The 133,788-nt window shown below is 41.2% G+C and overlaps 6 protein-coding genes across 6 annotated transcripts; 4 read left to right on the top strand and 2 right to left on the bottom strand.

The window, feature by feature from the left end:
- The first annotated feature begins 618 nt into the window (after positions 1 to 618).
- fryb (furry homolog b (Drosophila)) lies at positions 619 to 42,183 on the top strand. Its single transcript, XM_022209064.2, has 67 exons — positions 619 to 1,021; positions 6,052 to 6,245; positions 7,416 to 7,469; positions 7,608 to 7,747; positions 8,488 to 8,578; positions 8,949 to 9,028; positions 9,179 to 9,259; positions 10,908 to 11,076; positions 11,413 to 11,505; positions 11,760 to 11,858; positions 13,264 to 13,365; positions 13,817 to 13,920; positions 14,232 to 14,340; positions 14,903 to 14,989; positions 15,645 to 15,816; positions 15,903 to 16,035; positions 16,369 to 16,476; positions 16,579 to 16,705; positions 17,032 to 17,145; positions 17,415 to 17,579; positions 17,871 to 17,957; positions 18,066 to 18,325; positions 18,430 to 18,619; positions 19,228 to 19,352; positions 20,173 to 20,230; positions 21,310 to 21,401; positions 21,626 to 21,798; positions 22,008 to 22,168; positions 22,294 to 22,404; positions 22,557 to 22,711; positions 23,121 to 23,220; positions 23,373 to 23,544; positions 24,060 to 24,316; positions 24,410 to 24,556; positions 24,699 to 24,867; positions 25,001 to 25,091; positions 25,302 to 25,375; positions 26,077 to 26,227; positions 27,136 to 27,239; positions 28,239 to 28,330; positions 28,485 to 28,578; positions 28,744 to 28,963; positions 29,167 to 29,288; positions 29,456 to 29,643; positions 29,794 to 29,888; positions 30,306 to 30,504; positions 30,607 to 30,828; positions 31,248 to 31,446; positions 31,553 to 31,650; positions 31,910 to 32,080; positions 32,465 to 32,605; positions 32,722 to 32,907; positions 33,059 to 33,223; positions 34,104 to 34,178; positions 34,395 to 34,565; positions 34,780 to 34,788; positions 35,192 to 35,386; positions 35,515 to 35,652; positions 35,791 to 36,005; positions 36,605 to 36,809; positions 36,970 to 37,119; positions 37,276 to 37,374; positions 37,499 to 37,582; positions 37,943 to 37,960; positions 38,176 to 38,286; positions 38,996 to 39,231; positions 39,398 to 42,183. Exons 1-67 carry the CDS (start codon positions 949 to 951, stop codon positions 39,654 to 39,656), a joined length of 9,129 nt encoding a protein of 3,042 aa, XP_022064756.1. The 5' UTR covers positions 619 to 948; the 3' UTR covers positions 39,657 to 42,183.
- A 508-nt stretch (positions 42,184 to 42,691) lies between these two features.
- On the bottom strand, positions 42,692 to 44,762 carry zar1l (zygote arrest 1-like). The gene is made up of 4 exons (XM_022209066.2): positions 44,146 to 44,762; positions 43,269 to 43,361; positions 43,120 to 43,194; positions 42,692 to 42,909 (listed from the first exon to the last, which is right to left on the bottom strand). Exons 1-4 carry the CDS (start codon positions 44,734 to 44,736, stop codon positions 42,766 to 42,768), a joined length of 903 nt encoding a protein of 300 aa, XP_022064758.2. The 5' UTR covers positions 44,737 to 44,762; the 3' UTR covers positions 42,692 to 42,765.
- A 9,956-nt stretch (positions 44,763 to 54,718) lies between these two features.
- On the top strand, positions 54,719 to 79,343 carry LOC110961446 (sister chromatid cohesion protein PDS5 homolog B). Its single transcript, XM_022209062.2, is given in 36 exon segments — positions 54,719 to 54,758; positions 54,761 to 54,825; positions 55,218 to 55,421; positions 55,844 to 55,930; positions 58,681 to 58,778; positions 59,705 to 59,831; positions 60,270 to 60,350; positions 60,988 to 61,128; positions 62,022 to 62,137; positions 63,254 to 63,348; positions 63,575 to 63,720; positions 65,044 to 65,195; positions 66,473 to 66,586; positions 66,750 to 66,831; positions 66,943 to 66,991; positions 68,249 to 68,388; positions 69,044 to 69,159; positions 69,260 to 69,365; positions 69,859 to 70,019; positions 70,225 to 70,348; positions 70,709 to 70,867; positions 71,017 to 71,085; positions 71,354 to 71,490; positions 71,691 to 71,814; positions 72,085 to 72,289; positions 72,599 to 72,713; positions 73,080 to 73,212; positions 73,341 to 73,460; positions 73,882 to 73,944; positions 74,024 to 74,169; positions 74,436 to 74,508; positions 75,583 to 75,889; positions 75,892 to 76,000; positions 76,124 to 76,204; positions 76,898 to 76,994; positions 78,535 to 79,343. Coding segments are annotated over 36 exon segments (4,215 nt in total). The 3' UTR covers positions 78,568 to 79,343.
- A 4,735-nt stretch (positions 79,344 to 84,078) lies between these two features.
- Positions 84,079 to 97,110, top strand: kl (klotho). The gene is made up of 13 exons (XM_022209060.2): positions 84,079 to 84,922; positions 85,679 to 86,109; positions 86,210 to 86,289; positions 86,442 to 86,604; positions 87,936 to 88,041; positions 89,025 to 89,171; positions 90,224 to 90,459; positions 92,220 to 92,415; positions 92,821 to 92,999; positions 93,599 to 93,706; positions 94,042 to 94,153; positions 94,350 to 94,476; positions 96,097 to 97,110. The coding sequence occupies exons 1-13, from the start codon at positions 84,206 to 84,208 to the stop codon at positions 96,429 to 96,431; spliced, it is 2,937 nt and encodes a 978-aa protein (XP_022064752.2). The 5' UTR covers positions 84,079 to 84,205; the 3' UTR covers positions 96,432 to 97,110.
- A 208-nt stretch (positions 97,111 to 97,318) lies between these two features.
- On the bottom strand, positions 97,319 to 100,720 carry rfc3 (replication factor C (activator 1) 3). Its single transcript, XM_022209061.2, has 9 exons — positions 100,504 to 100,720; positions 99,519 to 99,656; positions 99,273 to 99,340; positions 98,989 to 99,086; positions 98,575 to 98,756; positions 98,329 to 98,465; positions 98,146 to 98,244; positions 97,991 to 98,060; positions 97,319 to 97,896 (listed from the first exon to the last, which is right to left on the bottom strand). The coding sequence occupies exons 1-9, from the start codon at positions 100,588 to 100,590 to the stop codon at positions 97,705 to 97,707; spliced, it is 1,071 nt and encodes a 356-aa protein (XP_022064753.1). The 5' UTR covers positions 100,591 to 100,720; the 3' UTR covers positions 97,319 to 97,704.
- A 5,127-nt stretch (positions 100,721 to 105,847) lies between these two features.
- Positions 105,848 to 113,684, top strand: LOC110961441 (uncharacterized). Its single transcript, XM_051937901.1, has 3 exons — positions 105,848 to 106,904; positions 111,137 to 111,271; positions 113,679 to 113,684. The coding sequence occupies exons 1-3, from the start codon at positions 105,990 to 105,992 to the stop codon at positions 113,682 to 113,684; spliced, it is 1,056 nt and encodes a 351-aa protein (XP_051793861.1). The 5' UTR covers positions 105,848 to 105,989.
- The last annotated feature ends 20,104 nt before the right edge of the window (positions 113,685 to 133,788 follow it).

The following is a 133,788-nucleotide window of genomic DNA, read 5'->3' on the forward strand; positions in this document are numbered from 1 at the left end:
CACACCAAATTTGGAAAATTTTGAAAGGTTAAATGCTTTTTAAAGTTCTGCAGCGATCTCAAGTAATCCATCGTTTTGTATGACCAAAAATCACACACATGCACAGCACACACATTCAGAATCCATTTAGAGTTGTTATGTAGCATTGTTATATGTGAGGCAGTGATGCTGCTGACCAGTTGTGGCTGGATTTGTCGGTGCAGCTTGTCAGTCATGGCTTCCCTTGGCTCTCATTGGACGGGGCGGGCTTACAGCGTGCTCACTCAGCACAATGCGAATCAGAACTGGACAGCAGTGATGAAGAAACATCCCATTACTGTTGTTATTTTCTGTCATCTTAATTGCCTCGGTAGCCCGTCTACTGCTCACTATGTGTTGTCGATCACTCAGTAGCTTTCTCCCTCCGATCTGCCCTCCCTCTATTTTCCGTGCCACCCCTGTGCACTTCCATCTACTGTATGTTTTTCTCTCTCTTCCTCCTCCCTTTCTCTCTCTCCCTTTGTCTCTCCCTCCCTCTCACTCTCTCTCACTCTTTCTCTCTCTCTCTCTCTCTCTCTCTCTGTCTTTCCTCTAAGAGGATTGGCTGCTTGCGTCTACCAACATCTGTGTATCACTGTCCTGAGAGAGCAAAACAGAGAGGGGATGGGGGGTGTTAGCCAGCAAAAAGCAACATAGAGCTCAGGCAAGGCTGACTGCCGCTCTCTTTCCCTTTCTCTCTGACACGCACACTCTCTTGTGCATGCACACAAACAAACACACACTCAGCAGCAGACAGCCGCAACATCCGCATCGCTCGCTGCCCACCCGCATCCTTCTCTCCCTCGTTCCCAGCCTTTCCCTCTCGGAGCGCTCTCCTCTTTCTCCCACTCGCTCCGTCCGCAACGCCTCATCCTGCCGTCCTGTCCCCACTCTGCTGTCTGTCACCGTGGCGACATAGCCTCTGCAGCCATGGCGACCAGCCAGCAGGATTCAGGCTTCTTTGACATCAGCATCAAGTCTCTGCTCAAGTCTTTGGGAGGCAGTGAGTACAGCTAACACATCACAGTTGTTGTCGCTGGTACGCCAAACAAACGTGCGATAGAGCCTGCACCCGTAACAGGACTGATTATTCCTCAGTAGATCCTGTAGCGCACGGAGTCGGCTTATTTTTGTGTGCGTGTTAGGAGTGCAGAAAACTGAAAAACAGGCAGAATATAGCAAGGTCCACGCTGTCAATATTTGGCAATATTACGTAATGGAATAATGGTAGACAAGTTGAACAAGAGATAACAGCTGCAGGGGTTGAGGGTAAAACTGGCTCCTCAGCAGTTTTCTATATTAATCACACAGCACATTACTCAGCGAATGAAGAAGAACATCTTTGACTTTGTTATCATCTTCGTGCCCAGCAAAAAGTAGATGCTTGAGCTCAACCAGAATGTGTTGTTTAATAAGAAGCAGTCTGTTTACGTGTGTTATCATTCTGTCGGCTCTACTTTATATGCTGTTTATATTCTGAAAGACTCGAATCCCGTAATCAGTTCCTCGGTTTGTGTTTACCAAACAGAAGCTAACTGCATGCCACTCTCAGACTGTCTGGTTTGAGTCTCCAGCAGCATCTTCACTGACTGTTTCCAAATGGACATATTGTACTTATCCGTTCAGCAGTGGCTCCATAACTGAGACATTACAGAAAACACCACTGTCTTTCTGCCCCACTGGGGCTCATCATCATACTGTCTGCAGTTTACTTTTACTGTCACGTTAGTTGTTTTCTTGCTGATCAAGAGGATGCAAAGATCAGCCAGGACCCTCTGTTGTTGTGCTGCAGTGATTTTCATATATTGACTGACCACTGCTGGTGCTAGTTTTCATTTTGTGCATGTATGCATATACTAAACGCGTGGGCACCTTATGTGTGAGTAGTTATTAGATATCATAAAAATGTTTTGACATGTGGTTAGCAGGACAGCTGTGTGGAGCTCATATATTGCTTTGAAGGTTACTGTCAGCAGGGGTTATGTTGCTGTAAGGGCTACTGAGGAAATTCATGGAAGGTGTTGATGGTTTCCCCCTGGGCAATTTATAATGTAATTAAAGAAAGAAATCACTGGCATCAAGATGATAGATAAATCTCTCATTTAAATTCAAGCTTGGTTCAGCTATAGGACCAAATTCAGATGCGTAGGTTTGTCTGCTCCAAGGTCATGGTAATGGTAGCCGTCAGAAGACTTGAAAGCCAAGAAAAAGTCCATGTCACCCCTTTGAAACAATCATATTAAGGATTATAACATGGCATTGATTGCTTAAAAAAAGACTTATATCTGTAAGGTTTGTGGCACTTGTGCAAACTAGGACTGTATTTTGAGTTATGATAGTTCAGGAACACTTTACTTTTTCATTTTTTGCTAAGCAAAGCTTTCAGTTGTGTATGTCAATTCAGCAGTGATCCACGAGCAGAGATTTTCCTTTGATGCACTGAAATCTCTCACATCTAGATTACTCTGAGATAGTTTAACAAAAACAACAGCAACGCTATGAAAATCCCAGAATACATTTTTTACTCGCAGTGTCAATTTGTTAGCTGCCTCCTCTGACAACATACAAGTTTGACTCTGCTAGGTCTTGTCGAGGTTAGTCATTGTGTATTTGTGCTTATTGTCTGTGCTTATAGAAGTGACTCATCACAATCCAAGTCACTTATGTTCTGCCTGTACAAGCACGGACAGGACTGATTTGTGTTTTTACAACTCAAGAAAACCAGCTGGGATGCCCGAGTTAAAACCTTGAAATTAATTTTGATGTGTGCTATCATTTTGTGTTAGGAAGCACAATGTCATGATTCATCTTCAGTATGGTTGTCTGCTTATGTGATGGAATGAAGGTAAACTTCAATCTAAATATAAAGTTTACTTTGCCTCTACTAGTGTCTTTCTTTTTAAATTACTAATCTGTCTGTTATTTTCTGAAGTGATTTTTTTGTTTTGTCTTTAAAATGTCAGAAAAAAATAAAATGTACGGTTTCAGACATTCAAAATCAGTGCCTTAGATCGTCTAAAATCTCCTTGAGTCAGAGACAAGCCTCTGGTTTATACATTTGAGAAACAAAAATCAAGAAACACTCCAATGATGCCATTTTTAACTAGCTCTGCTTCTTTCTCATCAGTCTGTTTAGTCTGGCAGTTTCTTTCTTTCTTGCTCATGCAGTATGTTAAATAAACGGTTTAGGATATAACAAGTGATGGAACCGAGGTAGCCCTGTATTGACTAGACATGATAAAATCTGCTGAATCACCTCTTAAGATGCTGAGTCATGCAGATGGTCCCAGGAAGTGCTCTGGTGCGTTATATTAACAGCTTTATTGGACACTCTTCTTCCCACTCTAATTTCTTCTGTCCATGCACAAGCTTCAAACACATGCTTGTACACGCAAAAACCATAAATTCGACTCACTAAGAGGCTGTAATGGATTCTCTCTGCTAGGAGTCAACTTTGTATTTACTAAATGAAGTTTTTGCTATTTGATTTGTGGTTTAGCTAGATTATCTAATTTCCCTGATTAACACAGTTGTGCACGTGTACCTATGTGTTCCTGTATGGGTGTTTGTGCCTGTGCGTGCACTTGTGTGTGAGTCGGGGTCAGTGGGAGTGGTGGGTATGTAAGAGAGTGACCGCCAGTGGTCTATATATAGCGCCTCCCTCCTCCCCTCGGCTCTCTCTCAGAGCAGTGTTGAAATTCCAACCCAACTCTTCTGGTCAGATCTCCACAAGGAGCAAACTTTACTTAACTGCTACTGACAACTTAAGAACAACCACAGAGCTGCTTTCAAAGAAGTGTTTCATTTCAGTACTTCTTTCCAATGGCCTCCTTGGACTCCAAGGTCACGGGAACTGTTGGACGCAGACGTGATGGCAGGTCGGAGGCGGAGCAGAAGTTAAAGTAGAAACTGATCGTTGGCCTGTAGGCTCATATAGCTCTCAAGCGTGGGGCCTGCTGCAGTCTCTGATCTACCCAAACTTCTGCTGGAGCAGGACAGTGGAATATATTTTTTCCTGTTGGTAGAGTTCACTCACGTCACAATAAGCCGACGCTTATTGTCTCTTCTGTTAGTTTGAGAAGACACCTTCACACCATCTCGTCCTCTGTGATTGCAACTCTCTCAGCTCCGAGGCATCAAGTCGTCTTCACTTGGGCACTGTCACTCTGACTATGGCTTCTCCAGTCTGTGGATACAGCATATCTTCCTGTTTCATTTGGACTGAATGAGGAATACAGCTGTAATACTGCTGCCATGACAGTTTTCTTTCTCGCTTCAGGCTCACAACTTTGACTTTACCTGTCTGTCATTTTCTGAAGGATGGAGCTTTACACGTTTAGCTTTGGTTAAACTGGCCTAGTGCCGACACCAGACATTACTGTGACGTCTGCAGTCTCTGATATGGTGGAATAGTTGAATAATAAAGTGCCTCTAATCTCTTGCAAGGAAATACTTTTATTTGTAAATCCTGTAAGGTGTTGTTCCTCCTCCGTCCCACTGCCACTTCTCATTTTACCCACTATATCTGAGTCTCTGTGTCTGTCTGTCTGCACCATGGAAGTGCCAACTAAATGGAGCAGGGCTAGTGTCATCAGCTTCATCAAGGGCCTTGGTAAGCGCACAGTGGTGTGGATTCATATGCGCACATGTTTACATCGTGTGCATGTTCAGGTTTCATGCAAACAGGTTGCTGTGTACGAGGCCAAGGGGCTGTCCTGTGTAGGAAACTAGGATTTAGTATTTATGTCTCACCCCTGCAGTGAGTTAAACCTGATGTTGTTGTTATGTCACACACTAGACTTGCCTGGTCAATACTGAGATAAAGTGTTGCTTTGCTTTGTTTGGGGAAAAACACATTTTCACACCTTGCTCTTCTCTGAAAATTCACTCCAGTCACACAAGCCTCTTTTGTTGGCTAATACTCTACTCTCAGTGTGTTTGTAGACATGTGTTTGGGTTTTTGTAAACTAGACTGGTTGACTGGTTGTGATCCGTTTTCAGTGACAATAGTCGGTACAATGCAGTGGAACATATTCACATTTTTCACAAAGTCTTGCTTAAGCTCCTGCACTGCATCATCCCTAATGTTGTGGGAAAGTGCTGTCTCTATACAGTGATGAGTTTGTTCTATTTTTAAGGGCATGTCAATATTCTTCGAGATGCATGACAGGAAATGCCCCCACCTTTATTGTCCGTCTCTCACTCATCCCCTTTCTAGACTCCGCTCTTTATCGTTTTATGTCTGCTCATCATTACCATGGGCAATAATGGTGCCCAGTCGCTCCAATGTTGCAATCAGTAGGGAGAAATGAAAATGTGCAAGTGCATGTCTGCGTGTCCATCTGTGTGCCTGGAGAGTGTTCCCTGTCAAACTTAGACAACATAATTTAGCCTAGGCTGGGGAGGTTTAACTCTGAGGAAATAATAAAATGATATGTCTCTTACATTGATGAATTCTGCTTGCTTATCATAGTGTAAGGTTTACTTAGGCGAGCACCACAGGAGCATGAGGATCTCCATCACAGCTGTTTTGTCTCAAAGCAGGGAGGATGATTGTCAAAAGTTGTGGTCTTCCACTGAGTCATAACTCATCCAAAATCTGAGCACGCAGATGTAATGTCCATGTTTTTAGTTATATTTGGCTCCAGAGAAAGTGATCTATGATGCCCGTCACGATTAACCATCCATAAACTTACTTCGTCACTCCTCATGAATCCGGAACTAGAAGATGTTTTCAGTATCAAGTAATCCAGTGAAAGTTGACAACTGGAACATTGCGAAGATTGCTCATGCATAATGGTCCCTGCTAAAAAAGAAGAACTCTTACTGTATCATATTACACTTGTTCTTGACCTTCTCCGACCCCTGAAATAAAATGAAGGCATTTAATACGCCCCAATCAGAAGCAAGAAAGTGGTAGAAACATGGATTGTAAAGGGACGGAGTGGTTTCAGTTTTGTCTCAGAGAAGCTACATTGTCAGACTTTGAGAGCCACAGTTTCAGACTAATTGACCTTTCTTAACTGTTTTCAGCCTCTCCAGTGGGACTGAAGCCGCCCCTCCCGCCAGTCAGTGGAACCCTGGGAGAGAGGAAGGGTCCTGTCGTCATGGCGCCCGTCAACGTGGACCCCGAGAGCAAGCCGGGCGAGTTCGTCCTAAAAAGCTTGTTTGCGAACTTCACCTTGCTCTCTGAACGCAAGATTCGTATCATCATGGCCGAACCTCTGGTGAGTGGCTTTGTATTGATTGTTTCATGTTGTTTTGTCTTTATTTTTTTCCTGTTTCACTCAGGTTATGCATAATTTAGGTATATATTTGGAATATTTTATCCAATAATGACCTTTTATGGCAGCAAATGATGAGTAATCTATTTTGTGAAGAGGAACTGATCTCTGCAATGCACCCTTATGTATCTATTGTAATCAAATTAAATGGACTAGGCAAAAAGAAGGGAGCATCCAACAGCGCAAAAACATTCACACCTTTAGGTTGTATTTTACCTCACCTGGAAACCGACACAACTTGAGCAAAAATATGCGGACCCCGCTTTGAAGAATCACGTGCAATATTTGAACCACCTCTATGAAAGACTGTGCTGTCCTGTTGCAAACCTGAATAGCGACTGTTAGTACCTCTGCTTTCTGAGACAGAGCTAACATTTTAATCTCACAGCGAGAAACTCTGCAGCCTCTTCGTTATTTGCTAGCAATCAGGGCCTTTTCTGATGATTTACATCAATACTGGAAAAGCAGGAAAGGAAGACAGGTGCTCTACTTGTTGGGAACATGCACCTTTTACTCAGCAAGCGCCCAATCGTTTTCAAAATTGCACACACACAAAATCTGATATAGCCAGATGAATGCTTTGCGATGTAGATGTGCTGGATTCACATGTTTGCTCTTTTTCAGCCTGCAGGTGTAACCTAGTATGTCTGATGTGCTGTAACTTAACCATTATGCCCCTTATATCACTGTGTTCACCTCATTGTACACTAGAAGTTTAATGAGGACTTGTTTGTCTCCTTACATGAATTCAAATGTCTGAGCACAAGCCGTAATGGGGTACAGAGATTTTGACTTTTAAGTCAGTGATTTTGTTTGACATTTTGGGCCGATTAGTACCTGAGCATCCAGTCCAAGAAAAAATGCACTTCAAACTTTTCCTTTTCTTTCAATGTACCTCCACCATAGGTTCAAATATATTCAGTATTTACTGGCTTTACTCTACAGAGGTTGGGGAGAAATTAGGAATTTCAGCAAATTCAGACAGTGACGTGGCACTTTTAGCTGCCTCACAGTTGTGAAGAATTTGAACTTTGATTTTGTTGTGGCTATAAAGATTCTACCTGTCTCTTCTGACGTAAATGTTTTACCTTCTGTCTGTTCCTTTGATCACAGGAGAAGCCTCTTAACAAATCTCTGCAGAGAGGAGAAGACCCACAGTTCGACCAGGTGTGTGTACTTTACATGGACACATCATCATCAACATATTCTGCTCCTTTTTTCCCTCTGTCATCCACATCTAGTCATAACATTAACTCATTTTGTGAATAAGACTAACCTCTGGTCCTGTTCCTTACTCCTGTGTAGCTGATCAGCAGTATGAGTTCTCTAGCAGAGTACTGCCTCCCATCCATCCTGAAGACTCTGTTTGACTGGTACAAGAGGCAGAACGGCCTCGAAGACGAGTCCCATGAGTATCGACCCAGGGCCAACACCAAGTCAAAAAAGTGAGAGAACACACTCGGTTCACATCTATCTTTTGCACCCGCCTGAGATATTGGAATAGATTTCTGTCACCCACACATACAAAAAAATGTGAGTGATGCCTATCGCTGTCCTTTTGGGAAAAAAAACTCTGAGCACAACACGGCACAAATCGCAACGGACAGGACTTCTTCATTGCACGCTTATAAAATTTGGTTGGCTCTGACTCATTTAGTCAGTCTGTATTCACTCGTTATACATAGGTTTAATTTGTAAGAAAGGAGCTGAAGTTAAAACACAAAATTAAAGAGGCATAGCTTCACTGAAAAGAGACGTGTATAAGTGAGGTGCTCTATTTTTCATCTGTCCTACTCAACAATGCAACAAATACCTTGGAACCGATCTTGAAAAAAAAATACAACTTTCAGACTTATTACTTTTACATACAAGCCTACAAACTTGCCTCACAGTTCTATAATATAAAGCCATATTGCTTTTGAGAAAATAAAGCACAACTGCTACAACAAAAAAAAAAACTGAAGGTGTTAGTCTTTTGGAGGGCTTGTCGCCAAATCTCAAACAAGCTGCACGCTGAGTACACACGATTACGTAGTGAACCAGATGGTGCCTACAATTAACTTATTAATGGAAATTTAATAAAAACACAGTCTCATACGTTACAATCGTTTGCCAAATACAGGAGCGTGCATTTGGGCCTCCATATGACAAATAATGTTTGTCTGTTTCTGTCTGTTTGTGTCAGTGATGAGCAACAAAAGGACTATTTACTGGAACGGAGGGATCTGGCAATAGACTTCATCTTTTCTCTGGTGCTTATAGAAGTTTTGAAACAGGTGAGGTTCATTTTACGATGTGATTCTTCTTTTGACACAATGTTGTATGTCTCCTCAAACACAAAGAACCCTGATAAAGTACTGTTTGCCTTTGTTTCAATCTTTACACAACACACTATGTAGATAACATGCATAATACTATGAAAGGTTTTAAACAAACATGCTGTTCTTTGACTCATGTTTGACATTGAGTGTGTAGATCTAGCTAAATTAAACCGAAGAATCATTTGCATATTCCTGATCTGGTCATGGGTCCAAGAAAATTAAATATACACCAAGCTCCCCAGACTGTCAGTAAAATAGCAAAAGCAGCACTTCAAGTGAAAGACTAAATTCTAAATAAAATGACCTTTTTTTTCTGTCAATCCAGATTCCGCTTCATCCTCTTTTGGATGGACTCATCCAAGAAGTTATAAATCTGGCCTTTAAGCACTTCAAATACAAGGAGGGGTAAGCAAATCCTTTCTAGGAATGCTTTTAATGATGCATATTTTAGCTTTTTAACTTCACATAACTGAAAAATGTGTATGCTATCACCACAGTTCTTTACAGCACTATACAGGGTTGACACTGATACTGATGTTTGTATTTACTTTCTAGGTATCTGGGGCCCAACACAGGCAACATGCACATAGTGGCTGACCTCTATGCTGAAGTAGTGGGAGTTGTAGCTCAGTCGAGGTACTGTAAAAACCCTTCATTGTTGCAAATTAGTTTTTATACAGTGCGTGTGTTTCTGTGTGCGTACACATTGTAACTGTGTATGTCTCCAGTGAGTTAATAGTGTCTCTCGTCACTGAGTTTCTTATTAAATACTGTAGTGTGGGTTGTTCAGGGTTGCATGTATTGAGGTATTCTTTAACTTACACATACAATACTCAGGTTCATTTAAATACTCAAAGTTGTTGAAGATGTAGTCCGTTGAAGTTGTTCTAGATTTGGGATAGTGGTTGTTGTTTTCAAGCAGTAACAGCTGAGGAGAATCAAATCTCCAATTTCCCAATGATGCCATTATCTTTAATGTTGACTGTGAATAAGTGTTGATAAACTCGCCTATTAATCACAATAAAAAGATACTCATATTTGTCACACGTTTCAGTTTTGTCTGTGGTGATTCCCACAGCATCAGTATGCATCGCCATCATTTGAATATGTAAAATGCATCTTCTTTTTACATTTTGCATGCAGTTTGACATATAATCCAGGTCAAGCTGTAGCTGTGGGACACTTTGTCAGCGTGGAAAATTTAATGTGTACTTACAGTAACCACCTGTCCTCCTTTTGACCTCATTTTCAGTGCAAACGCCAGGTACAAATGCTCTCTCTTTGACTTGAGTGCAAGTGACAAAAGTAATGTCATAATGACTGTCCTTCTCTGTATTCTGCTAGTCTGGTTCTGTGTTCGCAAATATATATGTGTGTGTGTGTGTGTGTGTGTGTGTGTGTGTGTGTGTGTGTGTGTGTGTGTGTCTGCGCATGAGGATAATGACACTCTAGATGATAGTCCTCCAACTGTGTAATGTTGTGTGTGATGAGAGATGAACACTGTTCCCATTTTCCAAGAGGTTATTACTGTGAGGTGGAGGTTCACATGGCAGCTCAGTAACTGCTTTCACACAGCTCACACACATCATTTAACACGGTCATCTATGTAGAAATGGATCAAAGTCAATACATTGAGGTCTAGTTTAGCAAATGTAGACTCTCTTCTGTGTGGATGATGGGTTTTCCACTTGATTAAGCTTCTTAGCTGAGTTCTGATACTCCTTTCAGTGGTATTTATTCGTGGAGCATTATTTACACACGGTGCTATGAAAAGGTTTAGCAGACACACTCACTAACTGTCTGAGCGTATACTCTCAACATTATCTGCATGTTTTTCCAGCTTGGTTTATGGATCCCAGTGTTTGTGTGTGTCTTATTTAAACACTCAGCACTAAACACAAGGCTGATAACTCTTCCACTCACTTAAATGCTGTGAAACATGCAAGAGTATGTGCAAAAAGCACACACATACATATTCCCACCACATCACCCTTCCAGATGCCATTCTAAATATAGGCCTGCAGAGCGCTGTTGGTAAAATCTATCTGGATGGCGGGTACATAGATAAACACACACACGCAAGAACACACACCCGTGTACACACGCAAATAAAATGGCACGTAGAAAAGCAACATTAGCAAATAAACACAGATGGCAAAAATCGTGCCACTTTTGGTAGTAATTCACCGTAGCACCACTTAGCTGAGATCTGGATCAGAAAACATTCACTAAAACTCGAGAGAGTAGAACAACTGTTCACATCTGGTCACCATTTCCTCGGCAGGTTCCCAGCAGTGAGGAAGAAGTTCATCTCTGAGCTCAAGGAGCTCAGACAGAAGGAGCAGAGCCCGTATGTCATCCAGTCCACCATCAGCCTCATTATGGGACTGAAGTTTTTCCGCATCAAAATGTACCCAGTGGAAGACTTTGAAGCTTCCTTCCAGTTCATGCAGGTAGACTGAGCTGAAATCATTTACTGCTTTCGGTGTTTTTTACATGTCAAGAAGACGTTAAGGAGTCTCTGTTTTAGGAATCTCCCCACGCATTTACAGCACAGACATAATCTTTCTCCGCATGCATTCATGCTGGGAAGCTGCTTAGTGTCCACTGAAGTTACACTGACGACATTAGGGGTTAAGTGCTTTGTTTATTGTCCATTTGCGGTGTGAGAATTCTTCTAATTTCCTTCCTCTGTAACAAAACAGGAGCATGAGCAGGCGTCCTTACATGCACTGAATTATCATGTGTTGTTTCTGTCGCTGTCTCTGACTCTCTCTTTCCATCTGCAGGAGTGTGCACAATATTTCTTGGAAGTGAAGGATAAAGACATTAAGCACTCATTAGCTGGACTCTTTGTGGAAATACTTGTACCTGTAGCTGCTGTAAGTGCACTTCTTGTCCTCCTCAGAGCAACACAAATGCACATTAAGCCCGAGTCACATTTAAGTTATTGTTTACCTTTTAAATAAAAAGTCTGGCTGTCTGACTGCTGCACAGTATGCAATGTTTATAACTTGAAAATTATATGAATCTGGAGTTAATCCATATAAAACTTGTTGTGTGCATCAAGTAAAAGGACATGGGTTCTGTTAAAAACGTAACTTCTGTATTACCCCCCCACCCCCACCCCCCTTAGACTGTGAAGAATGAGGTGAACGTGCCATGTCTACGGAATTTTGTCGAAAGTTTGTATGACACCACCCTGGACCTGTCCTCTAGGAAGAAGCACTCTCTAGTAAGTTTCTCCCCATATTCTGTTTCATCGCTGGTCATCTCTCTTCATTTCCTCTCCATTATCAGCCATTGGTGAAAGCTGTTACTGTATCCATCCAACATGTGGGCTTTTATCTCTTCATGAGGAAGAGACAGGGGGTGTAGGATGCAGTGCACGGGCTGGCTTTTGAAGCACTGCCAGATGGGCAATATTTGTCCACAGCATGGAAACAGGAAGAGAAATCAGCATCACAGCTCTCTTATTAAGATAGTGGTCTTGCATGAACAAGCATGCAGTAAAAGAGCATCTAATCAACTCCAGTGTTTTCTGAACTGTTGGATTTGTGCTGAAAGCTGCTCGATATACAGACACTAATTCCTAGACAATTCTGAAAATGATTTGATAAGACAGAGATTTTTTTGTAGTCCTGAACAGCAACATTCCCCTTTAGATTTCTTCTAAGTGTTGCCCCACCTTTAGGATGCACTCCACAGCCGTTTGACTGACACGTCTGATAACGAATCGTGTCATCGGGCTGCTGCATTGCATTATTGCTGGTTGTTGTTGATGTGCTATTTGTGATATATTCACGGGTTCCTCCCGCTGTGACACAGACTCGTGTCCACGGGGCTGCAGACATGCCACAGTGCCGGTATGCATGCTACCTTTGTCAAATTCTCCGAATACCTCGAGCCACCTATGCAGTCGAGGCGTAGCACACCTCCACTTTTTTCCAAATGAACAGAACACAGACATGCACTTAAACAAACAATAAATTGTGATGTCAGAGAGAGCGGAATGGACAGAAATGACAGGAATGGCACTAATGTGGTGCATTTCCTTAATTACTATTCTTTTACGTTCTAAGTGCCTCGGTGTGAACAGACACTGAAATGGGTGTGAGACAGATAACAAATACCGGCTTTGATAAGGACTGACAGGTGTATGATGTGCGTTTCAAACCTAGAATTTTCCAAAACCATTCATGACAAGGGAGGACCTGGACTGACGCTGATCATTAGCAAAACATTCTTGTTTAAGAATGATCAGCATGCAGACTTACATTGCTTTTGAGGAGGACTGAACTGACTCGACAGCAAGTTCACATTCCTGTACATGGACTGTTAAGAATTCTTTGTATATCAGTCTCTTTGATAAGCACACTGGGAGGATCTGAAATAATGCAATTGCCTCTTGGTAAATAACGCAGGAGCTGAAAAATTCAATTTAAGCTTAAAAAAGTCATTCTCAGATTGATTTAGATTCCAATAAAGGGCCGTGGGGTTGTACAAGGATTAGTTAATGTGGAGCACGAGGGAAGAAGAGGCAGATATTCAAAGTATTTACATTGAATTACTGCTGAACTTTAAGATTTGAGCCTAATACGTGTTATCTGATTGTCTCCTTTTTGTCTACTCTCCAACAGGCTCTGTATCCTCTGGTGACCTGCCTGCTGTGTGTCAGTCAGAAGCAGTTCTTCCTCAGCCGCTGGCACATTTTCCTCAACAACTGCCTCTCGAACCTCAAGGTTGGCTTTTTTTGTCTATACAATGGAAATTCAAGAATGACTGATGTAGTGGTTAATACTTATATTTTAAACACACAAAAACTACAGCGCGTGTGCACTGAATTTCTGCCCACAGGGAACAAGTTTGACAAAGCACATGCACAAAACACTTAACTCACACAACAGAACTGTGCAATAGCACTACTCAGTACCTCTGTGAGTATAAATCACCTATTTGTGTATATTTCCTTGAGGGAAACATTGCAGGTTTAGTGATTGATGGTGGGCCATAAAAACCGCTGTTCGAATCTGACATCACACCGTAAATCTTGAGAATACCACGTATGTTGTGCATGCAGCAGGTTGCCTGTAAGCTACTGTATGGGGGGAAAAGCCTGTCAGGATTTCTCTTTAGGAGCTTGTTGGTCATTTACAGCTAAGGGGAAACATTTTAATGTGTGTGTGAACGCAGAATAAAGACCCAAAGATGGCACGTGTGGCTCTTGAATCTCTCTACCGCCTGCTGTGGGTTTACATGATCCGAATAAAGTGTGAGAGCAACACTGGAACACAGAGGTAAAAACCGCATGCAGTTATATTTCTCATTAAGAATATAAGATGTAATTTGAGTGAAGTTTTAAACGTCAGCATGTCAGTGTGTGTAACTACCATGAACAAAGGAGACTGCAGCAAAAACTGCTACAAAAAACACTGTAAGCTACATTTATTCTTCATGTTTTGTGCTGTAAAATTGTATTTAATCCCCCTCTTTTCTCATAATGATTATTAATACTTATTCCGTAAAGTTGGAATGATCCATGTCATTGAAGAACGAAAATTTCTAGGATTTTTCTGACGCATCTAACTTTCCCTTCTTTGTCCCTCAGCCGTCTGACGTCCATCACTTCCACTCTGTTCCCCAAAGGGAGTCGTAGCGTTGTTCCCAGAGACATGCCCCTCAATATTTTTGTCAAGATTATCCAGTTTATTGCGCAGGTGCGTACAACAAACTCGCATGAAGTGGTAGATGTAGGCTCTGAATCTGTTTTTGGCCAAAGGACACGAGTAATGCAGTGAGGTTTGTTGTGCTTTGTGACTCATTGTGTGACTCACTGATTAAAAACAAGCGCCGTTAATCCAAAGTTCTGAGTTGACACAGTTGCAGAAGCAGGTCAAAAACTAAACAGTAATGAAAATACGGGATGACTAAAGAATGTAGGCCATGGGAGATATTTTTGACATTTCACCAGAATCCATTATCAGAATTGATTATATTTCATCTAATGGCAGTATTAGAGGCTGAGGGTTTGAAAGCCACTCTAGGAATATGAGCTAGTGGCTCTTTTATTATTTGTGGATGCTGCTATCATTTAGCAACTGCGTGGAACCTCAGTGTTTGATGACTTTAAATAAAATAAATATCACCTTACACCTCTTGTTTTTTCCATTGCATGTTTTCTTCTAAAAATGTTCCACTGCTGACAGCAAATGCACCTACTGCCTCATACCACAGTGACTGTGAAATCCTTTAACACCGGTATGTTTGCCCTCTGTTCAGGAGAGACTGGATTTCGCCATGAAGGAGATCATATTTGACCTGTTGAGCGTCGGGAAGCCTGCCAAAGCCTTCAGTCTCAACCCGGAGGTAAAGCGAGCAGACACAGGCATTCAGTCATGTGCACTCAGTCTCACACAGACCAACAGTGTGTCTCTCCTGGCCATGTTACAGCTATGAGCATTCCAGTTTTTATTTGTAGTCGGTGAGGAAGGTTCAGAACGGTGTGATCTCTGTGGGAAACTTGACATTAATTGCAGCAGCGGAATGAATATTCACGTTCTCAGCTGGAGTGAAAATATGCACTCGATTCTGACGCATGTGTGTTGCGCTGCACTCTGTCAGGAGTTTCATCACGCAATAGAGTATGTTTTGCATAATTAGGGGATATTCATACACATATACACTTATTAACCACTATAACAATAGTTATATATATGCTGTAGTTTTCAGTTTGAGACAGTGTAGGATCAGTTGCTTTGTGGGGAACAAAGCAGTTGTGTCCTACAGCATATGAATGTTGTCTTTAGAGTCTTCTTTTTGTGCTTAATTTGACATCTTTGTCGACAGGAACACTATTTAGTACCTGTAAATACAAGTACATGTAAAATGCAAGTTGTGGGTTTCACTGATTTGTTTTGTTCATGCTTCTAATTCCAATACCTGAAGACCAAACCACAAACACATTTTATAACCAGCCTCTCTGACATGTAGTAAAGGATGCTGTGCTCTGTCTGTCTTCCAGCGAATGAACATAGGTCTCCGGGCGTTCCTGGTGATAGCAGATGCTCTGCAACAGAAGGACGGAGAGCCTCCTATGCCCAACACAGGAGCCACTCTGCCCTCTGGAAACTCTCTGAAGAAGAAGAAAACTTATCTCAGCAAGACGCTCACTGAAGAGGAAGCCAAGCTAATAGGTGCGTGTCTGTCTGAGGGCAGTCAGGCTGATGTAATTTGAGCGTCATCTCCAACTACATGTGTTGCCTCTATCTGCTCTCCACAGGCATGTCCCTGTACTACTCCCAGGTGCGTAAGGCTCTGGACAACATTCTCAGGCATTTGGACAAGGAGGTGGGCCGTTGCATGATGCTCACCAGCGTCCAAATGCTCAACAAAGAACCAGAGGACATGATCACGTACGTAGCTACAAAGTGCAGAAACTCAACCGATTATTTTTGTTTTTTCTATTGAGAATCACTCTGTTTGACTTTATAATTATTTCATTAAAAGACAGAAAAAACACAGCTGCCCTTCCACACTATAATTAAATTGAAATTATGCTGTTTAAAAACTGAGCTTTTCCCTGACAAAGCCTGAGAATTTCTGACAGGAAATACTGAGATACTATTGATATCGTACGTAGTTAACTTTTGCAAGCATGACCTTTTTGTATTTTGAGGTCAGAAAATTTTCAAATTCGGCTCACAGTAAGTGTAGGCGTGTCTAACATGCCCCTCCGTCTTTGTTAGCGGTGAAAGGAAGCCCAAAATCGACCTGTTCAGGACATGTGTGGCTGCCATTCCTCGCATCCTTCCCGATGGCATGTCCAAACCGGAACTTATTGACTTGCTCTCACGGTGAGTTCACTCACTTTTTACTTTCTGTGGTCTGATTGTGCACAGTGATAAATAGTTCTGTTTCTTTGTCTGATTTGTTCATATGTTTTACCTATTCCTCAGACTGACAGTGCACATGGACGATGAACTTCGTCTTATTTCCCAAAACTCCCTGCAGAGCCTGTTGCTCGATTTCTCGGACTGGAGAGAAGATGTCCTGTTTGGTTACACACATTTCCTTTTACGCGAGGTATAGCAGAACTTGACAGAAACCTGTAGCTACACGCAGCATTTTAATCTTTTTTTTTTTTTTTGCTGTAAATTCCTTAATCATAAAATACACAGTCACATATATCACCAGAATATAACATATATTTTGAGTCATATAGTCCTAGAACTGAGAGGTGAAATTGTGAGCGACTACAGCGATAATGTAAAACTGCCTATTCCTGTGCTACAGGAGGAACAGGAAAAACTGAAGTGATTCAAAAACATTGTCTTTGTGAATTACCAGCATATGCAAACCTATTGACATTGGCAGCCACACTCTGAATGTCCCTTGCCAAACTCTTCCAGGTCCAAGACACTCATCAGGGTCTGCAGGATGCATCTGTGAAGCTCCTTCTCCAGCTGCTCACACAGTGGAGGTTAGCGCTGCAGCTCCAGGGGAAGATGCGAGGTGGAGTTGAGGTTTGTACAGCACAGTTTATTTAGTGACAGTCTCACTTCAGCCAACTATTTTCCCCTCTTAACACCAGTCATGATGCTCTATTTATTTAAAAGTACATCTTTAGAACACAGTTATACCTTGTTATTTGTACATACATTAAGAGAACTACCTAAGAGGTCTCTCATTGTTTCATTATGTCAGTTGTTTTGTAACTGCAGGTTTAATTGCTTGTCAAACACTGTGAATTCCATGCGAATCCTCCCTCCTCTTTGTCTTCCCTGTCCATCAGGCCAGCCCCAGACTGCCTGAGCGAAGCCCTCATTGCTCAGTGCTACATGCGGTTGAGGGCCTGGCTCTGCTGCTCCTCTGCTCGTGCCAAATCAGCACAAGGAAACTAGCAGTCGGCGTGTTAAGAGAAATACGTTGCCTCTTCACAGCTCTGGGACATGCTGAGGTACAGTACAGAAAACTCCCATCCTAATTCACCCAACAGTGGTTTTGAGAGAATCTCAGCAACTTTTCTCAACAGTACAGATTGTAAATAACTAGTTAAATAGATACTTAAATATTTCAATGATAAATATATTTTACAGCTGGTGGTAAAGAAAAGAAATGGAAAGAGTGGAAGGAGAAGCATCTGTCTGTAGCTGGGATTAGAGATGCATCACATGCAGCCCGTGAATTCTTTCACATTGTGTGACGCTGTTGTAAAAATAGCCGATGTTATAAATGTCTCACCCTACAGGACGATGACAAACCTATGATAGAGGTCATGGACCAGCTGAGCCCAGCTGTAATGGACAGCTTTGTTCATGTGGCAGTTTCTGACTCAGTAAGTGATCAGTTACGTTGGCATATGACATCAGTTATTTATATCCCAGTCTTCCGGATTACTTAATCAGCTGCTGTGTGCCATTCTTGAATTCCTCCCCTCCCTCAGTCCACGTTGCCCCTCAGCCACCACGTTGATCTCCAGTGGCTGGTGGAGTGGACGGCTCGACTGGTGAGCAGTTCGTACGACGTGAAGAGCCCCAGCCACGTTTGGATCTTTGCCCAGTGTCTGAAGGACCCATGGGTGCTCTGTCTGCACATCTTCTTGCGGCAGGAGCACCTACCCAAACACTGTCCCATCGCTCTGGGATACGCCTGGCCCTACGCTTTCACACGGCTACAGCTGCTACTGCCACTGGTTGACCCCAAGTATGTGAACACATTATTATACTGTTCTTTGTAGACATTTATCTATAATTTATATAACACTCAGTACTAATTCCTTGTCTGCTTTTGCACCCGTCTTCCTGCAGCAGTCCAGTGAATGCTAAGAAAACCAGCACAGCAGGCTCCAGCGACAGCTACATCTCGCTGTGGCGTAACTACCTGATCCTCTGTCTAGGCGTGGCTAAGCCGAGCATCATGTCTCCTGGACACCTAAGAGCTTCTACACCTGAGATCACTGCCACCACACCTGACGGCAGCGTCACCTATGACAACAAGGTGTGTGTTTGTGTGTTAAAAAAGATGCCGGCATTATTCATAGAATTGGAAAGTCTAGATATATAAGAAGTAATCATTTAGTGCTAGATGTTAAAGGGCCTTTAAATCGCACAAATACTCAGGGAAAAGACAGTTACTTTTATTATTGCTGTGTTTGTTATTTTTAAATGATTCATTATTTTTGCACAAAATAGTGATTTGAGTGAATGTCCAAGAACAGAGGATGATATATATTTTTTAGTCCACACCTCAAAATCCAGAGATATTCAGTTTTTAATTGTATAGAAGACAAAAGAAACAGATATTAACATTTGGAATGGCTGGGACACAGAAAGGAGAGAGTAGATTTACTTGGAAAATGGCTTTAAAATTACTTATTTGGTTTTTCAATGGATCACTTGACCTGAAAATATTGCATTTAAATGATGGGTGTGGTCACAAAGAAACTCACTACTCCTATCTAAGAAAAAGGGTAGTGGAAAATCCATTTGAAATTTCAAAATGTAAACTGGTGAAATCCTGGAGCCAGTGAATAATAATGTTTGTAAGTTTGTGTAAAATTTTCATTTCCTGATCAATGTGTGTGTTGTTGTTTTTTTTTTTTTCAGGTGATAGGAACTCCCTCTGTGGCCTGGCTTCTAAAACAGCTTGTCCCACTGATGAGAGCAGAGAGTCTGGAGATCACAGAGTCTCTGGTGCTGGGATTTGGATGCACAAATGCTCTGGTCTTCAGGTACTGGAATCAGAAATATGAACAAATACACACCTACGATAAAACCCACAATCTGCATCTTATATGTCAGGTTTGGTTCAAGTACTAAATAGTGTTCTTATCAACAAAAATGTCAAATAATTAATTGCTTAAAGAAATGTAGAATTTAATGCAAAGCTTGTCCGATTGTGAATTAGTTATTTGCTGTTGCTGTGTGCTATCTGTTGTTGTCAAGAGAACAAACACAAAAAGCCTGAACAGAGGGAATGACATTAGATAGATTTAGATTACAGTGCAAGGGGATGATGTACTCGATTTGATCTTTTCTCTTACATAAGCAAGACATGACTCTTTAGTGTTTTTCATGATCCTTTCATCTATTACATCTTCCCATCTGCTTGTACATTGTTGTCATAATTTGAATGAGCTGCATGTTTCTCTGACATTCAGAGAAGTGAAAAAAAAAATGCCTCACTGACGCAGAAGAGGAATTCTTGGACATACGCTGAAGTGTCACATTTTTTCAAAGGACAGTGGTTCTCATTGTGAGAGGAAGGTATTTCATTTTAAGGCAGGTAATCTATTTTTAAACCTAGAATGTTTTCTGAAAAGGCTCTCATTGTTATTAAAGAGATTAAGGCCTGCCAAGAAAAATTTGTCTGTCATTGCTGCGTGCAAGGATTAGTGGGTTTAGGGCATGCAACATTTGGGCGGCACAAGCTGGATATCTGTCACAAACCATTCTGTTCCCTTAAATACAACCATTTGATCAGTCTCCTCAGCAACTCAGCAATGAGGTAATCTGTTGATTTTTGCCCCCTCTGATCCTCTGTGTTTGCAGGGAACTAGTTGAAGAACTCCATCCACTGATGAAGGAAGCACTGGAACGTAGGCCTGAGGTAACGCTAGTACACAGACACACTGAGGCACAGAGTAACAAAGAATCACTGACAGCTCAGGAACATAATTTGTTTAACTTTATCGATCCCTATTGAGATGTTGTGAAATCATTTTTTTCATGAAATACTCGGCTAATCCAGCGGTTTATGAGAAGGTAGAAATGTGTTTTTCATGTTATGTTTAGTGTCCTAGCTATTAGAGATGTTTTCCATAGTTTGGTAATTTATTATTTATGAAAATGGACTATAGATTATTTGTGCGCTAATGTAAAGTTAGAAGATGTTGCTAGTGCTCCAGCATCTCAGACCAAACAAACAGGCACATTGACTGTGTCTTCGCCTTCCCTGCAGGTTTTAGTTACAACCAGGAACTGTCGACAAAAGCAAATAAAAAAAAAACCAACAAATAAAAGACCATTACCATTCATCTTACCTAGCAGTGTAAAATACATTTGTGTCTGTTGTACTGTGAGTTTGAGACACACATCAGAGGAGACACACAGTCAGGAGTAGACCGTACATAGCGAAGCAAAGGAGAAGCAGGGGAGAGCAACAAAACAGCAGCAGAGACACTCAAGCTGAAATCAATTAAGTGCAGATATATTATGTAAATAAAAAATAGAATGTTTAGTTATTTTTTTTCTGGGCACTGGCTGAATTTTCTGAACTAGACTGGACTGCAGCTACACTACCAGCTTGCTTTTACAATGCAGTGTGGGAGGTCACTCTCAGTCATGTATAATAAATATGCTCTCAGCCTGTTGGACTATAGAAGAAGGGCCAACATTTTCAGAGAGAAAAATTAATATGTACTAACACACATGAACAGCCAGACTGACTACCAAAACGTAGAAAGGAGAATCTCAGATTACCACACAAACAGAGGGAGTGTGATTTCATTGCTGCTATTTTGATGTTCTTTTCTCTTAAAAAAACAGATTAGCCCGGAATCACCAGAAAAACATACATACAGTATAAGCATATATTGTTTATATTTCCCCTGCAGAGTTGACTTTGTTTGTAGGCTCAGAGATCTGGTGTACTTTGAGAGCACACTGTCAACTTTTCTGTGCTTTCAGAACAAGAAGCGCAGAGAGAGACGGGATCTTCTGAGGCTGCAGCTGCTGAGGATCTTTGAGCTTTTGGCCAATGCAGGAGTTATCAGTGACAGGTATCACAGCATGTCGTCCGCTGGCAGTCCTCTGGCTGTTGTTGTTTTGGTTATTTCCCTGTGCCCTTGGGTTCATTTTATTATGCAAATTGGTTACTAATTCCTGCTTTTCCCTCTTAATGTAAATTTACATCCTTCTCTCATCTGTTGCTGCTGTGCTTTGTAACTTCTTGCCTATTTTGAATTACCAGAGTGGATTTCCTTCTCTTTCCTGCTCTTTATAGCACCAATGGAGCTCTTGAGCGTGATTCCCTGGCACTGGGTGCGTTGTTCCTTGAGTATGTGGACTTAACCCGGATGCTTTTGGAGGCTGAGAATGAGAAGGAACTGGATGTACTTAAAGACATCAGAGCCCATTTCAGTGGGATGGTGGCCAATCTCATCCAATGTGTTCCTGGTAAATAGTTTTCTTACTTTTTATTGCAGTATATCATAATTCACTGGTCCAGCAGCAGTACTAGTAGATGTAATGGCCGTGACTTTAACAGTGTTTTCCATACACAGACTAAATTGCATATGCATTACAAATGTGAATTTAAATGGTCATATAGAAGTCTGTTTCGTATTTTCACCATCTGCCTCTCTCTTTCTCTCACATCTGCACAGTCCACCACAGGCGCTTCCTCTTCCCTCAACAGTCTCTGAGGCACCATCTCTTCATTCTCTTTAGCCAATGGGCTGGACCGTTCAGTGTTATGTTTACTCCCCTCGATCGTTACAGTGACCGCAACCACCAGATCACTCGCTACCAGTACTGTGCTCTCAAGGTAAGCAACACCCATTTACCCAATCCCCACCACACAGCTGGAGTTATACCATCAGTTTTCATTTCATTTTTCATTTTGAGTTACAGAAACCTTAGCGTGAACTCAAATAAGCTTTTCCCTCCTAGGCCATGTCAGCAGTTCTGTGTTGTGGTCCAGTTTTTGACAACGTGGGCCTCTCTACTGATGGTTATCTCTACAAATGGCTTGACAACATCTTGGCCTGTCACGACCTGCGGGTAGGGCAGCTCTGGGATCTACGACAGCCTTTAATAGTTGCTTTCTATTTTTTCTGAAGGTGTATTTTGGTCATTAGGTTTCAGCACTTTAGCTTTCTTCAGGAGGGTTATTATTGAAAAGCGTCTCTACATGATATCATTTTTGCTTTTAGGTGCACCGTCTAGGATGTGAGGTGGTCATCCTGCTTTTAGAACTGAACCCAGACCAAATCAATCTGTTCAACTGGGCTGTAGATCGCTGCTTCACTGGATCATACCAGCTGGCATCTGGCTGCTTCAAGGCTATCGCCACAGTCTGTGGTAACAGGTAGGGAATCATGCATGAATTCTGATCTTTTCTGCTGATGTCTTTTTCTGTCAGGACACCAAAGACCAACAGACTTTACGAAAACCTTTTAACCTCCTTACTAGGAAGATCAATACAATTCCTTATGGTAGTCCATAAAATGTTAAAATGTTATTTGAATATTATTTTAATACCATATCTACAACTTTTCTGCTGAATAAGAAAAGTTTTTGTACTTCCAAAGCATAGAAATTGGTAAACGATATTTTTTAAAACGGATTATTCTGATGACAGTTAATCAGTTTAACCAGTTAAATCATGTAATGCACATACACTTTAGGAAGATGTTGCCCACCTGTCTGTTTAGGTTCACTGGATTAGTTTTTATCACAACCACCAACCGATTACAATTTCCTCCTTATTTTGTCAGGAACTACCCATGTGACCTGGTGACTCTGCTCAATCTGGTGCTGTTCAAGGCCTCAGACACTAGCAGGGAAATATATGAGATCTCAATGCAGCTGATGCAGGTATAAACACTCATGCAGCACACCGAATACGGAGACACTACTCCAGTATTTAATGTTTATCAATTGCAGAAAAATAGGTAGGAAAAAAGAAGCTTAAAGCCAAAATCTGACAAAGTATTTTAACTCTAAAGTTAAATAATCTGTGTCTGCAGGTACTGGAGTCGAAGCTGTGTGCATACTCCAAGCGAATGGTGGAGCAAAAACCTGGTAACATTTTGTATGGAACACACGGCCCCCTGCCTCCCCTTTACAGTGTCAACCTGTCTCAGCTCTCCATCCAGCTTGCCAGCATGTACCCAGAGCTCACTCTGCCTCTTTTCTCAGGTAAATTCTTCATGTTAAATGTGTGCACATGTTTAAATCCAGTCTGCCCTGTGATCTACAAGTAAAATAAGTGCAAAAATGGAGCAATAAAAAAGACTGGACTACTTCATTAGAACCTCATTTATGTTTATTTTGTGGAAAGTCGTACATCCTAATTGCTGACCCAGGTGTAAATATAAACTCTCACTCCCATCTTATTATGTCTCCCTGGACGGTAAGGTTTCCACGTCAAAAAACTCGATATCAAATTAAGGAAGCAAAGGCACCCAAAATGCTGTTTTTGTGACATTAAAGTCAGTTGTGCTCAATACTTGCGTATCCAGTGTCCCTCAAAAATGCTGAAACAGGCAGGGTGTTCTCCAAAACAGCTCAGTCTGTTTGACTCCTAAGAGGCCATTATTCTCTCTGAGACAGTTGAGAAATGTATTCCCACTGTCTGTCTCTTGTTATTGAACACCTTAAAAGAATGCTCAGCTTCCTCTGGGCACTTAATAATCACATTTTTTTCCTTCCAGAGGTGAGCCAACGTTTCCCAACCACCCATCCTAATGGCAGACAGATCATGCTATCCTACCTGCTACCTTGGCTGAGTAACATTGAGCTAGTCGACACGGGTCTCCTGCCTCCTGCATCAAGCCCCTGCACACCAGAAGAGGAGCCTCGTGGTCAGGCACAGGGTCTGGGTCTGTCCCCCAGTCTGAGAGGTAACGGCTGGGGCTCCTTGCAGGCAACTTCACTGGTACTCAACAACCTCATGTTCATGACCGCTAAGGTAGGAAGCCATGTGTTCTTATATGTGAATTTTCTTTTCCTTTCACAAAGACATGCCCTGCCTTATCACTGATTTTTTCTTGCACATTATCAGTATGGAGACGAGGTTCCTGGACCAGAGATTGAGAATGCCTGGAATGCTTTGGTGTCCAACGAGAGGTGGAGCAACAACTTGAGGATCACCCTGCAGTTCCTTATCAGCCTGTGTGGAGTCAGCAGTGACACCACACTGCTGCCTTATGTAAGTGGAGTCTGTACATGCTGACACACTTAAAGTCAAATCAGAGTGATTTATTGATAAAAACAAATGCTGAAATAAATTGTCACAGTTACCACAAAGATCTCAGTGTATTAGATTTCTGATAATGATGTGCATCTTTCAGATCAAGAAGGTGGTAATTTACTTGTGTCGCAACAACACCATCCAAACTATGGAGGAGCTGCTGTTTGAGCTGCAGCAGACCGACCCAGTCAACCCTGTGGTTCTGCACTGTGACAACCCTCCCTTTTATCGCTTTGCTGCAAGCAACAAAGCTTCCACCTCCCAGACAGGTGAGGGGATATGTTCCTGTCATAATCGGTGATGTGAGATGACGCTGAATTTTAGCCAGAGGTTTTTCTGTGACAGATGGTTGGCTCTACTGTATTAAAACTGAAAACTGTGTCTGAAATGTCTCATGTGTAGGCACCACCTCCAGCAGTAACACTGTAGTGGCCGGTCAGGACAACCTGCCAGACACAGATGAGAGCAAGCTGGTCAGAGAGAGTGAAGAGCGGTCAGTATTAATGCATTTTTATTAATCTTGTATTGACAAGGCTTTGGCGATAAAATAGCTACACGTGTCTCTCAAGAGGCTAAGATACACTAAATCATGTCAGCATCGCATCGCAGCAATAAGATTTTCATACATTTTAGTCACAGACTGTACACTGTGAAAAATGTGGAAACTCTGAATTTCACTTGAAATGTCACACATTTTTCTCAGACGGGCCAGGGCGCACAACAGACTGGAGTCTCGCTACAGCAACAGCTCCGGAGGCTCCTACGAAGATGAAAAGAGTAAGTTGTCTTGTTCCTCCTGAGAGCGAATGTGCAGACTTGCTGAGATCATACAGTGTGTACTCTCGCACACACGCACACACACACACACACGCACACACACACACACACACACACACACACACACACACACACACACACACACACACACACACACACACACACAGCCAGCCCAGGGCTTTTCACAGCTGACTTATTTGGAACAACCTCCATGACGCAGATTTTTCCTGTCAGTCCAACATGTTCACCACTTAAACTTAAGACTTAATTGTCACTAATCTCCCTTAAACAGAGCCAAAGGCTTTGTGCCATCATGTGGCTACTCTGAAATGTGTGTCATTCCCTGCACTGAAATGTTTTGTTGTGTATATCAAACATTTAATTAAGATCTGAGCCAAGTCTGTTACTGATAACCTCTTTGGGAAATGCCTGTTTTGGGATGTGTACATGCATGAGTCTGCTGCTGTAGACCTCAAGTATGAAAGAGTTTCCAGTATGCAAATCAAGACAATAAAAAAAAAGTTGTGCGTACTGTTTGTGTGTTTTAACAGTTATCAGTTTCAACAGGCAGCTACAAACAACAACAAACTGAAATGCCTTAAGTGAAGCCTTAAGTGAAGCTTACTGTAACTCCACTTGTTGTGAATATTGAATGCATATTTTAAATTTACTGACCAAGTTTTGTTCTGTGTTTTTTGTAGATGACCCACTGCCGCCATACGCCGGATGGCTACTGAGTGTTCTGGAGACCAACCGTCCTCAGCCGTTACCGATGCCTGTAAACGGAGGCTGCTGGGCACCTCTAGTTGACTACCTTCCAGAAACCATCACACCTAGAGGGCCACTGCATAGGTAACCACAAACACACTAGACAAACATTCTGTTCTGAAACAACCACAAAAATTTCACACTCACTGAAAGTTGGAACGGTGTTGTTACTATCAGCAGAGTGGTGTTGTTGGGATTGGAAACAACGGTAGTCTTCACACAGACTTGTCTTACCTCCTCACAGATGGTGCGATAAACTCCAGCTCAGAATGAAACCGAGCCAGCTTGCTCTGCCTCTGCTATGTAGAGAATGAATATTAGAAAGAATTTACCACTTTGTCCTCTGTGTCTCTCAACACCTTAGAAATCATTACTCAAAGTGAGATGAAAGATGGCATGTCTGTCACCAAGCTTTACATAAGATTCATGATGCATGTATGTTCTATAAAACACCACGTGATGAAAAAACAGACTGTTGTATTGAGCTTTACATCCAGACAAATGCAATCTGTGTATCTGGAGTTTTGACACTCTCATTTTCATTCAGTTCAAAGAAAAGCCTCACAATTGCGGCAACAAGACATACAAATGACAACTCATGAGTGACAAGTACACCTGACTAAAACTACTTCCTCAAAATCACTTCTTTAAGTGTCTCGGTTGTCTCAACCACATTCCTTTACATGCAGATACACATTTTTCTTTGTCAGTTGAAGAGGTAAACCTCTTCTTGAACTTTTCTTCTTTATTGATTCCATTCATGAAGGGAATTCTCTCCTTGTTTTTCTTTTGTAAAAAAAATGTCAGCTGGCACAACCAGCAAACGAAAGCCATTCCTCCAGGACGCTACATGTGGGCCAGTTGATTTTACGTTGGCTTCAACCCAGGAGGAGGTTTTGCTAGTCAGCACAAGACCCTGCAGCCCATGCAAAGAGCAAATACTGTTGATTTTACAGAACTCTCATGAGATTTGTGTGTGTGTTGGTCCTCAGGTGTAACATTGCCGTTATTTTTATGACTGAAATGGTGGTGGATCACAGCGTGAGAGAAGACTGGGCTTTACATCTGCCTCTGCTGCTGCATGCCCTCTTCTTGGGTAAGCATAAACACAAATACACATTCACATACCTCAACTTTAGGCAGAGCCTTTATGTGACAGTGAAGTGGGAAAACACCCGAAATGCCAAGCATAAAATAACAAACCAGCTGTATTTTGGAGAGAGTAGAATTGCTTTCTACAAAAACTGGATTAGCTGGATGGCCAACGTCACAAACTCCCCTGTTTCACTCTTATCTCTCAGTGATGAGAGCATAAGGTTGAGCTTAAATGATAAGATCAAAAAATCATTATTACACGCTGACATATACAAACAGCAAAAACCTTGAGGTGTGTAGGTATTTTGTGCGACGTCCAGTAAACGCTTAGCGTGAAAGTGTGTTTTATCTACGACATGCATTGTAGCACAAACAGTTCCCTTGGAAACATTCCCAAACATGTGCACACATACCGGCCCTGTCAGCTGTGTGGAAATGCATTTGTGTGGACTGCATACTCAGCATATTAACCTTTATGTTCAGGCTGATTATTACCTTCTGATCTTTGCTAATGTGCACGTGAAGTAGTCCAAGAATCCATGCTGTCTTGTTCTGCGATTTTTTTAATTTTCATTTTACTGGCAGAAGGGTTTCTATTTTGAGCAATGTGCAAACAAAACATGATGAGGAGATAGTTACAAGGCCTAAAGTGGTATTGTCTAATTGTGATTTGATTTTCAATATTTTAAATTCAACATTCAGTTCAATAACTATTGTGTAAGAGATTTGAAACATGATCTAGAATCACAACCTGAGGTTATAAGTCCCTGATTTGAATCCACATGCCTAGTCTTCCATGTATTCCTGTCTCTGTCACTATCCCTCTCTATAAAACAATGAAATACCTTGAAAACAGATATGGGTTTGCATCAAAACCAGAAAGAAACACCAAGCGTTTGGTTAGGCATCGTTTTTCTTATGTCATCGTACAGTATGTGTTCTGCTTTGTGTACAGAATCTGAATCTTGTTGTCTTATTGGACATGTATTTAATTTGCCAGGTCTGGACCACTACAGACCAGAGGTCTACGAACACAGCAAACGTCTCCTTCTCCACCTCCTCATTGCTCTGTCCTGCAACAACAACTTCCAGGTTAGAGCGGCATCCTAACTCTTCTTGTTATCATGCCTGTTTAGCCTTTACATTGCATTTAAAGAAGATGGCATTATAGGGTTATTCAGGGCTTCAACAGGGCTTCTGCCAAGTTTCACAAGTCACTGAAGAGCCCATCTTTTTGTGTCAACAGGTGATTGCATCAGTTCTGATGCTAACAAGAGAGATCAGTGATAACAAGACCCTCACCATTAAGTCCAGCTACCACACAGAGTACCAGCAGTCACGTAAGTAGGAAATACACAGCATTTACCAGAGTATGATGACCTTAAATGACTGTTGAACAAAGGGAGAACCAACAAACCAGATTCTGAAAAATGTGAGTACATAATAGTGAGATAAAGGGCATCATAATGATAGAACACCCCTGTATGCTCATCATGGTCCCTTAGATGCACCTGACTTTCTGCGAGAGTGGCAGGCATCTCCTGTGGTGGACTCAGGACTCAGCTCCACCTCCAACTCATCCTCTGCTAGCCTGGGTGGTGGCAGCACTGCAGGCAGTGTTGGAAACTTGCCCCTTGTGACACCCGATGACCTGGAGGATCTTGAAGATACGCCCAACGAGACGGATGAGAAGACAAACAAACTCATTGAATTCCTCTCGACCAGGTAAACACAACTCCAGATGCTTTGTTGTAGAGGTGCTACGGGCACATTTTGGCGCATAAATGTTAGAGGAGGTGTGTTTGTGAAGTGTGTGTGTGAAAATTTCTGTGTGCGCTGTGCACAGGTTTAAGTGCTTGTGTAACGTGTATGTGGTGCTACTGGTGGTGGGTATACAGTGCCTGGAGTACTGTGTTGTTGTTGCTCAGAGCATTTGGGCCACTGTGGGTGCATGAGGACATCACGCCAAAGAACCCCAACTCCAAGAGCACAGAGCAGCTCTCCAACTTCCTGCGTCATGTCGTCTCTGTCTTCAAGGAGTCCAAGTCAGGTGAGAAACTACTTATGTTAATGCAAACTGTCTCTTACTAAACAACAAACATGTCAGCTCGCTTACTACCCTATGAGTCACTATATGTCGTTTAGAAAAAGCTGCAACACGTATCTCCAAAAATGGAGCAATGAAATATGTGTTTGTATGTATATCTCTATATACAGACTTCCATCTGGAGCAACAGCTGAGCGATGTGGCCTTACAGACGGCTCTGTGCAGCTCCTCGCGTCACTATGCCGGGCGCTCTTTCCAGATCTTCAGAGCCCTCAAACAACCAATCAACAACCACGCTGTCTCTGACCTCGTCTCACGCCTTGTTGAGGTGGTGGGAGAACATGGAGACGAAGTGCAGGTGAGATAGAATAAAAGGTCAGCGGGGCTTGATACATACACTATAATAAAGACATAAACCAGCACTCTACACGCTTTTCAACTAGTGAGACAACGCACAGTGATGCTGATGCTTGTGCCTGTATAATTTAACAATACATTTATGTTCCAGGGCTATGTGATGGAGGTGCTGTTAACGCTGGAGTCAGTGGTGGTGAATCTAGCCGAGTGTCTGAAAAACAGTGACCTGATGGCAGCTCTTACCAGGTTGGTGTCAGTGCTTTAATGAATTTTCTATCTACAGCGTGTCCCTAAAGTCTGGACATTTATGAAATCTCACTTTGTCGAAAGATTAAATTCATCTGCTGTCTTTCAATATGAAGTACCAGTTCAACTCTTTCTTATTTCGATAAAGACATATTTAATCTGTGGATGTGAAAAAAATTATAGTTAATGAGATTTCCTGTGTCCAGACTTTAGGGACACCCTGTATAGAAGTAGCATAGCAAGAACAGTAGTAAGGAAAAGTATCTGCATGCTTAATTCTAAAAAGGTATCATGGTGTCTTTCTTTCTCTCTAATCTAAATTTTTAATGTATGACTAAGCTTACAATACATGTGAATGTGAGGATTTAGGGACACCATATTTAATCTGTATTTGTTTTTACTGTGTTTGATCCATAGAACGTCCTCACCAGATTTTGTGACTAGTGACAAGCTGATGAACAGAAAGAGCACAGGTCAGCTGAACTTCCCCGGCCCAGGATTTGGTGGTCTGTCATCACAACGCCACCAGCGCTCCTATTCTGTCCCCAAGAAGTTTGGCGAGTGTGGCAACCAGTCGAGTGATCCTCCTCGCAGTGCAACTCTGGATCGCATACAGGCAAGAAATGAAGATTCTTGTTCAGTCTGACATGCTTATTCTCGAGGAGATTTGGCAGGTGTAGTGCATCTCATTCATTTAGCTTCCATCTTCAATCGACAGGCCTGCAACAGTCACGGTCTTGCCCGGATGGGAAGAACCCCTGGATCCTGCACTTCGTCAACAAATCGTATTGATCCCAGTGTTCTGTCGGATCCTGCACATGTTTCTCATCCTTCATCAATACTGGCCACAGTTTTCTGGGTGGCGGTGTCACTCATGGAGTCGGACTTTGAGTTTGAATATCAAATGTCGCTTCGTCTCGTTCACAAGCTGCTGTCAAAGGTAGATGCAATGAAACTTACTGATCTTCACGGAAAAGTTATGTAACAAAACTGCAGAAACAAAAGTAATGACAGAGATAAAACTAGAAGCAGAAGAATGTAAATATTAAGTAAAGCCTGTGTTTTTCTTACTACTAGCCTGACCTAGACATTGACCAACACAGCTATCCCAAGAGATTCACACTGCTGCTATTTTAAAATCAAAGATAGCTTCCTAGCATGTGAATACAAAGGCATGACTAGAGAAGCTATCAGCACTCCACGGCACTTGCAACTCAACTGGCTGCTGATCTTGTTTTGTCTGCCCCCCTTTTCAAAGAAAATGCAAATGTATATATGTACTCATTATGAATTTTAGGAAGCGATGTTAAGAATCCAACTTTGAGCTTCAGTTAAGCTGGAAAATCTCTTTTTTTCCAGGTGCCATTAGACAGAGCAGAGAACCGTGAGCGGCTGGAGAAGTTGCAGGCTCAGCTGAGATGGAGCGGATTCTCTGGCATTCAGCAGCTTTTGTTGAAGGGTTTTACCTCCCAAGCCACGTCTGACCTCACCTTACAGCTCTTCTGCCAACTCACACCAGTCTCCCGAGTGCCTGTCGTTGACAGTTCACAGTCTATAGGTAGGTGCTGGAGATGCCTGCATGATTTTAGTACCCTTTAGACTTTTCTCAGCACTTTTCATTTAAAATATGTGGAGCTGAAGCACAATATGTTCTGCCTGTGCAGGATTTCCTCTGAATGTCTTGTGTCTGCTGCCTCACCTGGTGCAGCACTTTGGCCACCCAACACAGTTCTGTAAGGAGAGCGCTGAGAGGATTGCACAGGTACCAATCTACTACGCGTTCATCATTTTTGCTTAGTGTAGTTTACTTGATTTTCCTTTTTTCTCAACTTCGGTTTCTGTTTGGTTGGTTAGGTGAAGACATTAGAGACAAACACCTTTCCTTGTTTGGGGGAAAGTGAGAAATCAAAGTGGCTTAACAACAAATCCATATCTGAAAACAGTGAAGAAAATCAAGCAAAGCCAAAGCTCGACCAGCTCTCTTACGCCTCTTTCTGATTCTCAATCCTTTCTCCTCCCAGGTGTGTTTGGTGGAGAAAAACACAAAGCTGTCCCATCTCGCTCATGTGATGACTCTCTATAAGACACGCTCCTACACTCGGGACCCTTTCTCCTGGGTCAGTGTGGTTTGCAGATACCTCCATGAGGCCTTCTCTGACATCACACTCAACATGGTCACCTACATGGCTGAGGTAAGTGCTTATAAATATACATTGCATACATTATTTTTGGGTTTACATGGTTATCTTTTTCCCAATATGGTTACAAGGATGCACTATGCAAGCATTATGCTCACCTTATTGCACTTTAGAAGAGCAAGTTATTGGATAGTGTCTGTGAAAGTTGAGTTGTTGAAGGGAAATGATTCCTTTGTCCAGTTTGTTGCAGAATTGTTTCATTTTGATATTTTATTTAAAAATTGCGCTTTTCAGTAATCTGACAGTCGTTAAAGGGCGAGGTCATCATTTACAGTCTGGTTTTTATGGGTTGTACACTCATTGACAGTACCCCGAAGCAAGATCGATTTTGTGGTTGCGTGCTTTGTCGCTTAATGAATGTCTCCCTCCATCTTCCAGCTGCTGGATAAGGGTCTCCCCAGTATGCAGCAGTCTCTCCTCCAGATCATCTACTGTCTGCTCAGCCACATGGATCTGACTGCTGTACAAGTCAAACAGTTCAATGCTGATGTCATTAAGACCATTGAGAAGTTTGTCCAGGTAAGTGTCTCACAGCACATGGTGTTTAGTATTCTCTGTGTTCTCTGTGTGATATAAGTTATGCACCGCTGTCTCTCTTCTTCTCTTTTAACACTGTGTGACATGTGATTCTATAGACAATACACTGGAAGGACGCTTTAAACATATTGAAGCTGGTTGTATCACGCTCCGCCAGCCTAGTTCATCCGGTTTACGGCCACTCACAGGGTGATCTTTCCAACCTTGAAGTCAGCAGAGTGTGGGACGGCTCAGCCAAGGCTCTGCCTGGGAAAACACTGGACTTCACATTTGACATCTCAGAGGTGAGGAAGAAAAGTCTTTACAATGCCTACCAGTCATTTACACCTACAGCACACTGAGCACACAGCTTTTCAAAACAATTTCAGAAATAAAGATGTTTTGAATGCTGACCCACTAAAAATGCATGTGGGTCTTCCTTTCTGTTTTCTTCAGACGCCAGTGATCGGACGTCGGTTTGATGAGCTCCAGGGTTCAGGCGGTAGAGAGGGGAAGGCCAGAGCCATGGCTGTAACCCGCAGTACTTCCTCCACCTCCTCTGGATCCAATTCTAACACCATCCTGGTTCCTGTCAGCTGGAGACGACCACAATCCTCTCAGGTATCGCAATTTATGTGCATGTCTTTATGCAGCGATAAATCTTTAGCACGGTTTCCTTCCAATATCAATAACGTCACCCAGTCTGTATATTTCCATCTCTGCAACATCAATCGTCTCTGCCCCTCCCTCACCCCTCATACTACCTCTATCCTTGTTCATTGCCTCGTCACGTCCCGCATTGACTACTGCAACTCTCTCCTCTTCGATCTCCCTCGCAAATCTCTCCGTAAGCTTCATCTGGTCCAGAACTCAGCAGCTCACATCATCTCCAAAACCCCCTCATTTTATCACATCACCCGTTACACAGCAACTCCCTGTCAAATCCAGAATTGATTTCAAAATCCTCCCGTATACATTCAAGGCCATCCATAACCTCGTTCCTCCCTATCTATCTGATCTCCTTCTCATCGCCTCCTCCACCCGCTCCTTTCAGCCACTCTGCTCGCAAACTCTTGGAACTCACTCCCACCGGACATCCATAATATTGACTCTCTGCCTCTTTTCAAATCCAGACAAATCAAAATTCACCTTCAAGACTGCCTACTCTCTGTAAATGCCCTTTTCCTGTTTGTGTATTTTTTAGTCTATTTTGTTGTATTTATTTTTCTTTGTAAAGTGTCCTTGGGTGTCAAGAAAGGCGCTTATAAACAAAATGTATTATTATTTTATCTTTATAGTAAGATTTTAATTCAATGACAGCTACCAATATCAGAGAGGCCTCTACTACATCCAGTGACACATTGAACTAAAGCCACCCTTCTTTGTTTTGACTTGGTATTTGTCTATTAATTAAGTAGCACTAGCAAAAACTATTGTAAACTGTGTATACGAAATGCTGTGCAAAGGTTTTAGGCTCTTACCACCTCTCTCTTACATACAGAAAAGAACCAGAGAGAAGCTGGTGAACGTCTTATCTCTGTGCGGACAAGAAGTTGGACTCACCAAGAACCCATCGGTAAGCTGAGCACTCATGTTGCCAACAAAACTGTACCTACACTGTCTGTTTAAGGTCAATAAGAATCTGCAAAGTGCAAGACACTTCCGCAAACGGCGTTCTCTGTGCTCTTTGTGAACTTTAATCTTGTGAATTTTTTACGGACGACAATGAGTTCACTGGTTCACTTGCTGTCGGTGATAACTATAAATATGTTTTATTGTTCCTTCTCATCAGGTAATCTTCTCGTCCTGTGGCGACTTGGACATGATGGAGGTGCGGGAGAGTGGCGTGTCTTCCGAGGAGGGTGGTACCAGAGAGGACACATTAGATGACACTGCCAGCGAGCAGCAGTTCAGGGTTTTCCGAGACTTTGACTTCCTAGACGTGGAGCTGGAGGACGGAGAGGTGAGATTCACGTAACGCCGTATTTCCCCCACGGTCATTTGAATTACAGTGTACACCGTCGAGTGTCTGTCCGTTTTCTTCCCTTATACCTTTATTGTACGTTTCATCTTATCTGCGTATCTTTCTTTACCATGATTGAAATGTATTTCTCTGTCCCTCCTCGTCTCTCTCTCTGTCTAACTCTGTGTCTCTCTCTCTCCCCCTCGCTGCCTAGGAGCTCCAGGTAAGGTTTCTCACACTGAGCACTTAACATGAGCTTTAATCAGCGCTGTGGTGTTGCTGGCTCCTTCCCCCCCCCCCTACTGAAAACAACATAATAATTGTGCTTCATATTGCTCTTACAGCTTGGTTGCAGAACTACATTTCTGACAATATTGCTATTTTTCATAATAGGGATGAATGGTATTGTAAAGGGGTAAAAATGATCATACTGAGTGCAAACAGCCTTTCCAGCATATTTTCATGCCATGAATAACAGTTCATTTTGCATCTTGTGCTTGTAACTACAACAAAAAATCATTGTTTTGAAAATTGAAGATGAAATTCTTCTTGTCACTGCAGTGAAATGCACCGCTACCAGCGCCTCTGCCCTTGTCTTCCAATGCGTATGTGTGTGTTTTGTCTAGGGCGAGACTGTCGATAACTTTAATTGGGGTGTGCGTCGGCGATCTCTGGACAGCACAGAGCTGGGCGACCTGCTGGAAGAGAGCCAGCACTCGGGCAGCACCCCCAGTTTGGGTCACGAGGACCCCCACGACTCAGACGAGTCCTCCGAAGAAGAGGAGTCTTCAACTAGCCAGAGCCTTTCACATTCTCAGCTTGTGCGTAACCTGAAATGTTTGATCGATACAACACTAACATCCACACTGAAGCTTGAAAATCTTTAGTTTGTTATTGCAGTGACTCAGTTTGACAGAATGGATGATCCAGGTTTGCATTTCTGTTTCAGACTAACCCTTCTCCATCAGAGGAAACCAATCACACGGATTCTCTATCGACTTCTTACGACACATCTGCCGACCCCCAGTCCTTCAATGCCACCACCCCGGGCCAGGGAGTGCTCCATGACGATCACAGTGGCCTACATGTGAGGAATAATATATGCTAATGTGCAGATGTAGTTATGTATATATATATATATATATATATATATATATATATATATATAGATACATATAGATACATTTGTTATCTTCAGGAAATTGTAATGCCTTTGTTTGCTCAGGGGAGGGTGTGTGGTGAGGACGAGGACACTCAGGCTCAGGACGACGAACTCTCACTGAGCGCCAACGAGCTCCCTCACGGCTCAGACTGCGGTGAGAGCTTCACGCTGGAGTTGCCAGGACAACCGCAGGATCTCCCGCCGAATCTGAACCGCGGCCTCAACCCAGACTACTGCCAACCTCCGCTGGACTTTCTAGACCCAAACTGTCTGCCCAGGTGAATGTGACAGACGGGAGTAAACGAACTGCAAACCATGCCATATTGTTGCACTGAATTTTCTCATCAACTCGCAGATTTATTGACAATGAGCTTATTTTAATTGGCCACAGCCATAATGTGTACAGCAGTGGAACAAATTAGCTCATTTATTAGAAGCTGTCGTCGACAATAAAGTGTACACTGAATACTTTACGGAGACGTCCAGTTTTCTTGCCGGAAAATACTCATATATGCATACATCAGTTAACGATATTGATCCTGTTGCATGAAAATAGACTTTAAACCTTGTGTAAGTTACTTAATCACTACAAAAACTCACTGTTTTATATGAGGAAATAATTAACTGTATTTCTCAGTCTCAGCATGCTGTATATGATGTTGCATCTCTGCTAGTTAGAGACATTTTGACCTTTGCTTTTCATATATCTATGCTTATATTGCCCTGATTTTTCTTCAAATTAGTACCATTTTACCCTATTTTTTCCAAATACTTGTTTAACTAGTTCTAAATGGTGCATAACATTAAGCATTACAGCGGTAGATATCCAGACTTTATTTGTTCCACGCCCATTTCATTTTCATTTCCGTTGTGACAGCTTACGTGATGATGTAGATGATTTGGAAGACCTTGGGTTTCCTCCTCCCCCCTCTCCATTTTTCTCCGCCATCTTGGCAGCCTTCCAACCCATAGTGTGTGACGATGCCGAGGAGGCGTGGCGCTGTCACATCAACCAGCTTGTGACCGACTCGGATGGGTCTTGTGCCGTCTACACTTTTCAGGTCTTCTCATCTCTGTTTAAGGTAAACCACAGGAAGGATTCATTTCAGTTATTCAGAATTCATCAGAGCGAGTTTCTTGATTTTCGTACCTCTGTTTGTGCAGTGTACATAGTAGATGTTCATGGTAGATTTACATCACAGTGCAATGAAATAATTCCTCAAATTTTCATTTCTTTCCCAGAACATCCAGGGTAAATTCTGCACTTTGACTACTGATGTTGCCACATACCTTGGTGAGGGATTAAGGGGAATTGGATCAAAGTTTCTCAGGTCCTCACAGATGCTGACCACATGCTCAGACTGTCCTACCATCTACATTGATGCTGACACCGTGAGTCTTTCCTGGCAGACTTAGCCCCAGTTACAGTACACTGGTTAGATGAATTCATGCTAGTCTCCCAACGGGATTTTTGTTGAATTACTCACACAAGCCTAATGGATTTAAATAATCTTTTACCACCTTTTTTCTTTTTGTTGGTCTTTCCAGATCATGTCCTATGGTCTGCTTGAAAAGATGAAGTTCAGTGCGCTGGAGCTGCAGGAGTACCTGGATACCTACAACACCAAAGAGGAGGCTGCCGTATCGGTAAATCAGTCTGTGCACACTGTTGATTAATCTGTTGGGTTTTTCTCTGCATGTTTGTGACTATCCTAATATTCACCATCTTCCCTCCTCCACAACTTTTGCTCCCTTACATTTTTTTCTTCAGTGGCTGAGGAACTGTAAGGACACATTTCCCAGGTGCCCCGGTGACAGTGTCGTTACCTGCCAACCTGGAGACTCAGAAGAGAAGGTACGCACAACTTCTTTACAAGTTATCTACAAAACATGCAAAAGTGTAGAATTTAAAGGCAAACAGACTCGATATCAAGGTAACTTTATCTGTGCTTCAAATTTCTGTTTCTCTTTTCCTCGTTGGTCTTGTGTGATTTTGTCACACCGAAATGTTTGCTGTCTTTGCATGTTGTGTTATCTGCCCGCCTAAATTTCTGCCTAGCCACAAAGAGTCCAATTTAAAATAGCTGTTTTTTGCACTGACTAATTCTTGCTAGCCTGACTGTGAATAGCAATGGTGCTGTGCATGTGTTTGATTGACGCTTTGTCTTCCTCTCACTTCACTCTTGACGCCCTAACATGCTCTCTCGCTGTCTAGCAAATGGAATCTCTTGCAGTAAGTTCTCTTACAAGTTTCTTCACTTCACTGCCGTAGTTCCTCTTGAATAAACTGCTTAAATTAGTTTGCACCAGACAGTCAACTAGTTATTTTGTGTTTGCGTGTCTGTGTATCAGAAGTGTGAACTTATGAGAAGGTGTGACTGTCTTATTGTGTGTGTTTTCCACCACTCATTAATCTGATCTTGCTATCTTTTTTTTAACATTTTCTAGCAACTGGAGCTTTGTCAGAGGCTCTACAAGCTGCACTTCCAGCTCCTGCTACTATTCCAGTCTTACTGCTCGCTCATTGGTCAAGTTCATGCCATCAGCTCTGTGCCTGAGGTGAGACAAACCGAACTTCTTGAAGACGTCACTTAGTCTAACAAAGCAAACTATGTTAGAAGATTCAAGTCACAAATCAAATAGATTTAATACCAAAGCTCTGCATGTTTTTTTCTGTTTGGAGGTATGAAAAGATGCACATTCCACATAAAATATAAATCATCCTAAAATATAGTTTCTTTTCTTGATAGTAACTAGAGATAAAGTTGTCTCCTTGTACCATCCGGCTGTGCTGCTACTTGCTACTTTTGAAGTCTTGGAAACCTTGATGCACATGTGCATGACTGAACCAGCACCAATTGCAGGAAAACTGGATTTTCCCAACTGGAATATTCTTAAATGTTTGTGCTATATATATAGACATATCTATAACAGAGTATTGGTGCAGTGTCTTTCTAATGGAAGCAGATATACAGAAGTTTTTCTCGTACTATACTGATATGTCTATGAATGGCAAAGTCACTTTTAGAGTTTTTTATTTATTCAATCTTCCATCGAAAGTTAACTCTAAAGTGAACTTGTGATCTTTATGGAGGTTTTAAAATGAGCCTATTTTATACCAAATAATTTAAAATTTTGCTCACCTGACCCTACACTGCTAGTTTCGAACATTATCCTAAAGTATTGAATATAATTTTAGAAATGTTCTCTCTGTGATGACCGTAAGCTCACATACTCAGCCACTCTGTGCTTCCCTCCAACCTCTCAGCTGCTGAACATGTCTCGAGAGCTCACTGATCTGAAGACCAGCCTCCAGGCAGCAGAGGCGGCTGTAGCCAGCGATTTGGAGCACAAACACTTGGCCCACACTCACGCTCATGCCACTCAGGTGGCAGCCATGGTTGTGCCCAGCTTCCCAACCTCAGAGGCGGCTGTCCAGGCCATACTAGAGTGCCTTAAGAACCATGAGTTCACCAAAGCTGTGCGCTACATCCAGGAGTGCAGGTGAGTAACTGTTAGCAAAACTGCTCCAGATGTCATCAGCATTCAGTCAGTGTGTGTGGATATTTAGTATCTCTAAATATAGATAAAATTTATCAATGTGCAAAAAAGTCTGAAGCATTACTGTCCATATAACCTTTCTGGTCTTCTTTTTTGATCTCCTTTTCAGGAGGCAGTGGCCCCATGGAGTGTTCGGTGGCAGCTCAGAGAGCGAAGTCCAGACGCTGCTCAATGTCTACTTCCGCCACCAGACGCTGGGACAGACGGGCACCATCGCGCTGGTTGGTTCCCGGCAGGACCTCAGCCTGATCTGCTCCAAGCTGCTGGAGCTCAACGGGGAGATCCGCGACATGATCCGCCGCGCCCAGGGGTACCGGGTCGTCACAACTTACCTCCCCGATTCCAGCGCCTCCGCGACCAGTCTCTGACAGGACCTCAGGAGCCTCCCTCCCCCTCCTTCACCTCCCCCATCACTCCAACCATTAACGCTTCCGCATCTCCCACTGGCCTCTCAGCCTGCCTTTACAGAAGGGGTCCAGCACCCACACACCTGGCCGTTGCCTCCTCCTGTGTGTCTGCTGCCGCGGCTGCACAGCTCCAGACAGATACCCGCCCACCGCTAGAACCATATCTGGACCTAAATCATTCTCTGCTCTCTTTATCCTCATCCACTGTAAACTGTGATATTTCCTCGCATGATTTCCCCAAACCGCCAGACCTGTTCTCATCACGTAGCTCCTTGAAAGCACCAGGCCAACCGGATTTTACACTGCCACGCACAAAAGAAGCAAGGAGGAGTTATTTCAGTGAGAACACCAGCCTTTATTATCCTTTCAGAGGACATTCATCACACAGTTCCCCGCTGTCACATTTGCACAGCAACAAACACCCGATATCGTCTCTTATGTCTCACGCACTTCCAACTGTAGCCTCAGAGCCCACTTTGCTCACACACACCTACACAAATGCGTCACCCATGTCTTCTCGGGGCTCACATCTTCCTCATTTCCCCCGCTCTCCGTACAAACACTCGAGCTCATCCTCAATTTCACACCCGGGCCACGACACAGTCTTAACCCAGGGCCCGGCTCCATCTTCATCTCTTCCCCTTCCTCCACCTCCCCCTCCCTGTCCCACCGGCCCAGGAGAGGCTGCAGCATGGGGTTGTTGTTGCTCCCTCGGTGGGGCTGCCACGCCCTTATCTCGCTACCTGGGGAAGGTGGGACACGCTGCCCTGCCCCTATTGAAAGTAGGGGGGCTCCTGAATGCTGAACCGTCAGACGTCCAGACCTAAGACGTTAACCAGACTACTAGAGGACCTGAAGAGCTTAAACCTCTCAATCCAATACCTGAAACTTGCTTTTCCTGATCAACTGTCAGATATTTGTATCTGAAAAGGAGACCATGACACACCTGTGATAGGTGAAGATTTTACACCATGTCCCATGCATTCATGGGATGCATCTTTAAACTCACTGGATACGACAGATCGCTGCCTGCTGATGAAGATGACCTGATGCGATTCTCTCCGAGCGCTAGCTTTGCTTCAAAGCTACATGTTGTATAAATAATGTGCTCCTGGTCTAAGTCCTGCTTGATGGTCATTGTCCAGCATCTTATCTGTTCTGCACCTGAGGACCTGTGAAGGCTTTTAGCTTGGATTTCTAACCTGCTTCCCAGAGGAACTCGATACACGATTGACTGTTGCTGCCTCCTTCAGGAAGAATGTAGTTTGTTGGTAGTATCACAAGAGACAGTGAGGAAACTACCCATGACTACGTAGCATCACTGGAAGAGTTTCCTCTATTGCACTAAATGGAGTTTTGAGATTTTTTTTTAAATGTTGCAAAAAAGCAATTATGTTACCGTTTGTTTTGTTACTGTGAGAGAAAAAAAGGCTGTCACTTTCACTACGAAGGAAGAGCCAAATGCTGGAGTCTCTCTTACTGTGTCTACTGTTCTGAGACCTCCACTGGAGGAAACTGTGCAATGCATGACCCAGTTGAATGCTTTCCACTGTACACAAGCTTCCCTTAAGCACCCCAAAAGTCTGACGGACAGAGCAGATGCAGAATATTCAAGCATAATTCCTTGTGCTGCTCTCGCCCCGTTTATATTCTGTATCAGTGAACCAGCTTGTCCTCTGACTACTGTTGTACACATTGGTAGACTAATAATGCCATTATCTGTGTGTGCGCCGTACACTCCTGTGGCTAGTTGTAGCATCATTAGTGAGTGTACACACTAGATTTATCACTGTCCTGCACCGTTACATGTTGACTTTGTGTTCACATGCCAAGAGGATGGTGCATGTATACACTCAATATTTTATCTTTTGGTCTGTATACTGTTAATAGTTCTGGTCACACAATCATAGTAGCATATGTTTGTGTGTGGTTTGTAGTTACCTTACATGTAAGGGATATGCTGACATTCAGCACTCATTGATGTTCAAAACAAAACCTGTGCTACTACTGAAGTTGAATGCTTCTTGTCAGCCTTTTTTGTGACTCTCCCTTGGTTCCCCTCTAGCGATCACTTGCCCTTCACTGTACAAATGTCTTTTTTCCTATTTATATCTGATCAGCTATAAATCACTCATTTGACTTAGGTTTTATATTGATGCTCATTTTCTCAAATCAAACTGCCATGCATGCATCCTCTGTGTACTGTACGGAGTGTTTGAAATATTTATTAACAGGAATCATTTTATCTGAAAGTTTGTATGAGGTACAAAAGGGAGCCTCAAGCTCACGCGGGTGTGTTTTTTTTTTCTGTGTGTGGGAGAACGTGTGTTTGCATGCCAAACGAGAAGTTGCACATTTTTAAAGCTTTTTAGATGAAGACAGTAGTTGTTTTTTTTCCACCTTGTAAATACTTTTACAGCCTTTGTGAAGTTGTTTTGAGTTGAAGCTCTGTACAAGTTGGTGTCAAAGTAAAGACATATCAATATTATTTCTTGTGCATTTCATTTGGCGGCTCCCTCACATTGGTTTGAATTAGAATATATTTGAACTCAGACCATTTCTTTAACCCATCTTGCTAACCCTTATGCTTACCGAGTAAAATTGAGCTTTGATTTTTTTTAATTTTGGCAATTGTTTAAATGCCATTTACAAGTTTTCTGACAAACTAGCTGCATTCGAGCCAAGTTTTGAAACTCAAGATTTTAAAGTCAAACAACACAAATTCACTGATGTTCAAGAATCTGAACTTGTTTCAGGTGCAGTGTAAATTTCATAAACTTTATTTCTTTTCTTTTCTTTTTTTTTTACAAAAATAGTCTTCATGTTTTGTCAAGCACCAGGATGAATGAAGGGGGGAAAGACAGCATTTTCAGAAGCTATCTCAAATAAACAAACTAAGGCAGAGATTCAACTTCTTGTAGGAGAATAAGCGACTCTTTTCAAGTCTGTTACTGGAGACAGCTTCTGTCGGGGATGTGTACTCGATGTTCGTTGACATTAGTGACCTGATCTCAAACCTTCGTGGCGAATGCAAGCAGACATATACATGGTGATGGATATGCAGGGCAGCTCAGATGATGTATTTGAAGCTGTAGGTGGCATCGCAGGACAACTTCATTCCTTTGCAGCGGCAACACAGGTCCTGACGGTGAGGCCTCTTCATGTTGATGTGCCTCTGCTTCTTCTCACAGCTGCAGCAAGTCTGAGAGCAGCCCTGAGACACAGGAAAGGAGACAGGGCAGTGAATGGAGGAATGAAATCAGGACGTTTATGACCACAGCCGAGACTGAAAGCCCCTTAGAAATCCAATCTAGTTTAATGACAAACAAAATCCCTTCTAACAGGTTCTAATAATCACACAACACAGTCAAGACATACCAAACCTGAGAGATCACATTAAACTGGGATATTTCTGTAAATGTACCTTGCAGAGGATGGACTCCACCCTGTAGGGGTTAAACCCCACCTGACACTTCCGGCAGAGCTGCTTGTAGTACACCTGACAGGACAAAAATCACTGATTTAAGGTAGTATTAGGAGTGCAGATGTGATTTAATGTGGTCAACAACTTACCTTACTGGTTCCAGAGATGCACCATACATAAGCACTCTCCCACCGGATGTTACATTTTTTACAGTGGAAAAAGCCGTACCTCTGCTCGAGGAACTGAAATGAAAACACATTTCAGAGTAAATTTGTTCATAATTGTGTTAAGAGGAGCAGAAAAATTCTGTGGCAAGTTGGATAAAAACTTGAATGCGTTAATAAAAGCTGACTTGAAACTTCCAAAATCAACTTGCCAAAGCGGACATTCAGAGGCCACAAAAGCTCCAGACTCAATGCATTTTAACCACTTTGATGCTGCCTTATATAGTTAATTTTAGTGAAACCAAGGAAGTCATACTGCACTTGAATTTCTGCTTTAGGCATATTTTTGATCTGTCATTATGTTTTGTCCTAATTAACTTGTATTTATGTATCTTTTTACTATTACAGTAGGTCTATTTCAGGTTTTTATACATAGCAAAATAGATAAATACTTTGTTAATCCTCAGGGAAATTCAAATATTCAGCAGCTTCCATACAACAGAAAAAACGTTCATTGCCTTGTTGTGATAAAAATACATCATTATCTTGGCCTTAAAGTCTGCATGTCCTTAAGAAGGTCCTTTATACATGAAAATGTTCATTTTAAAACTACTTATATCAGTGTAGTGTTTCTATATTGTCAGATTGTCTAAATAAAATTTTGTCAACTTACTCATAATGAATAGGGAGTCCAATCAAAAGGTATTTTATGTGGATCTTGCAGTTTATTTTTGCAGATTAACCTTGTTACATCAGTTAAATCAGCTTCTGAATTGCAAAATCTGACTATACATCAGATGCGGGAGTGTTTCAATGCACAGAAGGTGACTTTTCTTTGAGGTTTCTTGACACAGAAACAGACCTGAAAGTTGGATCCTCTTGTAGAGCGGTGCAGAGTTGCCTTCATGTCCTTCACTTCCTCCTCCTCCCCCTCCTCCTCCTCGCTGCTTCCCTCCGTCTCAGCATCAGACTCGGATTGCTTCGTGGCTTCTTCGGCTTCTCCTTCGCTCCCACAGTCATCGCCGAGTTTCATCATGGAGATCCTGCGGTCGAACACCGGCGAGTAGATGGACACGGGTCTGAGGAAGCGCAGGGTGCTCACCGGTGGCGTGTTGAGCTGCGCCCTGCCGTCCGGCGCGCACAGCTCCGGGCTATGGGGAGGCTTGGAGGAGGAGGAAGCTGGATGTTCGTCGCAGTACAGCGTCTTGGGACCCAGAGAGCACTGCACGATTTTATCTACCTTTGCGTTCACCTGCACGCCGCACTCCTTGGTGTTGGCTCTCTTCAAGCCGGGGCTCACTTGGGACAAGAGGGCCTTGCAGATTTCCAGATAGTTGAGGCCCTGCGGGGTCATGAAGTCCCTCTTGGCCCAGCTGCTGCCCGGAGCCGGGGGAGCGCACCCCGGGTTACCGTACACACTGAAGGGTGGAAACGTGGACAGGAACCCCTCCATCCTGGAGCCATGAAACCAGCGACACTTCTCCCTGCTGGGATTTATGCTGTTGGGTATTTGCAGCACTGATTGATTGATTGAGCGCAGGGGTGTGCAGGCTCTCACTGAACTGACAGAAATATTTCGAATTATCCAGCTAGGAAAAGTTAAAGTCCATGGTTTTAATTTGTTGTTGTTGTAATAAACAGTCACAGATGCATAAATCTACCTTTTGTGGATCTTAAATAATTAATGTTAAATAATCCAAGGTCTGAGCTATTAAAATTCTGTATTCCTAGTTTATTATTGCAAATTCACTTCACTGAATTTAATTCAAAATGATTTTACAAGACATTTACTGCAAAATGTGACCTGTTTGTTCCATTCTTCCGACCTAAAATTGTATTAAATTAATTTTGTAATCAGCTGCTAAAAACAAACACAGATTTATTTATTTATTCTAAATACAGAAGTTTAATTTGCTCATTCACTGTTTATCTTTATTGTGAACATTGGACACTTTCTGTGGCAATTTTCACTTCGGTACATTTTTAATCATAGTGTATTTCGCACTTTATTGTGCATTTTGTGTCTTCATATCTCTTTTTTTATTTGTTATTTATTTGTATGGTGGTGGTCACTTTCCTGTTACTACTTCCTGCTGTAACAAAAGAATTTCCCCTTGGAGATCAATAAAGTATTTTCTATTCTATTCTATTCTATTCTATTCTATTCTATTCTACTTTGCTGTCTATGAATGTCTTTCTAAATTTTCTGCAGGAGGCGCTTCAGTCTGGAAGGGTGCAAAAGTGAAATATTATATTGGAGCTCCCCCTATAGCTCATGTAAACCAGAGACCCATCACACATAGAAGGACAAAGCAAGCAGATTATTTATGAGGCATAAATTCCTTTTGCTGCCTTTGAAGTTCTCTGAACCAGCTTGGCAAGAAGATCTTTGTAATGGATTAAATTCTTGTTCAGTAAAATCCATAAAAGCAGAAAAAAATAGACTTCTCATATTAAAGTGGAGCAGATGTTCTAGCATTGAAAAGTGGCAAAAAAATATGATTAAATGTGTTAGCAGACAAAGAAGAAGGGGAAGAAAATGACTGTACAGTGTGCTAAATTGTATTTGCATGAATAGTGGCACACTGGCTTTATATAGTGCCCTTTGTTAGGCCTTTAAAAACGTAAATAGCGCCATTCAACAGCAGTTAAATGGATTGTAAATATAGTTTACACAGAAGAAACATGAATGTCAGCCTGATGAGAACATTATGATTATTGTGGCCCTGTCTTATTTATGGGATCATTTTGGCACACACAAAAAAGTCATTTGAATCACGGGTTTTGGGCGCGTTCAGGGCCTGTCGGAAAACTGTTATTTCCAATTTTAGAGCGGCAGTACAGAAATGTAAAAGGCAAGTAATGCAACCATGAAAAGGGAACTAAATAGTCAGCGGAAACGTGGTTGTGTGGCAGTCTGCAAACACATCATTTCAGTGTCCGTTTATTTAGTTGACTATACATTTTAACTTATGCATGTTGTCCCATAAATTAAAAAAATATTGAGGGTATTTGCTCAAAAACTGCATTGACTAGGCTTAAAATAACAATAAAAATATTATCTGACAGTTTGCTTATTTTCAAAAATGCACCTTTTTAATGTGAATAAAATTAATTTTAGAACATTGTACATGCGGAAGAATGCCTAATACACTATAGCTAGCATAGTTGATTAAGTAACTATGTTATGTTGCTATTTAACATATCAAGTTAAGTAAATAACTATTGCTAAATATGTTAAGATATTTAATAAACACATAAAAGTGAATTTGTAATCATTTACATTATCTTTTACGACGGTACAATCAGCACTTGAAGGGCCCAGCAGCCCTACACAGACTCGATCTGTAGGTGGCGCTGCGCGCTCATCGATGGTTTGCACCCATGGGCTCCGGAGCTATACATATTGGCGCCATTTTGGAGCTAGGAGGGGGAAGAGAGCTGCAGAGGAGGACACGATTTATCACAATTCACCGTAACAGGTAAGAAAATGCACGTATAAGCAAAGTATTCCGATTGAAAAGCGGTAATATTTTCTGGCGCCGCTGCGAAAAAATTCGTAAATTGTGGGATGTCGCCGCGGAGGGCTCCGGTTTCCAGCGCTAAAAAGGCGGAGCGCAGCCCGCCTCGCTCGCCTGTGTTCTCGGCAGCCTTGTCCGATTCACGGCGCTGGCTGACCTGGTCCTGCGGCGCAAAATGGTTAGCTAGTAAAATACTAGTCCGACCGCTTTCTTTGCTCAGTGTCCCGGCAGCAGAGGGAAACGGCCACTCGACTCGGCTGTGTTATTTTGGCGGGGGTAACGATATAACGGTAGTTAGCCGGGCTGTTTTGTTCGGTGCAGCGTTACTCTCTGTCCGCCCTCTGTCACTGAGATTGCTGCTGCTAATGTTAGCTCGGGCACGCTAAGCTAACGGCAGCTAGCTACATTAGCCACGGTCAACATTACAGCAACAAAGCAGTCTGGCTGTGGCACAGTCCCTGGCCTTGGCATGCTGCTGTACCATAACAATAACCACTATTCACAAAGTGTCTGTTTCTTAACTATTACTGACTTACACCGTATCGTAGAAATAATCATTAACGCAACGCTTGTAGTATTCCGGCTGCTGTGCAAATTTATTGCGACTCATTATTATGACTATTAAAACAAGGCGTGTTGTTATTTTATCGCAGGGGCATCCTCTTTTAGTGGAAATGATGTGTTAAGGTGTCGCCCGGCTGCATAGTTTATATCAATGGGCATATTTAGTTTTTAGAATTAAAAGTTAGCACACCTGGAGTGCATACTGTTAATAATATGACGTTAATGTACCCTCAATTAGCAGCTTTTGAAGCCACAAATAGTTGTTTTTTTAACCAGGACGCTGCGTTGTATTCTCCAGTGGCAGGACAGTCACCTTCAGGGTGCTGCAGTGCATTTGTTGTGACAGCTTTCAGCCAGTGATTTTTGAATGGTGTCACCATCAACACTGCGGATTGGTCAGCGGATCAGAGGATGTTTTTTTTAAAAAGCTCTGAAATATCTGATTATATGACCATGTAAGACGGATTTTAGGTTTTAGACTCACTGTTTAAGTGGGATTTTTTTTTACCTCATAACAATCAAAATGTTCAAGACAACTGTCTCATATGGCCACAATGTAGTCATTTTTGATGCCATTTGCAAATAAAACTGAGAATCAGCTTGTGCATGTGTGCATTTTTGAATGGTTTTCCGCAAGACCACAAAGGCTCATGTTTCATCTGGAGCCACTTTGCAGTAGGGTAGAATGAAATGAAGATAAAAATTGAATTACACTTATTTTTGACCAGTATAGCTGTTGTTCTAGGAGTCAGAAGTTTAGTCAGAATGACAGTTTTTACACTTTTCTTTCACTGAAACAGGTATAAGAAAACCAGTGTGATTTTTTTTTCTTTTTACTGCATTTTGTACCAAAGAAACATGTTTTCTTATGTCTAGAAGATATGATTTGTAGCCTGGGTCATCTCTGTTGCACCAAATGATTTATTCGTAATGGTATGTTGTGACAAATTTTTACCTATATCAGAAAAATTTGCAGCTCCTGCAATTTGGACATTGCACTATTATCATGTTGCAATTTTAATTTGTCGTTCAGTCCTTTGTTGTAACATTTTTTTTGGGATTTACAGTTTGATTTTGGTCATTTGCCTACTGCGGTGCTTCAACGCAAAGTGATTGAAAACTGCCCATTATTATATTTGGTTACATTTTTGCAGGGCTACGGAGGTAGTCTTTGGGCTGCGTTTCTGTGATGGTTTGCTTGTGTTAAATGGACAAAGAGATGCAATATTGTCTGCACTGCCGAGTACACTCAGACATGTGATTCAGCAGTGCCACCTGTTTGTAGACGATATGGCTCCCCTTGCAGCGTAGCTTCTTTGGAGGTTTGCCCTCAACTTTGTCTCATTCTCATAACCTTTGTACAGATTTAAACCTTCCTTCCCCGCTTCATTGTCATTTCTGGACGGTTTTCACCGACTTAGATGTGGCAGAAAAACTCAGAAAACTTTGTCTATTTCATTTAATCAGGGGGAAACTAAACTCTTTGGACAGTGCTTCCCTGTTCAGCCAGTTTCCCTCATTCTGTTTTTGTGTCAGTGCCCATATGGAGGTCATTGAGTTCACCCTTTGCAACCAGCTGGTGTCCACTCCTCGCTCTGTTTGCTGACATTAACCCTCTTCCCAGCGATCACCCGCAGGGTTAAAACCAAGGATATCTCAGTCAAGGTTCAGATTAAGTTAAAATAAAGTCTCCGAGTCTTCAGATTTCTGCTGGCAGCTGTGTTAAAGGACTAAACTGCGGAAGGCACAAGCAGCCAACAGACAGAACACCATCAATGGGCGGATAAATGTGTTTAACTGTGATAAACCGGTAATGAGCTGAAAGTAGCCCCTGTTGAAGAGGTTGAGTGTAGGGTAAAGCTAGCCTCTTTGTGATTATTTACTGCTGCTTCTTCTGAAATGTTCCCTGGTGGATGCTACCCACACAGACACCCCAGGTTGAGAAATAATCCTCTCTGATTGGCTGCCAGAGCTCTCTGTGTGTCAGTGTGGTGGAACGAGAGAGGGATGGACTCAAATTTGGCAGCAGCTGTGGGGTGGAGAAGAAGGTCAGAATCAAGCAATTTGGCAGACTGCCAGTGTCCAGTGTGTGTGTGTATGTGTGTCTGGCTCTGCATGTGTGTGTTTTCTAAAAGCTCGAATACAGCTACAGAACATTGTTAGCTTGTGATTCATAGCTATGTATTGCGGTCTGGCCTCTAAATCAAGCGCTTTTGTCAGACGGCAGACCCACTGACCCAGACTGCTTCACAGTCATCAGTTTTTCTTATGTGATAAAAGCAACATAAATTGAAGTCACAAACAGGGCAGTAGTTACAGAAGAGCATTAACAGTCCATTTATTTAATGCTTTTAATAACGGTATATTTGCATTGCGTTTTGTTACTGTTGATGTTTTGAAAGGTGGCGTAACCTCAAACGAGATATTGGAGCACGGCAGACACTGAAAACATACTTCTATGTCCAGCGCACACAGATGCTGGTTCAGTCCACGTTTAGTTGCTTAACAAGTGAAAGCAGTTAACATGGCAAACTAGGTGAAAAGGTGACAAAGTTTATTGCTGCCTAGTCTGGAAGTTACTGCAGATCAGACTTTGTCCAGTGTCTGTCGGGTTATTTGTCTGAACTTTCATCCATCTGTTCAGTCTTTTGTTCAGAATGTGTCGGACACCGCTTATCATATTTTGACCATACTAGGACAAGATTTGTATTTCACTAATGCTTTCTGGCTGTTCAGAACATGCACTGATTGATATCTCTTTATGTTATACTACAGTTATATCACGCGTGTCAAAATTACATGTTTGCTACTGATTGAAGTAGAAGACAACTGCTTTTACAAACAAGATATAGATTTTTTTTAAGAACTTTTGAAAGTGTTATAGTGAGAGAATACTAACTAAAAATGAATTAAAGCAATGTAGGCTTGCTAATACCTCATATTTTTTTCAGTCTCAATGAATCTGTAATATGTATGTCTTTACCATGTTTACCCTTAGCAATTAAACTGTGATCTATTTTGACTATTTTCGAAGTGCTTCTTTCTGTTAAAATAGTCAACTTGTCTTAATTTGAAATAATAAGTCATCAACAGGAAATTAGTCACTGGAAAATTCCCTATCTGAAATCAGTGAAGGTTTGACATTTTTTGCCTGAAAATGATCGCGTATCTTGTATGATTTGCTTATCACTGTAATTGCCAGTTAGTTTTCAATTCTACTAATCCATTCAGTCAAATTATTACAGCACTAAAATGAGATTTATCTTTGTGGATTACTTGACAGGACAGCATGCAGGACTTTCAACAAATATTTTCCGATTCTAGTTGAGCTAATGTGTCAGAGAAATTGCAACTTAAACGGTGTAATTTTAGTAGAGTCTAGAAAGAACACCAAGGGCTATGAGCCTTTTTGTCTTTGTTTTGTTTTTAACCTTCAGTAGTAACACACCTGCAGCAATATGCAGTGTACCACAGTCATCTGAGAAGAAATGCCTACATCTTAGCACACTTTTGGTTCTATTGGTCTGATACACCTTAATCAGCCTTGCAAAGTCAAGCTAATCATGCAGGTTCAGTCACATTGGTTTCTTATCTTTCATGGGGAAGCACTGAGTGTGACCTCATCAGTCAGCCTTTCTGCCAGCCAGGATTGACAACTAAGTGTGTCATTGTCAAGGAGGGAAGTCGGCAGTCATTCATTCTGATTATGAGCAGATGTTCTACATCCCTCAAACTGACTGTCTTTTATTTGTTTATTTAAATTCAAATATTGTAACTCTACACCTTTGGAAAAAATTGTTCTGTTTTGCTGTCACAAATGAGTGGATGTAGGTGTTTATCTGTAAGAGTCGCAGTTCCCCTACAGTCCCCATGGTTCAGCAGGAATGTCAATGCAGGTTAACTGAAAAGTTGAGCCATCCTGTAGGTCATGTACAGTTTTATTCTCACTGTTTGTGAAAGTAACTGGAATGGCATCCGGAGAGCACAGTCCCCTGCCAACAGCAATGCCGTGTCTTGCGATTTTAAAGAAAACTGTCCTGATCTGCATCAAAATTAAATTGGTGATGCTGCATCCCCCCACCAGGTTTCATGAAATTACGCCTGAAAGTTTTTAGCCACTACGAATATGCATGGAGCATGTTGATAGCAGTTGATAGTGGCAGTCAGGGCAGTATTTGTCTCCCTCCTACCCTTTTTTTAATCAGTAAAAAGATCCACTCCATGCTTCAAATGTTGCAATACAATCCAAATCATGAGATTTGTGATCCATTGCACCCCTACAGCCATCAGCGTAATCATTACGCTGAATAAAATATCTAATAATCGGTGACACCAATAATCTCTTGATCTCAAGTAGGGCTTTAATGGTCACCATTAAAGCCCATTACTAATGGCTGTTGTCACCATTAAAGCCCTACTTGAGATCAAGAGATTATTGGTGTCACCAATTATTAGATATTTTATTCAGCGTAATTAAGGTTTTCAGTATCATTAATTCAATGAGATCCCTGAAAATATACCGTACGTGTATTTCAAAATGCACCATTTAAGCTCTGATCTAGCTGTCTCTGTTTGTAGTTCCCGCTCTGTGGTCTTGAGCAATGTGTCACTGACAACATTATGTGATTTATTACATGTTCTTTGTATCAACAATGAAAGATCCATCCATCCATCCATTTTCTATACACCACTTTATCCTCACTAGGGTCGTGGGGGGTGCTGGAGCCTATCTCAGCTGACTCGGGCGAAGGCAGGGGACACCCTGGACAGTCGCCAGTCTGTCACAGGGACAATGAAAGATAAAATCTGAAAAGCTCTCTTTTGATTACATTCGTAAAATACAAATAAACTGCTTCAGTTTTTGAGTTTGTTTTATTACTCCACCATGGAATGTGGCAAAGTTATGTGACGTTGGTTGGTTTGTCTGTCTGTCTGTCCATTCACAATATTGCTAAAAAATGGACCAACAAATTTGGATGAAATTTTCAGGGAAAGTCAGAAATGACACAAGGACCAAGTGATTAGATTTTGGCAGTGATGCGGCTTATAATCTGGATCCATGGATTTGTTAAGGATTTCCATATCGTTGAGAGATGGTGGCATGGCGTCGCTGTAACTATGACTACTAGTGAATGCTACCTCAGCTGCCTGCTGATTATATCTTGATTGTGATCCTCCTACAAATCCACCGCTGTGACTACGAATTGTTTAAAGATTTCATCTGTCGGAAATCATACGACTGAGCAGCCTTGGCTGAGTACTGCGCTCTCTTAGTGCTTTTCTAGTTGTAAATGTTGGCACCAAGGTTTTCATTTTTTACTGCATATGGTACTGAAAATTTGAACTTTTAGTCATCGGCCATCTGGTTTCACTGCTGATTTTGTGCAGGTTCTAGTGGCTTTTTATGACATGGATGATGATTACTTGACTTATAACAATGCAGAATTGTCCACCACAATTCCCCGGAGCGAAGGATGATGTCTCGGCTTTCTTTATTTGTTGTTTGGACCAACAGACTTTCCAAAAATATTCAAGTTTGAATTACTCATGGCTTCTACTAATAAAATCTCTTTTGGCACTATGCTTAACCTCAACTTGATCCCGATGTCACAATGCAAACATTTAAATTTTTATATCTCAGGAGAAGACTTCTCATTCTGATGGTCTGTTTGAGTTAGGAACAAAACAGCTGTCGAGTGGCATTACAGGATGTTTCTTTTCACTCACAGTTAGGGCTGCAGCTAACGAAGCCTCGGACGGTGATTTCTGTTGCATTGCGTGCTCACTTTCGCTTTTGATGACGTATCGTGCTGAGACGATTACTCGAGGCTTCGTTAGCTGCAGCCCTACTTGCGGTGTTTGGCTTAGAAGAGGCATAGCTTTGCTGAGACAACATTAACCAGTGAACAGACAAAATGTACATTTTAGCCAATTAATTATTGTTATTTGTTTCAGCTGATTAGGGTTGGGTGATATGTAGAGCTGTTTATTATCCCCCGCCTCCAGGAAGTGGAAAGGGGGGATATAGGTTTGGCGTCCGTCTGTCCGTACGTGCGTCTGTCCGAGATGAAGGGGACAGCTTTTCTCGGAAACTATTACAGCTGGGATTACGAAATTTAGAGTGTAGCTTCACACCATGGACACCTTGATCAAGTTCGAAAATGAGACCTGTGCAATAATATTTAACAGAGTTATGGCCCTTGATCACTATTTTGGATATAGACTCATAGACATCACATGTGGCGGGGGATATTGATGACCATGTCGTCTTGTTTCAAGATAGTCTTTGCCTATTAAATATTCTAGAATGACAACAACTTGCATGAAAAGATTGTTCTCAGTCAAATGAAAGGTTGACAATAGCTGGTCACGTTATCAGTTCTGAGTCATCGGAGTTCTGTAAACTGATGAGATTAGTCTTTGAAACTGGTTTGAAAAGAGACCAAGATATGAGACTGTTGGGGTTAATACTATTATTTTTGAGGCTGTAACTCTGGTACAGTGTCTTCAGCTATGCATTTCTTACACGTAGTCTTCGAATATGTTGGCTGTAAAACACCAGACTCTCCTCAGCAAGTTCCCCACTGTTACACTCAGAACTCCTGAGGTTTAAAATTAATATTTTGAAACATTACATGGCTTTCTCATCATGCAGGCTCTTGTATATTCATAAACTGTGAGTCAGGCGTTGGTTGTTCTGCCAAACGGGGTGTAGGTAAGCTGTAGGAGGAGAAATGAAGTCATATTCCGGGGTTGACACATTTGTGCGCTATTAATATTGTTAATGGACAAAAAGCAATGGCAAGGTGAGCTTGTCAGTTTAGTAACTGTTGCCTAAGAGCTGCGTAAATTGCAGCTTGACTGAGTGTGGTCATGAGCAGTACACGCATTTTGAAAATCAAAGCACATTTTGTGTCATGTGAATACCCTAAAACACGAATTGGTATAATCTTTGAAACGCCGGTGGCTGTGGTAATGAAATGTGCAACACAATGGTAGCAGCAGCTGGCAATGAAAAGTCAGCCATGCTCTCTGAATTCAACAATTTCTTCCTGGACACAGCTTGTAGAAAGCTATTACTGTGCTGTGAATACCTCGCTGAATATTTCAGAGGCTGCTCTATTGCAGATTTCTTTGGAAGCTTTCAAGTATTAAAAAGATTTTCCTCAGGCTCCAGATGGTTAACATTGTTCTTTATCTTGCTTTTTTGTGGTTGCGATTCGGCATGTTTTCAACATTTTTAGGCTTTCAGTCCTTTTCTATGTTCTCTGTCACACCTACCTTGTTGCTGTCCTCTCGTTTTTCTAATCCTTATTCTCTCTCTTTACAGGCAGTGAAGAGCTAAAGAGGATGGCTCACTCTAAAGCTCGAGCCGCAGACGGGAAGGTGACCTACCCCCGGGGGTCAAGGAGATCTCTGACAAAATCTCCAAAGAGGAAATGGTCCGCAGGCTCAAGGTCAGTGTTGTACTCTCATTGTGCGGCAGAATATCTCCTTTGTTTACTTTGGTTTTGTAGATTTGGGATGGATTGTCAATATCGCATTGACACATTGCTGCGATAAGACAAACAAGACCCTGTTAGATGTTGCTAATTATAATTAGAAAGAAATATGGACATATATTTTAAGACACTGCATTTTTTTTGTCTTGGTCAGTTGCATATTGCTCTTTAATTTTAAATAATTACTGTGACATTGTTGAAGGATTTGTCATTTTAGGCAGCTTTTTAGCTTTGCGTAGTGCACCTGAACAAACTGATTGCTACAACAGGATTTTAAGCCTTATTGTTTTGGACTGATCACTGGCTGACCCGATCCTCGCATTCAATATACTGTGTTCCTTTTCCAGATGGTCGTGAAGACCTTCATGGACATGGACCAGGACTCTGAGGAGGAGAAGGAGCTGTACCTGAACCTGGCCCTCCACCTGGCCTCAGACTTCTTTCTCAAACACCCAGACAAGGACGTGCGTCTGCTGGTAGCCTGCTGTCTGGCAGATATATTCAGGATTTATGCTCCAGAAGCACCCTACACCTCCCCAGATAAGCTCAAGGTATAGGCACAAAGATTCTTCTCATTCACATGAAACCAAATACTGCAAAATGACATCGCTCTGCTATCAGAATTGCTGTTTTAATTACATATCCCTGCTGCATCTTCTCTGGAGTATTCTCGTTATGCTAACCGACAAGTTTGCCATCGTTGCCAAGTGTGTTTGAAATTTGTGTGTGCAGCATTTGGCTGGAGACATGACATGGCTCCCAACCTAATAAAGCTTGTCAACACAAGCTCAAACACAATTAAGCAAGTCTTATATGCGTCATTTTGATGTGTTTAATCTTTTAAGTTTAGTATTTTTGTGTTTTATAGAGAAATGTCTTTAAATATTTTTGGCTGTAATCATTTCTGTGTTGAGTTTTGCTAATAACCAAAGATGTAAACATGAAGTACTAACTGTGTCTTCCTTGTCTTTAGGACATTTTCATGTTCATCACAAGACAGCTTAAAGGACTAGAGGACACGAAAAGTGCGCAGTTCAACAGATACTTCTACCTGCTGGAGGTATGTGACTGTTTGTATGGATCAGTGGTAGGGTTGGGGTTGGCTACATTTTATTACATTTAAATCCAATACTTAAATCTGTTAATTGAGTCTGAATCCTTTAGAACCCCTAGTTGTGTCTAACTGAATCTGGCTTTGAATACTTAACTGTCGACCCTTGTGCTGAATTTTCATTTTATGTTTTTACAAAGTTAGTGGTAATCGGTGATAGCTGGTGTGAACTACAGTCAGTGAAGTTGTAAGTAGTGAAGCCTTGTACCAGATGTTTCCTACATTGCATATACAAAGAGCAAAGAGAGATTTATTGTTGTTGGAACTTAACACATGGGTATTTTGCCAACCAGGAACCAGCTATTGGAATCCAACCCTGATCAGTGACTCTGTTCATATGCACAGAGAGAGTTCACGTCCTTAACCGGAGGGGTGTTTCATAAAGAAGACTCAAAAAGTAGGGCTTCTTGTGATGAGGACATTGGGTTTATAATGTAGCGGTAAAAAGAAACTTTTTGGGAGACCTTTTGACTGATTGCTTGGAACACTAGCTGCAAGTCTTTCTTCAATTAAAATGTGTTTCACTGCCCTTAGAAATTTGTTCTTCAATTGACTGTTCAAACTCATCTTCTGAAAAACATTCTCTCTGCTCACCTTTTGAATCGGAGTTTAACATGTGAAATTAGCAACAGTAATGCAGTAACATCAATCACCAATCATGGTAATCTATGCAGCTTAGACAAATGTTCTATGGCCACTTGAAGTATTCAGTGCGTATAATGGAGGAGTATATTTGATTATTTATAAGACAAATTATATGGAAAATGAAATTTTATTGTCAAAAAGTATCACATACACATTAATAATCCAATGCAGAGTAGTTTTGTGTATCTCAAAACATGCCTGTAGGGATTCTTTAAGCACAAGATAGCGCTAAACCTAAGTGTTATTGATAGGTTTCCATGGCAACTGAAAGTGAATACTTCATAAGCCACAATAAAATTGTTACATCTTTCTATAATTCGCCTCCAAATGATGGCACCTGGTTTTGTTGTATAAAAAAATGTTTGAAGTAATCATCTATATATAAGTTGGCAAAGGAACGGAGTGGGGTTTTTTGTGCTTTTTTGCTGGTTGAATGATATTTTATTTAATAGTTTATACATAGCAGCAGGGATTCTCACAAGGTCAATGTGAACAACTTAACCAATGCAGGACTTACACTCGTTTATGGCTTCCTGACCTAATGCTTCATTCAGTGTATATTGGCATCACTGGAAGTTTCATGTCACTGAATTTTTAATTTTCATAGCATTTGACCTCTGGTCTCTGAATACAGTTACTAATGGATGTGTGTGGATTATGTAACTGTACTGTATTAAATAACTAATGTGAAAGACAAATGTAGAAAGGAAGCAGTGGTGAGAGACTGACATGCACTCTCTTGCTGTGCAACTGAAGCTAAAGGAAGCGAGGTTTTATCTGCAGCAATCTGTCTGTTTTCTTTTTTTTTAATCTTCTTGTGAGTCTGAAATCGGAAGGAAATAAAACTTTAACCCCAAGTCAAAATGAATGATAAAAATGTTTTGTCTTCAGAAAATGATTAGCATAAATCCCACGGTATTTTTAGGAAGCTCATATCCTAGTATCTTAGTTGGTGTTCTTCATTAAATCAAAGAACAAATTGACTCTAATTGAAAGTGAGCGTCTTTTGTTTGCAAGTTGATGATTAGAAAGGTTGTGATTAAAAAGCCCGTTTTAAAAACATGGGATAAATGAACACTCTGAAGCAGCTGTGAGATGAAGTGAATCTTGCAGTGGCAATAATTTGAATTGCTTTTCACTTAACGCAACAACTGTCAAATCTTAATTACTCGCTACAGTATGGAGTATATCAGTGGTTCTCAACCCTGTTCCTCAGGACCCCATGTCCTGCATGTTTTAGATGCTTCCCTGCTCCAACACACCTGACTCAAATGATCAGCTCGTTATCAGGCTTCTGCAGAGGCTTGATGACGAGCTGATCATTTGAATCAGGTGTGTTGGAGCAGGGAAGCATCTAAAACATGCAGGACATGGGGTCCTGAGGAACAGGGTTGAGAACCACTGGAGTATATAATATGATTTTTTTAAATTTAACTTGGAACAGAAACAGTTGGACAAATGTCAAAGAACCGACATTGTAATGAATGTGTATGATGTATCAAATAACATGTACTGGGAGAGTTATCAAGGATAGTGATGAACCTACAGAGAATCATCAAGGCTTTGTAGTTGTTCTCTGTTCATTGTTTAGCTGTCCTGCTTGAAACTTCACTGTTTTGGTTCACTGCCACTGCTCTCATAGTGTTGTTTTTGGTTGCAGCAGGCAGCTGTTACCAGTAGAAAAGTCATAAAGGCCCACTGTACACTAAATGCTCAGCACCCAAATGCAGGTTGACATTTTCTGGTAAACATAGTGCAGTATTTAACAGCTGAAGAACCAGATAAGTCCATCAGGGGTTGGTAGAAACCAAAAGTCTAGCTAAAAGTAGAGCTGTGTGTTTAAACAGGCAACAGCTTCACCATATCATCTGTAAAGGTGATGATACATCGGTATTTCTGCAGCCCTGAAGTGCCCAAAAAATATCACAGTTGTCACAGTTATTATGTTATTGTCCTTCACTCCTCTTGCCACCTCCATCTTTCACCTTCTTTATTTACATCTGTGTTGTAAATTGCATTGCCACTAACCTTTTGCCTCCTCTCCCCTTGTTCAGAACATAGCATGGGTGAAGTCCTACAATATTTGCTTCGAGCTGGAAGACAGCAACGAGATTTTCACCCAGCTTTACAGAACACTCTTCCAGGTCATCAAGTAAGTCTTTTTCTCTAAACCCACCTCCATGTTCATCACAGTGTATTATAGGTTTGTGTGTGCCCAGATTTTATTTTCTACACATCCTCCCTTTGGTTTTTGGGCTGCGGCAGTCCTTAATGACAGAGCTGAGCTGCTGTGACTAACGCTTCACTCTGTCTTTGCTGCTACATCATGAAACAGCATTGTAGCAGTCTGGTTGTTTCGCTTTGATTGCCCTCTCTCCTCTCCTCTCTTTTTTCCTCCTCACCCCCCAACTCTCAATTTCACTCTGCTGAACACAACCTTGAGGGCTGAATTCTGCAGTACAGAATCTGGCTCTTTGCCATTGGGGAAAAAAAATGTGGTTGTGTGTGTCAAGGTTGTGCTAATACAATGCTTTTTTAAATACATAGCAAGAATGTAAAGAACTCTGCTTTCCATTTGAAATATTTGTAGTGAGCCAGAAAGTGTAGGTGATGCAGGCTGTGTGTGTGTGTGTGTGTATTTGTGTAAGTGACATTGTCACTGAATAGGAGGTAATGAGAGCAGTAATGCCTGGTAGCGTTGACGACATCAGTCGCTGAGATACAAATCTAGGTAGTAAGCCTCCCGCTGTAATGCATAGCATTATGAGCAAGTACACCCACTCCGTGTGATCGGTCCATCTTCACACTCCCATGAACTGTTCGTATGAGGCCAGTTTGTTTCCAGAATGAGAGATTCAGCAAGTGGAAAAACATAAATGCTCACAAAATGCTGCCATCAACTAAATCTCAGTCATGGTGCACTAAAAGTGTCGGATTCTTGTGCCAGACGGGTGAAATATTTGACATTTCAAACTAAAGCCAGTCAGCTTGACAGGCTGCCTCAATACCAGTGTTGAATATTATTCAACTTGAACAAAACTCCTTGATCGTTGACCTTTTTGTGCCTCATTTCTGTAGCAACGGCCACAACCAGAAAGTGCACATGCATATGGTGGACCTGATGAGCTCCATCATCTGTGAGGGAGACACTGTATCGCAGGAGCTGTTGGACACCGTGTTGGTCAACCTGGTGCCAGCGCACAAGGTATGTACACAGCGTGCGTATGAATGTGCACTCAACTGGCACAATCACACAAAAAATAGCACTCTGTCTGTGTGTTTAACTCGGTGAATGAGCAGCAAATTATCAAGTCCTTTGGATACATTTATCCCCCTGAAATATGATACAAGTACAAAATGCCCAGTAATGGACCTGAAGCCTGAAGTGAGTGGATTTAGTCAATAGACTGAGACCAATATAATTTTCTATACTGTGTAATTCAGTGAGACACCTGCAGGTGAGAAGCGGTAAAGCAGCTTCAGCGTTTGTGGACATCTGTGCCTGCTACAAGTGTCCGAATGAGATCCCTCAGAGTGGAAAGACAAGAAATGATTGACTGAACCCTTATTTTATACATAATATGCTGTCTGAATATTTCATTGATTTGCGGTTTTATTCACCATTTGTTTTCTGTCTGTGTAGAATTTGAACAAACAAGCGTACGACCTGGCCAAAGCTCTGCTGAAGAGGACCGCTCAGGCAATTGAACCTTACATCACCAATGTAAGATTGAGTCTGACGCTGTTTGTAGTCTGTGTGCACACATCTCATCATTTCTACAATGCAAACAGAAAGAGAAACCCTTTCATGTTTTCCACATTTTGTAATGTTTCAGACTCTTCGTCAGATAGACTAAATTCATTATTTATGTTACGCAAATGGGTATTTTCAGTTTTGTTATTTTCAACATAACTATTTAGATGCTTTGTTATAAAACTTGTAGTTGTTCTGTGGTCCTTGAGATGCTTCTGCAACATAGAGTCCACCTGTGGCTAATTGAATTTATTGCAGGTCAGACCAAGTTCAGCACAATTTCAGAGTCCAAATAAGCAATAACTTCTCTTTCAAAGCATTCTCCTCAACGACATTTCCATCCAAAAGAAAAGAAGTGACCTTTGACTTCACTTCACCAGTAAGCTTAGAGAAGGAGCAAGAAATTTGAGCAATTTTTACTAAGATCAGTAAATATCTTTGAGGTCGTTGTTGCCGTTCTTTACTTTCTCCTGCCTTCTAAAATGCTTTTTCATCTGTTTGTGCATCTGAAAAAGCAGCCATATGTCACTAAAATAAGTGTGAGTCGGTGGATGATCTCAGGTTTTATCCAGAACCTTTCTTCATCTCTCTCTTTCATCTTTAACAGTTTTTCAACCAGGTGCTGATGCTTGGAAAGACCTCAGTCAGCGATCTGTCTGAGCACGTTTTTGACCTCATCTTGGAGCTTTACAACATAGACAGCCACCTGCTGCTCTCAGTGTTGCCGCAGCTGGAGTTCAAACTCAAGGTACAGACACAGTCACTCTTTTACTGAAAGATTTGAGCAGTAAACTTCTGGGTGTTGCTTCAAGTGTAGTGTTTAAAGCTGTTATTATGCTAAGTGTGTCTAAATGGAGCATTTAGGGTAATATAATTGTCATATTTTAATGTGCAAAACACCTAACTGTAATTTAGTAGGATATTCTTAATTGTGACAATTGTTTTTTAATTAGATATTTTTGAATAATATGTGTAGGTAGTAGTTGTAGATGCCGCAGCAGTGCTTATGTAAACATTGGTATTATTAGCTTGTCTTCACTCCAGAATGAAACCTTGAATTCGCAGACCCATTACCCACAGAATTGTACATATTCACCTTCTCTGCAGGTTTGTTGATTCATATTAGAAAGATAAAGCAGTCAGCCAGTCAGCATAATGTTGCCTCTGCAGTGTCTCGTAAAGGCATCGTGCTGATGGATAACGCTCATTAACTGTTCAGAGGGAGTGTAGATCACTGCTGTCTCCTCAAAATAATAGCTGCGATAAAATCTCTCCACCACACAGACGACACGCTCACTCCCCGTCTCTCTCATGCTCACTCATTCTTTCTCTCACCCTCGCTCTTTTCATCTATATCTCTCCTCGTTCCTTTTCCCTCCCTGCTGCTTTTTCTTCTTCCGTCCTCTGTTCTGTCTTTCTTCCTGCCTCGTTTTCCTTTGTCTCTGCCGTTTCTTCTTTTCTCTTGCTCATTCTCAAACCAAGATTGATACCAATGAAGCCGCCGCCATTGTGTGTTATGAAAATGGTAATGTTTCCAATGCAGTTAATGTAAATGACTTGGCGCGTCTGTCCAATCGACACAGCCAAATTCGGTGCATCATTTCTCTCTCTGTCCCTCTTTCCTTCCCTCTGTCCCTGCAGAGTAATGATAATGATGAGAGGCTGCAGGTGGTGAAGCTGCTGGCTAAGATGTTTGGAGCCAAGGACTCAGAGTTGGCTGCACAGAACAAACCACTCTGGCAGTGTTACCTTGGGAGGTGGGTTTCAGTGTTGTGACCCTGGCATCCGCAGATCCTCAATGCATGGAAAAAATGTTACAATACTGTTTTTCTTTTTACCCCACTTGAGGTTAATTTGTTGCCTAGCCGCGCTAGACAACCCACGGCAACGAATTTAATCCTCTGCCAGGGTGGGTCTAGTTACCCTCCATAAGGCTCGAGGTTGGATGCTCCTAAAACTGGCCGGACCAATCACCATGAAGTGTAGAGTCAGAAGGCGGGCGTAACTAAGTGATGACAGAGGCGCGACGATTCTGACAGAAACAACCGGAAACAACTAGCCTAGCCGTGCTAGATAACCCACGGCAACTAATTTAATTCTCTGCCAGGGTCGACAACAAAAACAACAACAGTCGTTGAGCTCCATTAGCACCGACTCTGAATAATCTTTCTGTTAACATGTCTGTAATATACTTGAGCTTCACCCATTGACTGTATAAATAAGGCTTCACCGAACTACCGCATCCTCTGATTTCCGGCGCTCTAGGAGCCTATTCGTTGCGCTGATTGGTTGTATACCTACCCAATTGCTGCAGAGTGATTTGATAGACAACCTTTTAGCCCGCCTCCCCCCTGTCGAGTGTGCCTAGACCCTTGCGTCTTCAGAGCATGGGTCTAGCGCGGCTAGGCTAGTTAAATTGAGTACAGATCTTACTTTCTTCCAACTTGTGCAATATTGTAATTATTAACTGTTGGTTCACAACATCATCACTTTCCTCGACAAAAGTTTAATTTGATCCTTTTCACCTTGGATTGGAACATTTTATTATTTGCTTTATTATTAAACTTCTTTTAATTAGAACCCTATTGTCATTGTACCAACAGTACGAGAATAAACATTATACACACACACACACACTCTTTCACACCCATATTCAATAAAGAGTAGATTTTTAAAACATAAGAGCATTGTGTAAAATATTGCACATATATTTAAACGAGTACATCTTGAGTGTTACATTTTGCTTCCTTCACCCAGTGTGTGCCTGTAGCAAATACCTGCTGACTTACTCGTGTGTTTGCCTCCATGATGTTGTATATCCATTTGTCATCCATTACGGTTGCTGACTTTAATTTTTACTTTTTCCCCAAAAGGTTTAACGATATCCACGTGCCTATAAGACTGGAGTGTGTCAAGTTCGCCAGTCATTGTCTCATGAACCACCCAGACCTGGCCAAAGACCTCACAGGTAAATCGGTTGAAATGCAGTGACTGCTAAGAAGACACACTTTCAAGAAAATATGCCTTTGTGAGGTTGGAAATGTATTATAATGAAGCCTATTTTTATTAAAGTTTAGATTTTTTTGCCACTATTTAAGCTACTGCTAATAAAGTTGTTGATTCTTCCTTTGAAAACCGTACTTGCCGGCCAGTCCTCTCTCCTCCCACTTATTTGTTCCTGTTTTCTTTCCCAGAGTACTTGAGGGTCAGATCACATGACCCAGAGGAGGCCATCCGCCATGATGTCATTGTCTCTATAGTAACTGCTGCCAAGAAAGACTTGTCTCTAGTCAACGATGCATTGCTGAATTTTGTAAAGGAGAGGACCTTGGACAAGAGAGTAAGTGGGGAAAATACAATGTATGTAGAACATGACATTATGGGGAAAAGACTGTATTTCATTTGGTTTCAAATCAGTCGGTGCTCATTTTGATTGGAATTAAGTCACTGTTTTTACTGAGGTTTAAGATTCCCTAACCATTTCAGAAACACTTGCATGTGTGTCTATTAACATGATGAAGGCATATAGCTATGCTAAGGTTTGTTTCTTTGGGTCTAATCACTGATGGGAGTGTGCACACTCTTTTATTATATAGTGATGGTTGTAATATGTAGTGTTTCCCAGCTTGTTCATCGCCTCTGTTTCATGTAAGACTTCAGATAATGTCAGCCTTGCAAAATTTGGGACTTTGTCATCCGATTAGCAGCTAAAGCTAAAAAAAAAGCTTTGACCCTCTGAACTCCCAAACAGTTTCTGGCTGTTTTTTTGTTTTGTTTTTTTGCTCTGGCTACATTTCTACTGACTGGGCTCATTTTTCACTGCAGAATGAAGTCCTGCACCTCAGTGAAACAGTATAGCCCTGGCTTAGAGTGGAGTGGATGTTATGCCATGAATCAGAACAAAACAAAAACATAAAGTTGAATTTCTTGAAATACTCATTTTACAAAAAAAGGAGGGAAATGGAGTCAATATGGGCAACATTATTTTCAAGTACTCAAAGGAATACCTGGAGAAAATTGTCTCCACATACCGTAATAGGTTTTACTGTTTGCTTTTTTATTTGTCTCCTAGGTGCTCTGTTAAAACTCAGGCTCTTGTTTAGCCGAAAGTTACGTTGCTGCTCTTCTCTTGGTTGCACTGACAAGAGCAGATTGTTGTTGTGTTTTTCAACAGGAATTTTTAATGATGTTTGTAGAAGAGTGAGTGTGTCAAATTTCCCAGTAGCTTAGCTTAAATTTGGTTGTGTTTCCAAACAAAAGTCATCAGTAATCTCTTCAAGGACTGCCAGAAAATGAAAAATCCAACAATTCTTCTTATGACTGTTTCTTGCTGTGATAAATGGTGGGGTTTGTTTCCAGGTTAAATAGCATGGCATTCAGAATTGCTGGCAGGTTTTAAGGTTCAGAGCATTAAATGACCGAAGTCTCTCCACCTTTATCTTTGATCTCTTGATGTTAAAGTTTCCTGCTACTCTCTGTGTTTCCTCTGCGGGACCACTTGCCAATTTTCCTATCATGTTAAGTGTTTATAGATTCAATGTTGGCCTGCCATAGTTGTATAACATTTTCTCTCTGAGGAGCTACAGCCGCTGTAGCGTTTCATAAAAATGTTTTGTAACCAGTTGTCATGATCTCCTTTGTGCCTTTTCCTATCTTTAATCAGTGGCGTGTACGTAAGGAGGCAATGATGGGCCTGGCATCGATCTACAGGAAGTACTCGCTGCAGGGAGAGGGAGGGAGAGAGGCCTCTAAACAGATTTCCTGGATCAAAGACAAGCTGCTCCATATCTACTACCAGAACAGCATTGATGACAGGTTTGTGTGTTTTCCTGTGTGTTCTATAAAAACACAGGAAAATCAAAAGACCTTCATGAATTTCTATGACTCCTTCAAATACCTGCGAGTAAGTGTTTGAAGGGTTGATCATTTAAATTAGTTTCCTTAAAGATGCTGATTAGACGCGCGAGTTCCTTTAAATGAATTGCTTTTCGTTTGCTCAGTCACCACTTTTGTGCGAGCGTGGAGCAAAAAGCAGCTTTTAGCAATGTAAGCGGAGATTTCAGCAATTTATCTCGTCTGATGAATGAGCTTCTGTGGATAAGCGGTTGAATGCGGTAATGACTTCACATTGAGGTATTTCGCAGCAGAATTTGACAGTGTGGCAAACATTTCACCTGTCTCAAAAACAAACAGAAAAAAATGCTTTGTAAGTCATCTTTTCAGAATCCAAAGAGCAAAGGCGTTTCTCTAGAGTAGACTCTGATTACCGCAGCAGTTTAAAAGCCATACAGGGGAAACTATAAAATAATACCCCCCACAGTAGTCTCGAGGCATCATCATGAAAGCCGTCAGCTGTTTTCATAAGCAAGTTGTATGTAGGACTGGGTTTTGTACTTCTTTCAGCAGCCAGACGGCACACTGCAGCATCATTTACTTCAGTCAGAACTAGCAAATTTGATGTGTTATTGTTTCTCCACCTACACAGGCTCAACATGGACAGCCTGCAGTAGCTCTCTGGGGCTCGTTCAAAGCGATTCTGCAAAATGTCACGAGTTGAAGTAGAAGATTAGCAATTACAATGCAAACTGGGAGCTTAAAAAAGCCATAATGACGACAACGACAACAACAAAAAAAAGGCAAACACCTCCATGAAACATTACAATGTCGGATCGAGCAGCATAAGAGTGTGTGTGTGGGTAGTTACCCTTTAAATCACTCTGCTGCAGTGAAGCTGCTCAGTTGCCAGAAGGAAACGTCTGAGTGTGAATGTGTGTTATTGTTTGATGCTTGAGCAGGGCAGCATTGAATTATTTGTTTATGCTCAGTAAAAACTGTGAAATTACAGGTCACAAAGCTTCTCTAATTACAGTTTTTATTATGACATGTATTGATATTGGAGTTTATTCCTCGACTAATGAAAAAAATCATGAATCTATTTAATTACAGAAGGGGCCAATCAACTGGGAGCTTTATTTGTTTTACTAATTGTGTTTTTTCAAAGACATTTTGACTGTGATGACGCTTAAGCTTTAAGGAGGGAAAAGGAATGATAAGGTTTTGATTTCAATAAAATGTTTCCTCTGTCTGCACAGGTTGCTGGTGGAGCGAGTCTTTGCCCAGTACATGGTTCCTCACAACCTGGAAACCACTGAGAGAATGAAGTGTCTTTACTACCTGTATGCCACGCTGGACACAAATGCTGTCAAGTACGTCTGTTTCACTGAAGCTGTTCAATGTTTAGATAAGAATATAGTGGTCTGGGGAATTTCTTGTTGGACTTCAGTCTTAAAGTAGTACAACTTTTTGGAGGAAATATCCATACAAAAAGCCTAAACAACCTTTTCTTTGCATCATTTGTTTCACTTGCAGAGCGTTGAATGAGATGTGGAAGTGCCAGAATCTCTTGAGACACCATGTCAAAGACCTGCTGGACCTGGTTAAAAAACCCAAGGTAATTCTGACTGATGCACATTGCAAAACTCGGAGGCAGGTTGATGAATAAATATGTCGTTCTCACATATTTCTAAACTATTTTTGCTTTTCTTTTGTTTATTTGTTTTAGTCCGAAGCGTCCAACAAGGCTGTGTTCGCCAAAGTCATGGTGATCACAAGTAAGTGATTCTTTTAAAATAAAAGATGTGTTTCATTTAGAAAACCTATTTTAGTTTGAATTGCTATTTTCAGACAGCTTAACACTGTTGGCTTCATCAATCTGTTAAACTGATGGCATTCTGTCATTCAGAAAAAGTCACATTTATTTTAATTTTACTCACAGCTTCATTCAGACTTGAACACCACAGTGATGGTGAGAGCAACAGTACACATGTAGGATTGAACAGTTTATCAGTGACGTATACATAATAATGCGCTAATAAACAGAAGACAAAATCTAAACTCAGAGGAAGCTTATCAACCTGTCCAAATAAATCATAGTCTGATTTTTTTATGGCTTCTTAAGAAATAAAACTACTGTACATGTATGATTGCGATGATGATCCAAATACTACTTTGCCACAGTAAAATAAAAATATTCCATCAGATAAGATGCTGTTTAGGACTGACTCTGAAGATGGCCACAGTTTAGTAAATAATAACTGTGTCTTTATGTGTGACAACTAGCACTCTGAGATTTAGCAAAAATGAAAAGTGAATTACAAATAAAATGTATTATTAAGTCACCTATCGGATATGAAGTTAAGTACACACCGCGATTTGCTGTTAGATCCTGACCCAGCCTGAGTCTGTCTCCCTGTCTGATATAATATCTAAGTCAATACTGACGTTGCCAGCACTTTTGTTCCATTGTTCCATGTGCCTAAATGCATCTCTATTGCCCTGGAGATGCTCAAAAGGAGCCTACTGCTGTTTAATGCTGGAAGGAATAAACTGAACTTAACCTGTTTGGATTACAATAGTTACATACAGCATACAGCGTTCTTAATCTGAGCTGTAGTCTCTGTTTCTATCGCAGTTAAGTTTTATTTTTGTGAACATTTCAGTGTGCAACTGAATAGATGAGAAACTGCAGCACAAAGTGAATGAGAAATGTGAATTTTGTCTGCAGACTGCATTAATGTGACAGCATGCATGTCAGACTTATAACATGGACATATTATTAATTCTGACCTAGTAAGATCACAATTTTTACAGAAAAGTGTTGTCATACAGACATGAAGCCGACACTTTTAGTTGCTGTCAGATAAACGGAAGTGAATGCATGTCTGAAAATAGTTTTATCTTTCTAATTCACACTGCTTAAAAAGTGGAAAAATCCACAACAACTCCAACAAGACTTCTGTAACAGGTAGTCTTACCTCATTACTTCAAAGCTATTCCTTATTGACATTAGCTTCTTTGTGTGTCTGTAGGGAACCTGCCAGACCCGGGCAAGGCTCAGGACTTTGTGAAGAAGCTGGCTCAGGTCCTGGATGACGACGAGCGAATCCGAGATCAGTTGGAAACTTTGGTCAGCCCCACCTGCTCTTGCAAGCAGGCTGAAGTCTGCGTGGTGAGTATCGATGTTTCTGTCCAAGATCTCAGCGTGGTGCCCTCTAACTGAAATGCTGCCGTCCCTCCATTGGCTCTGTGTTTTTGATGAGCTGATAGCTACAGTAGCCTTAAAGTTTGTTAATTTGTTCATAGATTTAACATTTAAGTTGACTTATTGTTCTTTTGTAAGACATTACTTGAAGAGAAAAGCTCTCAACTTAAATTTAGTAAAATCTTTCAGTGTAGGTTAGTATAAGGTTGTAGCTCAAAACACTGCTGGGATGCATATTTCTATAAAATGCTGTTAAAGTCAAAGTTTGCATCTCTAATACTCTCTTACCCACATAGTTGATAATCCACCTATAATGCACCTTTTGTATTAACAAATATCCAGGCTTAGACTTCCACAGTGGTTGTAAAATGTTTTATGGCTTCATTGTTTATGAAGCATGATGGCATCTTGAACTCATAAGCATTCCAGGGACCTGCCGTCACTGTAGGAAAAAGTATCAAAACACATCAGCTTAAGCTCCTATATTAACTAGAATTTTAGGCCAACGGGTCGAGTATCTCTTTCAGTAGTTGTGGTTCTACGCACTAAAAAGGCAGACAGAATATTGTGGAGATGTGTATCTACTTTACAGTGTCATTATTCTTTTTTTTTTCCTTTCTAGCGAGACATCACTAAAAAGCTCGGCAGCCCCAAACAGCCCAGCAATCCCTTCCTGGAAATGGTAAAGTTCCTGCTGGAGAGGATCGCTCCTGTTCACATCGACACAGAGTCCATCAGGTACTGTGTTGAAACAGAAACTGTGTTAATGCAAAGACCATCAGTACTAGTGATGTTTGATTCTAACGTGCAGTGTTTCTTCTCTGCCATCATCTATCAGTGCTTTGATAAAGCAAGTAAACAAATCTATAGATGGAACGGCTGATGATGAGGAGGAGGGCGTTCCCACTGAAGAAGCCATCAGAGCAGGACTGGAACTGCTAAAGGTAAAAACCTGCAAGAAACCCAGATGTCAGCTGGGCTCGCGTCTGAACATTGTGATAATGAATACAAACTTTTAAGTCATTCATTATCTCTCTGGTGCATTATTCAACAATGCAATACCTGTAGGAGAAATTCAAAATGATAGGCTCTGCTCTCAGTTCAGCTTCTAGAGCGTTTGTGTAAATTGCTGCCAGCAACTTTAGTAATCAGAGAATTAAACGTATTGTTTTGGTTTGTTCTCGCTGAATGAAATTGTCGAGTGACAAACAGGAAAAAATGAGCATTCAGTGACAGTTAATGAACCTCCCACAGTTCTGCCTTTGATGTGGGGTGACAGCAGCATTCGTTACACAACACATTATTACTGATGACATAAAGGCTTCCCGTGTCTTTCCAGTTTACTTAAATCATATGAGACACTTTTTGTAAACATTTTGGTAGTGGAACATTTTCAGTCAATGCTATCCAGTTTGACCCGTCTTTCATCCCACACAGGTGCTTTCGTTCACACACCCAGTGTCATTCCACTCTGCAGAGACATTTGAGTCTCTGTTGGGCTGTTTGAAAATGGACGATGAGAAGGTGGCAGAGGCTGCGCTGCAGATTTTCAAAAACACAGGAAGCAAGATGGAAGAGAGTTTTCCTCACATCAAATCGTACGTTTTCTTGTCTGATACATGCTTTTTTTAAACTTTTAATCCAACAGCTCATTATATGCGGTCATACTTACATATTCAGTCATGCATAGAAATTGCAGTGCTTCTTCACATCTTGAAACACTCACCAGGATACACTACACTCTTGATTTAAGACAATACTTTTTACTGTATTTTAATGGTGATTCCCGTCTGCTCCCCCAAGTGTTTTACTGCCGGTACTGCAGGCCAAAGCCAAGAGAGGCCCTCCTCGCCAGGCCAAGTATGCCATCCACTGCATCAACGCCATGTTCAGCAACAGAGACACACACTTTGCGCAGATCTTTGAGGTCAGTCAACCCATCTGTTTAATTTCATGAATGTGAATCGATGTATAAATCACGTAGGTCTTCTGGTTTGGAACCTTTTTGTTGACTTCTTCTAGTTTCAGGCAGAAAATCAGCTTAGATTGATAACTGCGCCTAAAATATATTACGAACACGTAACTCCTTGTTGTGAACGGAGTATTTACTTCATCTTTATCAAGTGCCTCTGAAACTGAAACAATAAAACAAGTGTGTGAAGTTTAATATGACACTAAAACAGATGCTAAAGATCACAGTTCCTCTCAGACCGGATATTTTTGCACTGGTAGATCTGCATGTCTGACTTTACTTAAATAGCTGATGATATATTATGTGTTTTTCCAGCCCCTGCACAAAGGCCTGGACCCTGCTAACCTGGAGCAGCTCATCACTCCCTTGACCACCCTGGGTCACCTGGCTCAGCTGGCCCCAGAACAGTTTGCTGCACCACTCAAATCTCTAGTCGCCAACTTCATTGTAAAAGATCTGCTCATGAACGACAGGGTACACGCTTCATAAATATGTACCATCACATATACCAGACTCACGTTTAGTTATTCTGGTTCTGGTTAGAGAAGTATGAAGATAGGCATTTATTTGTCTGTCTGTTCATATCATAGTATGTAGACTTACAGAATTTTTTTTTTCTGTAGATCCCAGGCAAGAAGACAACCAAACTTTGGGTTCCTGATGATGAAGTATCTCCGGAGACTCTGGCCAAGGTCAGCAGTAAATCCTTTTTATCTCTTTAAAATCTCACTCTGCCTGTCCAGGCGACTGTTGTGTTTTTTTTTGTTTTTTTTTTCATCTGAAACATCTAAACACTATCAGGGAGAATTGTCTCAAATATTATACATGTCTTGCTTTATATGTTTACCATAATAATTAAATGAGGAGATAAGTTGTTTTGAATGTTGTATGCCAGTGATGCACTTTCACTGCCCTAGAAATGACTATTGACCTTTCACCATTCTTTCCTCCTCCACTCAGATCCAGGGCATAAAGCTGATGGTGAGATGGTTATTAGGAGTGAAGAACAACCAGAGCAAATCCGGCAACTCCACCCTGAGGATGCTGACTGCAATCCTCCACAGCGATGGAGATCTAACTGAGCAGGGCAGGATGGGGTAAGGTTCTGTGTGTGTCAGCCTTTTGAGCAGCTTAAAGAGAGCTTTGTCTTCAGATTAGAATCAGGGAAGCAAATTTTATTAGGTATTGTGGACCTTAGGGGGATGTTGGGTTTTAATCGTCAACACAATTTGTAGATAAATAAAGAAAAGCTTGTTTACTCTCGTCTCTCCTCTGGCTTCTTCTTTTCATCTCCCAGTAAACCAGACATGTCGAGGCTGCGGTTGGCGGCGGCCTGCGCCCTGCTGAAGCTGGCACAGGAGCCCTGCTATCACGAAATCATCACACTGGAGCAATATCAGCTGTGTGCTCTTGTCATCAATGTAAGAACCTCAACCGGTTCTTCGTTTTACGCAAAATCCATGCTCCTTTTCAGACTCTGTGTTTTATTTTCTGGATTTATAATTTGGGTTTTCTATTGCGATACACGGCTATACTCAACATACTCATTTTCTCTCAAGCACCTAGTTCTCTTCAACATCTACGTTCTTTTTTGCTTCTTCTTTTCTCTATACTTTTCTGCTATTTCGTCTGCTACCTCAACGCTCCTACTCATTGTCACTCTCCTGTGCTTCTTCCTCTTTGCTCTCCAGGATGAGTGCTACCAAGTGCGACAGTGTTTTTCCCAGAAGCTTCACCGGGGCCTGTGTCGCCTCCGTCTGCCGCTGGAATACATGGCAGTGTTCGCTTTGTGTGCCAAGGACCCTGTTAAAGAGAGGAGAGCTCACGCTCGCCAGTGCTTGGTGAAAAACGTCAACATTCGCAGAGAGTACCTCAAACAGCATGCTGCCATCAGCGGTAAAGAACCCAAACTAAATCTGACTTTAAAACTAGCATCTTTTGTTTTTTTGTTTTTTGTAAATTATTATTTGTCTCAGAAGCAGCCAGAAAACTGTTTTCACATGAAACAAGCTCTATATTGTTTGATGAGCTTCTACGGGATGTTTATATAACCCGAATATTTGAGATGTAATACTGGAAGCAAGAGGTGCAACTTTAAAGAGGAAATCCTTTACTTGTCATGCACCTCAGTGCAAATAGAGCTTGTGTTAGCACAGTTGTAGTGAGGTAGTGTTGGTGTAATGTTTTCCCCTGTGTGTACAACAGACAAGCTGTTTTCTCTGCTGCCGGAGTACGTGGTGCCCTACACCATCCACCTTCTGGCACACGACCCAGACTACGTCAAAGTACAGGACATCGAGCAGCTGAAGGAAATTAAAGAGTAAGTAGGGTATGGGCTGGTTGCTGATAGTGTTAACGATAAAAGAATGCTGTAAAAAAATTAAAAAATCAGACAATAAATTTAATCATCTCTTAGGTCAGTGTGGAATATTACAACCTGGCGTTTATAGTCATTTTAGGAGGAATGCAGCTTTGTTGACAATAAAAGCTTCCAGCACTAAATAATATCAACACTTTCCTTTTAGAGAATACTTGAGCTAGTACAGTTTTATTCACGCCATTACTCATAAATTGTATCCAGTGAATTGTAAGGCCTGTATTCAAGAACTTAAAAGGAAGTTTTTAGAGAATCATGGCTTGAATTCAGAGTCTTGTGTGCTGACGTCAAACTTCCTGTCCTTGTTAGGGCTCTGTGGTTTGTCCTTGAGATCATAATGGCCAAGAATGAGAACAATAGCCACGCCTTCATCAGAAAAATGGTGGAAAATATGAAACAGACAAAAGATGCCCAGGCTGCGAGCGATCCCAAAACTAACGAGGTAAACATGACACGTGCACTGCCAGATACACTGAGCTTACAGTATGTTAATAGTACACAATCATTCGCTGCTCTAACTGTGATCTTGAGCACCATCTGGCTCACCAGACTTTTGTGTCGTCTGTACAGAAACTGTACACAGTGTGTGACGTGGCCATGAACATTATCATGTCAAAGAGCACCACCTACAGCCTGGAGTCCCCGAAAGACCCGGTGCTACCCTCACGCTTCTTCACCAAACCAGACAAGGTCGGTGGCTGCACAGCATTTTCCTCATTCTTGAATACTTTCTCTCCAGCACAAGAGTTGATTTAGTGTTTTTTATTTTGTATTCATGGCAGGAGCTGAGCCACAAATTTGATCTGCTAAACAGTTAATTTCCTTTGGAGTGTTGTGGATATTAACGCATGAACACCTTTGACAAGTGCATATTAAAAAGCATTACAAGATAAACACTGATGAGTTGTATATTCCAGGTTGTGGAAGCTGGAGGAATCCTTTTTTTTTTTTTTTTTTTTTTTAAACATCAGCTTGTTTCAACAGGAAAGATCAAAATAGCTGCCTCACACTTTCACTAATGAGACTTTATCCTCGGCTCATGTTTCTTTTTTTGGTAGTTGTTTTGTCTACACTAAAAAGCTCTCTAACATAACTCTGGTGTCTGTTTCAGAATTTCAGCAACACAAAAAATTATCTCCCACCAGAGATGAAGGCGTTCTTCACACCCGGAAAGGTAAGTGATGTTTGTGTTTTGTTTGATGGAACATCTATCCAACTCAATTCTTACCATCTCTCTTTCATCCTTCCTCAAGCCCAAGTCGGCTAACGTTTTGGGTGCAGTAAACAAGCCGCTGTCGTCGGCCGGAAAACAACTCCAGAGTAAAGCTTCTCGTATGGAGACCAACAGCAACGAGGATTCCTCGTCCAACCCAGGCTCCCCACAACGCAGCAAGACCAGGTATAAAACATTAAACACTCGAAACTCTCATATCAACAAGCCTGGAGCCTACAGCTCACTAAATTCCTCCAACTCCACACATTCAGGTGTTCTAATCACTGAGCAGACTGACAATAAACTGCATCTAATTATTCACATATTTCAAAATGCTGACAGCAAACGGCCTCACAACACACTGATTGGAGATGTTTATAAACTACACAGAGCTGCAGAAGTTGATGTATTTGTTTATACTGCGCTAACAATTAATAATTGATATTTTTCAGGCATGACAGCACAGAAATGGATCATAGTGAAAACGAGGACATCAGCCTAAAGAGAGCAGACAGCGTTGACAAGGTACTAAAACCACTTTTGCTGATCCACTCCTGCGATGGGAGACGGATTATAAGAACATATCAGTGGGGCTTCAGTGTTGTCATTTTATTGTTATTCATGGGTTTTATCAGTATGAAATTGAGCATCCATTTGGCCATTATGTCTCCGTTAGTAATGAGAGACTAATGAAATCCAGTAACCATCCGGAACATATTGCATTACTGAGTTATTTGTTCCAAATTATTGGTAATAACCAGAGTCTCCCAGCTGTAATCTTATTAGAAAATAATACGCTCCCAGTCAGAGGGATCACGGGGATCGTCCCTTATTATTTGCACAACCTTGAAGCCAAAAGATGCCAAAAGAATGCACAGACAAAAATTACATGTTTCTTGTATACAGTGTGATCTTAATGGGAGATTCAGAATGTGAGTAAGTATCCTAAAAAAGACAAAAACAACTTTTTGTTAATTTGTTCTCTCATATGACTGCACAAATAAACAACAACATTATCCAGGAGTGCACAGTAACTGGCGACAGGCCGAAAAGGGCGCGTTGCTGTGATCAAGCTGAGTGCCGACAGTCATAAATCCTTGTGTCTCTGTATTTTGATTTTATTGTGCAAACACAAGCTGGTTTTAAGTCAAGTCGGGACAACCAAGTATGCAGTGTGTAAACAGGCATCAATAACAGCCTCCAAACCGACTGCTTACATAAGGTTGTCTTTGTTTTGACCTGTATCAGTTAAGTAGTTCTTCCTTTTTAACAAGTCAGAAGGTACTTTCTGTCTAAACCTATGAATTGAGCACATATTTCAGTTTTTGGCAGGGATGTCCTTGCACTTATAAGTGTTTTGGAAATTGTCTCATGTTCATTGATTGGGTTTCTTAAAGTTTATTTTCACAGAAAGCAAAAGAAAGCAAAAAAATTTTAATTGATTGAAGGGTTCTGACTTCAATATTTTGAAATGTTTACACAAGCCGTGCATCTAACATGTCCGTGGTGTTACTCCTGCCTTTGTTGCAGGTCAGACTCTCCTTTCTCTTCTTTTCTTTCTATTGCGGCTCTCAAGCTAATTTTGTTGCTCTTTTGCAGGATATCGAAAAGCCTCGTGGTCGCAAACGGGGCGTGACCACCAGTGACGACCAGGAGAGCAAGCCAAAGCGAGGACGCAAGAAGTCGGCTGCCAACACGACCGCAGCAGCCGACTCTGAAGACCAGTGGGACGAGGACAACCGACCGGAGGACGAGCAGAACAGCCCTCCGAAAAAAGGACGCAGGGGCCGGCCTCCGAAGTCTGCTGCCGCCAATCAGGACACGCCTTCCAAGGGCAGGAGGGGACGAAAGAAGGCAGCTCCTCCGCCAGAGGACGATGAAGACGAGGAGGAGGAAGAAGAGGAGAGGGGGACGAGGAAGCAGAGGAGGACGACGATGAGGACGACAGGAGCGCTGAAAATATGGAGGTGAAGCCGAAAGGAGGAAGGCAAGCCAGGACACCGCGGAGATCACAAGGGTAAGAAACACAAAAGGTGTGAAGCAAAAAGCCTCCGGAGAAGTTGGAACAGCTTCACCGATAACATTCTGCTGGCACAGTCATTTTTGAGTGAAACTCTGTTGTTTGCATTTTGTTCAACAGCTCGGAGTCAGCAGAGTCCACGCCACAGAAGAGGAGAGGACGCCCACCCAAATCAGCTCAGCCAGCTGCCAAGAAACCAACGTAAGAGGAGCACCCGCTTTCTGATGTTTTACGGGCTTCTGCATAGACGCATTTCATTCAGAAGTCACTTTCACTACTCCTCATTCCTGTCCTCTCATCATAAACATCAGTTTTTTAGCAAAAACATGAAACGAGTTTGAATGAATTCATCATTTTTAATTGGTTAATTCATTCATCTATTTTATGCCACTTGTCCTGGTCCAGGTTTAATTGGAATTATTGAAATGAATAAATGTGATATAATAATTATAGGCAGTATTGACCCTGCTGGTTTTCCATCCTAATTATTTCTGTGGCTTGGTTATTGAACTGTGTCATATAATAAATTTAGCAAACCCTGCAGAAAACAAATTATTACAAGTTTGCTGTGAAATCGAGCTGCAATCTGTCACTGTATCCACACATTGTTAAATGCACCAACACCTAGATTAGAAGTTAGTGTTGTAAACTAGTGTTGTTTATTACCAGTCAGTGTGGTGTCTTAATGTTTCAACTGCCAGAGATGCCTCTCGCCAACATTTAGCACCTGGTGGGTGATATTTTGAGACACTTCAAACAAAAAAAATAATCTGTGTTAAATCAAGCTGTGGCTTTGTTGCCTCTCTATGGCGTTATTCTGTAAAGTTTCATGTTTCTGCAGTGATTCCCTTTTACTTGTGCATCGTGTTAATTCAATGCCTCTCTGGTGTCCAGGCGTGGTGGTCGATCGAAGGCAGCTGCTGCTAAAGATGACTCTGAGGAAGAAGATGAAGAAGGGGAGGAGGAGCAGGAAGACGAGCCAACACCGAAGGTACTGAGTCAGGGGTTACGTTTACCATTTCTGGATGTCACCTTCTGGTTACATTAGAGATGCATTCAGTTCACAGAGGGGCTGCTGCAGCATCACTTCATACACTATAATCACTGAAACTGGTTAAACCAGCTGCGACAGACTGGCGACCTGTCCAGGGTGTCCCCTGCCTTCGCCCGAGTCAGCTGGGATAGGCTCCAGCACCCCCCGCGACCCTAATGAGGATAAAGCGGTGTATAGAGGATGGATGGATGGATGGATGGTTAAACCAGGCACAAGAGGAACGTGAAGTGGTGTGTCTGGGCCACAGAGATCCGCTTTGCAAATTTAAAAATAGTCCAGTCTTGTATTTCTATTTTTTCCACAAGGTTAGAGCTGCACTTTTACAAAGAAGAGTGTTTTAAAGTGCCTCTATTTTAGTTTTTAATGAAACTCCTAAAATACGGAGGTCCTCAGTTTACGATGTCCTCAATCTACGGTGCTTCATTGGAGCTGGTTATGGGCCGATCTTCAGTTTTACGTATGACGTCTCATTGAAGTGTCATCAGCTTTGTTTACATTCTCCGGCTGTACGCCACCTTGTATTGTGCTACATTCACTAACTTTTTGTCCTTTATTTTGGCGACCCTCTGTGATAACTGAGTGAGACTTTCTGGTTCTCTGGTCGTTTATTGAACCTTCACTCAGGCTACTGTGGGCCTTAAACAACGCCAAAATAACTTCAAAAAACCCTATAACTTGGCTCCAAAATTAGCCACCGTTCTCAGCTTTCTCTCACTTTATACACACACACACACACACACACACACACACACTCTGACATGGCACGGAGCAAGACACACTACTGCAGACTTTTAGCCAGTCAAGTGAGCTAACTAAGCATGGCACGTTCACTGACATTAGGTAAATCTCATACTGAACAATAAACATTGAAACCTCAGCAACAACAACATCAGTCTGTCAGAATATTCTGTTATCTTGTAAAATGATTCATACATGCATGAAGGTCATTGGATTCATGACTTACCCAAAGAACTGATCATAACGTGATGCACGTAGCGGCTTTGTTTACATTTTTGCTCTATCAAGGTGCATGTAAAGGCCTTGTTTACATTTTTGCTGGAGTTCCAACTTATGGCGAGCATCGACTTGCATCACACTCCATGAACGGAACTCCAACGTAAGTCGAGGACCCCCTGTACATTAAAGGAGAACTGTACCAAACAGGGCTTCCACTTCAGGTTCAGGTTGAGATCATTCTGTTAGTATTTATCGTCTCCATGTTAACTAGTGGTTGTTTAGTAACATTGTTTTTCATAGATAGATAGAATGAACTTGCCTGTTGCACAAACTCAGTGAAAGTCTTCAGTTTTGCAGCCCTGTGGGGGTCTAAACAACTGAAGACAACAATCTCAAAACAAAGCGGACCGTCTGGTTTTTCCTCCAACATAGTCTGCATACATTCCATGTTGATCGTAGCTAAAAGGTCAGACAGATTTAAGTTTGTTTGTCTTTATTAATTTTTTTTTCTCCCTCCTAGGGTCGCAAGAAGGCAGCGGGGCGAAGAAGATGAGCTAAAAAAAAAAGAAAGGAGGACAAAAGAAGAGCGCACGTCTCCTCTGAAGTCATGGAGGAATGACGCAGGAAAGAAAATATGGACATTGAACTTTTTAAACTTTTCATATGCCGACGCTCCTACTGTTACACAAATTTACACACTTGCATATTCCACATGCACACTACATCAGAGCATCCGCATCATCAGCTGTGGGTTGTTGCTTTGTGTTGCATTGTGATGATGTTCGCCACATTAAGTAGAAATAATTTTACCAGAAAAACAAACAGAAAAAAAAAAAGGATCACACTTGTAAATAGTCTCTTATGTCTGTTTCATGTTCTGTTGTTGTGTTTGATGCTGACTGGGGGGATGCTGTAAAGCCTTTACCCACTGATATTATTAAAGTGCTCCCTTAAAGCAATATTGCTTATCAAACCTCCCTCTGTGTCCTACTTTTAAAAACAGAAAGAGATTAACCATTGAATTTGTTTGAGACGTTAATTGTGTCGTTTTACTTTCAACGAAACCGTTCTTGTTTACAACTTAGTATATTAATACCTTTTTTTTTTTTTACCATGTATCTGAAAAAAAAAAAGTCCGAAACCTGCCCAAATGTAGAGTTGCTTCTGGAAATGATTGTAGTGTGCGTCTCATTTTTAGGTTTGTACTTGCTGGTAGAAGGAAGTCGTGAGCAGCTGTGGTTGTAGTGTTTGTCACTGCTCATTACCTTGGCTTCACATCCACCCAGTCAGAGTCTCCGTTGTATCAATATAATTCTCTATAAAACCTGACATGCTCCATTTCTCTTTATTTCGCTTTTGACGTTTTGGATGGAGCGGTTCGCTTGGCTTGTCAACGTAATCGAGTTTGATGCCTTGAGGTGAAATGCAAATTAGGCAAAACATGGAGCCAAATAATGTGTTGCGGAAAGTAGTTGAGATTAGTTCAGAGTGTTTGAAAAAAGACTCCAAGTTCGGCGGCATTGCCTTTGAGTTTGTTTTGTTCAGACTGTCTGCACTGTGTTGACTGCACATGCGATGGCAAAACAAATGGTGCTTTAAAACAAGAACCAACTAGAAACAACCTTCAGTACGTCTGCGTCAAACAGACCCATTATCTACAAGTACGTGTCTGCAAGGAAATACATTCTGGGTTTAAGGAGGACATTCTGAAGCATGCACACATTCATCATTTATCATTAAAAGAGCTGAAGTAGTCAACTGCAGGACTTCTAGGTTCCTTGATTTGTGCATGCACTCCATTGATGCTGCCAAAATGGATGAAATTCTAAAATCTTCAGAAATCCTGTGCTATGTCTGCCCAGTGTGCTCAACAAGTCTCAGGAATAATCACACTGATGTGGTCCTGCAGTCCAACATGTAATCAGATTATTCTGTAAATATGTGTCACTGCCTCTCAGAAATATAACCGTCTGCACACAACAACTGTGACTACGATGCAGCCTTCCACTCATCAACTGTCAGATCAGTGGGCACAAACACTGAAGCCACTTTTAGGAACCAACATCAAACAAGGTGTTCTGGGTAAATATATGGAATCACAGGAGTGCCACAATATATATATAAAAAAATGTAAATACAAAGGAATAAATAAAAAATCTGCTACAAAATTTGCAAATGTGTAAATATAAATAGGAATGAATAAATAAAAAAGGAGGGAAATGTGCAAATATAAAGAGGAATAAGTTAAAAAAATTAATTAAAAAATATGGAAATGTAAAGGTAAATTTTGTCTTTGGTTTTTCCTTTTGTATTTTCATTTTGTCATTTTTTTCTTTATTCTTTAATTATTCCTCTATATGTTTACATTTTTAACAGAATTTTTTATTTATATTTGCACATTTATTTCCTTTTTTTTAAAAAAAAAAAAAAAACAGATTTATCTTTCATTATGACACTAATGAGATTCCATAAAAATACATTGATTTGTCAGCAAAAGAGCTTTAGCATTTGACCAAAGAAAACCTACAAGCAGAAAGAGGTTAGTGGGTGCTAAGTAGTACCAGGAGCTGTTTTTTGGGCAGAACACACAAAGGTTTGTAGTTGATGAGGGGAAATGGACTGATAAGGTTTGTACAGACATACCTAATCCAATACTGGACTGCTTTCCTGAAATCAAGGAATACTTATGAGTCATGCTGCAGGTTTTTTTGTATCCTTAGTTCCCGAATGCTTCCACTGGATTGGAAGAATGCATTCCAAGCATTCTTTGATTCAACGGAGGTAGACCACACCAGAGTGGGAGCCAATGGTGTGTAAGGAACAAAAACAGACAGATTTGGATGAATTTTTCAATTTTTTTCAGAGAGGGTCAGAAATGACACAAGGACCAAGTGATTGAATTTTGGCAGTGATGCAGTTTATAGTCTGGATTCACGGATTTGGTAAAGATTTGTATGTTTTTGTGTTAGAAAATCAGCAGGATCCTCTTGAATTTTGACAGTGATTATCTTGATAAGTGTGTCCAGAAACATGTAATTATAGATGCTGAATTCCACAAATAATTAATTTAATCCATCAAGAAAAACCAGAATAACTTGCTTATGTAAGGTATTAGATTATGTAACATTTCATATAGCTATGACGTGGCTGAAACTGGACAGACCAGTAGAGTAGAAAAAAAAAATCTGAATAGTTTTCTGAATTTTAATTTGTATCCAAATGAAAGCTGTAATTGTTCACTGTTGCTGTACAAATTGTTCCATCTAGAAGAACATACAGTTTTATCAACGCTGTTTGAATGAGTGCTGATTCCATTATTTAAGTATGTACAGCCGTGAGTTCGAACACACACAGTGCGTCCTGTGTTTGCGCTCTCAGGCTGCTAAGCATCGCTCAAGGATGCTCTTCCTGTGTTGTATATGAGAGTATATGTGCTCTCTACATTGCTTATGCACATACACTTGAGTTTTGAACTTTCCAGAGCAGCTCGGCTCATTGGAAAAACCCCCGCACACCTTGTTCTGGCCTCAACTCTGGTCTGTGACCGGCTGCCAGCTGAGTCCGTCTCCCTGCATCAAAGAAAGCACCTGAAAAGTTAATGAATGATGTCCCAATATTTGCTTGGTCTGAAGGCGGTCTTGTAAATGTTTAAACGTATAGAATATGATGAATAGCTGGGAAAATATTTACTATTTTTGTATTCGCTTCCCTGCACTGGACTAACCCATTGCATTTGTAGCTGTTTTTTGTTTTTTTTTACCAAAAAAAACATCCCGCACATCATCCCGCTGTGGAATCCTCATCTTAGTGGGAATCGTCATTCTCGAAATAATCCTCCTCCTCCACGGAATCGTTGTCGCAATCCACCTGTGGTTGTCTCTTGAGTAATCCGAGTTCTGGTGGATGTAATTTTCTGCTTAGTGGTCATGGATGCACTGGAAGATGTTGCTTGCTGAGCTGTTTTGGAATTCTCTTTCTGGTTGGAATTGTCATCGTCCTCAGAATCATCGTCCTACTCCTTGGTATTGCTGTCATTGTCATCGTCCTCGGAGTTGTCGTCGTGCCTGTCGTCATACTCTTCGGAATTGCCGTCGTCATCCTCCTCGGACTTGCTGGTGAATGTGGCTGCCTGTTGAGCTGGTGTGAGGAATCTGGATGTGGTCTTTGGCTGAGTGTTCCAAGAATCATTGGATGTGGCTGGCTGTTGAGGGGATGTCAAAGATCCAGATATGGTCCTTGGCCTTGGATATGGTCTATGGCAGGGGTGTCAAACTCCGTTCCTGGAGGGCCACTATCCTGCATGTTTTAGATGTTTCCCTCTTCCAACACACCTGATTCAAATGATCAGCTCATCATCAAGCTCAGCAGAAGCCTGATAATGAGCCTGATCATTTGAATCAGGTGTGTTGGAAGAGGGAAGCATCTAAAACATGCAGGATAGTGGCCCTCCAGGAACGGAGTTTGACACCCCTGGTCTATGGTCTTTGGGGGCGGCAGACGGGGAGGCGGCCCCCAGGTCGGTCCATTCTGTCAAGGAACAGGGAAGGTTCCGTTCACATTCACTGAGCTACAGTCTGTAAAGTGCTCACCTTTTTATCACACATTTGATTGTGCACTGATGATTTAATAATTCAATAAGGATGTCTATTGATTAAGATTCTCTCACTGTTGATCCGGTGTCACCTGATGTCTTAAATCTGGGTTTTATTGTTGATCTGACATTTATTGCTTTATCATTGATGAAACAGGTGACAGGGAGGATGCAAGGACCTGGACATTTTAATTTGCACTGCCACAATTATTCATTCATTTTTTAAAATCCCATCACCAGGAAACATATTTCTTTTAACACTTACCATTTTGCTTTCATGATATGATTATGATTTATTTTCATATATATGTAAATGTGTGTGTTAATGCAGTTGAATGGCACAAAGGGTTTAACACACAAACGTCTATAACAGACCGTTAGTAGATTATGTTTTTATAAATATTCCTGATTTTTCTCTGGGAATAACAATTAGTTCTTTCATAGCTTGGCATAAAACTGATTCACAATTTCAAGCTTTTCAATTTTACTTTCATTATCAGTTAGTCTAGTTGTTTGCGGATTTATTTTGGTGAATCATTTGTTCTATAACATGGAAGAAAAATTTTCAAAATTACAATGGGCACATATTTGTCTGAAGAACCATCCAGACCTCAACTATTTAAAAAAAAGATTTTAAATGACATTTTTTCTTCAGAAATAATCTAAACAATCAATTGATTAGTGTCTGTCAATCCTTCACTGATGATCTTAGCTCTACACACTAAAAATAGTATTGGTTGCTGTCTTTATGTGTTCATTTATTTTAGACTTACAGTGACATTAAAGCATTTATTTATCTTTAACTATATGTGTAAACTATTAAAGGTTAACATAAGGTTTATCCATAAAACAGGCATTTTAATCTGAGGTGTCGTCACTAAAACTGCAAGTTCACAACTTCTTGCAGCTCAAACACACGAACCAACAGCCTCACACCTCCTCAGATATTCATGCAGATGGCAAAGATGGCCAACAGGAGGATGTCTGAGTTTCCAAGCAACTGAGCTGAAAGCAGGAAGATAAGGAAGTAATGTGGTGCAGCAGGGTGCACTGACTCTGCTGTTTGCTTATCTTCTCCTCACCCCTTCAATCCTCCCCTTCTCTCCCCCACATCATCCTCCGACTGTTCAGGGAGAAATGCAGATGATTTTTGGTGCTCTTGACATTTAAACAGACTTATGAGATTATCTGCATGATAATGGTGCTGTTACTGAGATCATATCGAGGATTTTGCACCTGGGTCACTGAAAGCAAAAAGCTTCGTTTTAGAGAAACGCCCACCTCACCTGGACACACTCATGAATTCAATATGAGGCCCTCGTGTTTATCCATTTGGTTGTTTAAAGGGATAATGTGTCCTTGCTATGCAAACGATTGATCATTTGGGGCTCTTAACATCATGTCGCGCCTGGAGACCTTCGTGCGTCAGGTGCTTTGGCTAATAATTGATAGATTTGGAGAGGCGGCCTGTGGTGGGTTCACAGCTGGCTGGCTCCACTCCACAGTCCTCTGTTTAGTCCCTGAAAGCCTCCAAGCATGGTCAAGTAAAGACCATTTCCAAAAAAACAAAAAACAAAACTGAACCTCCGGGACAGGCATCATGACAGATCTGATCGCCCTTTTGACTTTTCTCGCCTTCACCTATGCGGCCGCGAAACCCAACGCTGGTTTGAAAACGTGGAGTCGCTTCAGTAAGTTGCCCTATCCAGGAGACCAGGCTTTCCTCTACGACACCTTCCCCGAGGACTTCATATGGGCGGTAGGCACAGCTGCGTACCAGGTGGAGGGCGCGTTTGAGAAGGACGGCAAAGGCCTCTCCATTTGGGACACTTTTACGCGCGGCGGGAACCGGATGGCCACTGGAGACGTGGGCAGTGACAGCTACCACAACATCCACGCCGACATCCGAGCCATCAGGCAGCTCGGGGTGAGTCACTACCGGTTCTCCCTGTCCTGGTCCAGGATATTTCCCAACGGCACACGCGGGAGTTACAACAAAATCGGCACCAACTACTACCGGACGCTCATCAAGCGGCTGAAGGAGATCCGGGTGCAGCCGGTGGTGACGCTGTACCACTGGGACCTGCCCGACCACCTGCAGCAGAGCCTGGGCGGCTGGAGCAACCCGGAGCTGGTGGAGATCTTCAAGGACTACGCGGATTTCTGTTTCCACACTTTCGGGGATGATGTTAAGTACTGGATCACCATCGACAACCCGTTTGTGGTTGCGCGCCTCGGATATGGCACGGGAGTGGTCGCTCCCGGGATAAAGAACGACCCTGACCTGCCGTTCCGGGTGGGACACAATCTGCTCAAGGTGGGAGGCAAAGTCTGACAAGTTTAACAGTTTTTTCACTCTCACTTAATCACTTAATTAACGTGCAAACTTAATTGAAGTGCGTAAGTTATTCAAATAAGATTACTTTCTGAACCTAAAAGTGAAATATAGCTTTATGATGTTTTCTACGATTTGATTTTTTTTTTTTTACTTTGCTGTTCTTTATTTTGTCTTACATTGTTTTATTGTCTTATATTTGTGCAAGGAATGTCAAGATGGTTCCTAGTAGTACTAAACTACTACTACTGTGTATAAATCTTTTGGATCACTGTAACTGATCCAATTAAAGTGACAGAAGCATTTTTTATTCACTTTATGTTGCAGCTATTGGAGCAATGACAACTTTATAAACTGTTATGTCATTTTAATCTATAAAACATATTGCAGCTTATGTTATGGCTGATAATTTGATTTAGTAGCTCTCAAGACAATGAGTAGAAACTTAAATATTTCTCTCTGGATTTTGGGTATGAAGTATTTAAGAGAGTAAATACCCTTTGCACCACTGCTTATATGTACTTAATACTTTGTTCTTGTTTATGCTGTTTTGCTTTTATAGATTTTTTAAAAACTTTGTGAATCCTCTACTAATTATGACATCTGCGTTTTTATTTTGTTGCACAGATGTCTCCCTGTGCTTCTTTCAAATGTTTTGCTCGCCTAAGCTGCACTTACTGCATGCAATCGCCTCTGACTGATTTTCCTCATTTCTGTTCATCTGTCTCTCTCCTCCAGGCTCATGCAGCAGCGTGGCATCTCTACGACCGCCACTACCGTCCCCGACAGCATGGGAAACTGTCCATGGCTCTGGCCTCCCACTGGATCACGCCCAGTCGCACCCGGCTGGAGAGCCTGCGAGAGTGCCAGTGCTCCCTGGACCACGTCCTGGGCTGGTTCGCCCGGCCGCTGTTCACAGACGGAGACTACCCCGCCTGCATGAAGGCTAGGCTGGGCTCGCGGCTGCCCTCCTTCACTCAAGAGGAGAGGGAGCAGGTGAGGGGAACCGCTGACTTCTTCGCCCTCTCTCACGGAGCGGCCCTCAGCTTCCAGCTCATCAATGACAGCCTGAAGTTCGGGCAGCAGGAGATCCTGGACCTGAGGATGCTGCTCTACTGGGTCAACGCAGAATACGACAGGCCGCCCATCTTTGTGGTGCAGAGCGGTTGGTAGGTTTAGATGCTGATTTTGTTTGTACCTCTGGGATGAAAACTTGTCCTATTTATGGCCCTGATGTTTGCAGTGTCGAATGCCTTGTTGTCCCTGCAGGTACAGCCGCGGCAACACCAAGACAGAAGACCCAAAACACATGTACTACCTCAAGAGGTTCATCGCAGAGGCGCTGAAATGTGAGTTTGATTTCATTCATTCATAACAACTCCCCAGAAAAGCTAAACTTTACACGACCACAGCTAAAATATGTCCTATTTCACATGACGTGGTGAGGACAAGACGTCTAATCTGGCATCCTCACATGTGTCTTTTCGTGTTTGTGTTTCAGCATTCATCATTGATGGAGTGAATGTGATCGGATACACAGCCTGGTCTCTGATAGACGGCTTTGAGTGGCACAGAGAATATGGCATCCGACAGGGACTTTACTACGTGGACTTCAACACTCCTGACATGAAGAGAGAGCCGAAGACATCTGCCACCTTTTACAGGTGTGTCTTTGTATGTGTGTGTAGCACTTGTTGTCTTGCATTGTTTATTGTATTTATGATGTCTTTGTTACCTAGTTTCTCATGTTTATGCCTCTATTTCTGTATTTTTTGAATGTAAAGTTTACCTCTTGTGAAATGTGCTTTATAAATAAACTTGCCATTGGTATTACAGGTGTGTATTAAGATGGAACCAGCAGTGATTTTGTAATTCCACTGAGGTTCGTGCAGATGTGTGTTTAATTTATCCTTTAAACGTCGTGTCATCCTGCAGGTCAAAATTGACTTATTTTAAAGTTTGAAAATGTGGAGAAAAAATATATTTTCACCGTCAAACTTCTGATGTCCACATTTTCAACATTTTTGTGAACTCTTTGAACTTTTTTTCGTGGAAATAAAAGAAATGTTAACAATATGTCCAAAAACATTGACAATCTTTTTTTGTGAATGCTCTGAAAGAAAATATTAGAAGTTTTACTGATAAATGTAGTCACTTAAGACATTTTGGGGATTTTTTGGAAGATTTTTATTCATTTTTTTGAAAATATTTACAGGAATTTTCTTGCCAAATTTGGGGGATTTTTTTTAAATAAATTTTTTTAAGGGAAATTTTTAAGGAATTTTTGGAGTTTTCTTCCTGGAGGTTTTGCAAATTTTCAGAAATTTGGGGAATTTTTTGCTGAATTTTTGTATTCTTTTTAGACAAAGAAGCAATATTTTTTTTGGGTGCCCATAAGTGAAGACAACAGGAGGATTAAGATTAATAGAATGTGATAGCGCCATGCTTGTCTGCTGCAGATCTGGATTTCTCTTGTGGAGTTTCCCTTTGTACCGTGCATTTGGTTGATTTTAAACAGACATAAATGAAATAAGAGACTATCTGTACTGATATATTTTGAACAAATATCCGCAATTAATGGATGTGCGAAAATGTCTTCAACATCTATTTTGGAAAACACTTCAGTAAATTTAAAATGATGACTACCACATTGCGACCCTTGAGTCCCAAAAATTTGAGCGTTTTGTCAGTTTTTCACCAGCATGTGGTGTAATTTGCAAGTATATCAATACAGATATCATATTTTAAATATTTTAAATACAGATAAGCTGGGCAAGTGGCTCTGCAACCCATTTTTGGCATTTTATGTATCATCTTTAAAATTAAAGAATTTATTAAGAAAACAAAAGCCAAGTGGATAACGCACCACAGATTTAGTTCCATTTTACATCAGTAGAAGGACTTCCCTGATCTTTTCTGATAAATCTAAACTACAGAACTACATTCTCACTCTTAGCACTGACTGGAGTCTGCTCTTCTGTCATCATTTGTACAGAAATGTCATCCAGAGAAATGGTTTCCCAGAACTTCCAGAGAACAGACCAGTGCAAGGAGTCTTCCCCTGTGATTTTGCGTGGGGGGTGTCAGCCAACTCGATACAGGTTTGTGCTTATTTGAGTGCAACATATTGTATGCTTAAAACGGAAGGAGTGTGTACACTGTATGTGTAGTTGTTAAAAGATATAGAAAGTCATATGTCTGGTAATGAATGAAACAGAATGATCCTCAGAAGTGAGAGCTTGAGAAAATATGAACTCGACCATATTAACTTTGGTTCACAGATTCAGTATGTTTTAAATGTCACTAATATTTAGAAAGAAGACACTGTATTACGCATTAATTCCACTTTTGAACACCAACTTTGTGCTGTTATATGAAAAAAGCTCACCATGAGACATTTTTTAAGTCCTATTATTACCATTTTATTGAACTTTTCCTCTCCTCTTTCATCATAGAATGCTGCGTTTTGAATCTTAGAAAGTAAGGATTTGAATTTTACCATGTCACGTTTAGATTTTCAGAATGTGATGTCAGGTGTGTGGTCATCATTAGAATCTGACTAGAATGCTTCCTCAGAAATATAAACTTAAGAAATTATTACCTTGCCTACATTACCTTTAAGGATTGAGGATGCTGTAAATGTCGCTAATATTTAGTGAAGCTTTGTTGACTCTGCAAAAGACAAAAGAAGACACTGTGGTTCACAATAATTCCACTCATGAACACCAACTTATTGTGCTGTTAAATGAAGAACCCACTGTAAGACACAGGCCCCACTCACAGCTCTGATGGGCATTTTTAAATCCTATTATTACTACTTTATTTTGCTTTTTGTCTCCTTTTTGTTGCATGTTCATCACATTATTTGGAACACACAGTTCTCATGGTGAAAGTCCAGTTCATGACTTAATCATAAACCACATAAGCTTAGATAAGCAGCACAGAGCCAACCGCGAGCATCGATTTGCCCCATTTGGCCTTCATTTGCAGTTGTGTGTATTAAGTAAATGTAGTGTTTGAAGGCTTGCATGTGCCTGTTTACACTGGAGTGCTTTTCTTTTTTTTGTTTCTCCTCATGTAAAAGGTGGAGTCCACACCCAGCCAGTTTACAGACCCCAGTGTTTACCGCTGGAACGTCAACAACGGGGAGCTGATGAAGCTGGAGGGCTTCAGTTCACCTCCGTTACGCCGAAACCCACACTGTGCTGATTACGCCACCATCCGACAGCAGGTCTGGCTCTCCAATCGCTACAGTTACGTTTTAAAAAGCTTCAAAAGCAGAGGACAACAACAATAAATCTGTCGTACTGAAAAGTCTTTTTTTTTTTACCCAGAAAACATATCAAGCACAGAGTGAACACGAGACATTCGAACATGCTGTAATTTCAAATAGTTAAGAACAAGTTTATCTCTCTTAATCTGATCTCATGTGTGTTTGTCAGATCACCAACTCCAAAATACAAAACAATAACTCGATACTGCAGATTTTCTTAGTATTAACCTAATAATTAGAACATGTAGAAATGTTTATTTTTTTTTAAATTTGAGGCACAAATTTGCAGGAGAACAAAGATTTGGAAACCAAAACATCATGATCAGTGAGATCATAAGATTTAGTCATATTTATTTAGCAGATGCACCGGTTGGTAGCACTTATTAGTGTGCAAGAATGTGCTACATATTCAAACCGTTCGATGTACAAATAGTTAGAGTTTAATAATCTGCAGGAAAGTTGATTGTAATGTTCTGGTAAAGGGTGTTGCCTCAGCAATACGTTTTTATATCAAAAAGATACAATTTAGAATGAAAAAGCTACATTTTTAAAATACATTTTTACACTGTGCAACAGAAGTGAGTTTCACCCTGGTGAAATATTGAGTGTCAGATGATTCACAAATACATGATCTTCCAGTAACTGCATTTCTTCTCAGTTTACCAATACCACTAAGAAAGTTCTGGTGTTCGTATCACTTTATAACCATATTCATGCATTTATTCTGATTGGACACCACAAATAACAGGATTTCTAAGTTGTGTGCCACAGCTGTGGTCACTTTTGTTGCCATGACATTCTACTTTGGGGCTTGCATTTCCATATAGTCTTTCTGGAGTATTTAATACTGATTGTACGTTAGATGAAATACCATACTTGTCAACTTAGGAATAAAGCAGTTATTATATGATTTTACACAAGGGTGAGCTCACTCTGGTTGTATGTGAGTGTTGTATCATCAGGGTATACACACTGACACGACAAACTTATACCCTCCTCCCTCTCCTTAGGTGGAAGAAATCAGACAGATTGGGGTAAACCACTTCCACTTCTCCCTCAACTGGTCGGCTCTGGTGCCGAGCGGCGACGTGGCTCATCCCAACACCACCCTGCTGGGCTACTACCGCTGCTTCAGCCGCCAGCTGCTGCAGGCCAACGTCACGCCTGTGGTCACTCTGTGGCATCACACACGGCAGCGCAGCAGCCTGCCGGCCCCGCTGGACGCCGCCAACAAGTGGCTGAACAGGTCGAGTACAGCATTTTAATAGAAATTGGGTTCTTACGGTTGTTGATGCCTGAAGGAGGCGATGATGACGGGTTGATGCGAACCCTCTAAGTTCCATTACATTTTCTCACTTCTGCTCCTTACGGGCGGGTTTCTAATATGAATTTAAATTACATGAATGCTGAGCAAGTTTGATGACCGTCACAACTTGGAAATTCTGTTCCAAACACACAACTAATAAGCAGCCATCTGTATCAGGCGTGGTTTATTACTATTTACGATAGTTGACAGATTGGTCTGATGTAAAAGTAAACATGCAACGATGTTCCCAGAAACAGTCTGTTCTTGTTCTCATCGAAGTGAAGCCGTTCCTTATCACATGCTGTCGAGTCTTTACTTTCCTGTAATAAACAGATAATGCTAAGCCCAAACTCACAATATTTAAAACGTGTTTGATAGTGGAGCATTCTGATGTGTTGGTATTTTTAACCTGATTGGTAACATTTAGTATTGATTTTAAACTGGAAATCTGCTGAGCCATAGTACAGTAGCAGATGAGTGTAAATGTTGCAATCAAAAATCAAAAATCCAGGATATTCACTCATTTATTCTCTTTCATGTGAGTGGATGACTGTGAATGAGGTTAACAGTGGTTTGAAATCTGTTTATTGTAATAACTACACACTGACATCATACTAGGGCTGCAGCTAATGATTTTTTTTCACTACCAAATGTTCTAATGAAGGAATTCATCCATCCATCCATTATCTATACACCACTTACTCCTTATTAGGATCATGGGGGGCTGGAGTCTATCCCAGCTGACTCAGGGTGATGGAAGGGGGCACTCTGGACAGGTCACCAGTCTATCAAAGGGCTACACATAGAGACAAACAATCACATTCACACCTTCGGGCAATTTAGAGTCATCAATTAACCTCAGCATATTTAGCTCTGCCAAGGAGGTTATGTGACACCCGGCGTTTGTGTGTCTGTCTGTCTGTTAGCAAGATAACGCCTGGGCAGATTCAGATGAATTTTTGAGGGGATGTAGACTATGGTAAGAGAAAGAGCTGATTTAATTTTGGTGGCAATCCGGAAAGGATCCTGGATTCTGGATCACTTTAAATTTTTTAATGTGTTTTAGTATGTGGTCCAAAAACTAACCTATGATGTTTTTGTCCTATTTTGGATCACATACTAAAACATACTAAAAAATTCAAAGTGATCCAGGATCCTTTCCGGATTGCCACCAAAATTAAATCAGCTCTTCCTCTTACCATAGTCTACATCCTAACAAAATTTCATGTGAATCTGCCCAGGCGTTTTTGAGTTATCTTGCTAACAGACAGACAGACAAATGCCGGGTGTCACATAAACTCCTTGGCAGAGGTAAACATCATAGGTTAGTATGTCGTCCAACAAATTGGAGTAAGGTGTCCAGATAGCTCAACTGGTTAAGAAGGTGATTCATAAACAGAACTGTGTCAGAGATGCAGCTCATGATCCTTTACTGCATGGGTTTCCTGTTTTCCTCTCTATCCTTGGCGGAGGTCTGCACTCTCTGAGTGCTTTTCTAGTTTTGGACTGTAGGAGGAAGCCGGAGGGCCCGGAGAAAACCCACGCATGCATAAGGAGAACATGCAAACTCCATCCAGAAAGAACCAAGGCCAAGGCCGGGATTTGAACCAGGGATCTTCTTGCTGCAAGGCGAAAGTGCTAACCACTACTTCACTGTGCAGCCCAAAAATAACATTTCCATATTTAATATATTTTCTCAGGGATACTCCTAAGGCTTTTGCAGACTATGCCAAGCTTTGCTACAGAGAGATGGGGGACTATGTGAAGATCTGGATCACCCTGAATGAGCCCAATGATGAGGTGGTGAGCTATGAGGAGGCCCATCAGATGCTGAGAGCTCACGCCCTGGCCTGGCACGCGTATGACCGCAAGTTTAGACATTTACAGGGAGGAAAGGTCAGTAATACTGCACTGTTGATGTCTTTTTTTCTTAAATGTATAAGTTTATGGCTGTATATACTGTATGTCTGCCTAAATGTTACACTTAACGAGGTAATTTGCAAAATGCTATTTTGTCATTTGACTTGGTGCATTAAAGAGTCTTTGTTGTTTAATTCTCGCATCACTTTCCGTAAATTATTTCAGATTTAAGCAGCTATCTGTTGCCATGTAGAAATCACATATATCAATTGAGGAAATTTGTATATAGGATTAACTTTTCATCCATGTATGTTGACTCTTTCTAATACAGCAGAAGTCATGAAAATATAACACTTCATTGTGTGCCAGTACACTTGTCGTGTTTAAAGGTGGTAAAAGCAAAAGCTCTCGTCTGTACTAAAACACTCCGCGTCGTCTCAGGTGTCTCTGGCTCTGCACATGGACTGGGTGGAACCAGCGTTTTCTTTCAGCCGAGAAGACGTGGAGCCGGCTAAAAGGGTTTTAGACTTCTTCGTTGGCTGGTTCGCGGAGCCCATCTTCGGCAGCGGGGATTATCCTGTGGGGATGAGGAGCTGGCTGCGTCAGCTCAACTCACTTGAGTACTAATAGCTCATTCACACTTAAGTACAGTCACTTTGTCGGATGTAGAAGAAGCATTGCTGTTCACAGTCACAATGAGAAAACATTTACAGATCAGGTAGCCTCTGTCATTTGATGTATTGTTGTAATTCCGGCTCTAGCGGTTTGTTTTACACTGGGATTATTCAAAGGTGTAATCCAGATTGTTGTGGGAATGTTTAGAAATGAATATAATGAACATTAGACCTGCTTATCATCAGCATGTTCGCATTGTTAGTGAGAGTATGTGCCTGCGTGTGTTAGTATCTCCATCAACGCTCTAAACATTCGGTGAAGAACTTTTCTTTCATTCTCCTGCATTCTCACGCAACATGAAAATAACTGGCAACAATCAATTTGATTATTGATGCTGTAAGTCTTGATTGTGAACACACCATTGAAGTAAATGGAAACTAATAGGTCCCACAGTGGTTGTAAATTCAGTTTTAAAGCTTTACAGTTATTGAAAACTTCACAATTAATGAGGCCAAGGCCAAAACAACTAATGTGTATTTTGTAAATCCTGCTGTTTTACTGTCTCTTGTTTAAAATGCCATATTTCCTGTGTGCGTTTCCACAGCCTGCCAGTTTTCAACGAGGTGGACAGACAGTTAGTGAAGGGGACATATGACTTCTTTGCCATTAGCCACTTCACCACCAAACTGGTGACTCACGCCAAAGAAGATTCGTAAGAAAAACTCTTTCTTTGCACATACATGTACATTTTTGATAGGGTCAAGTCCTGCAGACAAGAAACAAGTGAAAAGAGGGACAAGCAACAAAAAGTCTCTGCTCTGAATCTAACCAGGGACACTGAGGTTACATGTTTGGCATCTTAATCGCTGCCCTGGACACCTCCTACTATAGCTACGTAACAATTAATAGTTGTCTGGGTGGTGAAGTAGTTCATTTTAGAAATAGAAGACGAGGCAAATTTGTTTCTCTGATAGTATTTAAAAGGCAGGAGATTACAACTGATAAGATGTTTTTGTTGTTTTTTCTGTATTCTCTACATGACTGCAGATACACCTACACCGCCATGCTCGAGGTCCAACACATGATCGACACCACGTGGATCATGTCCCCGATCCTGTCCCCTGTAGTGCCCTGGGGCTTGAGGAAAGCCCTCAACTGGGTGAGACTGGAGGGAGTTTTCTTTTTTATGAAGAGCTAAAAACTTGAGTATTGATCTAAATGCGTCTTGTGTAAATGTATTTTTTTCCCTCTTGTGTCCAGCATTTTTTTTTCCCAATAGATGAAAACTTTCAAGTTGGTTCTTGTTTCAGTGTAACAAACTTTGCTAGAGTTAAATAACCGACGTTGTTGCTCAGGTGAAGGAACACTACTCTGATGTGCCGGTGTATGTGATGGCTAATGGGGTGCAGGAGGATCCAGCCCGCTTCAAAGACAGCCTGAGAGTTTACTACCTGTACAACTACATTAATGAAGCACTGAAAGGTGGGACTACAAACACATACAGCGCCCTCCGTAATTATTGGCACCCCTGGTTAAGATGTGTTCTTTAGCTTCTAATAGATTCGTTTTTTTCTAAATAACATAGGACCGCAATGGAAAAAAAGAGCAAAATTATTCAGTGGGGTGGCGGGGGGTAATTATTTTACATCAAATCATGTGTGCCACAATTATTAGCACCCCTGATGTTAATATTTTGTATAACCGCCTTTTGCCAACAAAACAGCGCCTAATCTTCTCCTGTAATACATTTTCGTACAATCTTCAGTGTGAAAGTATGCTTCTGCAATAAAAACTGAATTTATTTTAAGGCTTTCAACACATCTTAACCAAGGGTGCCAGTAATTATGGAGGGCGCTGTATTTTGCCGCTGAGATCTTACAGAATTAATGCAGTGTGCTTGGGTATTAATTTTGTTATTGCTACAGTACATTTGTGTACTAAGTGTTCAGTCCTCTACAAGTGACATGTTCCCTTTTTCTGTCCTGTCTGAAGCTTAATTATTAGACAGATATTTAGGGCACTGACCCTGGATAGTCAGCTGACTTAGCGCATGCATATTTGCAAACATCAACAGAGCCACACTCTGCACCACACTGTTGAGTCACAGTCACTTGCTGTTCAGTGGCCTGCCTTTATGAACTTTATTGAATGACACTCAGTGAGGACAATGACACTTTGAAACCTTGCGGTTTTTGTGCATTATTATGTTCACATAGCGTTATGTTTTGTATGTTGTAGTGTACATTTTGACCACTAGGTGGCGACAATTCACAGACAAGATCTTGCATTGAAAAGGAGCAGTTTAAGCAGCTCCATGGAAGACGGACTAAGGTTCAGGATAGCTGGTTGCATGAATATAATCTGAATTCTTTAACACATTGTACATTTTTTAAAGCTGAGTCTTTGACCTATTCAAGCTGAGTATGAATTACTAGGTTACACTTGTGTATTTCTGGTGTGAGGATAAGATAATTTTGACCAAGAACATAAAAAAAGGAAATGAATGTAAATAAATCCTGATAAATATTTAATTGTTGCAGCATATTTTGTCAAAAAAGAAACCGAAATATTGCTCATTTTTCATTAACAGCAATGTGTCATTGTCGTGCCAAAATATTTTTATAAATGTGAAAAATATTTCTGAAAATAGAGGTTTACAACAGATAAAAATATAGACAAATGACACACATTGTGTTTCCCCAGTGCCCCGAGGTGTTACCAATATTGGCGGAAAAAAATTTCAGTATATAAATAAGGCTTCAGGCTTTGGTGTCATTTTGGCAATTTTTCTTAAAGCTAATACACTTTTCAGTCTTGCTCAGTGGGTTTTGGGGTTCAAAGGGTTAATAAGCAGCTTGTTATTACACACTGTATTGTAGCTGTAAACAAACAAAAATCTTCATGAGTAAATTACAAATATTTAGCTGTAAACAATTTCAGTTCTAATTAATGAATATAAAATGTGTTACAAGCAATTCTGTTTTTATACTACTTGTAGATGATAAATGTGGGATTTAAACATGTCACAGCCAGCCCACCACCTCCCCTTCACATGCAGCATCAAACATCTCACCTGTTGTGTTTTTCCTCCTCCGTCCACAGCGCACACTCTGGATGGGGTGAACCTGAAGGGTTACTTTGCCTATGCGCTGAGCGACCAAAGGGACCCTGGGTATGGCTTGTACGGCCAAGTCCACGAGGAAGTCTTCGACAAGGCCTCCCTCTCCAACTATCGCAACATCATCCATCACAACGGCTTCCCCATTCAGGGAGCCGAACCCCAGCAGTGTCCCAGTTTGCCTCAGCCCTGCCTGGGCTGCCACGTTCTGACCAAGAGCCCTGTGGTGGGCTTCTTGACTCTGGTGGGTTCAGGGGTGCTCATCACCCTGGGCCTCATTATTTACTATTCATCCAAGAGACACAAGGAGTGTTACTGAAGGTCTGATTTGCTTTGTGTCTTTTTATGAGTGACCCTTAAAAGAAGCTTTGCAGAGTTCCTGTGAAGTTTTAACTAATAATAATTTATGTTAAATGTGGTCTGAATAAGGAAGCGGTCCAATCAGCCTCACATTTTAGTTGTTGTAGCTAAATGTTGCATAAAGTTGATGTAAATGTGTTACAAACTGTTTTAGAATACTGTAAGGAGACTGCTTTGGAATATCAACCAGTTCCCATTTCTTCCACTGAGGCACTAACGCAAATGGTAAACATATAAAATGAGTTATACCATGACGGACAATATAGTAGCTGAACTTCAAATGAAGCTGCACAGTCATTTACAGTTTGCTGACTGGGACTGGATCGAGAGGCCTGACAGCCACTTCATTTTACCAAATGAATTCCACCTTTACGTCACAAACATTTGCCATAATGAGGAGTAAGACTGCACTATCAATTCCTTAGACATGTTGTGAATTATTTTAGACACACAACGAAAGATGGACAATATAAATGTTTTTTCTTGATATGTTCTTCTCACCAGTTTTTGCAGTTTCGTGTCTGTAGAGAGTACTTGTTCATCTGTCCTTGGTGCCTAACTGAACTCAAAATTACACGTTTGCAAAATGTGTAAGTTTGCTGCATTACATCCACAATATAAACTCCTTATCTCTCCCACCACCTTTCCATCCCTTTCATCAACGTAACAGTTTTGGAGGCAGCACTGTGATGCAGAATAGCCATCCTCGTGTAGCTAATTTTCAGGATTTTAGGTGCTGATGCAAAAAAAGGTTTGCTACAGACCAAATAGTGAGTGCTATGGCAATAATCCTATACTGAGTCTGTTCATTCTTTGGTTATATCCATAAAGCAAGATCACAACATGTTGAAAAACAAAGCAATTTATTTTAATGTTCTTATGGAGAACATCTCCAAATGTTGTATATTAAATGTAATACAAGTCATTGGTTGCCTCTATCAAAATGGTTCTGTTTGGTATTTTACACCACCTTTATTATATTTTACACTACTAGAGCCACAGTTCAAGTTTACATACATGTGTACAGTGCTGAGGTTTTAGGCGACAATCGCTATGAGACTCATTTTGAGGTGAGTTGTGTCGATGTCACAACAACATCTGAAAGAATACACCTGCAAATCTGTCTCAAGTCCACTGAAAGTCATGTTAGGACAAAAAAAGAGAGCTACCACAAAATAAATGAGTGATTTTGATTTCCTGTCAAAAGTTTAGGTATTTCAGTCCATTCAAAGTCAAAACATCATGGCATCCAGACCGTCTTCCATGAACTTCTTGTAGATGGCCATGAACTTGGCGATGAAAGCCTCTAGATGGTAGATAGCTTTGTTGCCCAGCTGTAGTCTGTGTTCATAGTAGGCTGCCATGTGGGCCACCTCTGTCTTCAGCTGGCCGTCACAGTTACTCAGTAATTCTTTCACCAAACCCTGTTAGATGATTGGACAAGGAAAATGAATACTCACTGCCTTAAAAATTACTGCATACCGTTTAGCGCTTCGATAGGTGGATAAATTGTTGTACCTTCATGATAACGTCAGGAGGGATGCAGTGAGTCAGCAGCTCGTATAGTCTGGCTCGAACCTCCAACAACCTAGAACAGAGATGGAGAGGGATTCAGAATTCAAATAACTAACAGAACCAATTAAACCTCCTCTTCTCACTCTTATCTTTCCTACCTCTGAGGAGTCTGCTGGCTGACGATGGCATTAGCTGTTTCTCTCAGGTAGACCTCCCAGTCTGTCTCTGGGACGTCTTGGTCCACTGAGAACGGATACCTACAAAAGAGGTAGGCTAATAAGTAAATGCTAATCTACAGATAACTCGGTGGAAAAATCATAGTAAGTTTTGTCCTAACTTACTGCTGCACTCTGCAGGCCTCGCACATCAGAAGGGCTTTGCGGAGGTTGCGACCAGACTTCTCACTGATCTGTTTGGCCAGCTCAGGTGGGAGGAGCAGACCCTCCTTTTTACAGACGGATGTGAGAACACTACAGACCTGGAAAACATAGGCAAAGAGAAACTGTGAAAATCTCATGAGCTTGATGCACATGTTCCATAAAATTCAGATAAGTTACTACAGCCAAACCACACCATCTCCCTCTTACCTCTTCTGTGCTCGGCAGTGGAACTCTGACAGCCAGACAACGGCTCCGAATGGGTCCGATGACTTTGGAGGTGGAGGTAGAGCAGAGGATGAGACGGCAGGTAGCCATGTACTTTTCCATTGTACGACGCAAAGCATGCTGGGCATCCTTCGTGAGTCTGTCCACTTCTGTTAGCAACACCACTGAGAACAAAAGAGTGCCAGTTACTCCAAGAGTGACGGGCTGATATGGCTCTACAGGACCAATGATATCAGGGGAAACTAGTTCATAGAGCAGCGATGATCCTCTAATTGTATATTTTCCTTTAACCATATGTTTACAAGAGACATACACCCATCTGTTCATACAATCCTCTAACATATGGAGTAGTATTCAAAGGCTAAACAGGCACAGAGGGATATTTGTCTCTTCTACCTTTGAATTCTCTCTGGGTGCTTGACTGGATTTGCTGGGACTGAGCCACAGTTTTAATCAGCTCTTGAATCACCACACGGTCCTGGTTTCCTGCATCGCTGGACAACACAGACAAAAGATACTTAAGTCTCACAACACATAATGTTATATCTCAACCAAAAAGACCTAAGTCAGATCTTAATCTGCCAAATAACAGGAACAACAGTTGAGAAATGAAATAGAAAAAAGCAGAAATAATGTAGAGGATTAAAAATACAATGTAGCAGAAAATGGATGTAAGCTACCTTGGGTTGACTTCCAAGTGATAGTTGCTGGCTATTGTGTTAATCTCAATTTTCTTCTTTGAGGGAGCCTGGAGTCAAAAAAACAGAAACCAGTGATGCACTTAAATCTTCAGACAATCTAACTGTAAACTCACAAAGACTGAGAGAAGAACTGATAAGAGGTGCTGCATGTGAACGACACTTTGAAAGGCAGTTTTGTGGTGGGAGAATACAGTGACTGTGTATTTTCATTATTTTTCTTCTCACCACAATGGTCTGGTGCTCTATGCGAAGCTTCTCCACTCCTGCTCCATACAACTCCCTCAGCAGACACATGATGCGGGTCTTCTTCCCGGCACCCGACGGACCGTACACCAGCAGGTGGGGGAAGTCGCCACATTGGACCTGAAACATTCACAAAGAGGTTTTAGCTATTTGGAAAAGGTTTTCTTAGAACAGACACGTTCCCCAAGTCTGCCAGTAATGTACATGCTCTTAGCTAGATGGGTAACAAAATTGAGGTAAAACCACGATAAAGTGTCTTAGTAAGGGGTTGGTCCACAGAACAGCACCAATCAGTGATCCCTTGTGTCCAGTACAGTGTTATTTATGGTTTGAATTTACCAAAGTGATTTAATTATTAAGGACCCAACAAAAACATAATAATTACAACTTTCCAGACTAGTAAATCTTAAGGCTATGACACCACAGTACTACTATTTATTGAGATTAACGTAACCAATTTAGAACTAAATAAATGAAAACCCAATTCATCCAAGTGTTCCTTGGATTCACCATTCACTACTCTATTTGTTTTGCTCATTTAGTTAGAAGAAATGCGCGTGAAATTAGTTTTAAAGATAAATAATTGCGATATTCTGTTTATATGATTGTTCTGCATGCTTATGAATAATCAAAACTGGGAAAAAATATAATTTGAATGATATTCTGCTTTCGTGGGGCGAAATGAACAACCTAAAATTTGTGTTGTGCTCTCATTCTGCTAAATAAATAAAATATATTAAGACATAAATGATGTTAACGTTACCTCAAAACGCCGCTAATACTTTAAACTGTCCACTGAAATAAAATAGCCTAACTCTGATTGTTGTGCATGTTATATTTACAAGAAAAATGCCCAAACAGCACAGCAAACCATTTATCTTGGTGACGCAGTTAAACTGGTATTCGACTGATGCTAATGCTAACCCGAATAAACAGTTAGCACGCATGAGCAAGTTTTCTTTCTTACCAGGTTCTTCAGCTGAGTCGCTTGCTCTTTATGGAAGTCCAGTTTCCCGAGGGAGGTCGGACGATATTTGTCCACCCATAAACTCATGGTGTTATAAAGTCAGTAGACGTTAAAGCCCGTGTTGACAGCAGATAAACAGTCCACAGCTAGCAGCTCTCCCGCGAAATACTATTCACACACACCCGCGCTGTGCCCGTTTCCTCCGGAGCTACAGAGAGTCGAAGGAGTCAAAACTGCTGAAGGCGAAGCGAAAATTCTCCTCAACGCCATGAAAACGTCAGGCTGTCAGTAAGTTGGAAAGTCGTGATTAACATCTTGACGTGGCATCAAACACAGCTGCATTTTGTCTGGTAGGCTCTTAATAACTGCAGTCTGGCAGAATTATGTCATGCATCTGGTTTCTGTAGCATTTTTGCAGCTTTATTGTCAGTGTTAGTGCAATTAGCAAAATGCAAATTGCCGTCACTGAGGAGTTGTGAACAAGCGTTAACATACACTTGTAAACACCATGTATACCGTGCCAGGCTTTAGTTATATCAGTGACTCATCTGGCATTTATTCTTTTTAAAGACTGAAACACGTGGCAGGCACCAAAAACAAGTCAGTGTAACATCTTTTCTGACAGACCTGTTTCTTCAGTACCTTCTGCAGGTTCTTGATGAGGTTGAAGTCACGATTATGGGGAGGCCAGCCTTAAATCTGGTGTTTTAATTTTAGCCATTTCATCTTTTTGTCTCCTTCCCAAATGCATTCAAGACCCAACATTTAGGCTGATGATTTTTTGAGTAATCTTCTGTTTTTTGTTATTCCATTTAGTTTTTGCAACAGAGCATGATACTGCCACCACCATGCTTTACAGTGAGTTTGATGCTCCCTTTCTTTCATCTCTCCTCTTCTCACTGTAGTCATTGGATATTCAAGACTGCCATGATATACATGATCTTTACAAGTGTATGTAAAGTTTTGTTCACAAGTGTACACTATGCAGACTGTCTTACTCTGGGTTTATTTTTTGTTATTGCAGACTGTAAAACACTTAGATGCTGCCCCTGAGCCATTTATTATCTACTTGTTTCAGTTGTTTACAGAATGATCCTCTTATCTATTGTTATCTTTCAATTATTATTATTTTTATTGTGATTGCTTTACCTGAATAACACAACTTTTATGATAACAGCTCTATATCATATGCCACTGTAGAAAAATTAAGAAACACATGTTTGAAGCAATTTCTATCTTGAAGTTCTTTCTGTTGCATTTCAGTATTGAACAATTCGTGTTTTGCTCCATCATGTTTTAAATCTATTTCCAAATCAACAGGGAATTTAGCATCATAGATATTCATGACGTCCTTAGAGTCACATGTAGTATCTTTTTTGATGAAATATGTCTTATATCAGCCCAGCAGTCCACAAGACATGACCTTCACTTGTGTCACTCTTGCGTGACTCTCGGTAGACATTTGTGTGTGTACGACCCACAACAGTCCTGGATGAGGTTTGTGTTGTTGAGAGAAAGCTCAAGAGAGGAGGGTTAAAGGATAGCATCTTTTCAATGACACCGTCTGATGCCACAAAGGAATGTGAAACAGTTAATCCCAGGCGACAAAAGCAAGAACGTGCAATGTCACCATGCTGTTACGCATTAATGAAAAGGGGCTAGCTGGTAGCCAGAGCTAAAAGAAAATAATGTTGCACAAAATCCATTTAGACCGACATCCAAAGAATTAAAAATTCCCTCACCAAGTGCAATATTTTTAATGCCACGTTTTCTGTCGTGCAGTAAGTTGGAAAGGACATTTTTCTTCTCTTATCTGACCAAATGCAGGAGAATGTTTGTTGTCAAAATTAGGATTTGTTGTGTTTCACATTTCACACAGTAGCCACATTACACACTGTCAAGATAACACAGCTTACATAATTCAGCATAAATGTCTCTCCATAGATGTTTTATGTGCTTTTCCTCAGGGACGTTGATTTGTACAGTTAAAGAGACAGTAGCAATCTCATCAGTTACTCATTACTTTTTTCTAATTGTTTTATTAAAACTTTCTTTACACCTGTCAAATGTCACCTTGTCTTCCGTTCTCTGCTTTTTTTCCCCTCTTCTTTATTTTTTGCTTTGCTTTCCTTCAACCTGAACCAGGTAACTATACCTCTCTGTCACAGGAATGTTATATATGAAGCATGTCTCTGCATGTTAGCGTAGCTTGCATTGAAATCCAAGCTATATTAATATACAGTAGATCAATCATCACAGCAGTGTGACATCTGTGGCCAACTTAACAAGTTCTTCCAAACAAGATGATTTTTATTAATGGGAAGTCCATTCATAAATTTAGTTAAACTTTTATGAATTAATGCGATTTTATAATAGCTTGGTGCTGATTTTGCATCTAATGAAAAAGTAGTTTCTGTTCATCTGTTAGGATAGAAAGTCATTTAAATGAGGGATTTGCTCAAAAACACACAAATGCTAACGTCTGAAAAATAGAACTTTATTGATATACAACGCCAGAATCACCCATGATGAACGTCAAACAATACAGTCTGTCAATCTCCAAGCAGCAGAAGAAAGCAGATCACAAGATAAATTATAAAACACCATGATTATCCTTTATTCAGAAAGCTCTTCTATTGTTAATGTCCTATTGTGAGCTTTTTAAATGCCATTTTTGTACACTTAAACTGCTGCAAACTTCCCATTGCTGAGCTCCTTTGTATTTGATGAATTAAAGTCAATACTGTTCCACCCCAGAAAATCCCTCTTGAGCTTTCTGAGCAGTCTGACAAATATATTGCATTACATATAACAGTCCATACTACACTCTCCACCTTGACCACATCTTTTCCTTAAAAGTACAGGCCTCAACAGGCGCAATCATCATCAGGGTTAATGTACAAATTACACATCTTCACTCCTGACCCAATGCATTCCCTCCAAAATGTGAAATTCAGTGTTTTCTGGCAAAATGGAGGAATTCCACAGTCCATCGACAGCTCTGTAAGGAGCTGTTGATTAAAGCTCACAGGCTGCGTGGCTGCAGTAGCAAGGAGTATGAAGTTGGAGAGATTTACACAGGATAAGAATCAGTGTAAAGCATTACCTCATGTGTTGTGGAGGAATGCGCTTCTGAGGTGAAAAATCTTTCGCCCTGAGCCACATCGCTCAGCAATGAGTGAAGAGGAGAAGCGAGGAGGGGGAAGAGGGCCCCAAGCCTCTTAATCAAAGTCTGTTTGTCTTAGACTGATCTACGTGCAGCTATTTAATCTGCTTAATCATTTCCACGACAAAACCTTCAGTATCCTTTGCCTTGAGTGCGTAATTTGCCCCTTTTTTTCTTTCCTTTTGTCTCTCTTGTACACACGTGCCTTTACATGAAAAGTAGTCATAGTCATACTCCACACACGCACACACACACAGACACACACACACACACACACACACACACACACACACACACACACACACACACACACACACACACACACTTGCAGCAGTAGCACCAACACCTGCTTGCAGCCCGTCTTTATGCTGAGGTAATGTAGGAGGGAGAAGCATTCCTCAGTCAGTCTCTCCTCCCCTCCCGGCTTTTCACATCTTTATCGAAATAAAGTCACTCTTTCTGTATTATTGGTGCCATGCGGCGTCTAAACACTGAGATACACCGCTGGATGTGTCTCTTACCTCCTGGTTCTTCAGCCTGCTGTGTTGGAAGTGCTCTTGGATGATACAACTTCTTTTCAAAAATGTCTGGTATGTCGAAATCTAAACTTTTTGTTTCTTTATCATACAGCCACGTGTTCATGCATGTTTTTTTTTAAAAGAAAAATAATGTCCCCATCTGTGCCAGTTGACATCATGCTACTAAGTTAGTCAAACTATTTTAACTCTCGGTTGACAAATGGGAACACACATCTCTTTGTTGGCAAGCCTGCAGTATGAAAGTCTTTTTTGGGGGAATGTTTTGCTCTTATATCTGTCTGTGAGTATTCAGTATTTTTTTAACCTAAGTTTAAAACCTCACTGTGTGAAAGACAAAGAAAACACATCAGGCAAGGAAAGGGTGTGTGGGCTTCGGCCAAAAATAGCGATCTACCAGGAAAAAACAATGTGTTTGAGAAAAATGCATTTGTTTAAAAAAAGAGAAAAACGTCTTGACAGCTACAGAGCGGTGGGCTGTGGAGCTTTGCTGGCACGAGTCAGTCACACTGGAATTGTTTTGGCCCAATGTATCAAATTTTACTAATTTCACAAAACATATCAAAAAACATTTTTTCAATCAGTTACAGTAATGTCATCAGAGTTTGCATTGCAAATACATTTGTCTCTACAAACAGCAGCTTTTTAAAACTTTTAAACAGTTTTGGATGTGCAGTAGATAGTGGCGCAAAGTAACTAAGTACGTTTACTGAAAACACTGGATTTCAGTAAAATATTGAGGTGCTTGTTCTTATTTCCATTTCTGAGTAAAATATTGAATTTATACTCCACTGTATTTATCTGAGAGCTATAGCTAATCTTAAAATGAAGATTTTACACAGTGTATAGTCTAACTGTGTTGTTGTAAAGATTAAAACAGTGGTTTTCATTTTTTATTTCCTTCTGACCTCTTAGAAAAAGCAGTGTGTAGTCTGAGACACGTTTCAGATGTTTATGAATGACCCCTTATTTCACCAATGAAATATTACGGTAAAAGTCCGAAAAATGAAAACAGATATGTGTATTAGAACTTAGCTTTTATCTTTTGTCCTCTCGTTAATCCTATGAAAACCCCACAGATTTATCTGGTGTCCTCGTATAAGTAAAACTGTATATAAAGTAGTTTAAACTTCCAGCATCTACAACAGCGACGAGCAGTTTCCGATCTGACATCAATAAAGTGCTTCAGATTCTGATGCTTCAGTATTAATAATTTAATGATGTCATATATAATAATAAATTAGTCAAACGGACCAAAGCAATAGTTTTACTTTAATACTTTAAATACATCTTGCTGCTAATGCTTATGTAGGATTTTTCATGCAGGAGTGAAGTATTTTTGCCTTGCTCAATTGGGCAGAGGATCTGAATACTTCCACGTCTGGCAATAGAGTGTGATGGAGTGTCCTCTCAGCATCCAAAGGGATAGATGTTTAGAGACAAAAATGATTGATTGGTCATAATTAAATGGACTTCTGGAGACCTGTCTAAGCAGCACTATCATCTGTCTTTAGCGCTATCTTAGACTTAAACTCAGACTAGAACCATTTACAGACAAATAAGTTATACATGCACGTGTGATCATAATTCAGTTTGCCTAAATTTTCACTCTGTTTCATTTTCTCTTCTTCTCTTGCCCTCAGGTATCAACAGGATTTGGAACATTCAGATGTGCTCCATACTGTAACTATCATTTACACATAACTTCATTTTGACAGCTTCACCTGAATCAGTTCATTGAGCTCTGCTTGAACGAGCCAACGTCACCACTAAAGAACGTCCAGATGAGGACTGGTTTGGTAGCAATGCATGAAGGTCCATTAGCCGCGCTGCCTCTCCAGGAACAGCCTGACAGACATGTTTACCACCAGGCTGTGGATGTCTCTTTGGATGACCGACAAGTTCAAGTTCCTGTCCTGACTCAAGGCTCCAGCAGCCCGCTAAGAAGCATGTCTGAACTCGTCCCTCTCCTGCACTGTGCTCTGGATCCTGCAGCCAGTCATGCTACAAAATGGAAAGTGTCGCATGTGGACAACTGTTCCATGTGCAACACAACTGAGGAGGGTGGCTTGAAGCAGAATGGACAGTGTGAGTGCAGTAAAAGCTCAGACTTGATTCCTGGAACAGGTCAGGACACGGAGGTGGCAGATCTGGATTGTGGAGCTGCTGTTCACAGTAACTCTCAGATGGAGGCACAGACTGTAAAATACTGTGACGCTGTAATACCTCAGCAACAAGAAGGAAGCCCTACTGATGCTTCCTGTCCTGCTGAGATGTTTTCTACCTGCTCACCAGTCCTGGGCAACTATTGTGACAAACATCTGCCTGCGTCTGCATCAGATGACTGTTCACTGGATGTGCTGAGGATAGTAAAGCACAAGCCGAGTGCCATTGTATTCTGTGATTACGACAACCAGGTGATCACTGTCAATGAGAGCTCTGATGACACAGAATCCTCCTCGTCCACCTCTAAAGAGGGCGAGGATGATGATGATGTTCCCGAGACGTTACAATATAAGGAATTCCTGGTCAGCCGTCGTCGTAGAAACTTGAGCAGGAACAGGAAGGGCTTGAGGAGGAGACAGGATGCCCAGCCTAGCAGCACAGCATCAGCGTGGCAAAAGCCCTCCAACACGGGCAAACCTGAGTTCACAGGTAGCCAGGAGGAAGAGGATACATGGCAGAACAATGGAAAGCAGGTAAGAAAAACAAGACGGGGGTAGAGCGATAACAAAGGCGCAGACGTCTCATTAGCTTTGTGGAATTGCCAGAAGAAGCAGTGTAAGTGTTGCATTGTCCCACAGATAACTGGAACCTTTTCACATTAGGCATTTGTATTGTCATTGAAGGAAAAGCAGAGGTTTTAACAACAAAATTATAAATGACTCTGTTCTCTTCAAGTATCTGACTGAGCCACAGCTTTGTGGCAGTAAACCAGGATTCACTTCAGGAAACTGAAACTGAACAGCTGCATGTGTTTTATTATATGTGCTTGTGCTTTTCCTACTGTGACATGTCAAAGAGGCCAATTTGTAACAGTGATCCTTTTGTTCACCACTAGAGGGCAGCAGTGACACATTTTTTTTTTTAAGATTTGTCAACACAGGCTTGCTGTGGAGGATTTTTTCCAGTGTCTTCCAAAGATTTGTGAAAAATGTGAATTATTGTGAATTATAAATGCTTTTATTGCAACTCATAACAACACTGAGATATTTCATACTCAATATTATGTAATGCACAGTGAGTGGTGTGTAGATCCAGCCCTGTATGTAGATAAAACTTGCAGTTTCAATACACTAGATCACTACTTAAGCTTTATTATATTTTCAAAAAATGGCATAGAAGTATTTTTTAGGTTTAAACCTTGCTATCCAAAAATAATCCAAACAATAATTGCCATATATTGCTAGAGCATCAGCCTCCACACCAACTGATTTCCTGCCACAATTATTCTGTTACCAGAAGTTCTTCGGAAGAAAGTAAAAGTAAAAAGAGCTACTACTTTAGCAGGTATATCTCCTATAATACATTCCTCTCATATTTCCCCCTGGCCCAGGCCTGGCAGCTCTTATCTCCCAGCATGCACCACACCAGCAGGCATCCTTCTAGTGTGATCGTGCCCCTGACTGAGTTCTCACACCTGTCAGAGCAGCCCTCACTCCGCTGGCACATTCCCACAACAGTCCTCTGGCACACTGCGAGCTGTTTCTCCCCTCTTGGCTCAAAATGAAAGGATTACTTCTGCCCGCGCTCCTTTTGTGATGTTGTTCTCCGAGTTTGACCAAGTAGCTTTTAAAGTCAGTTATTGACAGGCTTTGGCCGGTGCTCATTTGAATACCTGTTTAGTGGAAGAGGCCCCGTTGTGGTTCCACATTCTTGGAATATCTTGGCTCGGGCGGTTTTGTCACACTTCCCAGTGTGGGTAAGAAGTTTGCCAAAATGAAATAATTTGAGGATTTTTTTTCATAAAGGAAAGTTATTCCAAAAAAAAGAACTTAGATTGAGATGAGACTTATAAGCTTGACTGTGTCATGCCCCAGAGGTTTAGGTGTGTTGACTCCTGTTACAGCTGGTCAGCGGTCTTTGGCCTGTTACTGTTCAGTCAATCAAGAACAGCTGCTCTTACCAAGTTAAATCAGCTGGAGTTTGTTTTCTTACTAGAGTTTCCATTTTTGTGGTCTGTTATCACAAGACAACTAAATAAATATATTCCCTTTTACCATTCATTTCAGACTGACAGCCACAGCTAGCATCACTGCAGTGGTTAAATAAGATGGTATTTTAAAGAAATGATTTCAATTTTCGGTCCTTGCAACTTTTAGTCTATGAACCAGCTCAGAGTTGCTTCTCTTGATGCCAGATCTGCCTGAATAAATCAGCGATTCTCAAATGATCGTCACTATGTTTAATTCTTTGTGTGGCTATAACTGGAACAAAAATAATTTAAAAATGACTCTATCTTCTATGCAGTTTGGCATGTGTTGCTTGCTTCAGATTAAATGTCAACTTTACAAAGCTAAACTTACTCCAGCCTCCATTTAGCAGAAAATTAAACCTCAGTAACTTTTAAATAGAGGTGAATAGCTGTAATATTGACTCGTTGTACAGCTTACTGAGATTTCACTTTAATGATCAGTTTTTGCGTCCGCGTCTCCCTTAAATTGAGTGTTTTTTAAATGGACTGTGGTGTGAGAAGTGCCTGTGTTTTCCCACTCAGAGCTTCCCTCTCAAACAATACTGTGAGAATATTTTAATAGATATCACACTTGAACTTGTTTTATGGCACTTACACAGGTTGTTTTCTCCTGACTAGGTCCTTCCTTGCGTTTTATCCACTCTCAGATGTGTCGCTTCGGATAAAAGCGTCTGCTAAATGAAATTGCAGAATTGTAGATAAAGGTTTCATTTATTTATTGGACTACAATTTTGCTGCGGCCTATCCTCATTATATTTTGCAGTAGTATATTTAGTTTGATAGCAGGACGTGCTTGTTTTTCTAGATTTGGAGGATCATCAGAAGTAGTTTTCCATTCTGTTTTTGGTGCCTACTTTGGCAAATTTCATATGATGTCCACCACTTGAGACTAGACAGCTCCACTGGAGATTTACTGCATCTAATGTAAGTTAAATCCAGTTATTGTTGCATTTGGGACTGTGGAGGCAGATAACATTCCACAATTGAATTGGAACTTTTTAAAATGCACTTAAGGCCTGGTCAAGAGTGATAATTAGATTTCTGTCAGTCTGAGTCCTTACTTACTTGACTCCCTTTTGAATCGATCTCTAATGCATCTTAAAAGAGACTTAAATGGTTTTGACAACAATTCTGCTTTAAAAATAACATAATTTGGTGCATGAGACAAAATGACAAACACATGCACAACCTCAAATTAAACACATTGTAAATTATTTAACCAAGAGCTGAAGGAAGAAGCTTAGCAGTACATTGGTGAGACTCTGCTAAAATTTTCTGTGTGATCTGATCTTATAGCTGAGTGGTTAGAGCGCAATGGAGCTAATACCAACAAGCACTGAGTCTCTGGTTCAATTCCTGGCCTGCAAAACACTCCATCCCTTTACTGTCACTCCCCTGCTGTCTTCCAGACATTTCTTATCTGTCTCAAGAGCTAATTTTACACAGAATTTTTTTTACACCTCTCCTCTACTGTCCTCTCCGCTAAAGAACAAGTCATCACCCACATTTTTAGTTGCACTTCAAAGCAGCAGGACGCACTAACAAACCAAGAACACACTTTAGCTGTATATACTGTAGAGATATATCACATTAAAAGGTGTCTCAGCCTCTCCGAGTACAGTTCAGGCGAGTAATGAAATGGTCTTTTAGCATTAGATACCGTCATGCATTAAAAGCTCTTTTCGCTGTGAGCTTGGACAGAAACATATTAACATTTCATGAACTGTGAGAGCACTCTGCTGCGAATGCGAGCGAGTGCAAACGTGTCCATATGTGTGGTTGTGCTCACGTTTGCAGCCGCTCATGCCACTGAAAAGCCTCCTCTGGCTGCGTTCTCCCCTCGGCCTGGCTCTGTCCCCCATAGAGAGGGTAAAAATAGCACCCTGGTGCACATAGACAGCCCTCTGTGTTCCTGTGTGTAGGAATCTGGAGACGTGGGGGCTGTAACACACAGGAAATGGCTTTACTGCCAAAGCCGTTACTGCAGATATTTTTTAAACTGGTCAACATGATGGGTTTGGGAATGGGAGTGGACAGAAGGGTGTGCTTGTGTGTGTGGGTGGGTGAGGGCAATGCTTGTGTGTATGTATGCATGCATGTGTGTGAGTGAGGGGGCTGTTTATGGACTTCAAGCTCCTCAAAGGGGTCCTATGTGCTGCTATCAGCCTCTGGGACTCCGGGGTTGGCAGCAGATCCCAGAAACAAAGCAGTTTGTTCATTTCTTGGAAGGCCAGTGAACAAGTGTCTCAGTGAGGATCTGTGACCAATGGGTGGAGAGGGAAAGCGAGGGAAAGCGCGGGTTTAGATATATGCATAACTGTTGGTATGGACAGATACAATGCATTTACATAACTGGCTGTGAATTGGCTTTATTACTGTTACGTAAAGGCAGCTTATACTTCACCAGCAGCCATCTTTACGTTTAGCTTTAGTATTTTTCCTCCATCAAAGCTTCGGTCGTCTTTGCTCCACAATAATCTCATTAAGAAGGTGTCACCTCCTCCACAGTGTATAGTACATTGTGTGCCACTGGTCAGGCTGAAAAAGCACAATGTTCATCTGCAAGGAGCCCAGAGGCGATGAAGGGTGGAGTGGTCGGATGAGGAAGAGGAGTGTGTGTGGTGAGCTTCAGCAGACTTTACTGGGACCAGCGTACATGAAAGGCCTCAGTGCGAGGTTAAGTTTCCCCGTGAGCCATATTTACCCACATTTGTATGTTCTGACCCGTGTGTTCAGGCTGCTGCATGTGACTCCATGACCCTGCTGATGAAAAAGTTGGATCACCTCAATGAGGAGAACCCAGAAGGCCAAAGCGCTAATTCCTCCCACTCGTACGCGGCCAATGCTGATCCGGAGCTGCAGAGCACCACAGTAAGTCCAGCACAGCTCAGTAATGTGACGTGCAATTTATTTATGTGGCGCTTTGAACAGTCTTGACCTGAAATGCAAAGAATTTGAGATGAAAATAAATGAACAAAATATTTAAAAAATGAAGAAACAATGAACATGAAGGTGACATGAGTGAGAACATTTAACAGATTGATGCAGGATGTTACAGCTGTTGTCTGAATAACTAAAGTATGTCAGATAATATACTGACATGTGTAAGTGATGATGTAAAATTGCAAAAATTGTTATTTTTAGTCATATAAACACACTCTGCAGGGGTGGCAGACAATGATCCCTTGAATCAGGATAACACCTGGAAAACTTTACATTTTGCTTTCCAGGTTAGATAATGATAATAAGCAACTTAGGAAGCTGTGTCAACTATTCAGTCATAAATGTCACATTTACTGAAGCTGTGGCTTGTTTTGGATACCATTTTTGGAATACTTCGAGAGCACCTGTCAAATATTAGCTGTAGTATTTTATGTAGACATCCTATGTGACCGATTTAAAGTATTAATGAATACAAAACAACATTATGGACAGTTTTTGAATCGAGTCAATATGAAAACTTTATTTACTTTAACAACCATGATAACGGGAACGCTACAAACTTTACAAATGATTTCTGCTCCAGGAATTATTGCAGCACATGCTGGCGTTTACTGATTGTCCTCTTGCAGCACTGCATATGTGCAAATATTATTTTATGAGCTTGCATATCCTAATCAACTCATATTGAGCCAAAATAGTCTGCAAGTTAAAGATATTCATGAGGTGATTTCATAAATAGCCTACACTTACCTATTATTGTCTGTGGTTTTGGCTAATTTTAAATTTTATTTCCTGTTTTATTTTGACGTCCCTCTTCACACTTCTGTTTTTACTTCCTGTCTTTGAGTGCTTCCCTCCTTTTCTGATTGCCCTCATTAGTTTCACCTGTGGCTCGTCTCTCCAGTCAATTCTTTCTGTGTCGTTTGTCCTGTTTTGTTCACGTCTCTGTCACCTGTCTGGTTCTTTTTGTTCTCTCGTTTGATTTTAGTTTTTACATTTTGAATCTTGCAGTGTTCCCCGGTTCTCCTGCATGTTTGCTGTCTGCTTTTCCCCACCAACTTTTCACCTCATTGGATTAAGTTTACCTTGAATGTGTTTTATTTTTCTTATGGACCTACTATCCCTGGATCATCAGCCACCTTTTGCTTGTTTCATTGGTTACCTTTCTGATAGGTTATTATATTAAAGTATTTTTTTTTCCTGTTTTCACAACCTGTCTGCACTCAGTTCCTTGCCCGTATAAAATCACAACAGTATCTCCAAATAACTCGATTAGTCACAAAGCTGTTGTTGCCAACAGAAAGGATTTTAAACTGAAATCTTTGAATTGAGGTTTAAAATACAAGAATTACTATTGATTGTAATTTACACGCCAGACATACAGCGTAAATCATTCATGGTGGTACAGACTCCGAGAATTTATTATCAAGTCAGCATTCAGCGTACCGCTCGTTGGACAGACAGCCTACTCAGGTGAATGGGTTTCCGAGCTCGCCGTCTCTTAAGAACGCTTAATAATAGTTTGGATGGTCTCCAAGCCTGTTGATTTTCTGCCATTAAAGCCTTTCATAAATCAAGCTGTGTCTGACTTGCATGGCATCCATGTGGAAAAATCGTTGTTCCCTCAGAAACCACAGATATTTACAGCTGAGCTCATCACTGCATACTGTTATTTTTTAAAGCTGTATTTAACATCATTTTCGGAGGCCAAACTCAGTCGGTGGATCTCTCCTGTGCTCTGCTCCACAGCTCTCCTCTCTCAGGGCATTCCAGCTGCCTCATTATGCTTACAAGTGTAAATCTGGTAACCTCAAATAGCTCTTTAACCAGCAGCGCAGAACCTTTGGAATTCTTATAAAATGGCTGTATTTAATCAAACTAATCCCATTCAAACTGTCTGGCAAAGCGGGGAGGCGGCAGTAAAACACATTTATGTTGACGTTTTTAGCTCAGTGCATCGCATTCTCTGTCAAGTAAAAACGCAATTTTCTTTTCAATGTGGACGAAGACACATCAATGTAAAGTACACAACACATTATAATGATCAATAATTAAAATCAATACAAATGGTCTGCTTGGCTAATAGCAGAGGAACAGAGAGACCATTTATACCCATAAAGCCAAATATTTATTGGGTAACAAAGAATACCTCAGCCTAAAACTGTAATGTCGTTTTTCTTCCGCTAAAGGTGTCCAAAGTTGGTGCAATAAAGAGTTAAGATTTGTGTAAATGAATGAAAAAAATGAATTCAGCACTGAAATATCAGAATCCCTCTTAAATGCCCTCACATTTTTCCTCCAGTCAACACAGTCTTTATCTGTCCTGTCCTTCTAGCAGTGACCTTCTTATCATTGCGAGTCATTCGCGTCAAATACAAAAAAAAACTGCTGCCTGTCTGTCATTATTCCATAACATCGTCTGAGTGTCTTTTCATTCTTTCTCCAGCTGCTCTCCAGTAATCGATGTCTGATTGCCATCGTTATTGCATTTCCAGGAGCCCATTAGTTGTTCCATTTTAGAAATGTATTGTTAATGTCATTTCTTTGTCATGACTCTAGTCAGGGCCCATCAGCCATGCATGAATTCAGACTGAAATATTTGACTGACTATTGAATGGACTGATTGACATTTTAAACTGGCATTCATGGTTCCCAGGCGATAAATACTAAATGGATGATCCCCGGACTTTAATCTAATCCTGCCAAGTGGTCCATATGTAGGGTTTAGTGGGAAAATACCAACAATTGAATGGGTAGCCATGGAATGTGGTATACAAGTCCATGTCCCTTTTAGAATGAATTGTAGTGAATTTGGTGATCCCGAACTTGTCAGATTTCCAAATTTTCATATTTTTTTTCGAAAACCTAAACCTCATCTTCAGCCCTTTGTGTTTGTACTAGTTATTAATGCCACCATGCTAATCTGCTAATCTTAATTTCAGCATGTTGCAATTGTTGTTTTGACGATGCTATCATGCTGGTGTTGCTAATAGTCATTTAACAATATTACCATTGTTGCATGACTCTTAGCTTTGTCCAATGTTGGATATTCCACTATGGGAATGTTCCCGCACAATTACTGATAGATATTAATAAATTTAAGTCACCACATTTAGTAAGACTGGCATTATTAGATATTTATATGATGAATACCATCTTTTAGTTTGAACTATACTTTGTTTTGGGGACATGGTGTCCGTGATTATGTAACTGTGACCGCACAGTTCGAAAATTAGCAACAGCATCATGCTGTCTCCATAATGAAAATGCTCCGCAGGGTCAGAAAGGGGATTTTTGCACAGACAAGCATTGTGCGATGTGCTGAACAGAGAATGTGTCTCTCTATGCACGCATTTATGCTTTGGATTCTCAGTGGGGGGAAAAAAGCATGCTGTTTATAGAAATTTGTGCCATTCCTCGTTCACTTTCAGTTCCACACACTCCCATCCTCACAAACCTCTGTGTTATCGGCTCAGCGTTTGTCAGGAGGGGAGAGCGGGAAGCAGAGCGGCGGGTCTTCCCACTGAAGTGGGTGCAGTAGATGCATCATCAGGTCAAGCTGAGATGGACTTTCCAGTGTTGTCACCAAGCGGAGATACTGAGGGGATGAGGACGGTGTGGATAAGAGGGGGATTTTTCAGAAAGAGAGAAGGGCAGTCACATCAACAGGAGTGTCTGATATCATAAAGCACTTCACCTTCTCTATATACTGCACCACAGAATGCAGAGATACAGAGAACTGCTGAGGAGACAGTTGGCATGAACACAGGGGTATGAGGCTGAAGGAGACACAGCAACAGTACAAAAAAAGGGATGCTGCAGAATATGGCAAATTTTAGCTACTAAAAGCAAACATTTTGAGATATAACTGCAACAAATTAAGCTGTCCATTAGACATCTTGACAGCAGATTTAAATTTTTGTCTGAACTCTCCTCAGACTTCTTGTCCATGCTAGTTTAAATGGTAGCGGTTGGACGTGGTGTGATGACATCGTATCTACGTAAAAAAATGAATCTTCAGTCTCAGCTTTAAAGCCAGTGCCGATAAGAAGTCCTCAGAAAACATTCAAGGCCTGTATTCTTATAACCACTGGGCAAATGTGTCTGCTGAGGATCATGTGATTTGATCTAAAGCTCAGGGAAAGCTATACTTAGTAGAGTTTGTGGTGAGATTGCTCTCTTCAGCTGCTGCTTTCAGGAATGAGTTTGAACTTTCATCTTTGTAGTCTCTGTGCTGGGCTAAGGCACCTCTGCTGTGTTTGGATGTCTGACATCTCCTCCTCCTTTGTCCTCCCAGGGAGCTCCAGCTGTGGGCAGGATGAGCGGACGAAGTCAGGATCAAGGAGCCAGATTTCCAGACAAACCTGAGCCGCTGACCAGGCGCCGCTCTCGACCTCTGACCCGCAGCAGACCACTGACTCGCTCGTCCCTCTCATCTCCTGCACATCTCCAGGCTCGACGGGCCAGGGTGAGCCACGCTGTGTTTCTGCATGTGGGTGTGAGAGAAAGAGATGGGCGCGAGTTACAGATTCTCCTTTAAAATTTGGGATTAGTCTGCTGCTGTCTGTGCCAAAGACTTGCAACACTCTAAACCCCACAACCTGCTGGCGTGTTTGAAAGTCATGTTATTTTTTATTTAAATCATTTATCAGCCAGAAACTGGAAAAACAACAAGAATGAACAGATTTTCAACTTTCTGACAGGAAAATTAAGCAAACTGAAGCTTAAAATCGTGAATTTTCATCTATCACTTTATTCTTCACCAAAAATACGTATATTTATTGACCAGATTCTATAAAATGCAAAAAATTCTGCACTGCTTGGTGCAACCAGGAAGCCATTACAGACTGGCTATGACTACAACAAAAATTCAAGGACTTTTTAGGTAAACTGGGTTGAACTGCAGGCTGTGTTTACAGAGCGCAAAGAGGAAACAAACATGAAAGCAAAAAAATGTGAAATGCAGTTCGTAAATATATATATTTCACATGTTGGTGCACCTATAGGAACATGGAAAAATGCTTGAATGTGTTTGTATTTTGCCCAATTTGTGTAAAAAAGCAACTAACGAAATTCAACTTCATTTTTTCTAACTGTTTAGGGATTTCTGGGATCATAGCTGTGCCATACTAAGCAGATGAAATGTTTAAGTTGACTCTGCTTCTCGTCATGGTTTTGCTGTTTCCATTGAGCTTCAGGATTTTATGTTGTAGTAAAAATGACCCTGCAGTGAGGAAAAATGAGACAGGAGTATAAAAACACCCAGAAAATACTTGGAGTTCAGATTGTTTAATGGCAGCAACTGGTTTAGTCACGTATCTGGACTGACTTGGTGGTGAATTTTACTGTCAGAATGAGTGCAGGAGTTGCTTCCTAGTTTCATTCACATTATAAATGAGCTGTTTGAAAAGATGCAGGAGAAACTGTGCCATGATTTCTGTGTTTCATCACAAGCGCAACTAGGCTACAGTCTGCTGCTGCTTCTCCCATGAGAAACCCTCTGAGGCCCACATTTCCTACTGATTACTACACCAGGTTACCGCTCACAAGCTGCTGTCATATCTCTGATGATTTTTCTCAGTTTGATCAGATCAGAGACCAAACCTTCAGCCGTTCCTGCAGTTTGCTCGCTCTCCAGAAACGCGCTATGCAACATCAAACGCCGCACACAGGAGCTTCAGAAGAATGTCTGATGAATATAAAGTAATCATTAAATCGTCTGAGGAAATGTTGTGATGTTCACCAAACTCAATTTGTAGCATTTATTGAGTGAAACCTTGAGGCTGTGGTGTGTAATTGTGGGTTTCCATGAAGAGTGGGCTGACACAAACTGCATGATAGACGCTTTATTTATCATAGTTAAAGCTGCTGACCTCTCTGCCCGTTATATCTTATACTGGGAATTCCTGCTCAAAGCTCTTTACAGGAAAGTTAGTATTTTCCACATTTTGTGTTTTCACTTTTTCTTCACTAGCCACAATTTACTCCCTTCTCCTTTTCTTCTGTCATCCTCCTTCCTCTGTCTGGGCATCTGTCCAGTCTGCATTTCCTGCCCTGTTGTGTAAATAAACTGAAAGTAAAAGGATGAGACAGCTTTGCTCTATCTAGCAGTATGCAAGGTCACCCTTTTTCTCTCCGTCAGCACCGCGGCAACAGCGCAAACTACCACAATTACACCACCGCTCAACCGGTAGCACTGTCAGCCAGATGAAGGGAGTTCAGGAGCAAGATATGGGGAAATGAAGAATTGCAGCATCCACAAGTTCACCGCCTTTTCTGTTTTTTTGTTTTGATTTTTTTTTTTACACTGTAACAGTAGTTAGACAAAATAAACCCAACCTAAAGCTTTTCCTCAAGCTTTTGTGCAAGATGTTAAGAGTTAAGGATGAACTTTGTATGTAATGTGACTGAAAGCTTTAGGAAAAGCTAGATGTGCAGGTCAAACAAAGGTTTCAGCATCATTGCTAAGTTTAGTTAGAAAATTGCATCATGTCCGCAGCATTTGCTTTAATGGGTATACACCGACATATTACAGTTTTAGTGTGGATAAACAGCAGCTACATGTACATATCTGTTTGTGTTTTCCAAAGCAGCAGAAAAAAAATACTGGCATGGTTTTTATCTCAGTGCTCTGTGTAGGTGTAGTAGCTGCACTGCACTGCAGATTGAGGTTTCCATGAGAGACGGCACGACTCTGCAGAATACTACTGTACAGTCCTTTGGTGTCAGAATTAGGAGTTGTGTGTATTTGTGAGGGAGTATGTCGGTGTGTGTTTGAGCATGCAGGTAGGTAGAGGGAGCAGCAGGGGCCGTGGGATCAGACTGATGCTAAGGAGCTGGTTTATTTTCCCCTAACCGTGACTGACAAAGTACAGCTGTCCAAACTCCAATGACTCACTCACACACTCACTTTTACACATGCACACAGATACAGATACAGTGTTCTGTTTGACTTAGATTAAGAGCACTTTTTACATCAAAGCTATTAGTGGAAACATTTTTTTCAACATTGTCATGATATTTTGTATTCTTCAAACTCATGAGCACAAATTGCAGACACTGACCTTATTATTTTTCAATTTTCATAAGTTCAAATCAGCAGTTTTCAGAGTGAATTTTGTAGAAGAAATATTAGACCAAAATACACATGAAGATGAGATATATTTACGTCACATGTGTCTTGTTTCTCTAATTAGCTCTGTGTATAAATGGTCTCATCATTCCATCTTTCTTGTCCGTTTGTCTGTTCACTTATCTTGTGTTCATCTACCTCAGTTCTCCCTCATGTTCCTCATCTGATTCTTGTTTGTACATTTAGTTTCCTGAATCCTGTTTGTCAACCTCTTGTGCTTCATTCCCTTGTGTATTTTGTGCTTCTTTTTTTTGCATTCTGTTTTCTCGCAATTAGTCTCTTTTGATATTCTCTTGTGACTCAGTTTGCATACACCTGCATTCCCCAGCTGCACTTTATTTACTCCCCAGTACTTCAACAAGTTTATTAAAATTTGTCTTTTTGTTGCCATATGTGTATGTATCTGCACTTGAGTCCTTACCTGATGATCCCCTGACGTTTAAAATCAACAAGTCTTTACTGTTTATTTTATTACTTGACTGACTAGTTATTTTGCTTCCTCCCTTTCTGTGTTTCCCTCCTCTTTGAATTGTCCTCACTACTTTCATCTGTCTCGTGTGTCATCTGTGTCTTGTTTTACCAATTAGGTTTTTTTGTATAAATGGTCTTATCCTTTCATCTTTCTTGCCAGTTTGTCTGTTCACTAGGGCTGGCCCGAATAGTCGTTTCTGGCCTCCGAATATTCGGGCCCTATTAAAGACGAATATCCGAATATTCATTCCGCCCCGTAACGTCCGACGGGGGGGTGGGGGGTGGGGGGCCGAGTATTCGAATCCGTTCGTCTGGTCTCCTGGGTCCAAATGTTGCCTTCGTTTTGGCTTCAGTTAAAGTGAAGAATTCCCAAACAGCAGAAGTCTTCAGCATCTTGTCTTGCGTTTATGCAACAAAGTGAAGCGTGACGTCAGAGTCGGCAGTCACCCGGCCATTCGGGTGGTGGTAAGAAACACGAATGGAGGAGCCGAGATGATCCGAACACGGCGGGATGAGCCGAAGTGGGCCGAAGGCGCAGGGAAGAGACGAGCTCCGAATATTTTCGTCTGGGGGGAGGAGGGGTGATCACATAGACATGTGTATATGTTTATGTGATCACATGACGAGATAAGCCGATAAGTGCCGATGTGGGCTGAAGGCGGAGGGAAGACAGTAACGCCGCATATTCTTTCCGCCCGGTAACGTCCGAATATTCGGATACCAAATTAATGTCTGGATAGTGCCGTAGCGAACGAATATTCGGATATTTGGGATATTCGGGTCCAGCCCTACTGTTCACTTATCTTGTGTTCACCTGAGTGAATTCTCTCTCATGTTCCTCTTCTGATTCTCATTTGCACATTTAAATTTGTAAATCATGTTTGTCAAACTGCAGCCAAACAATCATATATTATATACTAAATGGAATGGGACTCATCACCCTGGTAACCCAGACATGTAAACATGTAGTTTTGGTGCCTGAACTAAACCACATAGCAAGTGAAAACTAAACAGGTTCAAATTTAATTGTAGTCTAAGAATAGTGTTCTCACATGGGTTACAAACCCTGGCCTGTTTAGAAAAAGTCTTGTTGCTCACTTATGCTGTCATCCATCCATCCTACCGCCTGTGGTGGACTTTCCTTTCCTACAATGTCTCAGTTGTACCTTTCAGGGCAACTTTTTTCTTGTTCAAAATGTAAATGAGAAGGCAGTTTAGTTGCATAGGAGCATAAAAACAGTGGGCAAGTGTTTTTTTGTTTTGAGACAGACTCGAAAGACTGGCAAACTGAATTGTTAATTGTGATCTTTTGAGATGACAGAATACAAATCACCTTTTTTCTGTGAAACGAAGCATTTAATTTACCTTCATCATTTTAAAATGTTAGCTGACGGATGAGATGATGCTTTGTCGTTTTCGGAATTGTACAGGATGACCTCAGGAAACCCAATGGAAACTGTGCAGAACTGTAGGTGAATGCCAGCTTCTTTGTATGGATGTGGGGTTTTCCTGTGACAGTGGCAGCATTCATGGCACACTGTGTTCATACACTGCTTAGGAAGTAATCTGGGTCATTAGGTACCCTAACCTTGAAATTTGTCTGGAACAGTGGACAGTACTGCACTGTAAAACATCATACAGGAAGTTAGGCAAATCAACTTAAATATCTTTTTTGCTGACCACTTTACAACTTAACCTTACTACCTGTAACTTTAGGCACTTGAACTATAAGTTAGTGTTAAATGAAGAAGAAATGCTTTAAACTTAAAATAACCATTTAATTGTTGATGCAAATAGTTCATTCAACTTAAAGGGGAACTTCGTTTTTTTTCAAAACCGGTGTTTTGGCGCGAGCTCTCGTGCGATTTCGGAACGAGATTTGCATTCTAGCGTCCTGAGATTTGGATACAGACCACAACAAAGAGCGATTGCCAGGTAATGTGGAAGTTTTCGTTCACTTCTCATCTCTAGTATGTTGTGGGACACTCATTGAGACTATCTGAGCCGGTCAGTGTGGGGCAAAAAGCACGTTAGGGCGGACTTTGACGCGGGGGGGCCAGCTGCCCAATACTTTTCGCTAGCCGAGCTGCTAGCTGAGCTGCTAAGCTGCCTGCCTGGCTAAATACTGGAGCTATGTCGAAAATTCATTTCTCCATCACTCACATGTATGAAATTACATATGAAAACAGACCCCAGGTTGAAAAAAAACGAAATTCCCCTTTAATGTCTTCAGTTTGTTGATATTTTGTCAAATTCAATTTATTTAACTCTGTCCATTTTCCATTTTCACAAACTATCAGAAAACTTAAGCAAATTAATCATTTGAAATGCAGTTAACTCTCCTTTTCTAAGGCATAAATTCAAAGTTTCATGATCTTAAAATTATGTACAGTGTGTGTGTACGGCTGAAAGGTTATCGACTTGACAAAGGATTTTAGTTTTTTTTAAATTATGTTATAATCTAATTAATTCCGCCCTTCAATGAGTGATCGTCATCTATTTTGATTACCTTTTCTGTCATGGCCCCTTTTCTTATTTTACTTTCAGACTTTCAACACCCACACACACCTTCACTGTCCTTTTGCAATTTCCTGTAATTTAATTGCATCATCTATCATGATTTAAGTAGCTTTTCCTTGAAAGGACTTCGGTCTAATTCATCAAATGGATGTCACCTATTAACATGCTTCACTTGTGCCCCCCCCCCCCCCCCCCCCTTTTAATTCCAATAAATCTGTCATTCACTTGAACAAATAAACCTTTGGTGCTTGGTGGATGTTCCTATACTGAAAAGGCCTAAACAGTTTCTGTTTCTCTCGGTTGAACCAGATTTAGAATTAGGGTCATTTTCCCAGCTACTGTGCATCAGACATACTGAGTTTACATTCTCTGCTGCTTCAGAGTGAATCCACTAACTGTTTGTATATATTACTGCTTTTTTCCTGATGCTTATCTTGTTTTTCTTTCTCTTTTTCTCTTTTGTCATTCCAGGCGGCTGCAAAGGTGACCGGTGGATCAGCAGGTACGATAACCTTTAAAGTGAGAAAGTGTGTGTTTCAGTGAATTTGTGTATACTTAAGGGGGGTGCATTCACTGTCCTGTCTGTTGGATTGTTTGCATTCCCATTTTGGGATAAAACCGGACTTCTGGGAATGTCTCCCACATGATTCATAGCCACTATGTGAAACCTCAGACACTCAGAAATAATGATATACTGTATACTACAACACAAACACACACACACAGTCTAGCTTGTGCATGTTTAGGTGCAGAAAACACAATCCGCATCCACTTTGAAGTTATGTTTACTTTTAGCTCACAGAAGCTGACATCTCCTTCAGCAGAGCAAAAACGGGTTTTGTAATTTAAAGTCTGTTGCTATAATTTATTCTTTTCATTCAGAGTTGAATTTTTATCGTTTCTCCCTTTTTCCTCTGGGAATCACGTTCTCTGAAACTGTGATACTAGCGTATCACGGAGGTGATTAATGAGTCCAACTCTGACCCCATTCATATCTCTTGTCCTCAGAGTGTGTCTCTTTTGATTGACATGCACAGGCGTCATGGCGACTGTAGTTAAGTGCAACCCGGGGAGATGTCTTGGCGACAGGGTCACATTGGCTGCGCTGTGAGATTGTTTACTTTTGTGTGCTTTGTCTGTACATGTGTGTATATACGTGTGTGTCGTAACGGTCGGGGAGTCTCCGATGTGGCAGTACCACCAGCCGAGGTCACATTACTGTCAATGATAGTCCTCGGAGGAGAGGTGTACTGTGGGTAATGAGGCCCCAGAGGCTGCCGGGAGGTCAGAGGGGATGCCATCAGTGGCATGCGACGAGCGTGTGTTTGTGTATTTGTGAGAAACATTTCATACAAACATGGCAGCGCTGAGAGAGGAGTGTAGATTAGATTCATTGTTTGGCCGCTCATGCTTCAGGTTTGTTTTCTCACTCAAGAGTGTTTATTTTCCTCTCTGATATCAGGAAACGCTTTAGCTCTTTGACAAAAATCCCTTCTAATCAATCAGTGTTTGTCGGCCTGTGTGGTCTGTGTCTTAGCTGCACGATATGATACGGTCATATCTCGACTCGCATAACTGACATTCACTCCGCTCTCTGCCAGATAAACAGGGAATTCCTCCCAGGAGTTTTATCCAGAACTGGTGCTGTTCATACTGTGTTCTCTGCTGGGTGCCTCCTTATCTGCCTGCAGATTATTGTAATTGCCCTCAGCGTGTATCTTTGATGTGTTCATTGACTGGGACAGCTTTATTGAATATCTGTGGCTACATTTTAGAGGGAATTCGTGGCATGATGGTATGTGGTTTGAACTGAATCGGCCCTCAAGCCACAGAGGACAAAATGTTTTAATCCCTGCGAAGATTTATTATCGGTACATTTTTCTGGAAAATTATGCAGTAGCAGTGAAGTATTTCTCTATAGATGTTTAAGGGCTTTGTTTGATCTCAAACTCGCATTTTAAATGAGCCTTTAATCTTTGAGGTCACCTCCATGATGCCTGCAGTGTCTTACTTCTGCACATTGCACAAAACAGATTTTTCACCATCTTAACCCACTTCTCAACTTGGATTAAGGATTATGACAAATTCATTTGCCTACTTGATGTGGCTGTTTGTCATGTGATGTGCAAATTGTAAAGGCGATGTGAAAATATTTAGACTTGTGTCATTACTAGGAAGCCTTAAACGTTCTTATATTTTTGAAAAGTTCAGAATTTTGTACCGTTTTTGTGCAGGCTCTTTTATTAATTGTACTCATGTAGAGAACCTGCAACCACATTCAATGTTAAAGTGCTAGTCGTGATTAAATCCTGGTTTATATCATAATTTCAGTTCACTGTCTTGTCTCAACAGTAACCAGAAGTATTGTATAGAGAGCTGCATCTTCAAGAAATTTTGCTTTTCAGTTTCATATGAAAACCGCATATACAACCCCATTTCCAAAAAATTACATTTCGATACAAAAACAATGCATTCTTGTTTATATTTTAAAACAAATGCCTTTTCTCCAATAAAGGCAAGACTGTGACGTAGTACGAAAGGCTTCCAGTTTTAAGGGGCCACAGCACGAGGACACCAGCCTAAGTCAGCAACAGCGCTTTCAACCAGGAGACTGGGGGTTTCCATCCCATGTGGAACCTCTTAGATTTAAGTATTGTTTTTACTTGTTGTTTACTCTTATAACAAGTGAAAATGGTTGTTTTACTAGTTAGAGGTTTGGTTAAATTTAGCCACTCAAAACTATGTGGTTAGGTTTAGGAAAATATCACGCTTTGGGTTAAAACACAATCCTGTTTGAAGCTGCTTCTCCATTTTCTGGGTTACCAGGGCGATGAGTATCACCCCATCTAATATATGGTTGGCTGAAAAGGAGTGGCTGTAAAACTCTAATATTAAAGTCATAGATAAGTTGATATGAAACTTACTTGTAACATGTCTGGCAGAAAATGTTCAAAAATGGCACAAAATGTTGTTTAAAATGTAATTTAGCTGAATGGAAAAGGGTTTTTTTTTTAGACAGGGCTGGTATAGCAAACAGGTGCTCTGCCAGTTATGCAAACACAAAACCGAATGTGCTCACATTGCTGCAGTTAAGGCTACCAGTGCCCCTAACTATCGACCAAAGAGCTTAAAGCAGCTTGAGAAGATGACCAGTGCGTTCAAATGAGAAGTGTTAATCAGCACTGTACACTAAAGTCTCATGCTTTGGACTAGATGGGAGTTGTACAGTAAATCTGGTATCTTTAGATCCATCCACCCAACCACCCACCCATTTTCTAAGCAGGCAATTCCAGACTTCCTTCTTCACAGCAACAATTTCCAGTTCTTCCTGGGGGATCCAAGGCGTCCCCAGGTCAGATGAGATATGTTATCCCTCTAGTCAGTTTTGGGTCTACCATGAGGTCTCCTCCCAGATCTCATTTTCTTGGTCCCTGCCCAGAGCTCATGACCATAGGTGAGAGTTGTGATGAAGACCAACTGGTAAATGGAGAGCTTTGCCCTCCAGCTCTGCTCCCCCAGTCTTTCTCACGCTCTGCTTTCCTGTTACCCATGAACAAGACTCAGTGATACTTAAACTCCCAACCAGGATGGAGCAACCTACTGGTTTCCAGCCGAGAACCTTGGCTTCGGACTTGGAGGCACTGACTTTCATTTCTGCCAAAAACAAAACCAAGTCATTTGCAAAAGCTGACACGCAACTCAGAGGTTCCCAAACTGGGTGTGTCTTAAGATCCTGTCCATGAATATCACAAACAAAACCAGATACAAGGTGCTAACTTGGCAGAGTCTCAATGGAAGCATGTTTGACTTTTTGCCAAGAAAACAGCTCAAACTTTGCTTCTATATGATACTGAATGGTTCATAGCAGCAGCCACATACTCCTGCAATAGCCCCACAGGGTTACCCAGGGGACTCAGTTGTAGGCTTTCTCCAAATCCACAAAACACATGTGGGCTGTATGGCCAAACTCCAGTACCTCCTTCAGCAGCTCTGCAAGGGTAAAGCACTGGAATAAATTTTTATATGGAAACCCAGCAATGTGATCCCTGGATTTCCTACCATCTCAGTCGACCTATCCATAGGCATCACTGACCTCCACACAGCAGTGGCAGCAAAGATAACCCAGCAGCATTGATAGTTTTCTTTTAGCTCAATCCTAAAAAAATTAATCTGAGAGCAGACAGTCCGACTGGAAAATGGGAAGATGTATTTAGCAGTGCAGAAGGCAAACGAATAAATAATACACTTGACCTGGACTTGACAAAGGACTTGTTTGGCTTTGACTTGGAACTTGATAGCCAACACCAACACAGTAACTCTCGTGTCATTCTGAAATATGTTTTAGTAAAACCGTTCATGTAGTGTTTACCTCACACACGCATTCTATGTTTGACTTGTAACTTTTCATCTTTGGCTGTTCGAGTCCAGAACATCAGGAAAATACCTTCATTCCACCTTTGCATTTTTTTTAAAAGCTGCACACTACAACATCTCTTACAAAGATGTTTCATAAGAGTGTTGCTATTTTAGAGCGCCTGATAAGCTACAGATGACCTTGGTCTGAAAAAACACACTCTGACACACATTCTCGTCATTTTCACTGCAGTCTAGGATTATAAAAAACACATATAATCCATCAGAATTTTCACGTTATTGGAAAGTGCTCAGAGGGGCTGTGAGTAATCTCAACCTATGGCCCGGGAATCCTTTTAGTGAGACTCTTGCATGTCTGTAACATGATTTTAATATATCAAACTGGAAGAATTCAGCATCATCTGCAGCTCCGGCAACCTCCCGTCACACATTTTTCTACAATCGGTCTCATGCTGATATTTAACCCAAAACTTCTGTTTTCTTACTTTAGTTGTTACTAAAGATGCAAACTTTCGCTTTTGACTTGTGTAAATCAGGTTTCAGTCTAACAATGCTGAAAGTGTGAAAAAAAAACTCTACTGCGTTACGCCAAAGATACCTCACACAGAAAATAAGCTGGCTCAGCCATTAATTTGCAATAAAGCTTTATGACTTAATGACGGTGGCTTGCTGTGGTGTTATTATGAGCGCATGTGTGTGTTGGTAGCTGTGATGTGCAGATCCAACCGAGTGCACACATTAAAGCTTCGTAGTGCTAGGAGGTCCCTTATTAACTCGCTGCTTAGTAAGTGAACGTGTGTGTCAGTGTGTGTCTGTGTGTATTGTAAATATTGCAGCAGTGTGCAGCAGTTGCTTTAACAAGTCTGGAAGTGGATTTGGCTGCAGTCCCAGTCTCTCCTCCTGTTTCCTTCTTCACCTCTCCCTTTTCATTTATCCTCTGTCTTTCCGCCCTCTGCTGTCTCTTCTGATTGTCCAATCTGTAAATCGACCCTCAAAGAGAAGATTTTTTCACGTCTATCTTCCTTTATTTTTTCTACTGTAACTGTTTGCTATTGTTCCATTAGCATGGTTTTTATCCCCTGAACTTCTGTATGGATCCTTTTCCCAAAGCCTTTTTTTCTTAATTTGTAAAGGACATGCATGTAACACGACCTGCAAATCCAGTAATACAAAAATAATCTCACACATTTATTGTATATCTATATTGTCATACTATCCAGAACCAATTATCCAGCCTTTACTTTCTTCCTTGTCTTAAAACTTCTGACTAAATCCTTTAATAGTAGAAATAAGGAGCAATTAACATTTATCTAAATCTTATTTCCCTGTTTGTCTCTATTCTTGTTTTGAATTTGCACATAAATAGCTGAGTGTCAGTACCAGAAAAATAAAACAATACTCAGTTTGATTTATTATTAACTTGGTTATCACATGAAAACAGACATTTTCTGTCGTCTGTTTGTTCTCGGTGAACCTCCTGCTTCATTGGTGAATGCCTTGGTCTCTTTTTAATGTCTTTATACTGTGAAGCAATGGTGAAACATCTGTAATGTTTAACCCCTTTAGCTCCAGGATAGTTTCTGAAGCTTCCGCCTGAAAAAACATCCCTAAATTTAGTCAATAACTGAAGCAAAACTGTAAGCCAAGACATAAACCTTAGACTTTGTGGATGAGGAACACTTCAGAGAACTGTGAAATAGACTTTGTAACAATCTAGAATTTTACTTTTTTTCTGTTTTTTTTTTTCATATTTTTAAATTCCAGAAAAATAAAATTACAAAAATAAACAGATTTTGCACATCTATCATTAAAAGCCTGTAACTGTAAATAGCTCAAAAGATTCCTTTAAAAAAAATCTGTTTTCTTGCCTGTCAATATGCATTCACAAATATATCACAATTTCATGAATATTGCTGCTTTTCACAGATCAATAATACAAAAGAAAATTATTCAACTAAATTTCAACTAAAAAGTGTTCAGCGTTTTTCCTCTGAGTGACGATGATCAATACCAAGCACTGATTCATCTCTGAGTTTGTTGCAAAATATTTGCAAATGGAGAGAAGCAAAGTCAGAAGACGCTGTGGGTGTAGTTCTCATCTGTTACAGTAGTTCCTCTTAGGTTTCAGAGTTCCACTATAATTAGACACACATCATGCCTGAGATAATGACTTCCATGTTCAGTATGAGAGCATGATGGCGATGGTTTAATTGTAACAGAAAGGCCATTACATTTGGCAGCTTTTAAGCCAAGACAAGACTCTGCTGCTTGTGTGTTTGTGTTTCTTTTAGTCTGTGTGTTTGGCAGCATACATATTTGTGTATCGCCTGTACACGCTTGTGTGTTTGTGTGTGGTCCCGCAACCCTATGCCAGCTTGAGGAAGGAAGTGGGTCCTTGAGGATTTTCCAGGAAAAATGCGTATTTTAACCGCTCAAGACCTCCCTATATGCGCACAGCTCTAAGTGCCTTCATAATGAGACACTCGGCAAAAAGGCGCTCCTATCAGCATGTGATCTGCACTCCCATGACCTGTGGAGTTTCCTTCGTGTCCATTAGCTATTGTTTCCCCTCCCGGTCCTGCCCCAGGTCCTGCTACTTCCATACCACAGCCTGCACCCCGTAGTCCTGTGCACTCGGCTTTCAAAGCTCCAAATACATCGTCTACCCCTCCGCATTCAGCAGCGTGCTGTATACCTCGGCCTGACTCTGCTTCCCATAGCGCCGCCCCGGTTTCCTCTGTTTCCCATCTGTATCGTCTCTCCTCTTTGGCCCGTCGGCCGAGACCTTTGCTTTGTGCCGCTGGCCTGGGGTGGGCCGCGGTGATAGCCATCTCCTGCTGTAGGTGATCCACTCTCCTGAACAGGAGGTGGACGATGTCAGCAGACTTATCTTCGAATCCGGACAAGGGAAGTTGTTGTTGCTGTTACTGGAGAGTGTGCGGATAGACACTCTGAATTAGCTCCTGACCCACTTTTCTCCCCCCGTTGGCCCAATTTTTTTTGAAGGAACTGACCAGAGTAGCATTCCTCAGCGGCTGGTGCAGAAATATTGACAGAGACGCTGATACTGTTGACTCAAGCCAACATGGACAGATGGGGTATAATGTTGGCGCTCCACATTGCTATTTTAGTTTAGATCCTCTTGTGATGACACATGGTAAGCATATGGATCCTAAAATAACAAAAACATAATAGCGTTTTATTTCTCGCTCCCACACGCTCCTCTGTATTTTAGTCAAGCCTGCTGCTCATAACTCAAACGTCAGACAGGAAAATGTGAATTGTTTCCACTCGGCCTTTCTCCTGCTTCTACTGGAAAATCAAGCATCTTCAAGCTTTTCACAGAAAAGATTTCAGATCTTTGTCTGAAATCAGGTTGTCTCTGCTCCGATCTCAGTGCCACCATCGTCTGACTCCTCTTTTGTTCCCACTCTTGCTGAGTGTTCGCTGACTTCCCTTCAACCTGCCAATCACAATGGCATCAAAGCCAGAGGTCAAGTTAGCAAGATAAGCCCTGAATACTAAACACATCAGCAATTTTTATTTGAATTTCCATATTTTGTGTGTGACATCTTAGTGCAATTGAGGTTGTTGCTGCTTTTACTTCCTTTAGTTTTTACTTACTTCTCTGGAAATGCTTGTAATTTCATAGAAACCACGCTCAAATAGCTACTTCTACAGTTTTCGCTTCATGCTTGGCTCTTTCAGGTAAAGAACGCATAAACAGATGCTGCGATCTGAATCCTCACTCTCCGTAATGCTTTTTGGGGATGTGAGCAGCATATGGAATCACTACGTGATCCAAAATACGATTAATGGATGGACGTGCATGTGTGAGAGTGAGTGTGTGTCTCGTGGATAACTAAAACACATAGCTTGTGCTAGGAATTTAGGTCAAGGTCACACTGTGCCATCTGTTTAATGCTTTCACTTAATCTGGAGGTTTTTTCCACTTGAAGCGGACCGGTGCTTCTCTCTGCAGGTGACACGCCGCCGACAGTTTGTTTTACAGGATGTGAAAAATGCTGCAGAATTTTTCATGCAGCATAAATACCGGCCTCTGTCTCAATTTATCATTTGTTGAGTTTTGATTGCAGTGAACTTGAGCATTACAAGTAAGCAGCTGTTGAGGTGACATGCAGTATAAATATGGGGTTTATGTCTGTGTGTGTGTTTCAGTCTCGAACAGTGGAGTCAAGTGAGCTGAGCTGCTTGGCCTGAATGACTGAGTGTTGCTGAAAATAGAAGGCAGAGATGGAGCAGAAGAGGAAAAAAAATGAGCTGGAGGAGGAATAGATACAGGGTGCATGTTAGCAGAGAGGACATGTAAATTTAAGGAATCTTCGAGAGGGAAGTGGGTTGGACACGGTGCTTTTGTCACAGCCTTTGATCATGTGATCTGTTGAATCATTGATTAGACTGAACTCGCTGACCCAGACTCTGCGAGCGTATGCAGCTATTGACTTTTTACAGATAGAAAAGGAGAATCTCAAAAGCCTTGCATTCTGGGAGGTTTCTTCAGAAGAATAAAATGTTCAGGAAAGTCAAATGTAGCTAAAATTCAGCCTAAAGGTGGAACTCAGTGCTGTCAGTTTCCTTTTTTAATAGAGATTTGTCTGTAGATTTTCAGTCACTGTACATTTTTTGGGGTTTTGCCTCTCATTGATGAGACTTCAGCCTTCAAGCCTCCTTTTAATGCAGCTCTTAGGATTAATTTAGAAATACTCGAGGGTCGTAATGATGTTCAGGCCTTAGAAGATGAGCAGGAGTATTTGTAAAATTGTCTGTAACCGCTGGAGACTAGGGATTGGAACATGTTTGCAACCCTGACATGCAGTTTGTGCAATCATTGACTCACTTTGCAGCTTACCTGACACAACTTCCTCACCTCAGATAGCCTGACAGGAAGAAGGATGAGAAACTCCTTCCGTTTTTCTTCACCTTCTCCTCCAGCTTCTGTCCATTTCTGCACTGGAGCTGCAAGATCTGATTGCCCCCGTCGGTGGAGACGCCCATGCTCCGCTGTGTATTTGTACAGAAAATCAGATCCCGGGTCTGTCCAGAGCATGTCCATTGTGCTGCTTTGATTGGCTGTTTGTGCCCTGGAATGTGTTGGTTTGGTGTTTTGATTGGCCGCTGCTGTGAGACGGTCTTCCTGTGGCGCTCTCTCTCTCTCTCTCTCTCTCTCTGCCTCGGGTGAAGGCTGACCTCAAGGACCAGCTCGCCATCCACGTTTCATAGGCTTCATCGTCACAGGGGAGAAATACAAGACTAACTGTGTCACTGGGACGTTCCCACAGAAGTGTTTAATTTCTCCCGTTTTTTTCACACTGTTTCTCAACCCATAAGCTTTTCTAGTTTATTTAACAGCAGATGTTTTTCACTGCAGCAGCTGATACAGTCCAGGTACAGCTAGCATCCCACATTTCTTGCTTTGGATTCCTCTTCGGAAAGATCCAGCAGGTGAAAACTAACAATCCTAGACAATATATGAAGTTTTCACAATGCTAAAATTTCAGGCTGTTTCCAGCTTCCTATGAATAGTTTCAGTACAGTACGAATGGATCAGTGCCAGGAGACGTTGCAGTGACTATTGCAGCAGTTTCCTTGCTCTAACTGGTCAACTGATGCTTGTCTCTTGTAAAACTGGGATTTACGTCACTCACAACATTATCAGGGTCATTTTGTCGGATTTCATTTTGTCGCTTTCTTAATACTGGGTCTTCTTAATGGAAGATTTTGGATTGATATTGTGGTAACAGTGTTTAATGAATATTTAGTGTCCCCAGGTATTATTTTCGTGTGTTTTTTTCACTCACTTTTTGGCGTATTCCAATAAATTTACCATGGCACTATATGTATGTCGGTCTTGAATGTTCAAAAGGTCTTAAGAAAGCACAGAACATTCCTGCAGTACTTAATCCGTGCTCCTTAGAGTTATGTCACTGTGCTCTGATTATAAGCCAGCCTGTAGTTGACTGTGTTAATGTGCTAAAATCCCTAAATCCTGCAGCCCGTTCCTGACAGCACAGGCCACCAGGGTTTGTGGACATGAGTGTGTACGCAGTTTGCATTAGTGCGGATTTAACCTTATTTACATATTTAAATTACACTTTCATGTGGCTATTCATGTTTGTGCATAATTTAGTATGTTTCTCTCTTTTTAAGTGATGAGGAAGTTGATCATTATGCCATCACTCTGGTATCTGTAACAACCCACAGTTAAGCCCCAAATTATACACATCCATGACAAATTTTGATTTATGGTACATTTTTATTTGACCGTTAGGTTTCTTCTGGATGGGAATATCATAAACAAGTGACAAAAGAAAATAAGACATTGTGTCAGAGATGGTAAAAACACACTTTAATAACTGGAATGTAAGTTTTTTTTGTAATTTCTACCATTTTAAAGAACATGAGAATGTTAATATAGTGCCAGTTGTGAACAACAGTAGGTTCTTTGTCAGTTATTATTCAAGTGGAAGTCATGAATAGAAGCAAAGACCTCAGTAAGGACCTATAATTGTGCGTTGTAGATATTTGGACGATGAAGAAAGATGATTAAATCATAACAAACATATTATCTTTCAAAGCAAAATCTCATTGTGTTTATACTTGATAAAACTGAAAAAGACAGAAAGGTTCTCTACTGTTTAGCACCAAACTGTGTCGACAGCCAGGAACATCATCTTTTTAGCACCATTTACTCAAACATTCCTGGTATCTCCAATAGTGACTCGTGGTATTACACTTTATTTTGTGATTTTAAAGCATGAACCCCTTTGTTTGAGTGCTCCTCGGCAGAGACTGTCTAACGTTCTGGAAGTCTTTTGAAGAAATTTAATGTCATTCTTTCATGACATGGTGGCATGTGGCTCCAAAATCTTGTCATAAAGATACATTTATCTGGATTGAGATCTGATGACACTGAAGGTTAATGCATGTGATTTACATCAATCTATCCAACTATTCAGTGACCCACTGTGCCTGTAGTGCATCTTAATTTGCTGTGTCTCCACATTGTACCAGTTTTCTTTAACAGAAAATGATGGCATATCATCCAGGTTTTGTCTGCTCCCTTAACATCTAAAACACCAGGAAAATGTGTGTTTTGCTGCGACATTGTGACTGAAAATCATTTTAAATTTATTCAGCTGAGGTTGATAAACTCGTTCAAAATCTCCTTGTGAGTTGTGAACGTGTAAAACTAGCTGAGAACAACTTCAATAAATTTAAAGTTAAGTTGATTCAACTGCTCATGTAGGCAGTGGTTACAAGCAGACTTTATTTCCTTTTGCCTTTCCTAACTTTAAAAAGTTTGTTCCTAATTTAAGCTGACAACTTAGTCAGTACAAACACAGCCTGTGAGGCTTCCCTCAGTGAAAAAAAAATAAAATTTTACTGGTGTAGGGACTGAATTCAGGACGAATTTTGGTCATGGTGAGAAGAAACAACCATAACTTAATATCTCATATGTTAAAGAAACAGCAAGTTTCCATGTCTGTTTTCTCAAACTCCCAAAAACAAGGACCTGTGGGGACTTTTAACTCTCTAATGATGTGTCTGAGAAAGTCTGCTTAAGTGCGGGTTTTGTTTTTTTAAAGTCTAATTTAGTGAGTTGAATGAACTCAACTGTTCATTTAATCAACACACCATTTCAGGTCAAAATGGCTCAAGTTATAAGAACTCATGTTTTTAACTTCTAAGCTTGTCTGAATATGAAGACTAGACATTTTCAGTTCAGTTAGCAAAGTTAACATTAAAATAAGTTGATTTGACTACATTCCTGTATGACGTTTCACAGTGTAAACTAGATTTTTATGTAGGAACAAGACTGTTTATGTGAACCTAATGATGCATGCTTCTGGTGTTTTGCTTGACCTCCGATGTCTGCAGCCAGAAATAGGGACTTTGTTTGTCTTCCATGACTTCCTTCAAGACATGT

The sequence above is a fragment of the Acanthochromis polyacanthus genome, chromosome 17, assembly GCF_021347895.1.
Source record: "Acanthochromis polyacanthus isolate Apoly-LR-REF ecotype Palm Island chromosome 17, KAUST_Apoly_ChrSc, whole genome shotgun sequence".
In the NCBI taxonomy this organism is placed as follows: domain Eukaryota; kingdom Metazoa; phylum Chordata; class Actinopteri; family Pomacentridae; genus Acanthochromis; species Acanthochromis polyacanthus.

Coding starts and splice junctions, on each gene's coding strand:
- fryb (XM_022209064.2), top strand. CDS start 949: ATGGCGACCAGCCAGCAGGATTCAGGCTTCTTTGACATCAGCATCAAG. Junction 21,799..22,007: donor TCTCATCCAATGTGTTCCTG/GTAAATAGTTTT, acceptor ACATCTGCACAG/TCCACCACAGGCGCTTCCTC. Junction 32,081..32,464: donor TGGTCACCTACATGGCTGAG/GTAAGTGCTTAT, acceptor TCCATCTTCCAG/CTGCTGGATAAGGGTCTCCC.
- zar1l (XM_022209066.2), bottom strand. CDS start 44,736: ATGGAGGGGTTCCTGTCCACGTTTCCACCCTTCAGTGTGTACGGTAAC. Junction 43,362..44,145: donor CAAGAGGATCCAACTTTCAG/GTCTGTTTCTGT, acceptor TTTTCATTTCAG/TTCCTCGAGCAGAGGTACGG. Junction 43,195..43,268: donor GCATCTCTGGAACCAGTAAG/GTAAGTTGTTGA, acceptor TTGTCCTGTCAG/GTGTACTACAAGCAGCTCTG.
- kl (XM_022209060.2), top strand. CDS start 84,206: ATGACAGATCTGATCGCCCTTTTGACTTTTCTCGCCTTCACCTATGCG. Junction 86,290..86,441: donor CATCGCAGAGGCGCTGAAAT/GTGAGTTTGATT, acceptor TTTGTGTTTCAG/CATTCATCATTGATGGAGTG. Junction 94,477..96,096: donor CATTAATGAAGCACTGAAAG/GTGGGACTACAA, acceptor CTCCGTCCACAG/CGCACACTCTGGATGGGGTG.
- rfc3 (XM_022209061.2), bottom strand. CDS start 100,590: ATGAGTTTATGGGTGGACAAATATCGTCCGACCTCCCTCGGGAAACTG. Junction 99,657..100,503: donor CGACTCAGCTGAAGAACCTG/GTAAGAAAGAAA, acceptor TGAATGTTTCAG/GTCCAATGTGGCGACTTCCC. Junction 98,061..98,145: donor AGCCAGCAGACTCCTCAGAG/GTAGGAAAGATA, acceptor TCTCTGTTCTAG/GTTGTTGGAGGTTCGAGCCA.
- LOC110961441 (XM_051937901.1), top strand. CDS start 105,990: ATGAGGACTGGTTTGGTAGCAATGCATGAAGGTCCATTAGCCGCGCTG. Junction 106,905..111,136: donor GGCAGAACAATGGAAAGCAG/GTAAGAAAAACA, acceptor CCGTGTGTTCAG/GCTGCTGCATGTGACTCCAT.